Consider the following 104,414-nt stretch of genomic DNA (forward strand, 5'->3'; position numbering starts at 1 on the left):
GTCAGATCATCACTGTAGGGTCCAGGCTCCCCAGAGACGGGAGGCTGGACAGAGTTTCCGGGTTGTGGTCTGGCCTCTGCTTCTCAGGGAGCTCCCTTCTGGAGATGCCAGCGGGCAAGGTCATGAGTGACCACTGGGAAACAGGGCTCCCTGGTCGGGCATGTGGCAGGGCTGGGGTGGAGACCGGGGACCGCCTGTGTCTGTCTTTTGCATAACATTTTTTCCAGTCCAGGCTGGCTCCTCCTGGAACTCCTGCCGTCTCTCCCCTGTTGGAGCTTGTTTCCCTGTGGCTCTTGCCTTCCTCTGTTGTGTTTACCTTCAGTTCCCTGAGAAAAGTAAGCAGGAGAGACATTTGTGAGAACCCAGTGATAATTTGGCTACTTACAGAATGCTGGGTTGGAAATGATTCTCCTCCAGCATCTAGAAGGAATTGGTGCATTAGCCCTGGTTTCAGGGGTTGCCCTTCTGAATCCTGACTCTTTCTCCTGAATTCTGGCCCCTCTCTCTGGAAACTTGTTGACTCTTCCCTTCGTCCTCAGTGCTCTAAAGAAAGCATCAGGCTCTGTTTTCCTCCAAGCGCTGGGCCTTCTCTCAATCTGGCAGCTCCTGTCCTGCAATTCTGGGAGAGCGTCTGGAAGCTCAGTCCCACCTGGACTCCCCAGAGAAGACACTTGTAACACGCTGCCTGGAGGCTCCCATCTGGGTGCAGAGGAAAGGCTCTCTGCCCTGTCCAGGTAGAATTTCACAGCCCATTGACTCCTTGTTTTGTCCTCTGACTTTCTGGTGGGCTAAGTCAGTTTCCACTCACCTACCTGTTTTCTCAGCTCCCAAAACATTGTTGCTGTGGTCTCAGCCTCTGCCCTCCCCTTTCAGAGATTTATGTTGTTTTTTCTCCCAAAAGTCTCTTGACTGTAGCTTTACTGAAGGGCAGAATTAGATACAGATGTTCAATCTGCTATCTCAACCTGGAATTAAACTCTCTGCATTTTTATGTTCAGAGCGGCTTTATTTGTAATAGTTCCAACTGGAAACAACTCAAATGTCCTTCAGAATATGAATGGGGACCAGTCTGTGATCCACCCACGCAAGGGAATACTGCTCAACAACAAAAAAGAAGGAAATATCGAAACATGCAGCCACCTGGATGAACCTCGAAGTAATCGTGCTGAGAGAAAGAAGCCGACAGAAAAAGTGTATATACTGTGAGTCCACTGATATAAGACTCTAGAAAATGCAAGCTAACATATAGTGATAGAAAGTAGATCGGAGTTGCCCAGGGATTGGTCTATGAGGAGTGCTGCGGGGAGAGGATTTACAGGGGGTGCAAGGAACTTTCTGGAGTGACGGCTATGCTCATCATTTTGATTGTGGTGGTTTTTCAGGTGTATATATGTGTCAAAACGTGCCACATTGTACACTTTAAACAATATACTTTGTTGTATGTAAGTTATACCTCAATAAAGCTGTTTGAAGTAAAGCGCATGAAATATACTGTACAGTTTAAAGAACAATTCTGAAGCGAACACCTGTGTCACCACTTCTCAGCCGCAGTCCTCTTCCCACAGCCAGCTGGCACTCCTGTCTTCACTTTTGCAATAATCACGTCCTCATTTTTCTTTAGAGTGTTGCCCCCTAAAGAAGCTTCCCCAAACAAGAGTTTCCTTTGGCCTATTTTGGGACTTTATGTGAATGGAGTAATGCAGTATAGGTTAGTTGGTGTCTCTCTTCTTTCACTCACCATTATGAGATTTACGTGTGTTATTCAATACAGCTATACTTAATTAATTGTCACTCCTGTATGATCTTTCGATGTGTGACTATAGCACAGTTTATTTCTCTGTTCTACCGCTGATGGGCATTTACGTGGTTTCCGGTTTTTGCTCATGACAAAGAGTCAAACATTCTGCTATGAAAGTTCGTCTTGGAGCCTGTGCGCAGCATGCCTCTCTGCAGGGGACAGACACACACCTGGGAGTGACTGCTTGGGGCCAAGGGCATGTGCATGGTCAAGCTGAGCAGACTTTCTCCCAGCACGTGCGCCAAGTTGCGGCCGCAGCGGCAGTGCCCGAGGGCTCCTGAGACTTGGTGTCCCTTGCCGACTTGGTGTCCCTTGCCGACTTGGTGCTGTCAGAGTTGGGACTGGTAATTCTTGCCAATCTGGTGCATGTGTCATGGTGTTTTATTGTCGGCTTTCTGTCTTTCTTCCCCTCTGAAGAAGCAGAGGAATCCCAGGAATAGACCCACGTGGCAGGACGGCAGGAGAAGTTGTGGGAAGGTTCCAGGAAACGCGGGCGCTCCACTCCACCTGCCAATTCGCACCCAGGAGTTCCTGACCCTATCGACCCCGCACCCAACGAGGACCCCCAGTTGGGGCACAGTGGCAGTGGGGGGACCCCTTGGCAGTCTCCAGCATGCCAGCGAGTTCAAGAAGATGCTTCTACTGGGTGACAGCGAGGCCTTTTCCTCCGTATGCATATCAGTGGGAGGAGTTTCCTTGGAAAGCTACTTTTGCCCACTTCCGGAAGAAATGAACAAGCAAAGATACTGAGGTTCTCAAAGCCCAGAGAACTCCTGTTCTCATTGGTCTCAAAGACTCCCAGGAGGAAAACCTTTGGAAGTGTTAAGCCCACACCTCTGATGCTGTAAAAGTCGTGGTCCCTCAAGGTGAGGACACAGAAGAAACCACAGGCTGGCTTGGAGCAGTGGTAGGGTCCGGGCCACGCTCCCACCCACAGCTCACCCCCAAGGGCTGGGCCTCTGAGCAAGAAACCTCAGAGGAAGCTCCTGAGGTGGCTTTCCTGACAAGGACCAGCGAAACGGAAACAGACTGTTCTAAACCATCCACAGTAAGCCGTTTCCATCAAGCGGGCTGGAAGGAAGACAGCTTTACTTACTGTTCTATTCCCTTAAAAGAAAATCCTGTTTCACAATCATTGTCCTATAAAGATGTGATCAGAGTATGCAGCCAAAACGAAGGGAGAAAAAGATAATACAGTCAGCTGAAGTTGAAATTATAATGTATCAATAGTAGAATTTTGCTGGCTTTTGTTATTTTTGTGGTACTTGTCAACTTTTAAAAATTTGTAATTTGTTGGGGTTTCTTTTCTTTTCCTAAATAAATATACACTTTTGGAACTAAATTTGTATCTTTTTCTTAAAGAAGGACGCAGATTGATTAAACTTCAGAACCCACACAATGTGGACCTGCCCTCCGGTCAGTATACCTATTCAGATATTTAAATAAATTAAAGAAATTGATCTTGTGGGGACAATATCACATCATGGGTTATTTTCTGTGCACAAAGGTAATTTCTAAATGCTCAAAAAGGAAAAGAGAAAAATTAATCAATAAAATCATAGAACTTGAGGTTATTATACTCTAATAAGTTTTAAAAAATGTATAAATAACCGTATAAAACCAACTAGGCTATTATAGTAAAAGTCTAAGCAGTAGCCCTCTTTCCTCAATACATTCTTTCTCTCTCTAAAAAAAGTTTTTGGAGGAGAGAAAATGGAAAACTGGATTTTTTTTCTGTAATTGTCGCAATATCCTGGTTGCTAAGTTACAGAATAAGGGAAAGGAAACATATATTGCTATCAGGCCAAACGTTAGCAGTTATAAAGAAGCTTCAGGAACCCCTTCCGTATTACACACTCTCACCAATATGTCAAGGGCTTTAACAACATAAGAGAGATAAATGGGGCAGTGGCCTGCAAGCCCGACGGGAATGGGAAAGCCAAGAGGAATGCCCTGAGCCTTGAGGTTTGTCTGCTTCACACACCTCCAGGGCCGAGGCATGGGCGCCAACACTTGGGAGGCTTCTCAAGTCCCCACCAGTCATGGGATTCTAGGGCCATTTAAGCTGGAAACTGGGTGGCCTTGGGTTGCAAAGGCCCCGGTCACTGCATTCATCGCCAAATGACACAACCCTTCATTTTTTGTGATTAAAATTTTTGGACCCCACTTATCAAGTCGTGACCTTAGTTGTACTCCATTTGATGAAATAAAGCCAAGGTAGTAATCTAAAACTCCAAGTTCCTTCAATATTTCTATGCAAGGTAAACCCTTCAATAAATTATTTTGTTAATTTTCATTTAAAAGATAGCTCTGTCTTCTCCCCAGTTTTATCACAATATAAAATATCATGCAAACACTACATCTGGGTTTTTGCAAGGTTTGAGATGTATTTATTATTAATTTTTTACAAGAAACTTTATTGAATGTAACTTCCTAAACTCATGATAGTTATAGATCAGATATGTTATCACTTCTTACACTAAATATCTATGGTTACGTAAATGTAAACGCGTGAGTTGAACTAAATTGAGTTAAAATAATGCATTTTCTTAAATTAATTAATTAATTAATTAATTAATTTTTGGCTGCGTTGGGTCTTCGTTGCTGCACGTGGGCTTTTTCTAGTTGCGGCGAGCGGGGGCTACTCTTCGTTGCGGTGCGTGGGCTTCTCATTGCGGCAGCTTCTCTTGTTGCAGAGCAGGGGCTCTAGGTGTGCAGGCTCCAGTAGTTGTGGCACGTGGGCTCAGTAGTTGTGGTGCACAGGCTCAGTTGCTCCGTGACATGTGGGATCTTCCCGACCAGGGTTCGAACCTGTGTCCCCTGCATTGGCAGGCGGGTTCTTAACCACTGCACCACCAGGGAAGTCCCATAATTAATGTTTTTATTTTAAAAATTGATCCTTTTAAATTTCCAACAATAGCAGTAATTATGTAGCTCTACAAAGCTACTCCACTTTGTAAAGTGAGTAATTCTCATTCATCAACTGTGATTGTATTTTTCTTCTATCTCGACCCACTATAATTTCTAAGATTCCCTAATCCATTGACTTTGAGACCTTGGGTGAATAATAAATTGAGGTAATTAGCAAATAATCTTTACCTGGACAATCTCCAAAAGAATTAAAATTCATAGAGACAGAGAATACAGAAGTACATGATCACATTTTTTTGGCTGTGCGGGGTCTTAGCTGTGGCATGCGGGATCTTTGTTGCCGCGTGTGGGATCTTTTCTTTGAGCCATGTGGGATCTAGTTCCCTGATTAAGGATCGAACCTGGACCCCCTGAATTGGGAGTGTAGAGTCTTAACCACTGGACCACCAGGGAAGTCCCCAGAAGTACATGATCACTTTTTGCTGATACATTCTTGTCTGTGTATAAACAAAATTGCCCCTCATAACACTCAAATTCAGAAAATTACTGTAGCATAAACATTGTTTTGTGCTCTGCCTGGTGGTTTTAGTTGTATTTGAAAACTTAAAATCTTAACGCTTTAAATAACATTGCCACCTGAACATCTTTCACTGTCACTGTATGTAAGTGTAAATTTGCATAATACATGTAACGGTGTATTAAGTCAATAAATGTTTTAAAAACTTATGTATAATACAGTAGAGAGGCCTGGGCACTCAGAAGAAAAGGGGTCTTTAAGTAATCAATATCTTTTCAACACAGATAGTCTACCCAGAGGGCAGAGGTTTTTTTCTCACCCTAGTAGGAACTGACAGCTCAAAATTCCATTAACAGAGGTGCTTTCCTGCTGCCCCTTGGTATGGTTATTTCACAACTGAGGCCAATTGTAGGAAAATAAACAAGCAAACAAAACAAGTAGCAAAGGACCTTCCTTAATGGAGGAGCTAAAATTCTTACTGGTTATTGTGTTACTTTCTCCTGTGGGTTGTTATCAAATATTGTGACTCTTGTTACACTGTCAAGGCCACAGGCATTTCTGGTTCTAGGGAACCTCTGCTCTTATCAAGCAGTTGACAACTCTCCTCTCACAATGTTCTTTGGTACTGGTCTTCTCCAAGGTCAGTCCTCAAATTAATAACAATGCTGATGAGGGTCTCCTCCATGCCACCATCCTTGGTAGATGGCTGCCTAATAGCAGCAAGGTTTGCCCCTTTGTCTGGCTTGGGTGACCCACTGTACAGAGCATGTGAATAAAGCGGGGGGTCAGGAATAATGAGGCATGATCAGAATGCACCGTATGTATGTTCCCATTGCCGTTTTGTTAATTGTTTTGGATTTGTTTTTGTAGGTCTCTCTTCCCTCTTCTTTTGTTCTCTTGTCTTGTGATTTGATGACTATCTTTAGTGTTATGTTTGGATTCCTTTTTCTTTTTTGTGTGTATGTCTATTATAGATTTTTTTTTGCAGCTACTGTGAGGTTTGTGTATAGCACTCTCTATATATATGTGATTGTTTTAAGTTGCTGATCTCTTAATTTCAAATGCATTTTAAAAACCCTGTATTTGTACTCTCCTCCCCTCATGATGACTGTTTTTTTAAAAATTAATTAATTTATTTATTTATTTTTGGCTGCATTGGGTCTTTGTTCCTGCACACAGGCTTTCTCTAGTTGCCGTGAGCAGGGGCTACTCTTGGTTGTGGTGTGTGGGTTTCTCATTGCAGTGGCTTCTCTTGTTGCAGAGCATGGGCTCTAGGCACACAGGCTTCAGTAGCTGTGGCACATGGGCTCATTAGTTGTGGCTCATGGGCTCTAGAGCGCAGGCTCAGCAGTTGTGGCACACAGCCTTAGTTGCTCCGCGGCATGTGGGATCTTCCTGCACCAGGGCTCGAACCCGTGTCCCCTGCATTGGCAGGAGGATTCTTAACCACTGTGCCACCAAGGAAGTCCTCATGATGATTGTTTTTGATATCATATTGTACATCTAATTGTTTTGTGTATCCCTTAACTGCGTATTGTGGATACAGATCATTTTACTACTTTTGTCTTCTAACCTCCCAACTAGCTTTGTGTGTGGATGATTTCCTACCTTTACTGTATGTTTGGCTTTACCAGTGAGCTTTTCCATTTCATAATTTTCTTGTTTCTGGTTGTGGTCTTTTCTTTTTCACCTAGAGAAGTTCCTTTAACATCTGTCATAAAGCTGGTTTGGTGGTGCTGAATTCTTTTACCTTTTGCTTGTCTGTAAAGCTTTTGATTTCTCCATCAAATCTGAACAAGAGCCTGGCAGGGTAGAGTATTCTTGGTTGTAGGTTTTTCCCATTCTTCACTTTAACTATATCATTCCACTCCCTTCTGGCCTGCAGAGTTTCTGCTGAAAAATCAGCTGATAGCCTTTTGGGAGTTCCCTTGTATGTTATTTGTTTCTTTTCCCTTGCTGCTTTTTAAAAAAATATTTATTTATTTATTTATTTGGTTGAACCGGGTCTTGGTTGTGGCACGTGGGCTCCTTAGTTGCGGCACGTGGGCTCCTTAGTTGTGGCATGTGAACTCTTAGTTGCGGCATGCATGTGGGATCTAGTTCCCTGATCAGGGATCAAACTCAGGCCCCCTGCATTGGGAGCATGGAGTCTTAACCACTGCACCACCAGGGAAGTCCCTCCCTTGCTGCTTTTAATATTCTCTCTTTATCTTTAATTTTCATCATTTTGATTACAATGTGTCTTGGTGTGTTCCTTTTTGGGTTAATCCTGTATAGGACTCTCTGCACTTCCTGGACTTGGGTGACTACTTCCTTTCCCAGGTTAGGGAAGTTTTCAACTATAATCTCTTCAAATATTTTCTCAGGCCCTTTTCCTTTCTCTTCTTCTTCTGGGACCCCCATAATGTGAATATTAGTGTGCTTGATGTTCTTCCAGAGGTCTCTTAACCTGTCCTCATTTCTTTTCATTCTCTTTTCTGTTTGGCGGCAGTGATTTCCACTACATTACCTTAAATGTAAATGGACTAAATGCTCCAACCAAAACACATAGACTGGCTGAATGGATACAAAAACAGGACCCATATATATGCTGCCTACAAGAGACTCACTTCAAATCTAGAAACACATACAGACTGAAAGTGAGGGAATGGAAAAAGGTATTCTATGCAAATGGAAATCAAAAGAAAGCCAGAGTAGCAATACTTATATCAGACAAAATAGACTTTAAAATAAAGACGGTCACAAGAAACAAAGAAGGACACTACATAATGATTAAGGGATCAATCCAAGAAGAAGATATAACAACTGTAAATATATAAGTGCTGAACATAGGAGCACCTCAATATATAAGGCAAATGTTAACAGACATAAAAGGAGAAATCAACAGTAACACAATAATAGTGGGGGATTTTAACACCCCCACTTTCATCAATGGACAGATCATCCAGACAGAAAATCAATAAGGAAACACAGGCCTTTAATGACACATTAGATCAGGTGGACTTAATTGATATCTATAGGACATTCCATCTGAAAGCAGCAGAATACACATTCTTCTCAAGTGCACATGGAACGTTCTCCAGCATAGATCACACGCTGGGCCACAAAGCAAGCCTCGGTAAATTTAAGAAAACTGAAATCATATCGAGCATCTTTTCTGGCCGCAATGCTATGAAGCTAGAAATCAACTAAAAGAAAAAAACTGCAAAAAACACAAACACTTGGAGGCTAAATAATATGCTACTAAACAACCAATGGATCACTGAAGAAATCAAAGAGGAAATCAAAAAGTACCTAGAAACAAATGACAACAAAAACACGACAATCCAAAACCTATGGGACACAGCAAAAGCAGTTCTAAGAGGAGTTTATAGTGATACCAGTTTACCTCAGGAAACAAGAGAAGTCTCAAATAAACAACCTAACCTTATGTGTAAAGCACCTAGAGAAAGAAGAGCAAACAAAACCCAAAGTTAGTAGAAGGAAAGAAATCATACAGATCAGAGCAGAAAATAAATGAAGTAGAGACTAAAAACAACAATAGAAAAGATCAATAAAATTAAAAGCTGGTTATTCTACTCAATATTCTGTAACAACCTGTATGGGTAAAGAATCTGAACAAGAATTGATGTATGTATATGTATAACTGGATCACTTTGCTGTGTACCTGAAACTAACACAACATTGCAAATAAACTATACTCCAATAAAATTTTTTAAAAAACCTAAAAACTGGTTAAACAAACATGGTTACCAAAGGCGATAGCAAGGGGGGGGATAAATTAGGAGTTTGGGATTAACAGATACACACTACTTTATATAAAATAGATAAACAACAAGGTCCTACTCTACAGCCCAGGGAACTATATTCAATGACTTGTAATAACCAATAATGGAAAAGAATCTGAAAAAGAATATATATATATATATATATATATATATATATATATATATATATATAGCTGAATCACTTTGCTGTACACCTGAAGCTAACACAACGTTGTAAATTAACCATACTTCAACAAAAAAGGGTTAGTTTAGACTTCCCTGGTGGCACAGTGGTTAAGAATCTGCCTGCCAATGCAGGGGACATGGGTTCGATCCCTGGTCCAGGAAGATCCCACATGCCGCAGAGCAACTAAGCCTGTGTGCCACAACTACTGAGCCTGTGCTCTAGAGTCCACGAGCCACAACTACTGAAGCCCACGTGCCACAACTACTGAAGCCCGCACACCTAGAGCCCGTGCTCTGCAACAGGAGAAGCCACCGCAATGAGAAGCCCGCGCACCGCAATGAAGAGTAGCCCCTGCTCGCTGCACCTAGAGAAAGCCCGCGCGCAGCAACGAAGACCCAACAGAACCATAAATAAATAAATAAATAAATAAATTTATCTAAAAAAAGGTTTAATTTAAAAAAGAATGCGACATAGTTATTAAAAATCGCTCAATGGGATTATAAAAGCTACCCTGTACATTTATTTAGATGTTATTAATTTAAATATGTTTTGATAAAATGGAATAAAGTACTGATCCATGCTATATTTTGGATGAATCTCAAAAACACGATGCTCCATGAAAGAAGCCAAACACAAAAGGCTACATATTGCATGATTCCAGTTATATGAAATGTCCAGAACAGGCAAATCCATAGAGACGGAAAGCAGATTGGGGGGTTGCCAAGGGCTGGGGGGAGCAGGGAATGGCGAGTGACTGCTAACGGGCGCAGGGTTTCTGTTTGGGATGATGAAAGTGTTCTGGAATTAGACAGCAGTGATAGTTGTACAACATTGTGAAGGTACTAAATGCCACTGAATTGTACATTTTAAGATGGTTAATTTTATGTTATATGAATTTCACTTCAATAAAAACAGTTAAAATATGTTTTGGCAATTGTATAACTTCTTAGGATAAGTTTTTAAATGCTCCTATTTTTATGCAAGAGCTAACACAAGCCCTCTCAGCACAATGACTTTTATACCTACTGCAAGATCATATTCCAAGGTTTAAAATCCCCTTGTTTATTAATAGCTTTAGGGACACACAAAATGGACAGATTGTCAGGCCCAAGGTGGCTGGAAACACATGGCCCCGCAGGACAGTATCATGGTGGGCAGCCTGGCTACTGCATCCACACTAAGGCTTATCAAGTGGTGACAACACAGGCACCGATACTTGGGAGGGGGCAGTGCTGCTGTCACTTACCCACATGTTCCCCCATCAGAGACCTCAGTGCCAACTTTTAACAGCGTCTTCCTGTCTCCTGGGTTTTCTCTAAGATGTGGGGAGTGGCAGCACTTCTCACTGGATGGGCGGACTGTTTCCACAGATGGCCACTGCAGTGGCTCCCATTCTGCATGTCCTTCTGCAATATGCCTGGGCCACCCCTCCTCCCAACAAGAGGTGGAGTCTATGTCCCCTTCTCTTGACCAGGTCTGGCCCTGCAACTTGCTTTGACTAATCCACTGTGGCAGAAGTGACACTGGGTGACTTCCAGGCCTAAGCAGAAGAGGCTTTGCAGTTTCTGTACTTGTCCTCTTGGAATCCAGTCCCATGGAAAAAAAGTTTGGGCTGTTTTGCTTGAGAGGCCCTGCAGGGAGAAAGACCCTGGAGGATGAGATGCCATGTGGAAGAGAATAATAGAACCTAGCTAACAGCCAGCACCAACTGCCAGACACGGGACTGAGGCCATCTAGAATGTTCCGGCCTCCTCAGCTATGCGCCCAGTTGAATGAAGTCACAAGAGGGACCCCAAACAATACCATGTGGAGCAAAGGTCCCCCCCCCAGAGCTTAGCCAACACATCAACTCATAAGAAATAACAAATCACTGTGCTTTTAGGGTGGCTTGGTAAGCAGCACTAGATAGCAGATACACCTGAGATCCAGACCAAATCGTAGAGTGTATGTAAACTCCTGAGAACAGCCTGAATCTACCTGAAGAACCCACGTCAACCTGTAGAGGACGAAAGCTCAAGATTCCTAGGATCAACCCTGACCAGAAGTAGGTGACTTCCTGGAGTGGGCTGCTGGCCAAAGACCAGTGAGCAAGACGTAATTACCAGAAACGTTCAGGGAACAAGTGAAATTGATGAGGGAGAGCCAGCTATCATGATCTGTCCTGGCATTTTGGGGGCATTGTCCTTAGAGTCCCATTTTCTAATAGTCACACAATGAAACCTTTACTTCAGGGGCTTCCCTCGTGGCGCAGTGGTTAAGAATCTGCCTGTCAATACAGGGGACACGGGTTCAATCCCTGGTCCGGGAAGATCCCACATGCCACGGAGCAACTAAGCCCGTGCACCACAACTACTGAAGCCCACGTGCCACAACTACTGAAGCCTGTGCGCCTAGAGCCCGTGCTCCGCAACAAGAGAAGCCACTGCAATGAGAAGCCTGCGCACCACAACGAACAGTAGCCCACACTCGTCGCAACTAGAGAAAGCCCGCGCGCAGCAACAAAAGCCCAATGCAACCAAAAGTAAATAAATTAATTTAAAAAGAGAAACCTTTTCTTCTTGCTCTTTCTCTAGCTCTCCATTTAACAGGTTACACCTGTGCAGACTGTACTACACAGCCCACTGACACCAGGATCACGTTAGATTTTCCTGATGCCACCATGCAAATGGGAAGCGCTGCAATGCAGAAAATGCTCCAGAAAACCTGAAGACGATGAGTACAGAGTGAGATGCAGATCCACTGTATCACAAATGGATTCGAAAGCCCACAACTGTCTTTTGATAGAGGAATTTGGGTTGACAGTACATTAACCTTGACTTTTATTCATTCACATTTGTCTTAGCCTTCTGCCCCTGGACCACTCCCCCCCCAAAGTCATGTCCTTCTCACATGCAAAATACATTCATTCCATCCCAACAGCCCTCAAAGTCTTAAGCAGTCCCAGCATTGACTCAAAAGTCTAGAGTCCAAAGTCTCATCTAAATATCATCTAAATCAGATATGGGTCAGACTTGATGTCCAATCCATCCTGAAGCAAAGTCCTCTCCAGCTGTAAACCTGTAAATCAAACAAGTTCTGTGCTTCCAAAATACAACAGCAGGACAGGCAGAGGGTGAACGCTCCCATTTCAAAAGGGAGAAATCAGAAAGAAAGTCCCAAGCAAGTGCAAAACATCAAGCACAAAGGCTTGAGTATCAGCTTCTTTAACCCGATGCTCTGCCCACCAGACCCAGTGGAACAGGAGTCCTGCCTTCCAGACAACTGGGGCGTCCCTGTCCCCAGGGCTTTGCTGGGCGCAGCCCACGCAGCAGCTCTCACGGACTGGAGTTGGGCGCCCGCAGCCCTCCCGGGCTCCAGTCACATGCCCGTGGTTCGAGCAGTCTTGGGCTCCGGGGGCAGTGCCAGCCCCATGTCTCCACTGGGTGTTGCCCAAGCCGAGGCTCTCTGCCTGGGTCTCACGCCTGCAGCACCAGGTGCCCTCCATCCTTCAAAACCCAGGTGCAGGGAGCCACGCCCCCAGAGCTGTGAGAGGCGCTGTCCCACAGTTTTGGGTGGGGGTCTTCTGGCCTGATGAAACCCAGGCAATACCCCCCCTTTGAAAAAGAGGAGGCAGCGCCGATGATCTCTGAATAGCCTCCCTTCACTCCTTCCTGTCTCCGTTCGGTTCCAGTGGGCAGTTTTCCCGCTGAGGTGGCTGATCGCTAGTCTCCTCATCAAAGGCTCGCTCGGCCACACCCTTAGTGTTCTCTTCCGAACACGCTTGCTCATTTTTTGCAAGACGGACAGGCTGAGAATTTTCCAAAATTTTAAGTTCTGCTTCCCTTCTGATTAATCGTTCCATCTTTAAGTCATTTCTCCGTTCTTGAATTTTACTGTGAGCATTCAAGGGAAGCCAAGCCACAACTTCACCACTTTACTTGGGTATTTCCTCACCCAAATAGCCAATTTCACTGCTCACAGATTCTACCTTCTACAAAACACTAGAAGAACATGAACACAATTCAGACAAGTTCTTTGCCATTTTATAACAAAGATGGCCTTTCTTCCTCATTTCCACCCGCAACCTCGTCAGAATGGCCTTTACCGTCCACACTTCTGCCAACATTCCACTCACGACCACTTAGGCTTTCTCTGAGAAGGCTGAGGCTCTCCTCTTTACCTTCTGGTCCACATCAGACTCGCTTCTACACTCTTTCAGCCTCTACTCATGGCGGGGTTCCAAAGCTGCTTCCACATTTTTCCGTACTCGTTACAGCAGCACTCCCGCTATTTGGTACCAAGTTCCTGTCTTAGTCAGTTCGGGCCACTGTGACAAAATACCAGAGACTGGAGTAGCTTGTAAACCACAAATAGTGGTTTTGCGCAGCGCTGGGAGCTGGAAGTTGGAGATGAGAGCGTGAGCGTGGTCAGACGGGGCCCCTCTTCGGGGTCTCAGACTTCTCGTTGTATCCTCACATGGCAGAAGCGCAGGGAGTCTCTCTCAGGCCTCTTTTTAAAAAAATTTATTTATTAATTATTATTATTATTATTTTTTGGCTGTGTTGGGTCTTCGTTTCTGTGCGAGGGCTTTCTCTAGTTGCGGCGAGCAGGGGCCACTCTTCATCGCGGTGTGCGGGCCTCTCACTGTCGTGGCCTCTCTTGTTGCGGAGCACAGGCTCCAGATGCGCAGGCTCAGTAGTTGTGGCTCACGGGCCCAGTTGCTCCGCGGCATGTGGGATCTTCCCAGACCAGGGCCCGAACCCGTGTCCCCTGCACCGGCAGGCAGACCCTCAACCACTGCGCCACCAGGGAAGCCCTCTCAGGCCTCTTTTATGAGGGCACAACCTCATTCACAAGGGTTCTGCCCTTATGATTTTATCACTGTTCAGAGGCCTCACCTCCTAATACCAGCACATTGGCCATTTGGATTTCAATATATAAATTTGGGGAGGACACAAACATTCAGGTCATAGCAAGATCATAATACATTGATAAGTAACCTCAGGTGAAGTTTATAACAAGTCAACGGAGACCTTGGCCGAAGGCAGCTGGCTCATCCCTAAGCACTGTGCAGCCACACTAGGCTTCAGAGCAAAGCAGTCATTTGCATCGGTCCGTCCGCGTCGGGCTTGTGGGTAAATTGAATTTCTAATCACAACCTCACCAGAAATGTCACTTATAAAGGTAAAGCGCATCTTATCGGATTCAGACACCCAGCCTTAGAGAAGAAAGCACGAATCGACCTTGCAGAAAATGGCCTGGGGAGTCCCCTAACGACGTGGAAGTTCACAGCCTTACAGAGAAGCAAGCAGGTCACTCCCCTAGGGAAAGAGGGGCGTCCTGCAATTGGACCCGGTGGGGACGAGCCTCTGTCCTTGGCTCCCTGAATCAAGACAGTAAAAAAACCTTTCTAGAGCAATGGAAACAAAGCAGCATATCTCTCGTTGAACTGTGTATAAAAGGCAGGGCAGACAAAAGGAACACACACAGGAACAGATAATGTGAATACACACAATAAAAACACGGAGCCCTGAGCTACAGCAAATACTACTGTTAAAAAACGGATTCTCCCTAGGCTTCTGTTTGGAATTTCTTCCCTAACCATGGTGGACAATTAAAGGGAGTCATATTGTATATGCACATCTTGTTGATAATTTAATTGCATATATATTGGGTAAGTTTTTGTCTGATTTCCACTGTTCGTGATAGTGAAAATTAAAAAAAAATAATTAACTGGACCACAAACTGAATTAATGATCTTAATACAAGACTTTCCCGGTGGCACAGTGGTTATGAATCCGACTGCCAATGCAGGGCACACGGGTTCGAGCCCTGGTCCGGAAAGATCCCACATGCCGCGGAGCAACAGCCCTTGCGCCACAACTACTGAGCCTGCCTGCTGCAACTACTGAAGCCCGCGCGCCTAGAGCCGGTGCTCTGCAACAAGAGAAGCCACCGCAATGAAAAGCCCGTGCACCGCAACGTCGAGTAGCCCCCGCTCCCCACAACTAGAGAAGGCCCATGCGCAGTGATGAAGACCCAACGCAGCCAAAAAGAAAATTAAAAAAATTTTAAATGATCTTAATACAAAAATGACAATGAAGACAGTGCTAATGTACCAATGCCACTGAATTGTACACTTAGAAATGGTGACGATGGTTAATTTTGTTATGTGTGTTTTACCACAATTTAAAACCTAGTTTTTTAAAAAAGTATAATGAAGAGATTTCTGGGTTCAGGTAGGAGTAGGGAGCAGCAAAAAATCCGAACTCCCCCACTTCTAAAAGCACAGAAACATAAAAACGCATGAAACTCCCTCCACCCCCAATTCACGTGTTTCGGGGAACCAGAAAGCACAGACAACTGGCAACCAGAAGAATCTGTACGACCAGAAGCCACTAGGGTGTGGCGGGGCAGCAGGGCGGCAGGAAGGGTCCCAGGCGTCCCTAGGACGCACCGGCTGGGATCCAGCCCCTCGGGACACGGCCCACTGCCGCGCGGGGACAGCGGTGGGCAGATCTCAGGGGGCTCAGGACCGAGGCGGTGCGGGTGGAGGGATGGAGGAGGCTCAGAGAGCGGAAGCGGCCCCGGCGGCCGCGCGGCGAGGTCTAGCCGGGCGAGCGGCACGGCGGCGCCAGGAGAGGGCGCCCGAGAGCCGGCGCGCGGGCCCAGCGGGGGCCCTTCCCTCCCCGGCCCGCTCAGGGTCCCCGCGCCGAGAGCTGGCGGTTAGGAAAACCCGAGTCGTTTCACTCGCAGCGAAACATCTTGCGCGCCAGCATGGACTCAGAGGCTTGCACACACTCCACTGCTGTCAGAAATTCTGTTCGATGCTCAATGTGTCGCGAGTTCGGCCGGGGGCAGCCCCTCAAGCTGGCTCCCGTGTCCTCTCGCCGGTCCCCTCCGAGCGGAGCCTACCCCGGCTCAGCGCCCCATCGCCGCACGTGCTGCAGTGTGGGTCCCCCTCCCACGGGAGGTTCCTACAGACCACATGGCGCCTCAGGTGTGCAGGGGCGGCTCCCAGAAACCCCAGGCGCTTAAGAAGTGACTGGCCCTGGCCCAATGCAGCTTCAAGCTCAAAGCCAAATGCGTGGTTGGCCTGTTTGGAGTGGACACCAATACTTGCGAAGGGGCAACACCGCTGTCATCGACCCACACGTTCGCCTATCAGAGACTTCAGTGCCAACCGTATAACAACTTCTTCGTGTTTTTTTTAGTCGCAGGGACTGATGGGGTACACTGTCGCCAAAGGTGACTTTTGCCATTTTAATTTTGTCCTGCAGGAGCATACATTCACCATGGATGTGATGTCACTGACAGTGTCATGGGAAATATAAATATATTTTTAAATTGTATTTGCATCACACACTTAATCATTTCTAGATGTACAGTTCAGTAGTGTTACACTTTGTGCAGCCAGGCTCCAGAAAGTTTTCATCAGGCAAAACTGAAACTCGGTCTCCATGAAACAGTAACTCTACATCTCCCTTACCCCAGCCCCTGGGCCCTACCCCCCTACTTTCTGTGTCCTTTTGTAACTGGCTTTGGAGAATATCTCTCTTTGAAGGCTCTTTCTATTCCAAAATAGATAGTTTAATTACAGTGGAAATTCTGTACAGTTTAAGGCTTGGCTCTGAACTGGATTATAACTATGGATCAGATTGGAAATAAAACACATTTTTCCAAGTAAAAAGAAGAAAAATAAAATTTAAAACACAAGGAAGAAGAAACAAAGAAAGAAAAAGCAACAAAAGCCCAACAAGTTTTTCTAGAGTAAAATTTCATAATATTGTAAACGAACAAAACTGTGTTTCTTCTCAGTGGTGATCATATGGCAACCACAGCAAGCAGAATTGGGGGGCGGAGGCATGACAATTTTTAATCCATTCAAATTTCGGATATTTGCACCAAAAGTTTTAAGCTATCACTTGTTAATTCTGATGTTGGGGCAGGAATAAAGACTTCTGGGGATGAGCTGCAAAGGTGTGGGAATTGCTGATGAAGATGATACAAAAAAGTCATAGCCCCGCCGAAAATCATCTGAAGCCTTGTGGGGAGGAGAAACAGAACAGAGGCAGTCCTTGAGGGCAGCTTTGAAGCTAGGGCTTCAATGTCCTCATAGATACAGAGCCCTTCAGATTTTCTATTTCTTCTGGGCTCATTTGGTTACTTTGTGTTTCTCTAGGAGCTTGTCCATTTCATCCAAACTTTCACATTGATTTGAATCAAGTGATCAGCACGTCCCCTTTGGAATAACTTGGGTTGAGGTGCCGGCTCCTTCTCATTCCTCACATTGGACATTTATGCTTGGATTCCTGACACTCACACCTTCCCTCCACCAGCCACACCCCCATTGCCCTGACTTCTGGGCTGCAGACAACTCCATCCCTCTAGTTGCTCAGTTCCCAAGCTAGCCCCCAATCCACACCGTCGCCAGGCCTGGGGCCCCTCCCTGCTGGGAGCCTTTACGCTCTTTCACCTGGATGGATGCCCAGAGGGCCTGCCACCCGATACCGCCGCTTCCTCCGGGGCCCCCACCACTCTCAGAACAGCAACCGGAGGGACTTTGTTAGCATCTAAATCACAGCGTGCCACTTCTCACTCAGAATCATCAAATGCTCTCCATTTCATTCACAGTGAAAGGTAATGCTGAAAGCGGCCTCTGGGACACACAGTCTCTGGCCTCATCCCCTCTCCGACCTTCCCTTTCCTGGTCTCCACTGGCTCGCTCTGCTTCAGCTCCCCTGGTCTCCTTACTGTTCCTCTAACACGCCAGGCACGCTCCTGCCCCAGGGCCTTTGCAGTACTTTCTGGGCCCTCTCCTGGGATGCCCCCCTCAGTTCTCCGCATGGCTCCCTCCCTCCTTTGAGTCTTTGCTCACATGTCCCTTTCTCGGAGAGGCCCACCAGGCTGCCCTATGAAAATGGGCCTCCATTCCCTCCCCGACCTCCACAACCTGTTCTCTTTCTCCCATTCTCCATCCTACTTATCACAGCTTGTTTGTTATGTCTAGTGTTCGTGTTGTATTCTCCCCGCCCCCAACTAAAATGGCAGCTGCAAGAAGGCAGGGGTCTCCATCCGTTTGTTCACCTGGAGCCTAGAACACAGCCTGGCCACAATAGGTGCTGGCTGGGTCGCTGTGGAATGAATCGCTAGAACTTTTCAAGGATGACCTCATTCAAGCTTTACAGCAAGTAAATGTTATCCCCATCTTCCCGATGAGGACACACACCCCAGAGATGGTGGCTGACTTGCTCAAGGTCACAGAGGGTGGCAGGGGCAGCACTTCGGGAGGCCCGCAGCAGATGGACGGGGTGAAAGTGTGGGCCTGAGGTGAGTGTCTGCAGGCTAGGCTGAGGAGGACCTCTCGGCCAGTTTGGGGGATCAGCCACCTGGACAGGTGAGGAAAATCTGATGCTTGTCGGTTCTGAGGTGAGCAATCGGGGACTTGGTGGGACCACCACAGAAACGGGGAAACAGCCCGCCCCTTGTCTTTGGACTTCATATCTGTGGTGCCTGTTTACAGATCTCTGAGGAGCTTAAGCTGGGAGAACTTTTCCAACAGAAACCAAAAGGGAAATGGAGTCATATTTGACCACATAAAAATGAAAATTCAATGTATATAAATCTTTTCCAAACACCAAGTCAAAGGCAATGGATGATCCTTGAAAATACTGTGCTAAGTGAGATAAGCCAGACACAGAGGACGGATACTGTATGACTCCACTTGTATGAGCTGCTTAGAGTCGTCAGATTCCTAGAGACAGAAAGTAGGATGGGGGGCCACGGGCTGGGGGAGGGGTGGGGGGGCACGGGCTGGGGGAGGGGTTGGGAGGGCATGGGCTGGGGGAGGGGTGGGGGGGGCACGGGCTGGGGGAGGGGTGGGGGGGGCACGGGCTGGCGGAGGGGTAGGGAGGGCACGGGCTGGGGGAGGGGGAGGGGGGCTAGTGTCTAACGGGGACAGAGTTTCCGTTGGGGAAGATGAACAGTTCTAGAGATGGATGGTGGGGATGGCTGCACAGCAACCTGAATGTACTTAATGCCGCCCAACTGGGCGCTGAAAAATGGTTAACGTGGTAAACGATGTTATGTATATTTTGTCACATTAAAAAAAAAGGTCAAAGGCAAATGGCCAAAAGATTCCTTGCCCTGTAGCTGTAGCAGCCACCGGCTATTAAAGACAAAGCCCCTGGTCTACTGGCCAGAGCCAAGAGCTGAATCAAGGTGACAGTCAGCTCCCAGGGCTCCTAATCAGCACCCCCATGTCGAGTCACTTCGGAGTAGTTGGATTAGAGACAAGGCTGACATCTCATCTTCCAGTCTGGCCAGGGGGCCCCAGCTGGGGTGAGGGCGGGTGACCCAGGGCCGAGTGGAGGGCTTGGCCTTTGCCCAGGGGGCCGTTTCCTGAAGCACGCTAGCCTCCGGGCTTGGCCCGTTCTCCCTCCTCCCCCCTCCTATTTCTCCTCCCGCTCCTCACTCACATTTTGGCCCCACCCCCTTTTCTTCATCTCCCTCTCGAGAGCCCCTCCCTTTTTCTCCACGCTTTGCCAGAGTGCGGGACCCCGGTGAGCTTTCGCTGGGCCTCGCTCGGGAAGCACACGTGTGCGCCCAGGTGCCAGGGGACTTTCCAGGGCAGTAATCTGCTTTTGGCTAAAACTGGACTTGATCTTCTGTTAGCCCTAATCATCAATTAGCACCCCACTCTGCAGACGGCCCAGGGGAGGGTCCAGGACTCACTGCCATCGCCACCTCCTCCCACCTTTGCCCCGTCCCCTCGTTCCCCAGGGTCTTGGGGCAGCCCTGCCGCTGCGCTCAGTCATTGGTGCCATGCTGGACAGGGGCAGGCTGGGCAAGCGGTGGGCCAGCTCTGGCTGGAGGCTTCCCGAAGGGCTTCCAAAGGGCCCGCGGCAGCCCCGTGGGTGGGGGGGGGGAGGCAGGGGCAGGCAGGATGGGTCCTCTCCCTTTAGACAGAAGGTGAACCTGGCCTGAGAGGGAGGGGTCACCCCACCCAAGGCCACCTGGCCAGTCCATGGCAGTGCTGGGAAGAGGCAGGCCTGCAGCCAGTGCTCAGAAGGGACCAGGTTGAGAAGGTGATCTCAGAGGGGGGCCCACCTCCGGCTCTCACATTCTCAGATGCGCTGATTCTTTGACTCTGGTTGGGGGGGGGACAGGCAGAGTTCCCGGGGATCCAGGAAGAGGGAAAAGCATGGCCTTGGAAGTCAGAAGAACCTGGGGTTGAGTTCTAGGCATCTGACCTTGTGACATCAAGTGCCATCAAACATGCTATGTTCGCATTGTGAGCCCCTCAAAACCCCTTTCAGTTCTTTTGGTTACGTACCCAGAAGGAGAATTGCTGAATCACGTGGTAATTCTATTTTTCAATCTTTGGAATTGCCAAACTGTTTTCCACAGTGGCTGCACCATCACCATCTAATTTTAGAATAGTTTCATCACCACCAAAGGCATCCCCATCCCCGTTAGCAGTCACTCTCCATCACCCCCCCACCCCAGCCCCTGGCACCACCAATCTGCTTTCTGTTTCTATGGATTTATCTATTCTGGACATTTCATATAAACGGAATCATACAGTATGAGGTCTTTTGTGTCTGGCTCCTCGCACTTAGCATCACGTTTTCAAGATTCACTCATGTTGGAACATGTGTCAGAATTTCATTCCTTGTTATGGCTGAATAATATTCCATTGCATGGATAGACGACATTTTGTTTATCTATTCAGCTGTCGACTCACTTTTGGACTGTTTCTACCTTTTGACCTCTTGTGAATAATGCTGCTCTGAGCATTCCTATTCACCTTCTTGTGTGGAAACACGCAAGGCTGCAGAATTGGGCAATTAGCAGGTAAGCGGTACCAGCAGCCAGACTGCAGTGGGTCAAAAGGGACAGTGAAGGCAGCCTGCCTGGAACACTCCGTTGAGAGCTTTGCTTTTGAAGGCAAGTCTAGAGGGAGGCTGTAGTCACGGGCAGGCCAAGGAAAGGTTGTCAACTCAGGGGAGGGAGAGTTGAGGTGGGGTCTGAGGGCCTCTGGGCACCCTCAGCTGCTTCGGGAGGGCTGCTGGGAGAGCCTGGCCGAGCTCCCTGATGACGGAACGAGCTGCAGCTCACGGGGAGCAAGGTGGTGGGGTGAAGGGGAAGCAAGATGCATGGCGGAGTCTCTCCCACCCCCGGCCTGTCCACCCCTTCCCAGGGAAGGAGCCCCACTGGCACAACCTGGACGGTAGAAGGGAAGAGAGGAAACAGCAGCGAGGGCCCACGGCAGCCTCCACAGCCACCCTGGCTCTGAGTCTGGCTCCCAGCAAATCCCTCTGAGCCGCCCTCGTGGGCTCGCCTTAGGAGCCAGGAGGCCCAGGGGTGGGGAGGTAGGAGGTCTAAGTCCCAGGCCCAATTAAGAGATCAGATGGTGAAAGGTTTGGGAGCTTTTAAGGTGAGGAGGCCTGGGCTGATCCTGCAGGCTGGTATAAAGCACCGTGACCGCCGGGCAGCGCCAGGGCTGGCAGGCATTGGGGACAGGGCTTTCCAGAGCCATGGCCCAGCAGTGGGGCCCTCAAAGGTTTGCAGGTGGGCAGCCACAGACCAGCTTTGAGGACAGCACCCAGGGGAGCGTCTTCACCTACACCAACAGCAACTCCACCAGAGGTGAGCGAGTAGGTGCCAAGGCTGGGTCATGCTGGCTGGAACGGCCCTCCTGGGACACAGGCCAGAGTGGCCTTCTTTCTTAGCCTTTATGATAACATGAATGGGGGGGGGTCCTCTCTGAATATAAAAGGACACCGTAATATCGAATGTGCATTTTCAAACCACATGGGCTTCCCAGACCCTTTGAGAATTCCCGCCCCAGGAAAGTTCAGGAACTCTTCCCGTGTGGTCCCAGACTGCTAGTGAGCGCTTATTACACTCATCCCTGAGCTTCCAGGGAGGGAACTGGGCCTGACTCATCTTTGCATCTCCCAAAGCCAAATGGAGACCACCAGCAGGAGTGGGAGGCTGGGTTGGCCCGGAGGAGGGTGAGTGACTTCGAGAGCCTAAGGGTAGAAGAGACCGTGGTGGCCATCTTGTCCAAGTTCACGCCCAGAGCCCATGGCCTCTGGCGGTACATGCTAGGGAAGAGGCTAGCTCGGCTCCCGGGGCAGCTGTTCTGCTCCGAGCTGTCCCAGCAGAGAGGGCTTCGGCCCAAAAGAAAGCCAAAAACTCCATCGAGGCAGCCCGAGTTCTGCCCTGGGCATGCCAGCCCATCAGAGACCTGAGGAGTGTAATGACCCTCAGCCCCTGGCCCCCCTCCCCGGGTCCCTTCTTTAAACCAAAGACCTTCAGTTCCTTTAAGAATGTCTCACTTGCTGCAGTTTCCAGAAGCCACACCAGCTCCTTGACAGCCAGAGCAGGACCAGCAACAGGGTTCCCAAGCCGAATTGGTTGAGAACCGTGAAGTTCACCTTGACCTCCCTGTTTGCACCCCAGAACGTCCTCGATGTAGACACAACAATGCTCTCCCTGGAGGCCGCTGGGGCTTCATCGATGCACAAGATTCCTTATTGTAAAATTTTTTCAAAAGTTCAAGTGTCTACCAAAGTAAGGGGGAGAGTATAATGGCCCCCGGGTATCCATCACTTGTCTTATTTCATCTCTAACCCCTCCACTAACCACTCCTGCCGATTTCTGGAAGCAGATCCAAGACATCACATCATTTCCTCTGTAAATCTTCGGTAGGTACCTGTAAGAGGAAAGGACTCTTTAAAAACATAACCACAAGGTCATACTTTTAGAGGTTCCCCCTCAACCTCCTTGCAATTTATTTGTTGGAGAAAGCGAGTCTGTTGTCCCCAGACTCACCCACTTCAGACTTGGCTGACGGCTCCCCACACCCTTCTGCTGCGCCTGTTTCCGTCAACTAGCTGTCGAGCTGAAGGTCTGCCGGGCAGCCAGGCGGATGTGTCAGGTGTTTGGGCAAGCCCGCTCCATTAGGAGGGTGTCCCTTTTTCCACAGTGTTGGCAGCTGCTGACACTCAATGCCAGGACCCATTAAACTACTGGGGACTTCGAAATGGTGACACTGGGATTCTTCTGACCCTGTCTTCATTTATTAGCTTAACTACTTTGATAAAGAGAAACAGGCTCTCACGTGCTATCGGGTTCCCCAGGGACACGGTGTGCGTGGGAAAGGCAGAAGAGATGCTTGAGTCTCCTTCTATTTCGCCCAGTTCCAAATAGTGACTTGGTTCCCCAGTGGAGCCAGTTGGGTTTGACCTCTGCGTCTCCTTTCTCTCCCACTAAGAATCGTGTTCTTAAGGGCTGTGGGTAGAGTTGGAATTAGAATATCATTTCATTACTCATTTGCTTTATCTCAAACACACTCAAAATGGTCTCAGAATCATGATGCCAACACTCTCGCCAACAACATGATTACCCAAAGCTTAACCTTTGGACAGGTCTTTTCATCCTTTGGGAACGTGCCACTAGGCTCGAATAGGCAAACTAGCGTCTTTTTGAGTCCCTCCGAGTAGCCCCTCTCTATGTGACCATGCCACCGAGTGCATATGCGGTCAGGTCCATTTGTTTTATTTTTGATTTTTCAGGGATTGCTTTTTAAATTTTAATGTTGTTTTATAATTATGGAATAAAATATTTACAAGGCTCCAAATTAAAATCTAGAAAACAAGGTATACTGGAAGAAATCTTGCTTCCTGCCAGCCCCCGTACCCAATTCCCTCCCGCCCTGTATTTCTCAGGAGACCCTTACCTGGGAGTTGACTGTGCTACCCTTCTCATGCTCATTTCTTCACAAAATTAGACCTGAAACTTTCAGGAGAAGGGGGCAGGCCGGTGCGCCTGCTCTTGTTGTGCTGCCCGAGGCCCCCTCTTTTTGCTTCCCACGTTTGGAATGCTCCTGTCCCGTCCGTGCCACACACGGCCCTCGTCCCTGCCTGATTCAGACTCCATGGGTTGTCCAGGAAGGACGGTCGGGCTGCCTTGTTTTGAAACCGTCCCAGCCCCTCTCGCTTGCCTGCGAGCCAGAGCATTCCACACACCTCCTAGTTCCAGCTGCTTTTCTCACACTAACCCATTGGACTTTCTGGGTCAGATCTGCTGGCAATTTGGGGGGTTGCTGTTCTCGGGCCCATCAGCAACCCCAGGGCTTCCCCTCTGCTCCCTTTTGCACAGAAACTGGCACTACACAGGTGTTAAGTTGTCAGAGGCCTGTTCCTCGGGAACCTGTGGTATCTAGCGTGGCTGCAGATACTGTCGACAGGTTTCTGGGAGCTCCCTGTGGTAGGGGCGAATGAGGCCCAGGCGCAGAAGGGTTCAGGGGAGGGGAGGAAGCCAGCCAACCACACTCCAGGAGGCCGACCTGGCATATGGCGGGGCGCAGATCAGACGGGGGAGCGACACCCGGCAGCGATGATGAGGAGTTCCGCTTTGTTAAGTTCAAGGATGCCCGTGCAGGCATCTAGCAGGCCATGGCCTCGAGCTCGAGAGACAGAATGGAGGGAAGGTTGTCTGCAGATGGGCAAAGCTAGAGGGAAAGACCAGTCGCAAAGGTGAGTGCGGCGGGCGGAAGGCAGGGGGGCTGAGGGGAGATTCTCATGGGGTGGGGAGGGCGGCAGAGATGTAGCTGTCCAGGTGGTGGAGCTGCTGCACAGCTCCTCTCCTCACTCTGTGTCTCCTGCCTCCAGACCCCTTCGATGGCCCCAATTACCACATCGCTCCCCGATGGGTGTATCACCTCACCAGTGTCTGGATGGTCTTTGTGGTCATCGCCTCCATCTTCACGAATGGGCTCGTGCTGGCAGCCACCATGAAGTTCAAGAAGCTGCGCCACCCTCTGAACTGGATCCTGGTGAACTTGGCCATCGCTGACCTGGCGGAGACGATCATCGCCGGCACCATCAGCATTGTGAACCAGATGTACGGCTACTTTGTGCTGGGCCACCCCTTGTGCATCGTGGAGGGCTACACTGTCTCCTTGTGTGGTAAGCCAACCGGGGCCTGGGCACAGGCCTGGGCACAGCCTCCCGTGCGTAAAGGAAACACTCATGTGGCGAAATCCGCAGGTGTGCCTCTGGGGCGTGATTGAGGCACATCTCTGAACGGGGACAGACAGATCCACATAACCTCAGAACAGTGTGGGAGGGGAGGCCTCCGAGATATTGAAACTAGATCCTACCAGCCCCATTGCTAATATCTCCATGGGCTGTGACCCTGGTCACGTCAACTTGGGCCAGAAGCACCTGCGCTCCCGGCTCCGTGCTGTAAGGCCTCTAGGATGCTGCACACGGGGCCCGAGCCCTGAGGGGCTCCCATCCCAGATGGTGCGCACGTGGCATCATCAGTACTCTCAGAGGAGCGTGAGCTGGAGGCGGAGGCGATGAGGGAGCCGAATGCTGAGTCAGCGGGAAGGGGCACAGACGGCTGGGCTGGTTGGGTGGCCAGAGCACGGGTGAGCAGACAGCGGGAGGCGGTAGGCCCAGGACGGCACGCTGAGGAGTGGGGAGGAGGGGACCCCATGGGGAGACCGGGAGGAGGCTGGCTGACGGCGGGGAGGCTGAGTGAGGGAGCGAGGGCTGAGCCAGGTACAGCAGGGTGTGGGTCTGCACTGGGTGCCAGGCAAGGTCAGGGTAGCGGGGTTTCCTTGCCAAGGGCCCACGAAGAAGAGGCACCCAGGCAGGCCTGATAAGGCCAAGGACGCCTCAGAGGCCCTTGCACCACGTCCCCAGGACAGAACCAAGGGCTGTGGGGTTGCAGCTTGGCGTCCACCCGAGATGACAGGGAGCCCAAGGGCCACAGCACTCACCACGTGCAGCCTGTCTCCAGGCCCCCGGCCATCAAAGCAGCGAAGGCTTGCAGCTGCCTTCCCATTTTTCAAGTTTCCCAGGGCCACCTGGTCACAATGCCTGGGTCCTTAGCTCCCACATCTAACTTGGGTTTGTCTTGTTGCCGCCTGAAGTGATCTCCAATTCAGATTCTGAGGAGAGAATGACAGAAAGACACTAGGATTAGAGGGACATGGGAGCGGGGACCTGGTCAATGACTTGAATTACTAGTGGTGTCAGCTCCACCAAGTTACTTTACCAGGGAAGTTAGGCAGAGAAAGTCCATCCCAAGTTCAAACACTCCATGCACCTCGGTAGCTGGTGCCCGGCCCCCCTGGGTGGCTCCTCACTTACGTCTGTCTTGCCTTTGTAACTGCTCGAGGTCTGTTCTCGGGTCACCAGTTTTGGGGCCACAGACATCCTCAGCCCTCTGGGGAAGCCCGTGGACCCCTTCTTAGAAGAACGTTGGCAAACGTGCACAATGAGAGCCATAGGATTACAAAGGAAGCCAATGATACTGAAATATAGTTATCAAAGTATTAAACACTAATTAGCGACATAATCCCTCATCAAAAGTATTAGTATTAACAGTATTTTTAGAAGTATTCGTGACGCTATTCTTTATTAAGGTATCAAATAACTGTATCTGGCCAGACAGCCACTGAAATGTCAAAGTAGTAATGAATATAGTCATATTGGGAAATGTCTGCCATCCCTGTAAAGTGACCAAGTCACGGGCACTGCTAATGCTACCACACTCGTAATGGAAGTAAAGAAGGCCAAGTGTCCAGTAGAGCTTAGTGGAAACAAAGACATCATTTTCCCCACCCCAGTTGATGGAGCCCCGGATTCCATCCACGGACCGCTGCATGGTGGGTGGTGCTGAGAGGCCTGGGCTGAGGGGAGGCCTGCCCACCGGCAGGAGGGCACAGCTTACCGCACACGTCCTGTTTCCTTGCTCTGGGCTGGGAATGCAGCACCTCAGTGTGGCCTCAGGTGTGTACGTGGCCATCAGGAGTTGCACTGACAGCATCACAAGAAAGGCTGGTGGCCGAGTAAAAGAGAGATGGGAAGCGAGGTGGGCCATGAGGCCAAATCAGAGAAGGCAAGGGGAGGCGGGTGCAGGCCCAATGGGGAAGGAGCCGGGAAAGCAGGGGTTAGAGAAAGAAACTGACCAAGAGATCCGCTGCTCCCCGGACCGGAAAACACTTTTTGGAGAATTAGGTTTTGCAGGTAGGTGGGGGGTGTCCTCTTGATCTTGAAAAGTGTTGACTCAAAGCCCTCCTCTGTCTGCTCCTCCCCCTGCAGGGATCACCGGTCTCTGGTCCTTGGCCATCATTTCCTGGGAGAGGTGGATGGTGGTCTGCCAGCCCTTTGGCAACGTGAGATTTGATGCCAAGCTGGCCATCGCGGGCATTGCCTTCTCCTGGATCTGGGCTGCTGTGTGGACAGCTCCACCCATCTTTGGTTGGAGCAGGTAAGGATGCCAGGGTGCCAGGAAGGCGATTAGTTTAGAACAGAGCAGGGAGGGTCAAACTCGTGATTCCCTTTGTGACCTTGGGGCAAATCATTTCCTGTCCCTGGGCCTTTGTGGCTCCACGAGTAAAGTGAGGATGGCCCTGACTCTCCCTGAGACCCCTTGGAGCGTGCACTGTCTGTGAACGCGTGAATCTGCCTGGCTGCAACGTGGAAATGGGCCACGTGGTCTCCAAGCCTCTGGAAAGGTCTGTTTCTCCCAAACAGGGGCAGCTCATGAGAACACACAGAGAAACGCTGCCGGCTGAGGCCACAGGCACGTTTGGATTCCAGAGCCCCCTTGCCCACTCTGCCCCAGGCCTCTTTCTTGCACCTGCTGAGGGGCCCCCCTTTCCGAGGCTCCTTGGGTCGTAGGTACACCTGGGCTGTTGGTTACCAGTGTCCTTACCAGGCGGATCCTTTGGGGGAAGTCCCGAACTTCCAAGGAAACGGCTCAGGTGTTTGAGGGGGCTGGACGGGACAAGGCCGTTGCATTCGTATCTTCCACTGCAAGCTCGTGAACAAGTTCTTGTGGTGTCTGGAGAGGGTGTGGTCCTTGTTGGGGAAGCTTCCATCACTGTGGGAAACCAGGCTCTGTCTGTCCCCCTCCTCACGCTCCCAGGCCCACAATGGCTGCCATCGTTGAACGTGTGCTCGCTGAATCCTCAGGGGTTCACAGGTGTTAAGACGAGAGGGTGCCTCGCCTTCCCTTCGTATAAAGGGGGTGTGATCGGGGCTATGAAGATGTTGTGGAAGCAGACAGTGGTGACGGATGCACAACACTGTGAATGTAGCAAACCTCATAATTATGTCATGTGTATTTTACCTCAATAAAGAAAGACGGGAACGTGAGAGCAGAGACGGACAAGGATTTACTACAGTCCTTCTGAGGCGCTTCCTTTGGGGGCGATGAAAGTGTTCTGGAACCAGACAGAGGTGGCAGGGGCACAACAGTGTGAACGTACTAAATGCCTCCGAATTGTTCAAAAACGGTTAATTCATGTAATGTGAATTTCACCTCAATAAAAAAGCCCAACAACCTTACCCAAGTCAGTGGTGTGCTGGGGCGGGCGGGGGTCCGGGCCCCTGCCCACTTCGGGACGGGCTGCCGGCCCTTCTCCCCAGGTACTGGCCCCACGGCCTGGAGACCTCGTGTGGCCCGGACGTGTTCAGCGGCAGCTCGTACCCTGGGGTGCAGTCTTACACGATCGTGTAAGCAGGAGAATGAGATCGGGGTCCTGAACACCGTGCGTACGTTGTCCCTTTGTCAATCAGCTTACCTACAATCAGCTTGATCTGGAGGTGCCATCTGTCCCTGTGGGGCTCCTGCCTGGCACAGGGAATAAGAGGCCTCTGGGGTGGCACCTTTCCTCTACGAAGCTGCTTGTGCCCACAATCGGATCAGCACGTGCTTATGAGCTCTTTGTGGAGTGGAGGCCACGGGCTGGAGATAAGCTCCCCTCCCCTCGCTGCCTTCAGTGTGTGGCCTGCCCCCCTTCTCGCTCCCCTCACCATGTTGGCAGTCAGGGACCAGAAGCAACTTAGCCGACTCCCACAGGTATCCGCACACAGCTGGGCCCATCTGCTTCTCCCCACTACCCTCCCTGACTAGCTACCCAAGCAGCAGCAGCAGGGAATCCCCTGGGGTACGGAGTCCTGAGGGGTTCTCCCACTCACTGCCCCCGGGGCGACTCTCTGTCTCCCCCAGGTGGCGAAGCAGCAGAAAGAATCCGAGTCCACCCAGAAGGCGGAGAAGGAGGTGACCCGCATAGTGATGGTGATGATCTTCACGTACTGCCTCTGCTGGGGGCCCTACACATTCTTTGCATGCTTCGCCGCTGCCCACCCTGGCTACGCCTTCCACCCTCTGGTGGCCGCCCTGCCATCCTACTGCGCCAAAAGTGCCACTATCTACAACCCCATTATCTATGTCTTTATGAACCGGCAGGTAAGTCACGCAGTTGACAGAGCAAACTGGAAGTGGACCCTGGAAGAGCCCAGTGATGGCTCCCACCTGGAAGCGTGTCTGTGGGAAGGCTGACAATGACCTCCAGGACAATAATCAGGGAAGGCTCAGCACGCGACCCAGCCCCAGCCAGCCCTCCCTCTGGATCCCTTTATGATCTGGGCCTGAGGGTGGGCATTTCCCGCAGTGTACTGTGTGCTGCGTGCCCCTCCCCTCTGCTGGCCTTTGGGCGAGCCCGGAGCTCAGACAGCCTAGGATTGCCAGAACGTGTCTACATGTCCCCTAGGCATGCCCTTCTTGATTTCATAGACACAACTCTTCTCTTGAACTTAATCTTTCCATCTTCAAGCCCTAACAGTGACCAGGACACAAAGAGGCCCTTCTTGCCTGTGCTGATCTTTGGCTGTTGTGACTTTATGGGTTAGTTCAGGCAGGACATGCTGTGGTCTTGCCAGATGGCAGCCCACAAGTCCTAGGCCTCTTAGTAGGTTACAGGTGATTGAGGCTCATCATCTTCCAAGTGCAATTTGCCTTATTCGTCCTTGAATCCATCATGTCCACTTCACTAAGGTGCAGCTGTGATGTGACTTGATGATGACCAGCAAGGTCTGTGGGTCAGAAATACCACCCCCTCAGGGGCATCCCATCTCACCATGGTAACGTTTAAGTATCAAGTAGGACCGGCACCACAAAGGAGTGCCCTGGACTCCACTGTTGGCACCTCAACACCCAGAGCATAGCTCTACACCTGACCACTGTTTCCTGTCTCTCACGTGGGTCTCTTTTTAGGTCTGGCTTTTGGTTGTGGAATCCTAGGCCATCTTGCCAAATATTGTCTTTACTTGAGCCTTTCCATTCTCCCCTTCTGGAACTCCCCCTCCTCTACAGTTGTCTGCACTTCCAGACTCTCCAGACTTTCGAACTTTGCTTTCACCCTTTCCACACTGTTATCCCTTCCTGTTGCATTCAGAGAGAATTTTCTGGAATTGAGCTCCACAAAGACATGGAATTTTGCTCTTTTTGGTTTACTGCTGATGCCCCGAGGACACAGTCTAGTACAGAGTGGGCGCCCAGTATGTAGATTGTATCTCCTATCATCACTGAGTTAAGAACAATGCTTTGAGAATACAAAGCAGAGGCATTTGCTGTATATTTCCAGCCTCTTCTCGACTACGTCCAGCTACTCCAACATCAAAACACTTAAAAAAACCCAGAATTGCTGAAATCAATAACATAAGAAGGGCTTCCCTGGTGGCGCAGTGGTTGAGAATCTGCCTGCCAATGCAGGAGACACGGGTTCGAGCCCTGGTCTGGGAAGATCCCACATGCCGCGGAGCAACTGGGCCCGTGAGCCACAACTACTGAGCCTGCGCGTCTGGAGCCTGTGCTCCGCAACAAGAGAGGCCGCGACAGTGAGAGGCCCGCGCACCGCGATGAAGAGTGGCCCCCGCTCGCCGCAACTAGAGAAAGCCCTCGCACAGAAACGAAGAGCCAACACAGCCATAAATAAATAAATTAAAAAAAAAATAACATAAGAATTGGGCCGGACAGCAGAACTGACTCAGCCTCATCTGCCAGCTCTTCAGCCGAGTCAGTTCTGCTGTCCGGCCCAATGCTATTGATTTCAGCAATTATGGTTTTTTTAAGAGTTTTCATGTTGAAGTAGCTGGACGTAGTCGAGAAGAGGCCCAAAATATACAGCAAATGCCTCTGCTTTGTATTCTCAAAGCATTGTTCTTAACTCAGTGACGACAGGAGATACAATCTGAGAAGTGAGCACAGCCCGCATGCCTTTAGGGGTGGAGCAGTAAAGCACAGAGCCCTCCTGATGCCAGAAGACTCTCTTGGCTGAAGAGACGATCGTTCTGGTGGCAAGAAATCTGAGATCAAGGTGTGGGCAGTGTTGGTTGTTTCTGAGGGAGAGTCTGTTCCAGGCCCCTCTCCTAGGTCCTGACAGGTACCCGTAGCCTTTGGTGTTCCTTGGCTTGTAGATGAGTCTCCCCAATCTCTGCCTTTACCTTCCCTCTGTGTCTGATTCCAAATTCCCTTGTTTTCATGAGGACACCAGTCATTGGATTAGTGCCTACCCTACTCCAGCATGACCTCATGATAATATACATCTTAATCACATGTGCAGAGACTCTATTTCCAAATAAGGTCACAGTCACAGGCTCCAGGGGTCAGGACTTGAACATATCTCTGGGGGAACACAATTGGGCCCACAGTAGTCACTGTCAACTGCTAAATTAGATGACTTAGATAATCGAATACTCAGGAATAGACCATCCCCATGCGCAAGGAGTAACTGGAGGCTTCCTCCATTCTCCTGTAGACTGTGAATGTGTAAGCCATCCAGGTGGCACTGAATGAACGCTTTCCTCTGCTCAGTGACACTTTCTGTCCTGCCGGTTTCGAAGCTGCAGCTTTTTGGGAAGAAGGTGGAAGACAGCTCTGAGCTCTCCAGCGTTTGCAAAGCAGAAGCTTCATCTGTCTCTTCGGTCTCACCTGCCTGAGTCGTCTGTCTCCCACTGGACAACGTAACCGCCCCCACCCTCCGGGGCTTTGGCCACCCCGCCCCTGCCCCTTTTTTCCATCCCTGTGAAATAAATGTAGTTTCTCTCTGCCAAAAGCAACCGAGTCATAGAGGCTGCCACTGCAGTTTTGGGGCACCCGAGCCTCTGAGCGCTGGGTCACTGGGTCGTGAGAGAGCACGTGGGGGAGAGAGGGGCGCAGCACCGTACTTTGGAGCTGCTCATCTTTTCTAAGCCTCATGTCTACACACGGGGCAGAAGGATCGCAAGAAAGGCGAGCGCAAGGCGGGCGGGCGTCCACGTACCTCTCATTGGGCTGCTGGTGATGGAACAAGAAAGGGAGAGCCGAGAAGCAGCTGTCTGGAGAGGCGGGAGGAGCTAGCGAAGCCAGGCCCTTTAAGGCCCCTCTGGTAGAGGCTTGGAACCCCCGGAACACAGTCTCCATCTGGAGGGGACCCAGGCCTGCCAGTCTGCGGCGGGGATGGCATGCTGCTTCTGCCAGGCCAGGGCGTCCAGCCCGACGAGCAGGAACGCGGTGCCCGTGCGCAGGCGCTGGAGACCAGGACCAGGACCAGGAGGACGGTGGCCGGCTATGCACACTCTCTGTCGCCTCCAGTTGGGTCACCTGCTGCAGAGCCTCCAGCTTGGCTACACGGCTCTTGAACGTGTCCATAACCTCCTGCAGGAGGAAGAGAGTGACGCTGTCACCCCGATCCCCCGCCACCCGGGGGTACCGGAGCCTCAGTGCGCGAGTTCCCAGATCAGCTAAGGCGGAGCCGGAGCCGGGGGAAGGGCAGCATGAACGGGAACACGGGACGCTGTGGGGCACAGCTTGAGGATCTGCCTCTTCCCTCGGTTCAGGGGTGTCAGAGCGGATTCACTCATCTTCTGCTTCTCTCGTCCTCACGGCCTTCTCACTGGCCGCTTCTCACAAGGTCCCACTGTGAGGTTCTCACCCATATCTCCTCGGCTCTCTCGTAGGACAGATAGGCCATTCTCTCCTCGGTGCAGGCCAGATTCTGTTTGAGGTGGTAAATCTTGTCCAGGTGCCCCTGTAGGTGCTCATTCACCTGTCCTTCCAGCTGTACTTGTCTTGGGAGCAAAAGAGAAGGTAACACTACCTGAGCGCCCGGCCCCAAGCGCGTTCTGGGGCTGAGCGGTCCTCCCTCAGGACTAGACTTGGGTTCAGAATCCACCTTCCTCCTCCTCCTCCAGGGCTGCCTCAGAACACCCCAGGTGCACGTCAGCCACACACCCACACCGATATTCATGTATCTTTTATATATAGTCACTCTTTTGTAACGGCTTTACAAAAATAGCAATAAACTAGAAGTTGCACAAGTCAAGATCTAAACTGTCCGTGCGTGCTGTTAAATTCCATACATAGTCCCACACCAGTGTTTGGTATGCAGTAGTTCTTCCATAAAAGTCTGTTGATTACAGGGATGGAGCAGTCACAAAAGACCACATATCGTATGATTCCATTTATAAGAAATGTCCAGAATAGGCCAATCCATAAAGACAGAAATAAATCTGTGGTTGCTGGGGGCTGGACGGGGTAGGAGGTGGGGATTGACTGCTAGTGGGGATGGAATTTCTTTTGGAAGCGATGACAGTGTTCTGGACTGGGCCTGCTCTGTGAATATGCTAAAAACACTGAACTTTACACTTTAAATGGCTGAATTGTATGGGATGTGAACTGTAGCTCAATAAAGCTGTTTAAAACAAAAAGCAAAATTGGACTGTGGTAACGACTGCACAACTCAGTAAATTTACTAAAGATCATTGAAACAGTTCAAATGGTGCATTTTATGGCACGTAAATTATATCTCAGTAGACCTGTTAAAAAAACACAAATAAAACATCACTACCTGTTGTTATGGCCACATATGTAAGTAGTAAAAGTCTAAAAACATGCCTGGAAAAGCTAAGCGCCTAGTGAGGATAGCGAGGTGGGGAGAAAGGGGGAAGGGGAATGGGAGAGTTTCAAGCGAATCATCTTTTAAACTTTTATTTCTTAAAAAATTTTTTTGAAGCAAATAGATTAAGACTTGAGAAAGCTGGGGGCGGTCATATCACCTTCATCATGTTCTTCTCTGTTTTCCCTGGGTTTAGAATATTTCCAAACAGCAGCTTCTAGCTCTTTAGGGAAGAGCCGAGGAAGGCCTGACCCAAGCCAGGGGTGGTGAGGCTGGAGAACGGCTGGGGCCCGGGGCCCTGCGGAGAAGCACAGGCACCGACAGGGAATGGGAGGTGAGCGGGTCAACTAGGTCCTACTTCAGGGACTTGACTGGCACCACGTGGAGATGGCCCCCAGGCAGCTGAGAAGCTGAACACGCATTTGTTGAAGCCAATTAATCAAGAGCCAGTTCGTGATGGTATTGCAAGGACTGTTCCATTAGTCTCTGCCTTGTTCCCTGTTGAGAAGAGATTGGTCTGACAATGTGGCCAAGGCTACCACCCACAAAGAGGGTGAGATGGTGGGGTGTCCACCCCGAAAGCACATTCCCCATGGCTGTCCTTCCATTTACATGAAGGATGGAGCTGCAAGGACATTCAAGATACCAACCATGTCCAAGTGTATATTCATGAATATATTCTTCACAAGTATGAAGTCAACAAGTAGATTCTTCATTAATATATATTTATAAGAACATATGACTATACTCTTTTTTAAAATTTTATTATTTTTTAAAAATTTATTTATTATTTATTTGGCTGTGTTGGGGCTTAGTTGTGGCACGCAGGATCTTTGTTGCGGCACGCGGGCTTCTCTCTAGTTGTGGCGCGTGGACTCCAGGGCTCCAGAGCGTGTGGGCTCTGTAGTTTGCAGCACACAGGCTCTCTAGTTGAGGCGCGCGAGCTCAGTAGTTGCGGCCCACGGGCTTAGTTGCTACGCGGCATGTGGGATCTTAGTTCCCCGACCAGGGCTCAAACCCACGTCCCCTGCATTGAAAGGCAGATTCTCAACCACTGGACCACCAGGGAAGTCCCATGACTATACTCTTAAACACATTCTTAAAGGGATTCCTAAATAAGAAGTTGTTAATTTATAAGGCTATTCCCTCCATCTCCCCTTCTCTCCGGCGCCCAGCCTCCTTGCCCTCTGCAAGGCAGCAGCAGCGTCCTGGCTTGTGACACGGCTGACTCTCCTCTCTTGTCCCTCCCTTGGTCAAGGACTCCTCTCTGTCCATCTCCTACAGCCGTGGAGGCAAATGCACCACTGTAGAAAATGCTCTTACAAAGACAAAATCATGGTCAGTCAACCAAAATGCCCCCCAAATCTTCCAAAGCTGTTAAGGCCACCCTCTCCAATACAAATGGTCTCAAACATTATTGTTGTTGCAAAAGAGTGTATTCTTGTTCACATCTGAGGATGGGCTTTGACAAACTGAGCTAGAACCTAACAGCCTGAAACTTGGAGGAGAAGTCTGAGATGGAGAAACAGAGGTACGAGGGGTGAGGCAGCATGGGTCAGATGGGGTAACATGGCAGGGACAGAGCAGTTCCTCCTGAGTACATGTGCTATCACACGCATCCTTAGAAGATGGAACGGGCACGTGAAGACAGAGCAGAGGGAGAGGGGAAGATGCTGCCCTTGAAGACTGGAGTGACAAGGCCACAGGCTAAGGAAGCCAGCAGCCCCTAGAAGCTGGAAGAGGCCAGGAACAGATTGTCCCCTAGAGCTTCCACAGGGATACAGCCCTGCTGACACACTTTGCCCAAGGAAAACTGATTTCAGACTGCTGAACTCCAGAACCATGAGAGAATAAAGTTCTGTTGTTTACAGCCACTAAGTTTGGGATACCTTGTTAGGACAGCCAGACGAAATCCCTCCAGGGTGCTACTGGCATCTAGTGTGTAGAGACCAGGGACACTGCTAAATATCCTGCAATGCACAGGACTGCCTCCTACAGCAGAGAATCATCTGGTCAAAAATGTCAGTAGTGTTGAGGTTGAGAAAATCTGGGCTATGGTGACACAATCTGGAGTTTAGGGCCACCAAGTGATGCCTGAATTTAAGAGGCTAAAGTTTCAAAGACTGACCATACCAAGTGTTGGCAAGAGCGTGGAGCAACCAGAACTCTCACACACTCCTGGTGGGAACATAAACTGGTACAAACATGTTGGAAAACAGCTTCTTTAAAAGTTGACCAGGGCTTCCCTGGTGGCGCAGTAGATAAGAATCTGCCTGCCAATGCAGGGGACATGGGTTCGAGCCCTGGTCCGGGAAGATCCCACATGCCGAGGAGCAACTAAGCCCGTGCACTACAAGTACAGAGCCTGCACTCTAGAGCCCGCGAGCCACAACTACTGAGCCTGTATGCCGGAACTACTGAAGCCCGCGTGCCTAGAGCCTGTGCTCCGCAATAAGAGAAGCCACCACAGTGAGAAGCCCACGCACCGCAATGAAGAGTAGCCCCTGCTTGCCACAACTAGAGAAAGCCCACGTGCAGCAAATGAAGACCCAACACAGCCAAAAATAAATAAATAAAATTTAAAAAAAAAGTTGACCATACGTCTACCCTATTATCCAGCAATTCCACATATGAAAGCATATGTTCACAAAAAGATGTGTAGAACAATGTTCATAGCAGCTCTATTCATAACAGCCCCAACTGGCAGCAGATGAATGGGTAATGCACTGCATTCACACCACAGAGCACTGCTGAGCAAGAAGGAATGAATTGTTCCTGTGTGCAACGTGGATGAATCTCAAAATCATTACACTGGGTGAAAGAAGTAAGACACAAAGACCTATATAATATATGCTTCCATTTACATGAATTGTCCCAGTATAGCCAAATCCAGAGAAACTGAAAACAGATTGGTGGTTACCAGGGGCTGAGGGAAGGCGAATGGGGAGTGGCGGGGTCTCCTTCTAGAGTGATGAAAATGTTCTGGAACTAGATAGGGTGGTGGTTGCACAACACTGTGAATGCACTAAATGCCACTGTAGACTTTTAAATGAACAATTTTATGTTTTGTGAATTTTGTCTCAATTGAAAAATTAAAAAGTCCTCTTGAAAACAAACAGATATAACGTGTAAGAAGTGTCACAGAACTTTTCATTTTGAAACCTCAGCTTGTGACACACCAGAGGAGATGTGACAATTGCAGGGGCCTGGGTAGTGACCACACATTTGTGGACACTGGGTGACACTTCATTGAGCTGAAACTCTGTTTCCCTGTCTGTAAAGTGGGTGTTGAACGCTACAGGTGATCAATGCTACACGCTCCCTGTTGTCACTGTTACTACATTAAGTCTTCTTCAGCCCATTCTCCATTTCTCCTGGTAAATCTGAGTCGTACAGACCTGCTCTTTTGTTTCTAATGTATATTAATCAGGGTAGGCTAACTGCTGTAGCCAACGACCAGAAAATGTCTGTGGCTGAAGACGATGAAAGCTTATTTCACACTCCCACCACAGTCCAATGCTGCTGGTGGTGGTGATGTGTGAGGAGGGTGGTGGCTTAGAAGTGCACGCTTGCAGAATTCACGCAGAGTCTTGCAGGGAGGTAGGTCTCTCTGCTCCCGTGCACGGCTGGCAGCTGCTGATTTGCTACGGGTTAAGAACTTACTAGAGCACAACAGTCCCATTGGCCTGGGCAGTATAGAAACATATGAGAATATTCATGACAGCCATCGAGCTCTGGTCTTGCTTTATATAAGTCCGACCTTGGAAATCTTATTTGGACAAAGGGGCTTTTAGGAATCCCAAGATTTCCAATTTGGTTGTAGTGTCCTATGAAAATCACCTCCACAGACCCTGAAGAGATTGGAAAGGAAGGGCAGGGGCTGCAGAAAAAGCCACAAACGAGGAGGACTTTCACAGTGAATGGACTGCTCCAGCTCCCGAGGTTACTGCTCCTCAACCTGAGGCTGCAGACGGTGCTAAAGGTGCTCAGGCCTCTGCTGGAGTCAGGGCTGCAGCTCCCACTGCTCAGGCCTCTGAACGAATTCACATGTTGACCAGAGGGCAGACAGCAGAAGCAAGAACTACTACAATCCTGCAGCCTGTGGAACAAAAACCACATTCACAGAAAGGCAGACAAGATGAAAAGGCAGAAGGCTATGTACCAGATGAAGGAACAAGATAAAACCCCAGAAAAACAACTAAATGAAGTGGAGATAGGCAACCTTCCAGAAAAAGAATTCAGAATAATGATAGTGAAGATGATCCAGTACCTCGGAAAAAGAATGGAGGCAAAGATCGAGAAGACGCAAGAAATGCTTAACAAAGACCTAGAAGAATTAAAGAACAAACAAACAGAGATGAACGATACAATAACTGAAATGAAAAATACACTAGAAGGAATCAACAGCAGAATAACTGAGGCAGAAGAACGGATAAGTGACCTGGAAGACAGAATGGTGGTATTCACTGCTGCAGAACAGAATAAAGAAAAAAGAATGAAAAGAAATGAAGACAGCCTAAGAGACCTCTGGGACAACATTAAATGCAACAACATTCGCATCATAGGGTCCCAGAATGAGAAGAGAAAGGACCCGAGAAAATAGGTGAAGAGATTATAGTTGAAAACTTCCCTAACATGGGAAAGGAAATAGCCACCCAAGTCCAGGAAGTGCAGAGAGTCCCATGCAGGACAAACCCAAGGAGAAACACGCCGAGACACATAGTAATCAAATTGGCAAAAGTTACAAAGAAAAATTATTGAAAGCAGCAAGGGAAAAACGACAAATAACATACAAGGGAACTCCCATATGGTTAACAGCTGATTTCTCAGCAGAAACTCTACAAGCCAGAACGGAGTGGCATGACATATTTAAAGTGATGAAAGGGAAGAACCTACAACCAAGATTACTCTACCCGGCAAGGATCTCATTCAGATTCGAAGGAGAAATCAAAAGCTTTTCAGACAAGCAAAAGCTAAGAGAATTCAGCACAACCAAACCAGCTCTACAACGAATGCTAAAGGAACTTCTCTAAGTGGGAAACACAAGAGAAGAAAAGGACCTACAAAAACAAACCCAAAACAATTAAGAAAATGGGAATAGGAACATACATATCGATAATTACCTTAAACGTGAATGGATTAAGTGCTCCAACCAAAAGACACAGGCTCGCTGAATGGATACAAAAACAAGACCCATATATATGCTGTCCACGAGAGACCCACTTCAGACCTAGGGACACATACAGACTGAAAGTGAGGGGATGGAAAAAGATATTCCATGCAAATGGAAATCAAAAGAAAGATGGAGTAGCAATAGTGCGGGACTTTAATACCTCACTTACACCAATGGACAGATCATCTAAACAGAAAATTAATAAGGAAACACAAGCTTTAAATGACACAATAGAACAGATAGATTTAATTGATATTTATAGGACATTCCATCCAAAAACAGCAGATTACACTTTCTTCTCAAGTGCACACGGGACATTCTCCAGGATAGATCACAGCTTGGGTCACAAATCAAGCCTCAGTAAATTTAAGAAAATTGAAATCATATCAAGCATCTTTTCTGACCACAACACTATGAGATTAGAAATCAATTACAGGAGAAAAAATGTAAAAAACACAAACACATGGAGGCTAAACAATACATTACTAAATAACCAAGAGATCACTGAAGAAATCAAAGAGGAAATCAAAAGATACCTAGAGACAAATGACAATGAAAACACGACGATCCAAAACCTATGGGATGTGGCAAAAGCAGTTCTAAGAGGGAAGTTTATAGCTATACAAGCCTACCTCAAGAAACAAGAAAAATCTCAAAAAAACAACCAAACTTTACACCTAAAGCAAATAGAGAAAGAAGAACAAAAAACCCGCAACGTTAGCAGAAGGAAAGAAATCATAAAGATCAGAGCAGAAATAAATGAAATAGAAACAAAGAAAACAATAGCAAAGATCAATAAAAATAAAAGCTGGTTCTTTGAGAAGATAAACAAAATTGATAAACCATTAGCCAGACTCATCAAGAAAAAGAGGGAGAGGACTCAAATCAATAAAATTAGAAATGAAAAAGGAGAAGTTACAACAGACATCACAGAAATGCAAAGCATCCTAAGAGACTACTACAAGCAACTCTATGCCAATAAAATGGACAACCTGGAAGAAATGGACAAATTCTTAGAAAGGTATAACCTTCCAAGACTGAACCAGGAAGAAATAGAAAATATGAACACACCAATTACAAATAATGAAATTGAAACTGTGATTAAAAATCTTCCAACAAACAAAAGTCCAGGACCAGATGGCTTTATAGGTGAATTCTATCAAACATTTAGAGAAGAGCTAACACCCATCCTTCTCAAACTCTTCCAAAATATTGCAGAGGAAGGAACACTCCCAAACTCATTCTATGAGGCCACCATCACCCTGATACCAAAACCAGACAAAGATACTACAAAAAAAGAAAATTACAGACCAATATCACTCATGAATATAGATGCAAAAATTCTCAACAAAATACTAGCAAACAGAATCCAACAACATATTAAAAGCATCATACACCATGATAAAGTGGGATTTATCCCAGGGATGCAAGGATTCTTCAATATACGCAAATCAATCAATGTGGTACACCATGTTAACAAATTGAAGAAAAAAAACATATGACCATCTCAATAGAGGCAGGAAAAGCTTTTGACAAAATTCAACACCCATTTATGATAAAAAAATCTCCAGAAAGTGGGCATAGCGGGAACCTACCTCAACATAATAAAGACCATATACGACAAACCCACAGCAAACATCATTCTCAATGGAGAAAAACTGAAAGCATTTCCTCTAAGATCAGGAACAAGACAAGGAAGTCCACTCTCACCACTATTATTCAACATAGTTTTGGAAGTCCTAGCCATGGCAATCAGAGAAGAAAAAGAAATAAAAGGAGTCCAAATTGGAAAACAAGAAGTAAAACTGTCACTGTTTGCAGATGACATGATACTATACATAGAGAATCCTAAAGATGCCACCAGAAAACTACTAGAACTAATCAATGAATTTGGTAAAGTAGCAGGATACAAAATTAATGCACAGAAGTCTCTGGCATTCCTATACACTAATGATGAAAAATCTGAAAGAGAAATTAAAGAAACACTCCCATTTACCATTGCAACAAAAAGAATAAAATACCTAGGAATAAACCTACTTAGGGAGACAAAAGACCTGTATGCAGAAAAGTATAAGACACTGATGAAAGAAATTAAAGATGATACAAACAGATGGAGAGATATACCATGTTCCTGGAGTGGAAGAATCAATATTGTGAAAATGACTATACTACCCAAAGCAATCTACAGATTCAATGCAATCCCTATCAAATTACCAATGGCATTTTTTACAGAACTAGAAAAAAATCTTAAAATTTGTACGAAGACACAAAAGACCCCGAATAGCCAAAGCAGTCTTGAGGGAAAAAAATGGAGCTGGAGGTATCAGACTCCCTGACTTCAGACTATACTGCAAAGCTACAGTAATCAAGACAATATGGTACTGGCACAAAAACAGAAATATAGATCAATGGAACAGGATAGAAAGCCCAGAGCTAAACCCACGCACATATGGTCAACTAATCTATGACAAAGGAGGCAAGGATATACAATGGAGAAAAGACAGCCTCTTCAATAAGTGGTGCTGGTTAAACTGGACAGCTACATGTAAAAGAAAGAAATTAGAACACTCCCTAACACCATACACAAAAATAAACTCAAAATGGATTAAAAACCTAAAAGTAAGACCGGACACTATAAAACTCTTAGAGGAAAACATAGGAAGAACACACTTTGACATAAATCACAGCAAGATCTTTTTTGATCCACCTCCTAGAGTAATGGAAATAAAAACAAAAATAAACAAATGGGACCTAATGAAATTTAAAAGCATTTGCAAACAAAAGGAAACTACAAACAAGACAAAAAGACAACCCTCAGAATGGGAGAAAATATTTGCAAATGAATCAACGGACAAATGATTTATCTCCAAAATATATAAACAGCTCATGCAGCTCAATATTAAAAAACAAACAAACACCCCAATCCAAAAATGGGCAGAAGACCTAAATAGACATTTCTCCAAAGAAGATATACAGATTGCCAACAAACACTTGAAAGAATGCTCAACATCACTAATCATTAGAGAAATGCAAAACAAAACTGGAATGAGGTATCACCTCACACCAGTCAGAATGGCCATCATCAAAAAATCTACAAACAATAAATGCTGGAGAGGGTGTGGAGAAAAGGGAACCCTCTTGCACGGTTGGTAGGAATGTAAATTGATACAGCCACTATGGAGAACAGTATGGAGGTTCCTTAAAAAACTAAAACTAGAGCTACCACACAACCCAGCAATCCCACTACTGGGCATATACCCTGAAAAGACCATAATTCAAAAAGACACATGTACCCCAGTGTTCTTTGCAGCACTATTTACAATAGCCAGGACATGGAAAAAACCTAAGTGTCCATCGACAGACGAATGGATAAAGAAGATGTGGTACATATATACAATGGAATATTACTCAGCCATAAAACGAAACGAAATTGGGTCATTTGTAGGTCAAGGTGTGGACCCCGAGAGAGGACGGAGGGGAGCCCAATCCCCGGAACAAAGGGGGGGGCCCACAGAAATCTGGCCTGACCCAACTGTCAGCCCTGGAAACCCCGGCCAGGACCTGTCTCATTGACCCCTCCTCATTTCCAGATGGGTGGGCTCAGGGAGGCAGGAGCCTTGCTCTGGGGGTCTGGCCTCAGGCCCTGGCAAGGGTCAAGGAGAAGACTGGGGAGACCCCTCCTCACACAGAGTACTTGGTGCCCAGCCGGCCCTGCCCCTTTTGTCAGCCGTGCGTGTCCTGGAATAGGTGGGTACATTGACTGCCGCTCACTTCCTCTTCTGGTGTCTTATGGAGGTGAGGCCTTGGCTGAAGGAGATGGGTCACAGTCAGCAGAGGGAGCTGTCCCAGGCCCTGCAGGGTGTCAAGGCGGAGACTGAGCCGACCGCCCATCGTCCCAGCACAGATGGACCCCACGGAGTTTGGTTGTCCCTTGTGAGCCCTGTTAGCCCCTGGGCACCATGGCCAGATGTGGAGGTCCTCACTTCCTGCTTTTCAGTGCAGAGAATGTGTCTTGAGAATTTTGCCTCAGGACAGCAGACAGAGGGCCCAGGCCCTGCCAGGGGGAAGGGGAGGCCCTGCCCCGAGTGAGCAGAGAGGGGGCCACCCACGCCAGGACAGTGGGAACCTCACAGAGTACGGCCCAGTCCTCCTGCCAGCACCGAGGCCCAGGGCTGTGCCACAATCTTCACCCGAGGTGCGCCCTCCATTCCTCTTACAGGGGCTCCAGGAACCGGGAGGCGAAGGCCCAGGTCTGAGGCACGTGTCCTCAGGCCACAGAGCAGAGGAGGCCCAGGCAGCGCCAGGAGTCAAGGTGAGGCGCGTGCCCTGAGTGTGTACCCAGGGGCTCCCCGTCCCAGAGCAGAGGGGACCCCACAAGGCCCAAGTCACCGCATCTCCCCACACCCCTCTCAGCCCCGGTCGGTACCTGGGGCTGCGCTGGCTGCACCCTGAGGAGCCAGCTCGCTTCCTTCTTCAGGTTGGCAGGGGACAGGCCGCCCAGGAGGAGCGCCCCTGTGAGGCCCGAGGGCACCCCTCCAGGCGAGCCGTGTAAGTGGCCTTTGTCAGAGCTGCCCAGGGTGCGTTTCTCCGCCGAGGCTACTCACACCCCCTCTCTCCCCCAGGTCCGTGGTCCCCACCTGTCACCCCTGCCCAGACTCCTGTCGGCGGCCTGACCCCAGTCATCATGCCTCTGGTCGAGATGAGTGAGCTCCGCCAGCCTGAGGCAGGCCTTCAGGCCCCAGTGGAGACGCAATTGTTCGGGGCTGCGGGGGAGGGGGCCGCATCCCCTTCCTCCTCCTCCTCCTCCTCTTACCCTGTCCTGTTCCTGGTCACCCTGGAGGAGGTGGCTGATGCTGGGGGACCCAGTCCCTCCCAGAGCCCCTCCCCCACTGCCATGGCCACCCCTCCATGGAGCCAGTCTGAAGACAACGGCCTCAGCACCCAGGATGAGGAAGGGCCGAGCACCTGGCATGACCAGGAAGATGCCGAGTCCTTGCTCCAACATGCACTACATGAGGAGGTGGCTGACCTGGTGGCGTTCCTGCTCCTCAAGTATCGCACAAAGGAGACTACCACAAAGGCAGAAATGCTGACCATCCTCAATGATTACCAGGACCACTTCCTCGTGGTCTTCAGGCGAGCCTCCGAGCGCAAGAAGCTGGTCCTTGGCCTCGACGTGAAGGAAGTGGACCCCAGCAATCACTCCTATGTCCTCGTCCCCACCCTGGGCCTCACCTACGATGGGATGCTGAGTGACGGGCCGAGCATGCCCAAGCCCAGCCTCCTGGTGTTGCTCCTGGGCCTGATCCTCCTGGAGGACGACTTTATTGCCCCTGAGGAGGAGGTGTGGGGAGCACTTAGCAAGGTGGGTGTGTGTGCCGGGAGGGAGCACTGCATCTACGGGGAGCCCAGAGAGCTCCTCACCAAAGTGTGGGTGCAGGAGGGCTACCTGGAGTACCGGCAGGTGTCCCACTGTGACCCCGCCCGCTACGAGTTCCTGTGGGGTCCCCGGGCCCACGCGGAGACCAGCAAGTGGCAGGTCCTGGAGCATCTGCTCAGGGTCAATACCTCGGATCCCACGTCCTTCTCATCCCTGTCTGCAGAGGGTGTGAGCGATGAGGAAGAGGGGCCCTGAGCCAGAGCAGCAGCCAGGCTCCTTCCAGGCCCAAGTTCACTGGTAGGAAGTGAGGTTGGTCCTTCACTCTGAGTTTGAAGAGAGAGCGGTCGAGTTTCCAAGTAGTGAGGGCCCCTGCGAGTGGGGGGAACATGGTGTGTAGCATCTTTGGGTACCTGTTGTGTATGATGACATGGAATATCATCTGTTTTCTTTAGGAATTTTTCAAATGTTATTCGTTTTAATGGAAGACTAAACAAGCTTCAGTCTCTAACTTTGTGAATGACATTGATTAGAATGTGTTTATAATTACCCAGTTTAAGAACAAGAGTTTTGCTGTTTTGTAAAAGAGATTGGGAAATCTCCCATTTCATTTTGTGACCCTGAAGCAGATAACATGGAATCGGAATCAGAACTGCTCTGGAAATGTGAAAGTACTTAGCAGTAATATAGATGGGGGAAGAATTAGAAAAATAAAAGTAATCGTAGTGAGTTTTTGCTTCTTATCCTCCTTGTCTGTCATTCTGTAAAACTAAGCTATCTCTGTTTAGTTGGACTTGCACGGTGATTTACGAAAGTATGAAAAACTTGATTTGAGTAAGTAAGCCCCCTGCTCTCCGGCTTATTTATTCGGCAGACCTCCACGGAGCCTCTGCTCTCCGGAAGGGCCTGTGTTAGTAGTGGGAAGGCTAGGAAAAGCAGGACACACCCACACCTAGGGGGATGGTCTAGGAGCCGCAGTCACATGAGGAAGGTGGTGAGACGTCCCCCAAGTCCCACAGAACAAGTCAACATGGGACGAGGCGGTGGGGCTCCAGGAGCGAGCCCTGGAGTGTAAGTGCCCCGAGCCAGGGCAGTTTGGGCCTTTGGGAAGCGGGGCTTCCTTCTGTGGGAGGTGATGGTGATGAAGCTGGGTGGTGGCAGCAGCCAGACCTGCAGAGGGTGTGTCTTGGGTTTGGGGGGAAAGTCTGAAATGTGACATTGCTGTGAGGTGTCCTTCTGGATCACGGATAAACCCGAGAGAAATCTCATACTCGGGCAGGAAGGAAGGGGTCCTGGCTCTTGTCGCATTGCTGTTGACCATAGTGAAGAAGTAGGTGTTATATATGCAACATCTGGAGAAATGCGGTCACACTCCCTTGACGTGATGCCCAGAAGTCCGGGAAAGGCCCTCTTTTCCCTGTTCGGGGGGGAACCAGAACCCAAGGTGTTAATTAGCTTTAATCATTATCGTGACTGTAATTTGGCAATTGTAATCAAGGACTCGATGTCTGGTGGGGCTGAGATGAAGCAAAGGAATGGTTTGGATGGAAGAGCATCTGGGAGGGATGCAAAGCCTTGTTCCTTGATTCTATTTCCTGGAGCTTCGTGTTGTATCCCGCTGGGAACACTCCTCCGCACCCGAATTTAACACATCCTCTATTTGGGAAAATTTACTTAGTTTTCCTTATGAAACATCTTGTTTGGCTGATTAGCTTTTCCACATCCTATTGAGCTGCATATTCTCTGACATGACCGGGACAAGAAACCGCCCAACCAAAGGCCAGAGGAGAGAGGGGAAGGGTCTGTGATCCAAACAATATGAGAAATAAGTGCCAATCATCAACGTTCCCACAGACGCCAGGTCCTGTGAGCTGCTTTACGAAGCTCACACGCATCCCTGCAGCCCTACAAGACACGGCTCGTCACACCCACTCGCTTCACAGGTGAAGAACCTGAGGCCACGGGGCTTGGGAATCTTCCCAGGATCACGTGCTGCTAAGTGACGGGGTGGGGACCAGAGCCCTGGTCTGAATTCCTCTCGAGCCCACGCTGTGCCCACCCACCCCCGGCCCGTGGCCGACCTCCTGACTGGCGACTCATTGCTCTTCTCAGTGCTACACGGTGTCTTTCAGTTGACAAAAAGCAGGCCCAAGAAAGGAAGGTGCCAAGGAGAAGCAGAGGCAGTGTGGGGCTTGTCTGTGGTTTGCTGAGATCCGCCACTGCCAGGTGCCGGCATTTCTGTCCAGTGCCGCCACCTTCCCGCGTGACGGCGCCCCGTCCCTGTTCCTGCCCTGGGGCCCTCCTGCCCAACGGGAGCCCGGCCTGCTGAGCTGCTCATGGCTGAGCCACGGGGAGGGAGGGACTGAGACTGCCTGGGACTGACTGTAAGGCCCCAGTGCCTACCAGGATAAGACCCCTCCAGGAGCTCCTCAGATACTGGAGGGAAGTTAACGCTGGCAGACACCCCGAGACCCTGGCGGCAGCGAGGGAGGGGAGCGGCTGGAGGGCCTCTGGGCTGGGGGCATCAGGGACCGGAAGCCAAGGGCAGGGGCCGCAGGGCGAGGCTGGGAAAGGCAGGCCTTGGATGTCACCAGGGCTTGTGCCTGCCCAACTGAAGGGTCCCGAGACTCGGCTGACAAAGACCCCCACGGTGCCACACAAACCCACTGCCGGGGCCTGGCTGGCACCTGGGAGGGAGGGGGACCAGGAAGGAGGCAGCTCCTACGGGACCCAGGGGGCGAGGGAGGGCCCGAGGAGGGGGGCAGCAGGCAAGGCCACACAGGCAGGCCCGCCCAAGGAGGCCCCAGCCTTCGGGCCCCTTCTGAGGAGCCACCGACGGCCTCCACCGAAATTCGCAGCCTCCGAGGTCATGTCCCTACAGGAGGAACTGACCTCAGAGAATGCTTTGTAAACCACTTTAGAAGCACAAAGACCAGGGAGCAGGCCCGAATCTAGGCCTGGGAGCTCCATCCAGGATGCCAGTCCTTAGGCTGAAAGGCACCTCGGGAGGTCCTCTTCCACACCCTCTTAGCTCTCCCCTTTCAGAAATAGGGCAGTGGCGCTCACAGAGGGCAGATGACCCTGCTTAGTGGCAGAGCTGGGACAGGGACCTCGGATCCTCGCAGACGGGCCTTTCCAAGGTGCCACTCTGTCCCCTCCACAGTGACTATGAAGGACAAAGTCGCCCACAACGGCCAGAGAACGCGCATCACCAAACCCACCATCCTATCCTCCCACATGCGGTGAAGACGGACGACTCTCATTTGGGTTTCGGTGCGACTGACACCCAGACCCTCATCTATTTCCCAATGCACGTGGACGGGGGCTTCCTCCAGTCACGTCTAGGTCGGCAAGTAGGAAATTTCCTTGGGAGTGAGTTCGTGTCACTTAGGCCCGTTCAAAAGCGTCTAAGCTGAAAGCAAACAAAATCATTCTATGTATCCTCAAGGTAACAGCGGGACAGGGCCCTGGGGGTGGAGGTGGAGGGCGGGCAGGGGCGGGCGTGGGGAAGGAGAGCAGGGCTGGCCTGGGAGCGCACCAGTGAAATGCTCGCTTTCAATGGGACAGGCTACACGCTGAAGCCCCAAATCAAGTCCTTCAAAGGGCAAGTACCCACGGAGACCCAAGGTGGACGTGGGAGGCCACGATCGGGGGCAGCAGAAGCCAAAACCCCCTACTGCGGAAAGGAAACAGGGCTTTCGAGGCAGCCTCCAGGGAGGCTGAATCCGACGGTCTGGGAAGGCGATGGGAAAAGGACACACGCAGGTGTTCCAAAAGTGAGCACTCTTGGGCCATGAGAAGGGCTTCTACGGGAAGAAATGGACGCTGAAGACAATCCCTCTGTGATCCGCACAGGGATGAGGTCTGGGGCAGGCAGAGCTCAAAAGGAGGCTCAATGCCCAGGGCAGGGCTGTGTCTGAGGTGCTTGGGGAACACTCGAGTTGTATGTGAGGTCGCGCACAGCCCTACCCTGGGGACAGCTTGACCTGGGAGGCAGGAAATCAGGACTCTTTTTTGGGCCCATCTGAGCAGGACCGACCAGCTGGCAGGATCAGCTGCAAGTGACCAGAGCCGGAAGGGGGATGGGGGGGTGGGCACCGACTCAGGCTAGGCCAACCAGCCCACTAGGGACCCCATCTTCTGGGAGGGACAGTCGCCAGGGGCCCACGTGATCCCTGTGGTCTCAGTGGCAGCCAAGCTATGCTTCGCCAGGGCCTGGCCCTTGAGGAAATCGGAAGCCAGCATCAAGGGATGGGAGTGGGGACAGGATCACGTTTCTCAACCCATCCGGGGCCTGGCCCCTTGAAACAAGGTGCCTGGAGGCAGACGAGAGGCTTTCCCGGGAACTTGAACCATACTTTTCGAGACTTTTAGAAAAAAAGACAGACGCTGGGGACCCCCCCGTCCCCATCCCCTCCCCCACACTTGGCCAGGGCTCCCTCTCCAGACCGCCTTTGTGACATCACGTGACCAATAAAGAAGACTGCGACTTAAGTGGCTGGTTGCCCCACTACCGAGATTCTAGAACCTTGCGGACAGTATTTACTGGGCATCCCCGCTCTGGTCCAAGGCATTTCTGCCCTGAGAGTTCAGTGATACGGTCTCGGGTGGAGAATGCTCCCAATCTAGACTGGCTCCATGGCTAGTCAGAGTAGCGACGAGCTGTGTACAGCCACGCTGGGCCCATTGGCTGACGCAGAGCCAGCAACGTGGGTCCCCTCTCGTACGTCCCCGGATCCAAGTGTGGATTCAAGGGAGAGTTCGGAGAAGCAGGGTGACCAAGCCGAGAGCCCAGATCCTGGCTCCCAAGACAACCCGCCACCACAGGGCCCAAACAACGGTGTGGCCAACGAGAGTATTCTTGAGCTCTCCTTCCCAAGAAAGCTCTGGAGGATGGTGGAGGATCCCGCCTTCACCTCTGTGCGCTGGAATGACGAGGGAGACACGGTGATCATCGAGCAAGACCGCTTCCGGAGGGAGGTTCTTCGCCGCAGAGGCGCAGACAGAATTTTCAACACGGACGGCTTGAAGACTTTCATCCGCCAACTGAACCTGTACGAGTTCAGCAAAATACGCCTGACCAGCCGCCCTCCAGGGAAGAAGAGGCTGATGGTAAAGTAGAAAGCCCTTCCGTTGCCCATGTTCTCTTGTTATTCGAACACCTTCCGGGGAGGCCAGATGGGCCATGTGCTGAACGGGTTTCATTTCCGAGAATAACTTTCTTCACGTGAGAAGGTAGTTAAGGAAAGATGAGAAAGTAGAGCCCGTGGCATTCAGCCACAGCCCCTTAGAGAGAACCTGCAGGTGTGCCGACAGACCCTCTCGAGAGGCCACGAGATGTCAGGTAGCCACAGTAACTCCTCGACCGAGGCTCGCCTCGGGGAGCTCTAGGAAGCGCACACTCTAGGACGGAATAACCTGCCAGGAACTTAAAGAGACCTTTTCTCCATAGTCAGATAAGACCATTATGATGGACCGGGGTGGGGGTGGGGCGGCGTGGGGCGGGGGCGGGGAGGAATGGGTATTTTCTCCCAGAATGGCTAAAGTGATTCGTTTCATTTCAGATCTACCGCAACTCCAACTTTCAGAGAGACAAGCCTCTGCTCATCGAGAACATTGAGAGAAAAGGCAGCCCGGGAGCAACTGCTCAGCCCGGGACCAGCGCAACAGCCCCAAAGAGAAAGAGGCCAGTGGCTGCTACCAGAAGCTCCCCACGAATCCATTCCAACGACTCCACCACCCAGAAGAAAGCCCCAAGTGCTCAGGGGCCCAGCGGTACGCAGTCTTCGTTGTTCTCTAGCATGTGCCCTACGAGCGGTGGGGCGGGACGGGCCAGGGAAAACCCTCCCCCCAGTGAGCAGGGCGGCCCGAGTGGGGAGGGCACTCCCTGGAATGTCACTTCTGTGCCCCCGGCTACCGCCGGAAGGGACGGCGCCAGGGAGCTGCCCGCCAGCCCCACGGTTTACCCGGCTTATGACTCGGAGATGCCTGTGGACAATGGCCGTTCCTCCCTCCTGCCGGCGGCCCTTTTCGCCTTGTCCCCGAACGAGGTCCCTGAGGTGGACGAGGAGCAGGGGGGCTCCTCAGATTGCAGGTGTGCTCTCCGAGAACAGTTCAAGGACAACTGCGATCCCTGAGCTCGCAGGCCCCTGGGGACACACGAAAATCCCCATCTCATAACCAAGAATCTGTTTTTGTCTCTAATAAAGAAATACCAAAGTCCATGGGAGTAACTAAAGAATCGAACGAGAAGTGCGAGTCTTGTGTCCTTTCTAACTGTCCGTCCTATTCACACATCTCAGTGGACGGGCCCGACGAGGCTGGAAACCCACCCCCCGGCAGGCTTTGGTCCCTGCCGTCCCCTTTCATTTGAAGCAGCAGCATTTCCCACGCTCAGCCACGGACGTGACTAGGGAGCGCTGAGGCCGGCCCAGGACAGGCTGGCCCCTGGGCCTTGCCTGCTAGTCAGGAGGCAGCACAGCCTGGCTCCTGACCTCAGGGGTGTCACCTTCCATTAGTCATGCATCCTGAAGCAGAAGGGGCTTCCTCCTGGGTCCCCCTATGATGCCAGAAGTTTCTGACCCGCAGCTGAGCGTGTGTCCAGCCCACCATCCAGGGGCCTCCCAAAGAGGCCTGCCGGAAAGGAGGGCCACCCCACCCACCAAGGGAGGAGTGCACACTGCCGTCTGCCTCAGAAGAGACGGGCCGTTCCAGCTGACACCTGGGGGAAAGCCCAGCACCCTCAGAGGTAACAACCCCTAGAACGCTTGCTAACAAATGACCCCAAACCCCACAGAGAAGTAAGAGTTTTCCACAAAGTGAGCGCCAGCCCTTCTCACTTGGCCGTCAGAGCTGTGTCTAGGAGCCTGTCTTCGGCCGTGAAGTGGCCGGGCAGCACGTCTAACACACATGCTTCGTGAGCCAAGGGACACTTTACAACAGGGCCAGGGTCACCTGCAAGGACAGACCGCACCCTGTTTCTGGGCCTGCGGTCCCCTCCTGCGTGCACGAGGCCCGCCACCGGCCTTCCCCCATCCTTCGTTCCCCAGACGCGGTCCAAACATCTGGGAGTTCTGACCAGGACAAAGAGGGGAAAACGCTAACCGGTCCTCTCAAAACACATTTCTCTCAGCCACCCAGAATCAGTAGGGCCAAAACGAGTGGCACTGCCATCTTTTCCTAAAGGTCAAAGTCCTCGAGACTCTGTCGCTGAGCCCAGAGCGGCATCGCACGAGGAGAGTCCCAAGCCCTGTCCCTGCACCAGGTGGGCACGTCTGCTTCCGTGAACGGCACGGAGCGGGCAGCGCTCCCCAGGGCAGGGCCGATTCAGACCGAACCAGACGTGCACGTCCAGGGCGTGAAGGCGAGTGGACGGTGGCACGATGAGCTGCTCTCTCGGTCACCTTCCTCTCGAGAGCCCAGACTGGTCAGGTCTCCTGCCCAAAGGGGATCAGGAGCTCGGGGATGTCCACCTGGAAGACGTCCTTCCCGCCTCTCCTGGGGACAGGGAGGGACTGAGACTGCCTGGGACTGACTGTAAGGCCCCAGTGCCTACCAGGATAAGACCCCTCCAGGAGCTCCTCAGATACTGGAGGGAAGTTAACGCTGGCAGACACCCCGAGACCCTGGCGGCAGCGAGGGAGGGGAGCGGCTGGAGGGCCTCTGGGCTGGGGGCATCAGGGACCGGAAGCCAAGGGCAGGGGCCGCAGGGCGAGGCTGGGAAAGGCAGGCCTTGGATGTCACCAGGGCTTGTGCCTGCCCAACTGAAGGGTCCCGAGACTCGGCTGACAAAGACCCCCACGGTGCCACACAAACCCACTGCCGGGGCCTGGCTGGCACCTGGGAGGGAGGGGGACCAGGAAGGAGGCAGCTCCTACGGGACCCAGGGGGCGAGGGAGGGCCCGAGGAGGGGGGCAGCAGGCAAGGCCACACAGGCAGGCCCGCCCAAGGAGGCCCCAGCCTTCGGGCCCCTTCTGAGGAGCCACCGACGGCCTCCACCGAAATTCGCAGCCTCCGAGGTCATGTCCCTACAGGAGGAACTGACCTGAAAGAATGCTTTGTAAACCACTTTAGAAGCACAAAGACCAGGGAGCAGGCCCGAATCTAGGCCTGGGAGCTCCATCCAGGATGCCAGTCCTTAGGCTGAAAGGCACCTCGGGAGGTCCTCTTCCACACCCTCTTAGCTCTCCCCTTTCAGAAATAGGGCAGTGGCGCTCACAGAGGGCAGATGACCCTGCTTAGTGGCAGAGCTGGGACAGGGACCTCGGATCCTCGCAGACGGGCCTTTCCAAGGTGCCACTCTGTCCCCTCCACAGTGACTATGAAGGACAAAGTCGCCCACAACGGCCAGAGAACGCGCATCACCAAACCCACCATCCTATCCTCCCACATGCGGTGAAGACGGACGACTCTCAATCGGGTTTCGGTGCGTCTGACACCCAGACCCTCATCTATTTCCCAATGCACGTGGACGGGGGCTTCCTCCAGTCACGTCTAGGTCGGCAAGTAGGAAATTTCCTTGGGAGTGAGTCCGTGTCACTTAGGCCCGTTCAAAAGCGTCTAAGCTGAAAGCAAACAAAATCATTCTATGTATCCTCAAGGTAACAGCGGGACAGGGCCCCGGGAGTGGAGGTGGAGGGCGGGCAGGGGCGGGCGTGGGGAAGGAGAGCAGGGCTGGCCTGGGAGCGCACCAGTGAAATGCTCGCTTTCAATGGGACAGGCTACACGCTGAAGCCCCAAATCAAGTCCTTCAAAGGGCAAGTACCCACGGAGACCCAAGGTGGACGTGGGAGGCCATGATCGGGGGTAGCAGAAGCCAAACCCCCCCCACTGTGGAAAGGAAACAGGGCTTTCGAGGCAGCCTCCAGGGAGGCTGAATCCGACGGTCTGGGAAGGCGATGGGAAAAGGACACACGCAGGTGTTCCAAAAGTGAGCACTCTTGGGCCTCGAGAAGGGCTTCTACGGGAAGAAATGGACGCTGAAGACAATTCCTCTGTGATCTGCACATGGATGAGGTCTGGGGGCAGGCAGAGGAGAGAAAGGCTGCAGTTCCAGCACAGATGCTGGATGGGGGGCTGCCGCGCCATTGACTGTGGGGGGAGCACAGAGAACTGCACACCGTCCCCTCGGGGCTCCTCACCAGCCTCCAGACTTTGGCAACATGGTTTTTTTTTTTTTAATAAATTTATATATTTATTTATTTATTTTTGGCTGTGCTGGGTCTTCGCTTTTTACGTGCGAGGGCTTTCTCTAGTTGCGGCAAGCGGGGGCCACTCTTCATCGCGGTGCGCGGGCCTCCCACTATCGCGGCCCCTCTTGTTGTGGAGCACAGGCTCCAGACGCGCAGGCTCAGCAGTTGTGGCTCACGGGCCTAGCCGCTCCGCGGCATGTGGGATCCTCCCAGACCAGGGCTCGAACCCGTGTCCCCTGCACTGGCAGGCAGACTCTCAACCACTGCGCCACCAGGGAAGCCCGGCAACCTGTTTTAAGAAACGTTTAGTTTTAGCTGAAGAGGCCTGAGCAGTGGCAGGTGATTTAGGGAAACGCTTGCTTTGATGATTACATCATATTACCTGTTGGAGTTACGTGACTGTCACTTTTTCATCCTCATTCATAGTGAGTAATACATTTTACATGTCTGTGCAGTGTAGTGTGTGTCCTATATATATATATACATATATAACGTGTGTAGAATATATGTGCCTATATACACATGCATCGCCATACCACATGTATGTATAGGGAACAGGTCATGTATGTTCCAGTACCCAGACTGAGGTCATCCACAGGGCTCTGAAGGGCACAGACACTCACGCCCCGTGGGGATGCTGAGAGTCCTCCAGCCCCACGGTCCCCGTGCTTTGAATGCAGGCTTGCCGCCTGCCTGACAGCCAGTCTGCCCGGGGCAATGAGCCTGCAGGAGAAGGTGGGGCCACCACGCCGCTGGGAGAGAAGGGAGCAGAGTGGGCAGTGGAAGGAGAGAGCAGGGCCCGAGCCTGCGCAGAAGAGCCGCCTGCCGAGGGCCGTGCCTTGGACCCCCACGTCCAGGACCCTTCTCCATCCTCACACCCTCAGTCCTAGACCCTCACCCTCCTCCCTGGCCCTCGTGTCCATTTCACGAGAGATGGTGACCTGATGGGGCTGGCGAGGCCACGTGGGCAGAAGCCAGTGTCAGGCTCTCATGGGCACTAATGCCTGGCTTCCCTGTGTTTTCTCCATTATGTGGCCTGAGGCATCAGGTGGTAGGACCCCGTGGAGGACAGCTGAATCCCCCTTGACTGTTGGGGAGACAAGTCAGGCCAGTGCGGGGACGGGGCTTTGCACGTACACGAAGCTCAGCTTGAATAAGAGTCCTTCTAGTGATAAGCTGATCAAATCATGGAGACTCCCTATGCCTTGATTTCTCCATCTGTAAAATGGGCCTCATAATAGTACAAGGCAAAAGCATTGGTGTGGGTTTCCCCATGATGTGACCTGTTTGTAAAAAGCCTGGGCCAAATGAAGTGATTGGTGGATGTAGCTCTTGTTACTGAGTGTGTAAGAAAGATGCGTCCTCCCCCAAGTTGTGAAGATTCCAAACCAGTACATGTCTTCTGATCCCCGCATACGTGGATTAGTGCAGTTTTTCTTTTCTCGTGAAAATTTGTTATCAGAATGCTTGGATTCGCCTTACTCTTTTTCTCGCTTGTCCCTGTTCAAGGTGAGGCTATTGATTTGAGGTGTTGCTTCCATTTGAACACAGGTGTTTGCAGCTTTAACTCCCAAGTGCCTCTTTGGCCGCGTGCCATAAGTCCTGGGGCGTTGGTATGTGTTTTCTTCATTTCAAATTATTTTCTAATTTCCCTTGTGATGTCTTGTGTGTTCCCTGGGCTATTGTTACGGACTGAACTGCGTCCCCCCAAATTTTGCATGTTGAAGCCCTAACCCCTAGAACCTCACAATGTCACTGTGACGGGAGTTAGTGGTTCTTAGGTTGACATGAGGCCATTGGGATGAGGTCTAAAGCAAGATGGCTGGTGCCCTTGAGGGAAGAGCAGATCAGCACATACAAGGAGAGAAGGCAGGGCATGGGGGTGCGTGCACAGAGGAAGATGCCGAGTCCTTGCTCCAACATGCACTACATCAGGAGGTGGCTGACCTGGTGGCGTTCCTGCTCCTCAAGTATCGCACAAAGGAGACTACCACAAAGGCAGAAATGCTGACCATTCTCAATGATTACCAGGACCACTTCCCCGTGGTCTTCAGGCGAGCCTCCGAGTGCATGCAGCTGGTCCTTGGCCTCGACGTGAAGGAAGTGGACCCCAGCAATCACTCCTATGTCCTCGTCCCCACCCTGGGCCTCACCTACGATGGGATGCTGAGTGACGGGCCGAGCATGCCCAAGCCCAGCCTCCTGGTGTTGCTCCTGGGCCTGATCCTCCTGGAGGACGACTTTATTGCCCCTGAGGAGGAGGTGTGGGGAGCACTTAGCAAGGTGGGTGTGTGTGCCGGGAGGGAGCACTGCATCTACGGGGAGCCCAGAGAGCTCCTCACCAAAGTGTGGGTGCAGGAGGGCTACGTGGAGTACCGGCAGGTGCCCCACAGCGACCCCGCCCGCTACGAGTTCCTGTGGGGTCCCTGGGCCCACGCGGAGGCCAGCAAGTGGCAGGTCCTGGAGTATCTGCTCAGGGCCACTGGATGGGATCCCAGGTCCTTCCCATCCCTGTGTGCAGAGGCTGTGAGCGATGAGGAAGAGGGGGCCTGAGCCAGAGCAGCAGCCAGGCTCCTTCCAGGCCCACGTCCAGCAGCTTCTCCCGTGGGGCAGGAAGGGAGGCTGATCCTTCCCTCTGAGTTTGAAGAGGGAGCGGTCAGCCTTCTAAGCAGTGAGGGCCCGGGCAGTCGGGGGAACCCGGTGTGCAGCATCTTTGGGTTCCTGTTGTATATGATGACATGGAATTTCATCTCTGTTTTCTTTAGGAATTTTTCAAACATTGTTCCATTTAAAAGAAGGCTTAATAAGCTTCAGTATGTAAGTTTGTGTATGACATTAATCACCCATGTATTTGCTCTAATTCGGTTCAACGACAAGAGTTTTGCAATTGGGTAGAACAAATTGTAAGATTCCCATATTATTTTGTGATCCTGAACAAGATGACATGGCATTGGAATAGGAATTTACTTGGAAATGTGAAAGTAATTAGCAGTACAACTGAAGGCTTCCCCGTTGTTCCTCGGGACACCCCGTCATCAGCTCAGTGGCACGTGCCCTGCTGTGGGACTGTCCTGTCCCCGCCAGAGGGCAGGGCCAGGCCCCGGGCATGTGGGCCACAGGGGGAGGGGCTGCCCTGGGGGGAGCGGGCATTGCCGGCACCCATCTTCCTGGCGAGACGCCACACGAGGGGCCCTCAGAAAGGGAGACTGCGGGGGATGGAGGGCCGCCGGGTGGGGTGTGTGGGAGGCACGTTGTTGGGTACCTTGGGCGGGGGGTGGCGGGTTCCGTGGGCTCCGGTGGCTGTCAGAAGTTCCTCTCTGTGTTATCATGCCCTCTGTTCAATGGTTCCAGTCAATGTTTCTCTTAGTAAATTTCCCTGAATGTTTCAGCTGAGTCTGGCCTCTGCTGTGGGCAATGGAGGGAAAGGGCTGCTGGGGGTGAGGGCGGGGGTCGAGAGTCGCATTCCTGCTCAGCACCCACGGGACACCTCTCCAGTGAGAGGGTAGGGTAGGCACTATGCAGACCCAGACATGGTGAGGGTTTTTCTTCCATTTCATAGGTGAACTGTAAAGTTGTAGTGAAAACTGATAATTGCCTAAAAATGCAGTAGAGAAGTTAAAATGTAAATTAAAAAAATTATCTCAGCGGGAAGAAGGGAACATAGGAGCAAAAATAGATGGACACACAGTGCTATGGACTGAATATTTGTAAACCTCTCCCCCTCATTCACCTGTTAAATTCTAACTACCAAAGGGATGGGATTTGGAGGTGGGGCCCTGGGAAGTGATTAGCCCATGAGCGGGGAGCCCTCATGAATGAGATTATTGCCCTTATAAAAGAGACCCCAGACAGCTGCCTCATCCTGTTCTGCCATGTGAGAAGATGGCTAGTTGATACAACTAGACAAGAAATCAGTCCATATAAAGAAGAGCTTTATTACTAGCACTTTATTACTGAGTGGTACAAAGGAACGAAACTGGGTCATTTGTAGAGACGTGGATGGATCTACAGACTGTCATACAGAGTGAAGGAAGTCAGAAAGAGAGAAACAAATATCGTATATTAATGCACATATGTGGAACCTAGAATAATGGTACAGATGAACCGGTTTGCAGGGCAGAAATAGAGACACAGATGTAGAGCACAAACGTGTGGACACCAAGGTGGGAAAGTGGTGGGGGCGGGGGGGTGGTGCTGTGATGAACTGGGAGATTGGGATTGACATATGTACGCTAATATGTATAAAAGGGATAACTAATAAGAACCTTCTGTATAAAAAAATAAATAAAATAAATTTCAAAATTAAAAAAAAAGAAAAAGGAAAAACAATAGGTTTCTGACATTATCATTCACAGTACAAAACCACCTGTAAAGACAAACTGACGTATTTGCCACAATGGGCTCTCCGTCTCCAAGTTTGCTCCTCCAACTCGGCAGCCTTGCAGGGAGGCCTTCCTATTGGTGGAAGGCCAATGGGCGTGTCTTTTGCTTCCGGAGGCGCCAAGCCTTGGGACCTCAGGCCCTCAGTGCGCATGGCTACTGCTGCTTCGGTAGCAAAGCGCCTCCTCACGTGCTCTTCTGATCCAACCACCTTCTGTGTAAGGAGACGTCTAGAACGTTCTCCCTCATCTTCCTCGGGCTTCTGGGAGCACCCGGAAACCCACGTGGCGTTCGCACAGAGTGCCTGGGACAGTCGGCTGCACAGTTCCTGGCTGCACTGCTGAGACGAGCTCTTCAGCCCCTTCTGAGCGGGACTCCGGCGTCATCCACAGAGTCAGAGAAGGTCAGGAGACAGGCGGGGGCTTTGCCGGGGGCTGGACTCCGCAGGTACCGGGGGCGCTGGGAAGGAGTGGGGGTGGGGGGAGGGGTATGGGGTGCTCTATTGGGAGTGGGGGCGGGGCGGCGGAGGGCAGCGGGCTGAAGGGGGGGCTGAGGGAAGGGTCCCCCAGTGTGCGGATCCGAGGGGAGGACCGCTGGCTGCCGGGGTGGCTGGTGGGGGGCGTTCTGGAGTCGGGGTGCAGAGGGTGGGGCTAATGGCTAAGCTTGGGGGGTGTCCGGAGCGGAGGGCTTCCTGCTGGGCGGGTGGGGCCGGCTTTGGGGGCCAGAGGAGAGGACGACTGGCTGTGGGGGTGGGGAGGACAGGACGGGCGGGCCACTCCCCCTCCTCGGGCCGAGACACGAGGGGAGGGCTAACGGCTGCTGCGTGTGGCGGGAGGAAGGCGGAGCTACTCCTGGCGGAGGCGCGGGTCGATGGGGAGGACTCCCGGGCGCGGGTGCGGTAGGCGTTGGGGGAGCTCCCGCCGGGGCGTGGGGTGGGGTGGGGGGCAGGATGCTCGTGGCAGGAAGGGGGCTCCGGCTCCAGGGTGGGCGGGGGCAAGACGGGTGGGCTCTGCGTCTGGGGTGCGAGAGGCGAGAGCCCCTGGCACTGAGGGTGCTCGGGGGAGGACTCCCCGGTATAGGGAGGTGAGAGAGGCAGTCTGATCTGTACACATGGGGGGGCGCCCGGCTTCCAGGGCCCAGAGCGGAGCGCCACCAGCTAGTTGCTGGGGGAGGGTGTATGGGGGGATGTGGTCGGGGGGGGGGGGGAGCGTAGGGGCGGAGCTGCCTGGCCACGAGGGGCATAAGTGATGCTGAGAGGGGGAGGCGCTGGGGCTGCTGTGATCTGGTGGAGGCTGTTGGCCATGGCAGATGGATTTGTGGGGGTCCAGGGAGGGGCTCTGGCCCACTGCATGAGGCATCGAGAAGCTCCAGGTCGCACTGGAGGCCATAGGGCGCGATGAGCACTTGCAGTACTTCCTCACATTCTGGCCTCGTAGAGACTGGGGAGCGGGTATAAGGGGTGGTGTCTCAGGTGGGCGGAGGGAAGGATCCCAGGTCCTGCGTGGAATCAAGGTGAGGGCCCTGAGGGAGTACTGAAGGGAACCAGGGCCCCAGAACACAGTGGGCCCTGGATGGCGATGGCGGGGCATAACCCCATGCAGCAGTTTCTGACGTCCGGCTCTCAGAGCGACTGGGCACCTGCTATAAGGGGCGGCGCCTAAGGTGGGAAGAGGGGAGAATCCCAGGTCCTGCGTGGAGTCAAGGTGAGGCCCCTGAGGGAAGACTGAGGGGACCCTGGGCCCCAAACACAGGGGACCGCACAGATTCCCATCCCTGCAGTCGGCCCTGGGAGGCCCCGGGGCAGGATGAGCACACGCATTGTTTCTTCATTTCCCCATCAGGTCTGAGAGACCCTGGGGACTTGGTATAAAGGACGGGGCCTCAGATCGATAGAGGGGAGAGTCCAGGTGCTGCCAGAGTGAGGGCGAGGCCCCTGAGGGACAACTGAGGGGAGCCCACAGAAACCCATCCGTGTGGTCAGCCCTGGGCAACACCGGGGCGGGATGACCCCAGGCAGCATTTCCTGACATCCGGGTCCCAGAGAGAGTGGGGACTTGGGGTAAGAGGCAGGGCCTCAGGTGGGCAAAGGGGGGGATCCCAGGTCCTGCCGGGGGTCAAGGTGAGGACCCTGAGGGAGGACAGAGGGGACCCTGGACCCCAGAACAGAGGGGACCTCAGAGGAGCTCGCCCATGCTGTCAGCCCTGGGAGGTCCCTGGCAGGGCTGACGGGACGTTGCAGGCTCTCACCTCTGCCACGTGGTTGGGGATGGAGTCGTCTAGGGATGCGAGGACTTTGGTCTGAGGGGAAACATCAGTCAGCAGAGGGAGGAGTTCCAGGATCTGCCAGGTGTCAAGGTGTGGACCCCGAGAGAGGACGGAGGAGAGCCCAATCACCGGAACAAAGGGGGGCCCACAGAGTCCGGCCCACCCCTCCTACCAGCATCGAGGGGCCCAGAGCTGTGCCACAATCTACACCCGAGGTGCGCCCTCCATTCCTCTTACAGGGGCTCCAGGAACCGGGAGGCGAAGGCCCAGGTCTGAGGCACGTGTCCTCAGGCCACAGAGCAGAGGAGGCCCAGGCAGCGCCAGGAGTCAAGGTGAGTTGCGTGCCCTGAGTGTGTACTCAGGGGCTCCCCGTCCCAGAACAGAGGGGACCCCACAAGGCCCAAGTCACCGCACCTCCCCACACCCCTCTCAGCCCCGGTCGGTACCTGGGGCTGTGCTGGCTGCATCCTGAGGAGCCACCTCGCTTCCTTCTTCAGGTTGGCAGGGGACAGGCCACCCAGGAGGAGTGCCCCTGTGAGGCCCGAGGGCACCCCTCAAGGCGAGCCCTGTAAGTGGCCTTTGTCAGAGCTGCCCAGGGTGCGTTTCTCCGCCGAGGCCGCTCACACCCCCTCTCTCCCCCAGGTCCGTGGTCCGTATCTGTCACCCCTGCCCAGACTCCCGTTGGCGGCCCGACCCCAGTCATCAGGCCCCTGGTCGAGATGAGTGAGCTGCGCCAGCCTGAGGCAGACCTTCAGGACCCAGTCCAGGCCCAGGGCCCGGTGGAGGTGCAGCTGTGCGGGGCTGAGGGGGAGGAGGCCACATCCCCCTCGTCCTCCTCCTCCCCCGTCGCCCCCTCCTTCTCTGCCTATGCCGAGTCCTTGCCCCAGGAGGCACTTACTGTGCTGATGGCTGACCTGGTGGCGTTCCTGCTCCTCAAGTATCGCACCAAGGAGCCGATCTCCAAGGCGGAGATGCTGCATATGGTCCTCCGTGACCATCGGGACCACTTCCCCGTGGTCTTCAGCCAAGCTTGCGAGTGCATGCAGCTGGTGTTTGGCGTGGACGTGAAGGAGGTGGACCCCCGTGAGTGCACCTACGTCCTGGTCCCCACCCTGGGCCTCACCTGTGATGCAGTGCTGAGCGATGGGCAGAGCATGCCCAAGGCCGGCCTCCTGGTGATGCTCCTGTGCCTGATCACCCTGTACGGTGACCGCGCCCCTGAGGAGGAGGTCTGGGAAGCACTTAGCGTGATGGGGGTGTGTGCCGGGAGGGAGCATTGCATCTATGGGGAGCCCAGGGAGCTCCTCACCAAAGTGTGGGTCCAGGAGGGCTACGTGGAGTACCGGCAGGTGCCCCACAGCGACCCCGCCCGCTACGAGTTCCTGTGGGGTCCCCGGGCCTACGCGGAGACCAGCAAGTGTCAGGTCCTGGAGCATCTGCCCAGGGTCAATACCTTGGATCCCACGTCCTTCCCATCCCTGTGTGCAGAGGCTGTGAGCGATGTGGAAGAGGGGGCCTGAGCCAGAGCAGCAGCCAGGCTCCTTCCAGGCCCACGTCCAGCAGCTTCTCCCGTGGGGCAGGAAGGGAGGCTGATCCTTCACTCTGAGTTTGAAGAGGGAGCGGTCACCCTTCTAAGCAGTGAGGGCCCAGGCCAGTTGGGGAAACTCGGTGTGCAGCTCTTTGGGTTCCTGTTGTGTATGTTGACATGGAATTTCATCTCTGTTTTCTTTAGGAAATTTTCAAATATTGTTCCATTTAAAAGAAGGCTTAATAAGGTTCAGTGTCTAAGTTTGTGAATGACATTAACCACACATATATTTGTACTAATCCAGTTCAAGAACAAGAGTTTTGCTGTTCTGTAAGAGAGGTTGGGAAATATCCCAGTTCATTTTGTGACCGTGTACAAGATAACAGGGAATAGGAGTTAGAACTCTTTTGGAAATGTGGAAGTACTTAGCAGTAATATAGATGGGGGAAGAATTAGAAAAATAAAAGTAATTATAGTTCCAGTTCTTGCTTCTTCCCTGTCTTGTTTGTCATTCTATAAAACTAACTATCTCTGTTTAGTTGGATTTGCATGGGTATTTTAAGAAAGTAGGAGAAGATTAATCTGCGTCAATAAGCCCCCTGCCCACTGGCTTGTTTATTCCGCACACCTCCACGGAGCCTCTGCTCTCCGGAAGGGCCTGTGTTAGTAGCGGGAACGCTAGGAAAAGCAGGACACACCCACACCTAGGGGGATGGTCTAGGAGCCGCAGTCACATGAGGAAGGTGGTGAGACGTCCCCCAGGTCCCACAGAACAAGTCAACATGGGACGAGGCGGTGGGGCTCCAGGAGCGAGCCCTGGAGTGTAAGTGCCCCGAGCCAGGGCAGTTTGGGCCTTTGGGAAGCGGGGCTTCCTTCTGTGGGAGGTGATGGTGATGAAGCTGGGTGGTGGCAGCAGCCAGACCTGCAGGCGGTGTGTCTTGGGTTTGAGGGGAAAGTCTGAAATGCGACATGGCTGTGAGATGTCCTTTTGGATCAGGGATAAAGGCGAGAGGACTCCCGTCCTGGGGCAGGAAGGAAGGGGCGCCGGCTCTTGTCGCATTGCGGTGGCCACACTGAAGTGCAGGTGTTTTATCCCCACCATCTGCAAGGATTTCCAGAGAAATGAGGATCTTGTGCTTTGAAGTACTGCTCCGTATTCCCTGGGCTGGCCCTGCTCTCCCTGCCCTGGGAGAGCCAGTTACCAACTATATTGAAACGACTATTTTAGTCACCTGGAGTTTACTTTGGCCACCTGTGAGCAAGGTCTAGATTTCACTGGGATGAAACGGATGAAAATAGGTGGTTTGAACGAAGAGAGGCTGCCAAAGTGGAAAGGAGTCGCTGTGTGACTGGAATCCTGGGAGCTTTGCGTGAGCTGCGCCCAGCTGGGGAAAACACCACCCCTCCCTCCCCGCCGACAGACACACACACACATCCAAATTGAATAATGTATCCTCCAGGAGTAAAACACACAGAGCAGCAATTTTGGCTGGTTTTCTATTCCGTTTCCTATGGAGCTGCAAATTCTCTGAGATGTCATGAAAAGAAAAGAATTTCCAGAGGAGAGAGGGACAGAGTCTGGGATCAGAATAATACTAGAAATAAGTCCTAGCCACTAAAGAAGCAATGTCCGCCAGTGTCCCCGGGTTCAGGCAGGTTCAGAAATGTGGCGGCATCAGAGACCCACAGGTTCGGGCTGTGACCTGGCATCGAAAGGAAGGAGCAACTTCTGGGCCTAATGAGGTTGTGAGGTCACTGCAGTGGGAGGTGCAGACGGCGCCGGGGGCTAAAGAGGCAGCCCTCCCTGCTGAGCGCCGCAGAGCAACGTGAACATTACCTGTGATCCTGGATTTGAAGCACCTGCCGCATAGCAGGTGGGCACTTGGAAAAGGAGGAGAATTTCAAGGCCAATGTGACCTGCTCAGACACTCCTGCCGGAAAAGAAGGGGATTTTGTCATCACAAATGGTAAGCGCTGCTTCTGTTGAGCCTCTACTAGGCAGTGTGGACTTGGAGAGACGTCAGGTGCTCGTCCCCATCTTGTCTTCCTCTCCTCCCCGCACAAATGGGGACACAGCACTGCCAGTCCTCTTTCCTTAGGAGGGGTCATGTGATGACCTTTTGCCACTGAATTCTGAGCAGAAGCATTTTGTCACGGCCATCTGTGTAGAAGGCACAGCGGGGCCGGGGGTTAATCCTCAAGCCGTGACAACACAGACACAGACCACTGTGTTTCCTCTCCCAGGGTCTTCACTCCTGCACCTTTGACCCTTAGATGTGAGATGCCAGACTCTGTGCCTTTAAGGCCCTGGGCAGGGTTGGAGGTGTTCCAGAGAGAGGCTGCCCCACAGGGAGCCCGCGGAGGGAATTCCCCCAAGCCACCCGCACCCTTAGGTCCCTGAGCTGCACCCATCCGTCCCCGCGGGGCTGTGCTGAGTCTCTGTCAGGAGGGCAGCCGCCAGCTGCCGAACGGCCCTGTTGGGGTCGGGGGCGTCCTCGTGGGGCCCAGCCCCGAGTCCCCCTCGGGGGTGACCCTGCTGCCCACAGCGCCCACTCTCTCCGGAACCTGGCCTCGGTCTGCCCAGCCTGGCTTTTGCCCTGCCTGTCCCCCCACTCAGAGCCGCTTAGGCCCCGGTCCTGATGACCTCATGCATGTATGTTTATCTGAAAGTGCCAGAGAAGCATCCCCTCCCACCAATATCATGCTTCGGGTGGAGCTGGCAGGACGTGATGTAGCCACTCGGCGAGTGTCTTCGTGGTTGGTAAATGATAATCATGGCCGCGTGGATGTGGGGCGAATCTCTGTGCTTCCGAGTTATTTTGAAATCGTTCCCTACGTAATGCCCAAATGTTTGAGTACACTGATGGCCTTCTGAATGTGACCGTGAGGTTTTGGTTTTTGAGCCTGAGTGTGAGAGGCAGAGGGGCGTCTTGTGAGCCACGCGCAGAGCCGGCTAGGACTGTGGTGTCCCCGATCAGGGTGTCTGAGCAGAGGGGCAGGCTGTAGCAGATGGCAGGTGTGGTCCCCAGGACGCTCCCCCAGGCCCCAGCCACCCGCAGACCCGCATGAGGACTTGGAAAGGAGCCAGGCAGGAGAGGGCTTTGGGGTCCCGGTGATGCAGGCTGTGAAGAGGGTCAGCCGCCCCAGAGAGGGGGAAGGGGCAGCGCCCACCAGATCCCATGTGACCTGCCCTGGGCTGGCCGGGGGTGGCCGCTGGGAGCAGGCGCCTCTGCCGGTGAGCTGCAGCCCTGGACCCCAGCAGGAAATGGGTGCTCCAGGACCAGACCCCCGTGGGGCACTCCCGGGGGAAAGCAGGGATTCCTAGTGCCCGTTCGTGCAGTGAACTGACTGATGGGGGACAGTGCTAGCCCAGGCACGGCCGCGGCAGGCAGGGCAGCAGCGGCCGGGACACGCCAAGAGCACCCCAGGGACATTCCGGGAGGCACTTTTCAGGGGGGCAGCAGCACCCTCCCCAGTAGACTCTGGACGAGCACACACCACCCCGGCACCCAGCCAGTCCTGACCAGGGCGCGGCAGAGCACACGGGAGCTCCCTGCCCATCAGCGGGAAGGTCTGACGTCCTCTACGTGCCCTGAGCCTGCCCTGTGAGGGGCTTGTGTGAGTTGTCTCAGCCGTGGCCCTGTTTCCCGAGAAGCCCCCGTTCCCGGGCCCCAGCTAAAGTCTGCTCTGAGCTCCAGCCCCCTTGGCAAAGCGCTGACCTCCTGCCTGCCTCTCGCCTACCCTCCTCTGTGGCAAACATCGCCGGCTGCTGCTTGAGGGGCCTTCGTGAGCAAGTAAGGGGTCCCGGGCCTTTGCCTGTCCTTGGTCCCTGAGCTGGGGCTGGGCACAGGGACGGGGCTGGGCACAGGGATAGGGCTGGGATGGTGGCGGGATGCAGGGTGTGAAGCCAAGGGACATTCACAAGACAGCAGCAGGGTGCAAAGCCACGTGCGCTCAAGCATCCAGAAGGAGGTGCATCCACAGGGCCCTGAAGGGCACAGACACTCACGCCCGTGAGGACACTGTGAGAGTCCACCAGCCCGGCGGTCCCCGTGCTTTGAAGGCAGGCTTGCCGCCTGCCTGACAGCCAGTCTGCCGGGGGAAGTGAGCCTGCAGGAGAAGGTGGGGCCACCACGCCGCCGGGAGAGAAGGGAGCAGAGTGGGCAGTGGAAGGAGAGAGCAGGGCCCGAGCCTGCGCAGAAGAGCCGCCTTCAGAGGGCCGTGCCTCGGACCCCCACGTCCAGATGAAACCTTCTCCATCCTCACGCCCTCTGTGCTAGATCCCACCTCTCCTCCAGGGTCTCATCTTCATTTCAGGGGAGGCGGCGTCTTGACAGGGTTTAGGAGAGTCCCCGTGGGCAGGGTCCGGCGTCAGGCTCTCAGTGTCCTCATCTGTAGAATGGAGAGTGTAACAGTACAACTTCTGAGCCTTGATATGAGATTGTGTTTGGTTTCTGGAGCCGCCCAACAAGGTACCACAAATTGAAGCCGCCAGTGGGGTTGCGACTTCTCTCCCTTTTCTGAAGGCTCAAGTGAAAAACATCACGGTGCTGGCAGGGCCGTGCTTCCTCTGATGGCTCTGGAGGAGGGTTTTTCTTCTTTCTTCCATCTCGTGATGTCCCCAAGTGTTCCCTGGTTTGTGGCTGGATTACTCCAGTCTCTGCCTTCATTTTCACATGGCTGTCTCCCCTCTGGTCATGCCTACGGCCAATTTGCCCGCTTCTTTTAAGGATACTGGTCATATGGGATTAGGCCCAGTCTAATGACCTCATCTTTTTTTTTTTTTTAACATCTTTATTGGAGTATAATTGCTTTACAATGCTGTGTTAGTTTTTGCTGTATAACAAAGTGAATCAGTTACACATATACATATATCCCCATATCCCCTCCCTCTTGCGTCTCCCTCCCACCCCTCTAGGTGGTCACAAAGCACCGAGCTGATCTCCCTGTGCTATGCGGCTGCTTCCCACTAGCTATCTATTTTACATTTGGTAGTGTATATATGTCCATGCCACTCTCTCACTTCGTCCCAGGTTACACTTCCCTCTCCCTGTGTCCTCAAGTCCATTCTCTACGTCTGCATCTTTATTCCTGACCGGCCCCCTAGGTTCTTCAGAACCTTTTTTTTTTTTTTTTAGATTCCATATATATGTGTTAGCGTACGGTATTTGTTTTTTTCTTTCTGACTTACTTCACTCTGTATGACAGACTCTAGGTCCATCCACCTCACTACATATAACTCAATTTCGTTTCTTTTTATGGCTGAGTAATATTCCATCATATATATGTGCCACATCTTCTTTATCCATTCATCTGTCGATGGACACTTAGGTTGCTTCCATGTCCTGGCGATTGTAAATAGTGCTGCAATGAACATTGTGGTACGTGTCTCTTTCTGAATTATGGTTTTCTCAGGGTATATGCCCAGTAGTGGGATTGTTGTAATGACCTCATCTTAACTCGACTACATCTGCAAAGGCCCTATTTCCCAATAAGTTCCCCTCGCAGGTACTGGGGATGAGGGTTTCAGCATATCTTTTGGGGGGCATAATTTAACCCCTAACAAATATGCCACAAGGTGTCACCTGCATATGAAGTGCCTGACCCAGTGTAGGTGCTCAATGCCAAGGGGCTATTATTACTGCGTATCCAAGATCTACCTTTCCCCAGGCTGTAGCCCTGGCCCCCATCATGAAACGTGTACTCTTGGGACACGTCCCTGCGGGACACTCCAGGATGGAAGAAGTGCACCTCTGGAAGCAGACACTCCTTTTGCCCCTTATTGGAGGCGACCGTCAGGTGTGGGTGACGTCTTGCCTCAGGGTCATGGCAGCTAAGAGGCCCAAAGCACCCCCCCAACCCCGCTGACTTATCTGGAGGCATTTCCAGGATGCAGCGTCTTTAGCAGCAGCCTCTGTGTGGGCACACACCACGCAGTTCCCAAACCAATCTTACCCAGAGTGGGGAAGGTTAGACAGGAGCCCTGGCTTGAGGACTCTCAGTCAAGGTCCCGCTCCTCGAGAAGCCCCTGTGTTTCCCCACGCACACCTAATGGTTTGCTCTGAACTCCCGTTTCCTTGGCAACAAGCTGACTCTTGCCTGGGTCTTGACAGACCTCTTGAAGTAACACTGGCAGACAGCCTAAAGCCATTCTTGAGCAAGTACGGGGTTCCAGGTCTACACCTGGCCTCATTAGGGGGCTCCTGCCGTAGTCCAGGCAAACATCTATGAGGCTGGATCAAGGCAGTGACTGCGGGGCTTGAGGAGAAAGTGCATTCCAGATATGTTTATGCAGTGGAAGAGGCCGGGCTTGTGTATCATACGGGCTTGGAGGTTAAGGGAGAGGGAAAGCTGAATTTAGGAAGGTTTGTTTCACACTTACAGGCTCTGTGTGCTTGTGTTTGGTTTCCTTTCTATTTCCTTTTCTAACATACCCATCACCTTTTGTCCAAAGTTTCCTTTTGTCCTTTTTATTTTGAAAACGTCAATAGACTTTATTTATTTGACCTTTTCCTTTAAGATTTGAAAACATTTTGTGAAAATAGCAGAATTCTTACACGCCCCTCACCCGTTCCCTCTATTGCTATCATTTTACATTAATATGATGGACTTATTACAATTAATGAGCAGGTATTGATGCATTATTATCAACTAAAGCCCATACTTTACTCAGATTTCTGTAGTTTTTACCTAAATGTCCTTTTCCCACTCCAGGAATCCAGCCAGGAAACCACATGACATTTAGTTGTAATGTCTCCTTGGCCTCCTCTTAGCTTTAACAGTTTCTTTGTTTTTGATGATCTTGACAGTTTTGAGGAGCACTCGTTAGATATTTTGTACCACGTCCCTCAGCTGGGATTTGTCTGCTGTTTCACTCATGATTCGTCTGGGGTTATGGGTGTGGGGAGGAGGCTTACAGATGTACAATCCCATTCTCATCACACCATGCCAAGCGCGCACACACCATTAGCACCACTGAGCACTGATGACGTTCACCTTGAGCATCCGGCGGAGGTAGTGCTTGTCAGGTGTCTACCCTGTAAGGTGACTGTTTTGTGCCCCCTTTTCATACTGTCCTCTTTGGAAGAAAGTCACTGCGTGTGGTCCACACCTCAGGGGTGAGGAGTTGTGCTGCACTTTCTTCAAGTGCAAGTACCTGTATAAACTGGAAGTTTTCTCTATGGGAGGTGTGTCTATTCTTCCTTATTTACGTAATTAAGAAATCATTTATTTTTCTCAGTATGGACTCATGGTATTTGTATGACACTTTGGGGTAAAATCCAATACAACTTTATATATGTTTATTTTCAAATTGTTGTAGGATTGGCCCTCGGTGCTCTTCCTGTTAGCTCCCTTCGTACATACCTTTGTCATCCCCCTGGAAATATTGCTCTTTTTTTTTTTTTTTTTGAGCACTTTATTTTCACACACTACAAGATGCCCCAGGCTCATTTTGCATATTTCCTGTCCCAATTCTAGAATCATCAATTTCTCCATGGAGCCCTTGTTCCTTTTATGGTAAAATGCTATGAAAAAACTAGATCTGGGCACTACGTGTGCTCATTGCTACTGGGGTGTCATGGCTTCTAGGACCCCTTGGCTGACAGAGCAAAGAATTATATGTGTGCTTACTACTCTTTATTTATATATCTCTAAATATTTTATATGTAATCATCTGCATACATATTAAGCTAAACAAGAGTGCTTACTGATGTCTCCAACTCTGATCCACTATCACATAAATCATTATTGCCTCCTCTGCTTGCTTCTCTGCAAATTTCCACTCAATAGTGAAAAACCTTGAGATTGATAAATTGTGTGTTAGTGTCCCATTGTCTCTACTGAGCAGCCCCCAGGACCTGGTTATCTCTGGAGGAACTGCTAAAATTGAATTTATAGGCCTGCAAAGCAGCAGCTCCAGGACTCCCTGGGACCTCATCAACGTGGTGCCTACCTTCAAGGCTCTGGACTCTGAGAAGCCTGCCTGGTCTCTGTCTGTGAAGCTCTTGACAGGGCAACAGTGTCTGTTATTCAGGTGTCTGAACTGACAATCTAACCCTTCATGCCTGTTTGGGTTGAAGCCACCTGTAGCTAAGCTTGGGCTGCTCAATCTGTCCACAGGAAAGTATCTCTTTTCTCTTTACATTCTTTTTAAAATTATTCTTTTCCATTGTGGTTTATCACAGGATATTGAATATAGTTCCCTGTGCTATACAGTAGGACCTTGTTGTTTATCCATCCTATACATACTAGTTTGCATCTGCTAATCCCAAACTCCCAATCCTTCCCTCCCCCACCCCTCTCCCCCTTGGCAACCACAAGTCTGTTCTCTATGTCTGTGAGAGTCTCTCTCTGTTTCATAAAAGTTCATTTGTGTCACATTTTAGATTCCACATATAAGTGATATCCTATGGTATCTGTCTTTCTCCGTCTGACTTACTTCACTTAGTATGATAATCTCTAGGTCCATCCATGTTGCTGCAAATGGCATTATTTAATTCTTTTTTATGGCTAAGTAGTAGTCCATTGCATATATGTACCACATCTTCTTTATCTATTCACCTGTCGATGGACGTTTAGCTTGCTTCCATGTCTTGGCTATTGTGAATAGTGCTGCTATGAATATAGGGGTGCATGTATCTTTTGGAATTAGAGTTTTGTCCAGATATATGCCCAGGAGTGGGACTGCTGGTTCATATGGAAACTCTATGTTTAGTTTTTTGAGGAACCTCCATACTGTTTTCCATAGTGGCTGCACCAACTGACATTCCCACCTACAGTGTAGCAGGGTTCCCTTTCGCCACACCCTCTCCAGCCTTTGTTATTTGTAGACTTCTTAATGATGGCCATTCTGACCAGCGTGAGGTGGTACTTCATCGTAGTTTTAATTTGTATTTCTCTAAGAATTAGTGATGTTGAGCATCTTTTCATCTGCTTTTTGGCCATCTGTATGTCCAGGACAGGCTCCACGGTGATACTGTCCAGATAAGAGCCCCGAGCTCAGCGGGAGGAGAGAGCACACACACCAGTCCACCAGAACCAGAAGACTGGGGGCTCCCTTCTTTGCACTTTGGCGGCAGGTAGAGCAGGCCCCCTGAGACGGGCACACTGGGCGGTGCAGGAGAGGAGCGCCGTCACCCCGGGCGCTGACCTGCAGGTGCCGCCCGGCCCGGGCTGCTCGCGCTTACATCCCGAGGCCCGCTGGTGCACGCTCAGCCCCTTTCTAGGCTTCATTGACTGGGGCACGCCTTCACTTTTAAGGAGCAGGTTGCTCTCCTCTTGGTCGTGGACTTCCGTAGGCCTCCTGACCTGGGACCACAGGGAGATGCTCCTATTTAAAAACCACTTTCCCGTTCACCTCAGCCCGTGGGGAACTTGCTTCCATGTAACTCTACAGAGAAAGGGGAGATTGTGCGGACTGTAATATCAAGCTATCTGCTTTTCACAAAGGAACCTTTTGATTTACGAAGTCTAGGCTGCCTGGCGTCAGTAAGAGAGCAGCGGCGTACCTCACGCCAGCGCTGAGTCCCTCTAGACTTTGCACCGCATGTCTGCGCACTGGCGTTGGCTGAGCTCCCGCCCTCCTGGGCTGGGTAGAGGCAGCTGCCCAAGCTCCCGCAGGAGTAAAGGGGACGCGAGAAGGGGCTTCACAGGCTGACCTGTGACAGCCACATAGAGTCGCCGAACCACTCGTGCCCGGGCCACCAGAGGAGAGGCCAGGCTGGTCCCGAGCCCTGGGCTTGACTTCTGTTCCCAGGGCGTCCCAGGCGACAGTGTCTAGGACAGTGGAAAGGCTTCTCAACCGGAAAGGGTGGCTCAGAGAGAGAGAGGGCTGCGTCACAAGTGCTCCAGACTCTGTAAGGGTGACCCTGGAGGCCGAAACGGGCAGAGCCAGGTGAGTCTGGCGATCGATGGCGGACTCACTTGCCACCAGCTCTGCCCGAGGCTCCTTCAGCCCAGTGGTCAGCCCGGGGCTGCCCGTCCACCAGCCGCGGCCTCGTCGCCCTCGCTGCCGGCTGTCCCGATACCAGCCGCGGCAGGGCCCCGAGGGCTCAGCACCACGCGGGCACACACGTGACTGAGCCAGCTCGCACTGGTCAACGACGTACATTCTGGAAATGTGCTGGGTCCCAGCTTCGGGGGTGGGGGGCGGGCGTCCTGAGCCTGCGTCCCCACGAAGACAGTGAGCAGGGTCAGCGCCCAGTGATGTGTGCAGAGCACTGAAGGCCAGGGCGCGCCCCCAGCTCACAGCTGCTGCCTCCACGTGTGGGGGATGGGCTGGGGGACCTGGCCAGGCCTCTGTGGCTGTCACAGCGATAGGGCGACATCCCCTCCCAAACACTGCTAAGGAGGCGGCGGGAGCGGGAATTGCCTGGAGTTCCAGGGGTTAGGACTCGACGCGTTCACTGTGGTGGCCCGGGTTCAATCCCTGGTCGGGGAACTAAGATCCCCCAAGCCTTGTGGGGTGGCCAAAACACAAAAAAGGAAAAACAAGGAGGGTTGGGGGAGGAGGGGAAGTAGACCCAAGGTACCAGGAATGATCCAACCACCAGCAGCCAGAGGAGCCCCGGGTCTGCCCGGGTGAGGGGTGGTCCCATCTGCCGCTCCTGTCTGTCACAATCCAACAGCTAGTGGATGTCAGGGGGGTCTCTTGAGCAACCCAACAGCAGTGCCCCAAAATGAACGATGCAAAAATGGACAGAAGGGAAGGAAGAAACAGGTGTACAATAGAAGTGGGAGACTTCAGTTCCCCCTGTGATGGATTCAAATGGATCCCCTAGCTCCCACCCCAACCATTAAATCCACCTGTTGCAGTGCTAATCCCAAGGTGAATGTATTTGGAGATAGCACCCTTGCGGAAGTCAGTAAGGTTAAATGAGGTCATAAGGGTGGGACCCTAGTCCGACAAGAGTGGTGTCCTTTGGAAAATAAGAAGAGACAGGGAAGATCTCCCTCCCTCCCTCACCCTCTCTTCCTCCCTCCCACCCTCCCTCTCTCTCTCCATCCCTCCCTCCCCCTCTGCCCCCTCTCTCCCTCCCTCCCCCTCTCTCCCTCCCTCCCTCTCTCTCTCTCTCTCCCCCTACCTTCCTCCCCCTCTCTCTTTCCCTCCCTCGCCCCGCTCCCTTTCTCTCTCTCTCTCCCTTCCCTCTCTCCCTCCCTCCCCCCGTTCTCTCTTGCCCTCCTTCCCTCTCCCTTACTCTCCCTCTCTCTCTCTCCCTCACTCCCTACCGGTCTCTCTCTCCCTCTCCCCCCTTCTCTCTCTCTCCCCTATTCTCTCTCCCTCCCTCACCCCCCCTGTCTTGCTTTCACTCTCTCCCTCCCTCCCCCTATCTCTCTTCCTCCCTACCACCCCCATCTCTCTCCCTCCCTCCCTCCCTCTCCCTCTTGCTTTCTCTCTCTCCCTCCCTCCCTCCCTCTTCCCTCTCTCCCTCCCCCCCTCCTTCCTTCCCTCTCTCTCTCTCTCTCTCTTCCTCCCTCCCTTCCTCCCCCGACCTGTGCACAGAAGCAGCCAAGTGAGGGACCAAGAGAAAACCGGCTGTCTGCGAGCCAGGAGGAGAGGCCTTCCCTTACCTGAAACCCAACTTTCCAGCAAGTAGATGTTGGACTTCTGGCCACCAGGAGTGGGACCAGTACATTTCTGTAGTTTGAGCCACCCACTCTGTGGGACTTTGCTATGGCAGCTGTAAGCAGACTAACACAGCCTGCTTTCATTATGGGTACAACAACCAGCCAGCACCGCAGTAAGGGAATCACAGATTTGAACAGCCCTGTACAAAGACTAGATCTCATGACATGTGTAGACTATTAGCCCCAAGAGCAGAATACACACGTGCTCGTCAAGTGTACCTAGAACGTTCTCCAGGATAGTCCACACGTTAGGCGACAAAGCATCCCTCAGTAAACTTAAGGGGATACAAGCAAAAGGACTGAAATCATACAAAGTATGTTCTCTGGCCAAAATAGAGTGAAATTAGACATAATAACAGAAGGAAATGTGGGAAATCTGCAAATAGAGGGAAATTGAGCCATGCGTCCCCAAATAACAGCATTAGTCTGGGACGATGCCAAATGCAACAGCACAGGATGAGGGGCTGAAACAGCAGACACAGATTCTCACGGTGGTGGGGACCGGGAGGCCGAGAGGGAGGGTCCAGCAGGGGTGGCTTGTACTGCGGCTGGTCTCCTTGGTTGCAGGTGGCCGTGCTCTTACCGCCCCTCACATGGTCACCCTCTGTGCATGCACCCCCAGCCCCTGCCTTCGCTCCTTGCATGTGCTGATCTGCTCTTCCCTCAAGGGCACCAGCCATCTTGCTTTAGACCTCATCCCAATGGCCTCATGTCAACCTAAGAACCACTAACTCCCGTCACAGTGACATTGTGAGGTTCTAGGGGTTAGGGCTTCAACATGCAAATTTTGGGGGGACGCAGTTCAGTCCGTAACAATAGCCCAGGGAACACACAAGACATCACAAGGGAAATTAGAAAATACTTTGAAATGAAGAAAACACATACCAAAGCCCCCAGGACTTATGGCACGTGGTCAAAGAGGCACTTGGGACTTAAAGCTGCAAACACCTGTGTTCAAATGGAAGCAACACCTCAAATCAATAGCCTCACCTTGAACAGGGACAAGCGAGAAAAAGAGTAAGGCGAATCCAAGCATTCTGATAACAAACTTTCACGAGAAAAGAAAAACTGCACTAATCCACGTATGCGGGGATCAGAAGACATGTACTGGTTTGGAATCTTTACAACATGGGGGAGGGTGCATCTTTCTTACCCACTCAGTAACAAGAGCTACATCCACCGACCACTTCATTTGGCCCAGGCTTTTTACAAACAGGTCACATCATGGGGAAACCCACACCAATGCTTTTGACTTGTACTATTACGAGGCCCATTTTACAGATGGAGAAATCGAGGCATAGGGAGTCTCCATGATTTGATCAGCTTATAACTAGAAGGACTCTTACTCAAGCTGAGCTTCGTGTACATGCAAAGCCCCGTCCCACACTGGCCTGACTTGTCTCCCCAACAGTCAAGGGGGATTCAGCTGTCCTCCACAGGGTCCTACTACCTGATGCCTCAGGCCACATAATGGAGAAAACACAGGGAAGCCAGGCATTAGTGCCCATGAGAGCCTGACACTGGATTCCACCCACGTGCCCTCCCCAGCCCCATCAGGTCACCATCTCTCGTGAAATGGACACGAGGGCCAGGGAGGAGGGTGAGGGTCTAGGACTGAGGGCGTGAGGATGGAGAAGGGTCCTGGACGTGGGGGTCCGAGGCACGGCCCTCTGAAGGTGGCTCTTCTGCGCAGGCTCGGACCCTGCTCTCTCCTTCCACTGCCCACTCTGCTCCCTTCTCTCCCAGCGGCGTGGTGGCCCCACCTTCTCCTGCAGGCTCACTTCCCCAGGCAGACTGGCTGTCAGGCAGGTGGCAAGCCTGCATTCAAAGCACGGGGACCGTGGGGCTGGAGGACTCTCAGCATCACCATGGGGCATGAGTGTCTGTGCCCTTCAGGGCCCTGTGGATGACTTCAGTCTGGGTACTGGAACATACATGACCTGTTCCCTATACATACATGTGGTATGTCGATGCATGTGTATATAGGCACATATATTCTACACACGTTATATATATATATAGGACACACACTACACTGCACAGACATGTAAAATGTATTACTCACTCTGAATGAGGATGAAAAAGTGACAATCACGTAACTCCAACAGGTAATACGATCTAATCATCAAAGCAAGCGTTTCCCTAAATCACCTGCCACTGCTAAGGCCTCTTCAGCTAAAACTAAACGTTTCTTAAAGCAGGTTGCCAAAGTCTGGAGGCTGGTGAGGAGCCCCGAGGGGATGGTGTGCAGTTCTCTGTGCTCCCCCCGCGGTCATGGGCGCAGCAGCCCCCCATCCAGCATCTGTGCTGGGACTGCAGCCTTTCTCTCCTCTTCCTGCCCCCAGACCTCATCCCTGTGCGGATCACAGAGGGATTGTCTTCAGCGTCCATTTCTTCCCGTAGAAGCCCTTCTCGAGGCCCAAGAGTGCTCACTTTTGGAACACCTGCGTGTGTCCTTTTCCCATCGCCTTCCCAGACCGTCGGATTCAGCCTCCCTGGAGGCTGCCTCGAAAGCCCTGTTTCCTTTCCGCAGTGGGGGGGTTTGGCTTCTGCTGCCCCCGATCGTGGCCTCCCACGTCCACCTTGGGTCTCCGTGGGTACTTGCCCTTTGAAGGACTTGATTTGGGGCTTCAGCGTGTAGCCTGTCCCATTGAAAGCGAGCATTTCACTGGTGCGCTCCCAGGCCAGCCCTGCTCTCCTTCCCCACGCCCGCCCCTGCCCGCCCTCCACCTCCACTCCCGGGGCCCTGTCCCGCTGTTACCTTGAGGATACATAGAATGATTTTGTTTGCTTTCAGCTTAGACGCTTTTGAACGGGCCTAAGTGACACGGACTCACTCCCAAGGAAATTTCCTACTTGCCGACCTAGACGTGACCGGAGGAAGCCCCCGTCCACGTGCATTGGGAAATAGATGAGGGTCTGGGTGTCAGACGCACCGAAACCCGATTGAGAGTCGTCCGTCTTCACCGCATGTGGGAGGATAGGATGGTGGGTTTGGTGATGCGCGTTCTCTGGCCGTTGTGGGCGACTTTGTCCTTCATAGTCACTGTGGAGGGGACAGAGTGGCACCTTGGAAAGGCCCGTCTGCGAGGATCCGAGGTCCCTGTCCCAGCTCTGCCACTAAGCAGGGTCATCTGCCCTCTGTGAGCGCCACTGCCCTATTTCTGAAAGGGGAGAGCTAAGAGGGTGTGGAAGAGGACCTCCCGAGGTGCCTTTCAGCCTAAGGACTGGCATCCTGGATGGAGCTCCCAGGCCTAGATTCGGGCCTGCTCCCTGGTCTTTGTGCTTCTAAAGTGGTTTACAAAGCATTCTTTCAGGTCAGTTCCTCCTGTAGGGACATGACCTCGGAGGCTGCGAATTTCGGTGGAGGCCATCAGAAGGGGCCCGAAGGCTGGGGCCTCCTTGGGCGGGCCTGCCTGTGTGGCCTTGCCTGCTGCCCCCCTCCTCGGGCCCTCCCTCGCCCCCTGGGTCCCGTAGGAGCTGCCTCCTTCCTGGTCCCCCTCCCTCCCAGGTGCCAGCCAGGCCCCGGCAGTGGGTTTGTGTGGCACCGTGGGGGTCTTTGTCAGGCGGGTCTCGGGACCCTTCAGTTGGGCAGGCACAAGCCCTGGTGACGTCCAAGGCCTGCCTTTCCCAGCCTCGCCCTGCGGCCCCTGCCCTTGGCTTCCGCGCCCTGATGCCCCCAGCCCAGAGGCCCTCCAGCCGCTCCCCTCCCTCGCTGCCGCCAGGGTCTCGGGGTGTCTGCCAGCGTTAACTTCCCTCCAGTATCTGAGGAGCTCCTGGAGGGGCCTTATCCCAGTAGGCACTGGGGTCTTACAGTCAGTCCCAGGCAGTCTCAGTCCCTCCCTCCCCGTGGCTCAGCCATGAGCAGCTCAGCAGGCCGGGCTCCCGTTGGGCAGGAGGGCCCCAGGGCAGGAACAGGGACGGGGCGCCGTCACGCGGGAAGGTGGCGGCACTGGACAGAAATGCCGGCACCTGGCAGTGGCGGATCTCAGCAAACCACAGACAAGCCCCACACTGCCTCTGCTTCTCCTTGGCACCTTCCTTTCTTGGGCCTGCTTTTTGTCAACTGAAAGACACCGTGTAGCACTGAGAAGAGCAATGAGTCGCCAGTCAGAAGGTCGGCCACGGGCCGGGGGTGGGTGGGCACAGCGTGGGCTCGAGAGGAATTCAGACCAGGGCTCTGGTCCCCACCCCGTCACTTAGCAGCACGTGATCCTGGGAAGATTCCCAAGCCCCGTGGCCTCAGGTTCTTCACCTGTGAAGCGAGTGGGTGTGACGAGCCGTGTCTTATAGGGCTGCAGGGATGCGTGTGAGCTTCGTAAAGCAGCTCACAGGACCTGGCGTCTGTGGGAACGTTGATGATTGGCACTTATTTCTCATATTGTTTGGATCACAGACCCTTCCCCTCTCTCCTCTGGCCTTTGGTTGGGCGGTTTCTTGTCCCGGTCATGTCAGAGAATATGCAGCTCAATAGGATGTGGAAAAGCTAATCAGCCAAACAAGATGTTTCATAAGGAAAACTAAGTAAATTTTCCCAAATAGAGGATGTGTTAAATTCGGGTGCGGAGGAGTGTTCCCAGCGGGATACAACACGAAGCTCCAGAAAATAGAATCAAGGAACAAGGCTTTGCATCCCTCCCAGATGCTCTTCCATCCAAACCATTCCTTTGCTTCATTTCAGCCCCACCAGACATCGAGTCCTTGATTACAATTGCCAAATTACAGTCACGATAATGATTAAAGCTAATTAACACCTTGGGTTCTGGTTCCCCCCCCCGAACAGGGAAAAGAGGGCCTTTCCCGGACTTCTGGGCATCACGTCAAGGGAGTGTGACCGCATTTCTCCAGATGTTGCATATATAACACCTACTTCTTCACTATGGTCAACAGCAATGCGACAAGAGCCAGGACCCCTTCCTTCCTGCCCGAGTATGAGATTTCTCTCGGGTTTATCCGTGATCCAGAAGGACACCTCACAGCAATGTCGCATTTCAGACTTTCCCCCCAAACCCAAGACACACCCTCTGCAGGTCTGGCTGCTGCCACCACCCAGCTTCATCACCATCACCTCCCACAGAAGGAAGCCCCGCTTCCCAAAGGCCCAAACTGCCCTGGCTCGGGGCACTTACACTCCAGGGCTCGCTCCTGGAGCCCCACCGCCTCGTCCCATGTTGACTTGTTCTGTGGGACTTGGGGGACGTCTCACCACCTTCCTCATGTGACTGCGGCTCCTAGACCATCCCCCTAGGTGTGGGTGTGTCCTGCTTTTCCTAGCCTTCCCACTACTAACACAGGCCCTTCCGGAGAGCAGAGGCTCCGTGGAGGTCTGCCGAATAAATAAGCCGGAGAGCAGGGGGCTTACTTACTCAAATCAAGTTTTTCATACTTTCGTAAATCACCGTGCAAGTCCAACTAAACAGAGATAGCTTAGTTTTACAGAATGACAGACAAGGAGGATAAGAAGCAAAAACTCACTACGATTACTTTTATTTTTCTAATTCTTCCCCCATCTATATTACTGCTAAGTACTTTCACATTTCCAGAGCAGTTCTGATTCCGATTCCATGTTATCTGCTTCAGGGTCACAAAATGAAATGGGAGATTTCCCAATCTCTTTTACAAAACAGCAAAACTCTTGTTCTTAAACTGGGTAATTATAAACACATTCTAATCAATGTCATTCACAAAGTTAGACACTGAAGCTTGTTTAGTCTTCCATCAAAAGGAATAACATTTGAAAAATTCCTAAAGAAAACAGATGATATTCCATGTCATCATACACAACAGGAACCCAAAGATGCTACACACCATGTTCCCCCCACTCGCAGGGGCCCTCACTACTTGGAAACTCGACCGCTCTCTCTTCAAACTCAGAGTGAAGGACCAACCTCACTTCCTACCAGTGAACTTGGGCCTGGAAGGAGCCTGGCTGCTGCTCTGGCTCAGGCCCCCTCTTCCACATCACTCACACCCTCTGCAGACAGGGATGAGAAGGACGTGGGATCCAAGGTATTGACCCTGAGCAGATGCTCCAGGACCTGCCACTTGCTGGTCTCCGCGTGGGCCCGGGGACCCCACAGGAACTCGTAGCGGGCGGGGTCGCAGTGGGGCACCTGCCGGTACTCCACATAGCCCTCCTGCACCCACATTTTGGTGAGGAGCTCCCTGGGCTCCCCATAGATGCAGTGCTGCTTCCCTGCATACACCCCCATGATGCTCAGCAATTCCCAGACCTCCTCCTCAGGGGCGCGGTCACCGTACACGGTGATCAGGCACAGAATCAGCACCAGGAGGCCGGCCTTGGGCATGCTCTGCCCATCGCTCAGCACTGCATCACAGGTGAGGCCCAGGGTGGGGACCAGGACGTAGGTGCACTCGCGGGGGTCCACCTCCTTCACGTCCACGCCAAACACCAGCTGCATGCACTCGCAAGCTTGGCTGAAGACCACGGGGAAGTGGTCCCGATGGTCACGGAGGACCATATGCAGCATCTCCACCTTGGAGATCGGCTCCTTGGTGCGATACTTGAGGAGCAGGAACGCCACCAGGTCAGCCTTCAGCACAGTAAGTGCCTCCTGGGGCAAGGACTCGGCATAGGCGGAGAAGGAGGGGGCGACGGGGGAGGAGGAGGACGAGGGGGATGCGGCCTCCTCCCCCGCAGCCCCGAACAGCTGCGCCTCCACCGGGCCCTGGGCCTGGACTGGGTCCTGAAGGTCTGCCTCAGGCTGGCGCAGCTCACTCATCTCGACCAGGGGCCTGATGACTGGGGTCGGGGCGCCGACGGAAGTCTGGGCAGGGGTGACAGGTAGGGACCACGGACCTGGGGGAGAGACGGGGTGTGAGCGGCCTCGGCGGAGAAACACTCCCTGGGCAGCTCTGACAAAGGCCACTTACAGGGCTCGCCTGGAGGGGTGCCCTCGGGCCTCACAGGGGCGCTCCTCCTGGGCGGCCTGTCCCCTGCCAACCTGAAGAAGGAAGCGAGCTGGCTCCTCAGGGTGCAGCCAGCGCAGCCCCAGGTACCGACCGGGGCTGAGAGGGGTGTGGGGAGGTGCGGTGACTTGGGCCTTGTGGGGTCCCCTCTGTTCTGGGACGGGGAGCCCCTGGGTACACACTCAGGGCACGCAACTCACCTTGACTCCTGGCGCTGCCTGGGCCTCCTCTGCTCTGTGGCCTGAGGACACGTGCCTCAGACCTGGGCCTTCGCCTCCCGGTTCCTGGAGCCCCTGTAAGGAATGGAGAGCGCACCTCTTGTGTAGACTGTGGCACAGCTCTGGGGCCCTCGATGCTGGTAGGAGGGGTGGGCCAGACTCTGTGGGCCCCCCTTTGTTCCGGGGATTGGGCTCTCCTCCGTCCTCTCTCGGGGTCCACACCTTGACACCTGGCAGATCCTGGGACTCCTCCCTCTGCTGACCTGATGTTTCCCCTCTGACCAAGGTCCTCGCATCCCTAGACGACTCCATCCCCAACCACGTGGCAGAGGTGAGAGCCTGCAACGTCAAGTCAGCCCTGCCAGGGACCTCCCAGGGCTGACAGCATGGGCGAGCTCCTCTGAGGTCCCCTCTGTTCTGGGGTCCAGGGTCCCCTCTGTCCTCCCTCAGGGTCCTCACCTTGACCCCCGGCAGGACCTGGGATCCCCCCCTTTGCCCACCTGAGGCCCTGCCCCTTACCCCGAGTCCCCACTCTCTCTGGGACCCGGATGTCAGGAAATGCTGCCTGGGGTCATCCCGCCCCGGTGTTGCCCAGGGCTGACCACACGGATGGGTTTCTGTGGGCTCCCCTCAGTCGTCCCTCAGGGGCCTCGCCCTCACTCTGGCAGCACCTGGACTCTCCCCTCTATCGATCTGAGGCCCCGTCCTTTATACCAAGTCCCCAGGGTCTCTCAGACCTGATGGGGAAATGAAGAAACAATGCGTGTGCTCATCCTGCCCCGGGGCCTCCCAGGGCCGACTGCAGGGATGGGAATCTGTGCGGTCCCCTGTGTTTGGGGCCCAGGGTCCCCTCAGTCCTCCCTCAGGGGCCTCACCTTGACTCCCAGCTGGACCTGGGATTCTCCCCTCTGCGCACCTTAGGCGCCGCCCCTTATAGCAGGTGCCCAGTCGCTCTGAGAGCCGGACGTCAGAAACTGCTGCATGGGGTTATGCCCCGCCATCGCCATCCAGGGCCCACTCTGTTCTGGGGCCCTGGTTCCCTTCAGTACTCCCTCAGGGCCCTCACCTTGATTCCACGCAGGACCTGGGATTCTTCCCTCTGCGCACCTGAGACACCGCCCCTTATACCCGCTCCCCAGTCTCTCCGAGGCCAGGATGTGAGGAAGTACTGCAAGTGCTCATCGCGCCCTATGGCCTCCAGTGCGACCTGGAGCTTCTCGATGCCTCATGCAGTGGGCCAGAGCCCCTCCCTGGACCCCCCCAAATCCATCTGCCATAGCCAACAGCCTCCACCAGATCACAGCAGCCCCAGCGCCTGCCCCTCTCAGCATTACTTATGACCCTCGTGGCCAGGCAGCACCTCCCCGCCCCCCCCCGACCACATACCCCCATACACCCTCCGCCACCCACCAGCTGCTGGTGCTCCGCGCTGGGCCCTGCAAGCTGGGCGCCCCCCATGCTTAGAGATCAGACTGCCTCTCTCACCTCCCCACACCGGGGAGTCCTCCCCCGAGCACCCCCAGAGCCAGGGTCTTTCGCCTCTTGCACCCCAGACGCAGAGCCCACCCCTCTTGCCCCCGCCCACCCGGGAGCCGGAGCCCCCTTCCTGCCACGAGCATCCTGCCCCCCACCCCACCCCGCGCCCCGGCGGGAGCTCCCCCAACGCCTACCGCACCCGCGCCCGGGAGTCCTCCCCATCGACCCGCGCCTCCGCCAGGAGTAGCTCCGCCTTCCTCCCGCCACACGCAGCAGCCGTTAGCCCTCCCCTCGTGTCTCGGCCCGAGGAGGGGGAGTGGCCCGCCCGTCGCGTCCTCCCCACCCCCACAGCCAGTTGTCCTCTCCTCTGGCCCCCAAAGCCGGCCCCACCCGCCCAGCAGGAAGCCCTCCGCTCCGGCCCCCCCCGACTCTTAGCCATTAGCCCCACCCTCTGCACCCCGACTCCAGAACGCCCCCCACCAGCCACCCCGGCACCCAGCGGTCCTGCCCTCGGACCCGCACACTGGGGGACCCTTCCCTCAGCCCCCCTTCAGCCCGCTGCCCTCCGCCGCCCCTCCCCCACTCCCCATCGAGCAGCCCGTAGCCCTCCCCCCACCCCCACTCCTTCCCAGCACCCCCCGTACCTGCGGAGTCCAGCCCCCGGCAAAGCCCCCGCCTGTCTCCTGACCTTCTCTGACTCTGTGGATGACGCCGGAGTCCCGCTCAGAAGGGGCTGAAGAGCTCGTCTCAGCAGTGCAGCCAGAAACTGTGCAGCCGACTGTCCCAGGCACTCTGTGCGAACGCCACGTGGGTTTCCGGGTGCTCCCGGAAGCCCGAGGAAGATGAGGGAGAACATTCTAGACGTCTCCTTACACAGAAAGTGGTTGGATCAGAAGAGCACGTGAGGAGGCGCTTTGCTACCGAAGCAGCAGTAGCCATGCGCACTGAGGGCCTGAGGTCCCAAGGCTTGGCGCCTCCGGAAGCAAAAGACACGCCCATTGGCCTTCCACCAATAGGAAGGCCTCCCTGCAAGGCTGCCGAGTTGGAGGAGCAAACTTGGTGATGCTGAGCCGATGGGCGCACGTTGGTCAATCTGTCTTTACAGGTGGGTTTCTACTGTGATTGACAATGTCAGAAAACTATTTTTCCTTTTTCTTCTTTTTTTAATTTTTGAATTTTATTTTATTTTTTTATACAGCAGGTTTTTATTAGTTATCCATTTTATACGTATTAGTGTACATATGTCAATCCCAATCTCCCAATTCATCACAGCACCACCCCCCTGCACCCACCACTTTCCCACGTTGGTGTCCATACGTTTGTGCTCTACATCTGTCTCTCTACTTCTGCCCTGCAAACCGGTACATCTGTACCATTTTTCTAGGTTCCACATACATGCATTAATATACGATATTTGTTTCCCTCTTTCTGACTTCCTTTACTCTGTATGACAGTCTCTAGAACCATCCACGTCTCTACAAATGACCCAATTTCGTTCCTTTGTACCACTCAGTAATAAAGTGCTAGTAATAAAGCTCTTCTTTATATGGACTGATTTCTTGTCTAGTTGTATCAACTAGCCATCTTCTCACATGGCAGAAGAGGATGAGGCAGCTGTCTGGGGTCTCTTTTATAAGGGAGCTAGTCTCATTCATGAGGGCTCTCCGCTCATGGGGTATTCACTTCCCAGGGCCCCACCTCCAAATCCCATCCCTTTGGTAGTTAGAATTTAACAGGTGAATGAGGGGGAGAGGTTTACAAATATTCAGTCTATAGCACTGTCTGTCCAACTATTTTTGCTCCTATGTTCCCTTTCTCCTGTCTGAGATAATCAAGTTTTTCAGTTACATTTTAACTTCTCTACTGCCTTTTTAGGCAATTATCACTTTTCGCTAAAACTTTACAATTCACCTATGAAATGGAAGAAAAACCCTCACCATGTCTGGGTCTGCAAAGTGCCTACCCTACCCTCTCACTGGAGAGGTGTCCCATGGGTGCTGAGCAGGAATCCTACTCTGGACCCCCGCCCTCACCCGCAGCAGCCCTTTCCCTCCATTGCCCACAGCAGAGGCCAGACTCAGCTGAAACTTTCAGGGAAATTTATTAAACCAAAACATTGACTGAAACCATTGAACAGAGGGCATGATAACACACAGAGGAACTTCTAACAGCCACCAGACCCCACGGATCCCGCCCCCCCCCCCACGGTCCCCAACAAGGCGCCTCCGCTACACCGAACCCAGCGGCCCTCCATCCCCCCACAGTCTCCCTTCCTCAGGGCCCCGCAGGTGGCCTCTCGCCAGGAAGATGGTCGCCGGCAATGCCCGCTCCCCCCGGGGCAGCCCCTCCCCCTCTGGCCCACATGCCCGGGGCCTGGCCCTGCCCTATGGCGGGCACAGGATGGTCCCACAGCAGGGCACGCGCCACCGAGCTGAGGACGTGGAGTCCCGAGGAACAACGGGGTGGCCCAGCAGAGCACAGGCCCCGGGGTCCTCCCGCAGACCTCCTGCAGCCCCGGTCCAGGTCTTCCTTCCCAAGGTCCCAGGTGGGCTCCCAGGTCCTGGGGTGGGCGCTGGCTGTGACCTCGTCCATCCCGTCCTCCCCGCCGGCTCCTGGGACTGGGCTCGGGGTCTCCGCGCCGGGCCGGGGTGGGGGGAACTGCTCAGAGGAGAACGCACGCACATTTCCACAAGAACAAGCAGCACTGGGCCTGAATCTACGCCCAGAAAGCACACGTTGCGCTCACGACACTGGCCCACAGAGACCAGAGCCTTGGCTGGCACGTGGCGCACCACAGGGCTCCGCGGGGGGACGATGGCTAGGGTGTGTGTGTTGGGGGGGAGGGGAGCAGGGGCTGGGGGGGGGTTCCTTGACACCTGGGTCCCTCTGGGGCCTACAGGGACACATTTGGGCTTGCCAGGACAGGGAGCAGCCTGCCCCAGGGGATGATGAATAGGGGTCCCCTCTCAGGAGGGAGGCCCAGGCACCTTGAGTGGCCCTTAACATGGGGCCAGGAGGCTGCCTGGCCTGGCCTCCCCCTGCCTCCAAGCCTGGGGGCCCCGGGGCCTGCTGAGACTACTGGCCCGAGGAGGACCCCGGGGGGCTCATCTCTGCAGCCCCGTCCTCATTTCCCGGCACTTCCGGGATGGGCTTGAGCCCCTCCTCAGGGGGCTCCTCAGCCTCCTGGCCTCCTGCCTGGGCGAGGCCCTCTGGCTCCCAGCCCAGACCTCCTGGGGCCACCGGGGAAGCACTGCCCATCCGGCCAGGCATGGGGGCCCCGGGGGCATCTGAGGGTCCTGCCTGACCTAGGCCCGCAGGGGCGGGAGCACGTCCATCTTCCCGAGTGGCCACGGAGGCCTTGCTAGTCTCCCCAGGGCCAGGGGCTGCCCCGGCGGCACCATGATCTTCAGGGGCCGCCTCGCCAGCCTTGGCAGTGCCGGCAACTGCCTCACTGGCCTCTTCACGCGCTGGGTGGTCCTCGGCGCTACCTTCCTTGGAAAGGGCGGCCTGGGCAGCGGTATCTTCACCGGCCGGGGAGGCCTTGGTGCCATCTGCAGTGGTGCCCTCGCTGACGGCCTCATGGGCCGGGGCGGCCTGGGCGGCTGCTGCCAGGACTCCAACGTCCACACGGGCCTCTTCTTCCCCTGGGAACTGCTCACTGCTAGCCGGGTCGGCCTCCCAGGCCTCGGTCTTCTGGATGAGCCGCAGCATCCCCACGAAGCCGGGAGGCCTCCGCATCAGCCGCATCCTCCTCAGCTCCTTCTGGAGCGGGTCGTTCAGCCGGGCCCGCATCAGCACCTGCCGGGCGCGCACCTGGTCCGCCACGGCCGGGTGGATGGCCCCCTTCTCCAGGGCCGACTGCAGCAGGCCTTCCAGGCGCATCACGTACGCAAAGAGAGTCTCCTGGGGCCGCTGGGCACAGGTCACGAACTTCAGCCGAGCGCTCACCCGGGGGTCCCTGTTCCCAAACACCTGCACCAGCGCGGCCAGGCAGTCCTGGGCAGCCAGCTCGGGATCTTCCGCCAGGAGGCCGCACAGGAGGTCCAGCGCGGGGCCGCGCAAGCTCTCCACCAGCCTCCTCCTCCTCTCCCTCTCAGACACGTGGCGCCACAGGTGCAGCATGTCGTTGGCCTGCTCCAGCCAGCTCTCAAAGGACTCTTCCCTGTGGCCTGGCTCTTCCACCCCAGAGAAGGTTCCCAGCTCCTTGTAGCCCATGTTCTCTAGCACGGGCTGCAAGGCCTGCCTCCACTGCTGGGTCCAGGGCCCTGCCTCATCCATGGCGGCTGCCGCTTCCACAGCTGCTTTCTCAGCTGCAGTCATTGCCTCGCCCGTGGGTCCTGCCATACTCAGAAGGCCTGCCACGCCTGCAACATTTCTGTCACCTGCAACTCCCTCCTCATCTGACACTCGTGCTTCACCTTCAGCTCCTGCTTGACCCTCAGCTCCTTCCCCACCTGCAGCTCCTGCCTCACCTGAGGCTCCCTCCTCACCTGAATCTCCCTCCTCATCTGCACCTCCTGCCTCACCTGCAGCTCCCGCCTCACCTGCAGCTCCTGCCGCACTTCCAGCTCCTTCCCCACCTGCAGCGCCTGCCGCACCTGAGGCTCCCTCCTCACCTGAAACTCCCTCCTCACCTGCACCTCCTGCCTCACCTCCAGCTCCTGCCTCACCTGCACCTCCTGCCTCACCTGCAGCTCCTGCCTCACCTCCAGCTCCTGCCTCACCTGCAGCTCCTGCTTCACCTGCAGCTCCTGCCTCACCAGAGGCTCCCTCCTCACCTGCACCTCCTGCCTCACCTGCAGCTCCTGCCTCACCTGCAACTCCCTCCTCATCTGACACTCCTGCTTCACCTACAGCTCCTGCTTGACCCTCAGCTCCTTCCCCACCTGCAGCTCCTGCCTCAACTCCAGCTCCTTCCTCACCTCCAGCTGCCACCTCACCTAAGGCTTCCTCCTCACCTGCGTCTCCCTCCATAGCTGCGGCTCCCGCCTCCCCTGCGGCTTCCTCCTCACCTGCAGTTCCTGAGTGACCTGCAGTTCCTGCCTCACCTGCCCTGCCAACCACTGCTTGTCTCTGGGGCTGTGCAGGGAAATTGGGTCTATCCTGTGACTCAGCATCAGGGGCCTGGGGCAGGCAGACCACAGTCCAGGGCCCCCCCTTGCCTGGTATTTGGCGGGGGATCAAGCTTCGATTTAAATACTCAGCAAACTCGACCAGGGCAACCCTCGACCCCAGCTCCTTTCTGTAGACCTTGCCCAGCACTCGGTACCTGCCCAGGGAACACAGGGCAGCTTGCACAGCCTCCTGGAATTCCTGGTCTTCGCAGTCGTCTGGGATGCCCAGGATGAGCAGAGATCGCTGAGCATTCACACCCATCCACCTGCACCAGTCCCGCAGTATCGCCAGAGCCATCGCCATCTTCGAGGACCTGAGGGTGGGGGGAAGCGATCCAACAGGTGTGCACAGACTGTTGAAGTGTGGGAGTCGGCCTGTGGGTGCAAAGAGGAGAGAATCATGTTTGTGCCACACAGCCCACCCTACTGCCCCTCACAGCAGCAGCCTGGAGCACCTCCCTGCCCTGTTTTGTTTGTTTGACTTTAGGAAACTTCTTTTTGATAAGTTAGATTTATTTACAAGATAGAAGGCTAGGGACTTCCCTGGTGGCGCAGTGCTTAAGAATCCACCTGCCAGTGCAGGGGACACAGGTTCGATCCCTGGTCCGGGAAGATCCCACATGCCGCGGAGCAACTAACCCCACGTGCCGCAACCACTGACCCAGCGCTCTAGAGCCCACGAGCCACGACTACTGAGCCCACGTGACACAACCACTGAAGCCCACATGCCTGGAGCCCGTGCTCCGCAACAAGAGAAGCCACCGTAATGAGAGGCCCACGCACCGCAACGAAGAGTAGCCCCCGCTCGCCGCACCTACAGAAAGCCCGCGCGCAGCAACGAAGACCCAACGCGGCCAAAAGTAAAAATAAATTTTAAAAATAATAATAAAAGAGCACTTGTTGTATACGACTCAAGAAGCAATAATAAAATAAAATAAAATAATTTTTAAAAAAAGATAGAAGGCTCGTCACATTTTCTCCATTTCTGGCCTCAGTTTTAGGAAGCTGCCTTTCTCCCAAGGGATTTTTCAAGTCTTCCAATTTTTTAGCATAAACATTTCCATAATATCCCTATATTCTCTTTTGTAATGTACATCTGATCCGTAACGTTAGCGCTCTTTCATTCCTGATATTGGTGATTAGCGTTCTTTCTATTTTTCCTTGATTCATCACTCTAGGACTTTCTCAGTTTTCTTGCTCTTTTGAAAGAGCATGGCTTTGTTCGTCATTTCCATAATTTGCTTTCTATCACTGATTTCCTCTCTTAGCTCTCTTATTACTTCATTTTATGTTTCCTTTGCTCTTCTTCTTCTAGCATCTCTAAATGGACTGTTAGCTCACTGATTTTATGTCCTGACTCTTTTCTAACAGAAGCATTTAGAGGAATACAGTTTCCTCCTGTCGCTTTTTGCTGCCTCCCACTAATTTTGGTAAGTTGTGTTTTTTTAGTATTCACTTTGAAATATTTTCTAAAAGTCCCTCTGTGATTTTTTTCTTTGATCCATGGGTTTCCCAATATTTGAAGATATATTATCATTAGTACCATCAAATAAAATTCTCCCGTGATGAGAAAACTTATCATGTAAAATTGCACTACTGTTAAATTTATGGAGACTTTTTTACAACTCGGGTATGGCGTGTCCAGGTGAATGTGCAAAGCATCCTCGTAAAGAATCTGTGTACTCTGTGTGGAGGCTAGGGCCTCGCCCCGCCCACCCACCTCTGCAATTCCTGTGCCACCGGGACAGAGGCGACCTGGAGCTTCTCGATGCCTCATGCAGTGGGCCAGAGCCCCTCCCTGGACCCCCCCAAATCCATCTGCCATGGCCAACAGCCTCCACCAGATCACAGCAGCCCCAGCGCCTCCCCCTCTCAGCATCACTTATGCCCCTCGTGGCCAGGCAGCTCCGCCCCTACGCTCCCCCCCCCCGACCACATCCCCCCATACACCCTCCCCCACCCACCAGCTGCTGGCGCTCGGCTCTGGTACATGGAAGCCGGGCGCCCCCCATGTGTAGAGGTCAGACTGCCTCTCTCACCTCCCCACACCGGGGAGTCCTCCCCCGAGCACCCTCAGCGCCAGGGGCTCTCGCCTCTCGCACCCCAGACGCAGAGCCCACCCCTCTTGCCCCCGCCCACCCGGGAACCGGAGCCCCCTTCCTGCCACGAGCATCCTGCCCCCCACCCCACCCCGCGCCCCGGCGGGAGCTCCCCCAACGCCTACCGCACCCGCGCCCGGGAGTCCTCCCCATCGACCCGCGCCTCCGCCAGGAGTAGCTCCGCCTTCCTCCCGCCACACGCAGCAGCCGTTAGCCCTCCCCTCGTGTCTCGGCCCGAGGAGGGGGAGTGGCCCGCCCGTCGCGTCCTCCCCACCCCCACAGCCAGTCATCCTCTCCTCTGGCCTCCAAAGCCGGCCCCACCCGCCCAGCAGAAAGCCCTCCGCTCAGGGCCCCCCCACGCTTAGCCATTAGCCCCACCCTCTGCACCCCGACTCCAGAACGCCCCCCACCAGCCACCCCGGCAGCCAACGGTCCTCCCCTCGAACCCGCACACTGGGGGACCCTTCCCTCAGCCCCCCTTCAGCCCGCTGCCCTCCGCCGCCCCGCCCCCACTCCCAATCGAGCACCCCATACCCCTCCCCCCACCCCCACTCCTTCCCAGCGCCCCCGGTACCTGCGGAGTCCAGCCCCCGGCAAAGCCCCCGCCTGTCTCCTGACCTTCTCTGACTCTGTGGATGACTCCGTAGTCCCGCTCAGAAGGGGCTGAAGAGCTCGTCTCAGCAGTGCAGCCAGAAACTGTGCAGCCGACTGTCCCAGGCACTCTGTGCGAGCGCCACGTGGGTTTCCGGATGCTCCCGGAAGCCCCAGGAAGATGAGGGAGAACGTTCTAGACGTCTCCTTACACAGAAGGTGGTTGGATCAGAAGAGCACGTGAGGCGGCGCTTTGCTACCGAAGCAGCAGTAGCCATGCGCACTGAGGGCCTGAGGTCCCAAGGCTTGGCGCCTCCGGAAGCAAAAGACACGCCCATTGGCCTTCCACCAATAGGAAGGCCTCCCTGCAAGGCTGCCGAGTTGGAGGAGTAAACTTGGAGATGCAGAGCCCATGGTGGCATATTGGTCAATCTGTCTTTACAGGTGGGTTTCTACTGTGATTGACAATGTCAGAAAACTATTGTTTTTCCTTTTTCTTTTTTTTTTAATTTTGAAATTTATTTTATTTATTTTTTTATGCAGCAGGTTCTTATTAGTTATCCCTTTTATACATATTAGTGTACATATGTCAATCCCAATCTCCCAGTTCATCACACCACCACCACGGTCCCCCGCCCCCACCACTTTCCCACCTTGGTGTCCATACGTTTGTGCTCTACATCTGTGTCTCTATTTCTGCCCTGCAAACCGGTTCATCTGTACCATTATTCTAGGTTCCACATATGTGCATTAATATACGATATTTGTTTCTCTCTTTCTGACTTCCTTCACTCTGTATGACAGTCTGTAGATCCATCCACGTCTCTACAAATGACCCAATTTCGTTCCTTTGTACCACTCAGTAATAAAGTGCTAGTAATAAAGCTCTTCTTTATACGGACTGATTTCTTGTCTAGTTGTATCAACTAGCCATCTTCTCACATGGCAGAACAGGATGAGGCAGCTGTCTGGGGTCTCTTTTATAAGGGCAATAATCTAATTCATGAGGGCTCTCCGCTCATGGGCTAATCACTTCCCAGGGCCCCACCTCCAAATCCCATCCCTTTGGTAGTTAGAATTTAACAGGTGAATGAGGGGGAGAGGTTTACAAATATTCAGTCCATAGCACTGTGTGTCCATCTATTTTTGCTCCTATGTTCCCTTCTTCCCGCTGAGATAATTTTTTTAATTTACATTTTAACTTCTCTACTGCATTTTTAGGCAATTATCAGTTTTCACTACAACTTTACAGTTCACCTATGAAATGGAAGAAAAACCCTCACCATGTCTGGGTCTGCATAGTGCCTACCCTACCCTCTCACTGGAGAGGTGTCCCGTGGGTGCTGAGCAGGAATGCGACTCTCGACCCCCGCCCTCACCCCCAGCAGCCCTTTCCCTCCATTGCCCACAGCAGAGGCCAGACTCAGCTGAAACATTCAGGGAAATTTACTAAGAGAAACATTGACTGGAACCATTGAACAGAGGGCATGATAACAAAGAGAGGAACTTCTGACAGCCACCGGAGCCCACGGAACCCGCCACCCCCCGCCCAAGGTACCCAACAACGTGCCTCCCACACACCCCACCCGGCGGCCCTCCATCCCCCGCAGTGTCCCTTTCTGAGGGCCCCTCGTGTGGCGTCTCGCCAGGAAGATGGGTGCCGGCAATGCCCGCTCCCCCCAGGGCAGCCCCTCCCCCTGTGGCCCACATGCCCGGGGCCTGGCCCTGCCCTCTGGCGGGGACAGGACAGTCCCACAGCAGGGCACGTGCCACTGAGCTGATGACGGGGTGTCCCGAGGAACAACGGGGAAGCCTTCAGTTGTACTGCTAATTACTTTCACATTTCCAAATAAATTCCTATTCCAATGCCATGTCATCTTGTTCAGGATCACAAAATAATATGGGAATCTTAACAATTTGTTCTACCCAATTGCAAAACTCTTGTCGTTGAACCGAGTTAGAGCAAATACATGGGTGATTAATGTCATACACAAACTTACATACTGAAGCTTATTAAGCCTTCTTTTAAATGGAACAATATTTGAAAAATTCCTAAAGAAAACAGAGATGAAATTCCATGTCATCATACACAACAGGAACCCAAAGATGCTGCACACCGGGTTCCCCCGATTGGCGCGGGCCCCCACTGCTTAGAAGGCTGACCGCTCCCTCTTCAAACTCAGAGTGAAGGATCAGCCTCCCTTCCTGCCCCACGGGAGAAGCTGCTGGACATGGGCCTGGAAGGAGCCTGGCTGCTGCTCTGGCTCAGGCCCCCTCTTCCTCATCGCTCACAGCCTCTGCACACAGGGATGGGAAGGACCTGGGATCCCATCCAGTGGCCCTGAGCAGATACTCCAGGACCTGCCACTTGCTGGCCTCCGCGTGGGCCCAGGGACCCCACAGGAACTCGTAGCGGGCGGGGTCGCTGTGGGGCACCTGCCGGTACTCCACGTAGCCCTCCTGCACCCACACTTTGGTGAGGAGCTCTCTGGGCTCCCCGTAGATGCAGTGCTCCCTCCCGGCACACACACCCACCTTGCTAAGTGCTCCCCACACCTCCTCCTCAGGGGCAATAAAGTCGTCCTCCAGGAGGATCAGGCCCAGGAGCAACACCAGGAGGCCGGGCTTGGGCATGCTCGGCCCGTCACTCAGCATCCCATCGTAGGTGAGGCCCAGGGTGGGGACGAGGACATAGGAGTGATTGCTGGGGTCCACTTCCTTCACGTCGAGGCCAAGGACCAGCTGCATGCACTCGGAGGCTCGCCTGAAGACCACGGGGAAGTGGTCCTGGTAATCATTGAGGATGGTCAGCATTTCTGCCTTTGTGGTAGTCTCCTTTGTGCGATACTTGAGGAGCAGGAACGCCACCAGGTCAGCCACCTCCTGATGTAGTGCATGTTGGAGCAAGGACTCGGCATCTTCCTCTGTGCACGCACCCCCATGCCCTGCCTTCTCTCCTTGTATGTGCTGATCTGCTCTTCCCTCAAGGGCACCAGCCATCTTGCTTTAGACCTCATCCCAATGGCCTCATGTCAACCTAAGAACCACTAACTCCCGTCACAGTGACATTGTGAGGTTCTAGGGGTTAGGGCTTCAACATGCAAAATTTGGGGGGACGCAGTTCAGTCCGTAACAATAGCCCAGGGAACACACAAGACATCACAAGGGAAATTAGAAAATACTTTGAAATGAAGAAAACACATACCAACGCCCCCAGGACTTATGGCACGCGGCCAAAGAGGCACTTGGGAGTTAAAGCTGCAAACACCTGTGTTCAAATGGAAGCAACACCTCAAATCAATAGCCTCACCTTGAACAGGGACAAGCGAGAAAAAGAGTAAGGCGAATCCAAGCATTCTGATAACAAATTTTCACGAGAAAAGAAAAACTGCACTAATCCACGTATGCGGGGATCAGAAGACATGTACTGGTTTGGAATCTTCACAACATGGGGGAGGGTGCATCTTTCTTACACACTCAGTAACAAGAGCTACATCCACCGACCACTTCATTTGGCCCAGGCTTTTTACAAACAGGTCACATCATGGGGAAACCCACACCAATGCTTTTGCCTTGTACTATTACGAGGCCCATTTTACAGATGGAGAAATCGAGGCATAGGGAGTCTCCATGATTTGATCAGCTTATCACTAGAAGGACTCTTACTCAAGCTGAGCTTCGTGTACGTGCAAAGCCCCGTCCCCGCACTGGCCTGACTTGTCTCCCCAACAGTCAAGGGGGATTCAGCTGTCCTCCACGGGGTCCTACTACCTGATGCCTCAGGCCACATAATGGAGAAAACACAGGGAAGCCAGGCATTAGTGCCCATGAGAGCCTGACACTGGATTCTGCCCACGTGGCCTCCCCAGCCCCATCAGGTCACCATCTCTCGTGAAACGGACACGAGGGCCAGGGAGGAGGGTGAGGGTCTAGGACTGAGGGTGTGAGGATGGAGAAGGGTCCTGGACGTGGGGGTCCAAGGCACGGCCCTCTGAAGGCGGCTCTTCTGCGCAGGCTCGGGCCCTGCTCTCTCCTTCCACTGCCCACTCTGCTCCCTTCTCTCCCGGCGGCGTGGTGACCCCACGTTCTCCTGCAGGCTCACTGCCCCGGGCAGACTGGCTGTCAGGCAGGCGGCAAGCCTGCATTCAAAGCACGGGGACCGTGGGGCTGGAGGACTCTCAGCATCCCCACGGGGCGTGAGTGTCTGTGCCCTTCAGGGCCCTGTGGATGACCTCAGTCTGGGTACTGGAACATACATGACGCGTTCCCTATACATACATGTGGTATGGCGATGCATGTGTATATAGGCACATATATTCTACACACATGTTATATATATATATATAGGACACACACTACACTGCACAGACATGTAAAATGTATTACACACTATGAATGAGGATGAAAAAGTGACAATCACGTAACTCCAACAGGTAATATGATCTAATCATCAAAGCAAGCGTTTCCCTAAATCACCTGCCACTGCTCAGGCCTCTTCAGCTAAAACTAAACGTTTCTTAAAACAGGTTGCCAAAGTCTGGAGTCTGGTGAGGAGCCCCAAGGGGACGGTGTGCGGTTCTCTGTGCTCCCCCCACGGTCATGGGTGCGGCAGCCCCCCATCCAGCATCTGTGCTGGGACTGCAGCCTTTCTCTCAGGGGTTGAGGAGGACCCTCCTGAGTGAGGATGGAGGGGTCCAGCAGGCCCAGAACAGAGGGTCCCCCAGCATGCAACCCCACCCCTACTGGGACTCCTGGGGCACCCCGGGCCGGCCTGTCAGGCTGCCCATCCCACTCCGCTGCCCACCTCCTCAGGGATCTCGGGGGGTCAGAGGCTCGGTCTGAGGGGCGCAGTCTCAGGTGGGCAGAGGGAGGGGCCCAGGTGCTGCCTGGAGTCGAGGTGAGGACCAGAGGAGGACTGAGGGCTCCCAGGGGATGCATCTGCGGCCCTCCGACAGCCCTGGGAGCCCCCGGCATGCTGTCCGGATGGGACGTGCACTGATCCCCCTGGGAGGGGGAGGGGAGGGCCTGGGTCAGGGAGGCCGGGGCCAGGTCGGCAGAGGGAAGGAGCCCAGCCCCACCAGGAGCCAAGGTGCAACCGTGAGGGGGACTCGGAGGCCGCAAGGCATCCAGGTCGGCCCTGCTGTCAGCCCTGAGAGACCCCCGGCAGGGCTGTGGGAATAAGCGCCATCCCCGACCCCCGCTTCCCTCTCAGGGGTCCTGGCTAGGGAGGGCCTGGGTCTCAGGGGACCAAAGTCAGGTGGGCAGAGGCGGAGGGGCCCAGACCAGCTGGAAGGGAAGGTGAGGAGCCGAGGGAGGGCTGAGGGACCCCCGTGGGATCATCTCAGCCCTGGGAAGCCCTGGGCTTGGTGGCCTGATGTGCTGTCCATAGATTCCCCCCGGGGGTCTCAGGACAGTGAGGGCCTTGGTGTGAGGGTCCGGCCTCGGGTCAACACAGGGGGCGTCCCAGGACCTGCCAGAGCTCAAGCTGAGGACCCTGAGGAAGGACAGAGGGGACCCCACAGATCCCCGACCCTGCCGTCAGCCCTGGGAGGCCCCGGGGCAGGATGAGCACATGCATTGTTTCTTCATTTCCCCATCAGGTCTAAGAAACCCTGGGGACTTGGTATAAAGAACGGGGCCTCAGATCGATAGAGGGGAGAGTCCAGGTGCTGCCAGAGTGAGGGCGAGGCCCCTGAGGGACGACTGAGGGGTGCCCACAGAAACCCATCCGTGTTATCAGCCCTGGGCAACACCGGGGCGGGATGAACACAGGCAGCATTTCCTGACATCCGGGTCCCAGAGAGAGTGGGGACTTGGGGTAAGGGGCAGGGCCTCAGGTGGGCAAAGCGGGGTATCCTAAGTCCTGCCGGGGGTCAACGTGAGGCCCCTGAGGGAGGACAGAGGGGACCCTGGACCCCAGATCAGAGTCAGCCCTGGGAGGTCATAGGGCAGGAGGACGACTTGCAGTATTTCCTGACATCCGGGTCTCAGAGAGAGTGGGGACGTGGTATGAGGGGCGGGGCCTCAGGTGGGCAGAGGGGAGAATCCCAGGTCCTGCCGGAGATCAAGGTGAGGACCGTGAGGCAGGACTGAGGGGACCCTGGACCCCAGAACAGAGGGGACCTCAGAGAAGCTCGCCCATGCTGTCAGCCCTGGGAGGTCCCGGGCAGGGCTGACTTGACGTTGCAGGCTCTCACCTCTGCCACGTGGTTGGGGATGGAGGCGTCTTGGGATGCGAGGACCTTGGTCAGAGGGGAAACATCAGGTCAGCAGAGGGAGGAGTCCCAGGATCTGCCAGGTGTCAAGGTGTGGACCTCGAGAGAGGATTGCAGGGACCCAATCCCCGAAACAAAGGGGGGCCCACAGAAATCCGGCCTGACGCAACTGTCAGCCCTGGAAACCCTGGGCAGGACCTGTCTCACTGACCCCTCCTCATTTCCAGATGGGTGGGCTCAGGGAGGCAGGAGCCTTGCTCTGGGGGTCTGGCCTCAGGCCCTGGCAAGGGTCATGGAGAAGACTGGGGAGACCCCTCCTCACACAGAGTACTTGGTGCCCAGCCGGCCCTGCCCCTTTTGTCAGCCGTGGGTGCCCCAGAATAGGTGGGTACATTGACTGCCGCTCACTTCCTCTTCTGGTGTCTTATGGAGGTGAGGCCTTGGCTGAAGGAGATGGGTCACAGTCAGCAGAGGGAGCTGTCCCAGGCCCTGCAGGGTGTCAAGGCGGAGACTGAGCCGACCGCCCATCGTCCCAGCACGGATGGACCCCACGGAGTTTGGTTGTCCCTTGTGAGCCCTGTTAGCCCCTGGGGACCATGGCCAGATGTGGAGGTCCTCCCTTCCTTCTTTTCAGTGCAGGGAATGTGTCTTGAGAATTTTGCCTCAGGACAGCAGACAGAAGGCCCAGGCCCTGCCAGGGGGAAGGGGAGGCCCTGCCCTGAGTGAGCAGAGAGGGGGCCACCCACGCCAGGACAGTGGGAACCTCACAGAGTACGGCCCAATCCTCCTGCCAGCACCGAGGCCCAGGGCTGTGCCACAATCTTCACCCGAGGTGCGCCCTCCATTCCTCTTACAGGGGCTCCAGGAACCGGGAGGCGAAGGCCCAGGTCTGAGGCACGTGTCCTCAGGCCACAGAGCAGAGGAGGCCCAGGCAGCGCCAGGAGTCAAGGTGAGGCGCGTGCCCTGAGTGTGTACCCAGGGGCTCCCCGTCCCAGAACAGAGGGGACCCCACAAGGCCCAAGTCACCGCACCTCCCCACACCCCTCTCAGCCCCGGTCGGTACCTGGGGCTGCGCTGGCTGCACCCTGAGGAGCCAGCTCGCTTCCTTCTTCAGGTTGGCAGGGGACAGGCCGCCCAGGAGGAGCGCCCCTGTGAGGCCCGAGGGCACCCCTCCAGGCGAGCCGTGTAAGTGGCCTTTGTCAGAGCTGCCCAGGGTGCGTTTCTCCGCCGAGGCCGCTCACACCCCCTCTCTCCCCCAGGTCCGTGGTCCGTATCTGTCACCCCTGCCCAGACTTCCGTCGGCGCCCCGACCCCAGTCATCAGGCCCCTGGTCGAGATGAGTGAGCTGCGCCAGCCTGAGGCAGACCTTCAGGACCCAGTCCAGGCCCAGGGCCCGGTGGAGGCGCAGCTGTTCGGGGCTGCGGGGGAGGAGGCCGCATCCCCCTCGTCCTCCTCCTCTCCCGTCGCCCCCTCCTTCTCCGCCTATGCCGAGTCCTTGCTCCAACATGCACTACATCAGGAGGTGGCTGACCTGGTGGCGTTCCTGCTCCTCAAGTATCGCACAAAGGAGACCACCACAAAGGCAGAAATGCTGACCATCCTCAATGATTACCAGGACCACTTCCCCGTGGTCTTCAGGCGAGCCTCCGAGTGCATGCAGCTGGTCCTTGGCCTCGACGTGAAGGAAGTGGACCCCAGCAATCACTCCTATGTCCTCGTCCCCACCCTGGGCCTCACCTACGATGGGATGCTGAGTGACGGGCCGAGCATGCCCAAGCCCGGCCTCCTGGTGTTGCTCCTGGGCCTGATCCTCCTGGAGGACGACTTTATTGCCCCTGAGGAGGAGGTGTGGGGAGCACTTAGCAAGGTGGGTGTGTGTGCCGGGAGGGAGCACTGCATCTACGGGGAGCCCAGAGAGCTCCTCACCAAAGTGTGGGTGCAGGAGGGCTACATGGAGTACCGGCAGGTGCCCCACAGTGACCCCGCCCGCTACGAGTTCCTGTGGGGTCCCCGGGCCCATGCGGAGGCCAGCAAGTGGCAGGTCCTGGAGTATCTGCTCAGGGCCACTGGATGGGATCCCAGGTCCTTCCCATCCCTGTGTGCAGAGGCTGTGAGCGATGAGGAAGAGGGGGCCTGAGCCAGAGCAGCAGCCAGGCTCCTTCCAGGCCCACGTCCAGCAGCTTCTCCCGTGGGGCAGGAAGGGAGGCTGATCCTTCCCTCTGAGTTTGAAGAGGGAGCGGTCACCCTTCTAAGCAGTGAGGGCCCGGGCGAGTTGGGGGAACCCGCTGTGTAGCATCTTTGGGTTCCTGTTGTGTATGTTGACATGGAATTTCATCTCTGTTTTCTTTAGGAAATTTTCAAATATTGTTCCACTTAAAAGAAGGCTTAATAAGCTTCAGTATCTAAGTTTGTGAATGACATTAATTACACATGTATTTGCACTAATTCAGTTCAACGACAAGAGTTTTGCTATTGTGTAAAACAAATAGTAAGATTCCCATATTATTTTGTGATCCTGAACAAGATAACATAGCATTGGAATAGGAGTTTACTTGGAAATGTGAAAGTAATTAGCAGTACAACTGAAGGCCACCCCGTTGTTCCTCGGGACACCCCGTTGTCGGCTCAGTGGTGCATGCCCTGCTGTGGGACTGTCTTGTTCCCGCCATAGGGCAGGGCCAGGTCCCGGGCATGTGGGCCAGAGGGCAGTGGCTGCCCTGGGGGGAGTAGGCATTACCGGCACCCATCTTCCTGGCGAGAGGCCACCTGCGGGGCCCTGAGGAAGGGAGACTGTGGGGGGATGGAGGGCCGCCGGGTGGGGTGTAGCCGAGGCACCTTGTTGGGGACGCTAGGGGGGTGGGCGGGGACCTGTGGTCTCCGGTGGCTGTTCGAAGTTCCTCTCTGTGTTATCATGCCCTCTGTTCAATGGTTCCAGTCAATGTTTCTCTTAGTAAATTTCCCTGAAAGTTTCAGCTGAGTCTGGCCTCTGCTGTGGGCAATGGAGGGAAAGGGCTGCTGGGGGTGAGGGCGAGGGTCCAGAGTAGGATTCCTGCTCAGCACCCATGGGACACCTCTCCAGTGAGAGGGTAGGGTAGGCACTTTGCAGTCCCGGACGTGGTGAGGGTTTTTCTTCCATTTCACAGGTGAATTGTAAAGTTTTAGCGAAAAGTGATAATTGCCTAAAAAGGCAGTAGAGAAGTTAAAGTGTAACTGAAAAAGTTGATTATTTCAGACAGGAGAAAGGGAACATAGGAGCAAAAATATTTGGACAGACAGTGCTATAGACTGAATATTTGTAAACCTCTCCCCCTCATTCACCTGTTAAATTCTAACTACCAAAGGGATGGGATTTGGAGGTGGGGCCCTGGGAAGTGAATAGCCCATGAGGGGAGAGCCCTCATGAATGAGATTAGCTCCCTTATAAAAGAGACCTCAGACAGCTGCCTCATCCTGTTCTGCCATGTGAGAAGATGGCTAGTTGATACAACTAGACAAGAAATCAGTCCATATAAAGAAGAGCTTTATTACTAGCACTTTATTACTGAGCAGTACAAAGGAACGAAATTGGGTCATTTGTAGAGACGTGGATGGATCTAGAGACTGTCATACAGAGTAAAGGAAGTCAGAAAGAGAGAAACAAATATCGTACATTAATGCACATATGTGGAACCTAGAAAAATGGTACAGATGAACTGGTTTGCAGGACAGAAATAGAGACACAGATGTAGAGCACAAACGTATGGACACCAAGGTGGGAAAGTGGTGGGGGCGGGGGACCGTGGTGGTGGTGTGATGAACTGGGAGATTGGGATTGACATATGTACACTAATATGCATAAAATGGATAACTAATAACAACCTGCTGTATAAAAAAATAAAATAAAATTCAAAATTTCAGAAAGAAAATCACCTCCAAAAGAAACCTGAATTCTCACTGGCTTCCTTACTTGACCCTTCGTACTCCTTAACTGCTGTTGAGGGATTTGTCAAGTGGCGTCAATGTGGGTAGGATTTCTCTATGAAAACAAGACAATTGATTCCCATCACCACTTCCCCACAAACACACGGATGCTAAAGGGATTGCAGAGTTCTTTCGTGAAAGTGCTGGGAATCTGGGCTCATCTCAGTGAATCCCTCCCTGCCTGGCCAGGCTGCTGGAAGGATTAGTTAATGCAGAGGAGGGAGTATGGCACCTCTGAGGGCGGCTGGGACCCCAGGAAGGGTCCAAATAGAAATGGAGAGGGTCCTTTGAGAGACTGAGTTCACCTTTTTTTCTGTTGGTGGGCCCTAGTCTGACCTTAGATGAAAATAAAATCAACGCACCACACAGGGGCAGGGGGGCGGGGGGGAAGCATTCCCCACGAGGCAGTCATTTTCGGAACAAATAACCCACACAGGACCTTGTGCCCCAACTTAGCCATGAGCCCAGGTGAAGGGACTAGGGCTGGCGAGGCGATTCCAGTCGTGCATCACACACCACTCCAGCACATGGGGACCAGCAGACACCTGCCTGGCTGACGATAGGCATCTGCTGGCCCACCCGCCACCACAGGCTGGTGTGAGCCCAGTCAGAGCCCCATTGGCCAGGAGAGGGCCAGGCAGGCGTGCACGGTGGGCAGGGGACGAGCCCTCTCCGCTGCGGGGCTTGGTCGCTGAGAGGAACACAGACACCCCCCACCCGCCCCAGAGCTCAGGCGGCCAAGGGGTCCGCCTCACCTGCACTTCTCCTCCCAGAGGGACTCCAGCAATGCCTGCAGGTTGGTCACATACCTCTCCTTGAGGCTCTGATAGGACACCTGCAAGCTGAGGTGGAAGGTCTTGACTTTGATCAGCTCTTCCTTCACCTTCTGCCACAGCAGGGCTCGCGGCTGGACCCCATGCTTGGTCTCCGAGGACCTCCTCTGCCGCAAGGCTGGGGAGTGACTCTCCGGAGAGAAGTGTCTAATGACATCAAACAGGTCGGTGGACGGGCAGTGTTCCGCACCTGGCTTGGGGGGCTCTGAAAACAGAGCCTTCTCGCTGGGCTGCTCGCAGTTGTCCCCCAGGCTGCTTTCTGCCCTCAGCGCTAAGCCCTTGGGCCTGCAGCCCTCCTCCAGCTCCTGCAGCTGCCGGTGACACCGGTGGAGCCTTCGCTCAATCTGGGCAACGGTGGCAGAGGCATGCTGGTTCACCTTCTCGAAGGCCTGCCAGACGTGGGGGGCCTGGTGCCGGTCGGCTGTGGACACCAGCTTGAGGAAGCCCACAGTGTTCCTGGCCCGGCTGGCCTTCTCCACTCTCAGCTGCTCTGAGAGGTACAGGATGCGGTGCTTGACGCTGTCCTGTAAGTTCCGGGCCAGCTCCCCATCTGAGAGGCTGGAGGGGCCACTGGGGCCAGCCTCACTGGATGACAGGCATCTGCAGGAGGGAACATTGGAGGGGAAGGTTGCAGTTGGGCTTAGTGTATTCCACCTGCATTGGGAAACAAGAATCACAAAACAGGTACTTCTGTGAATGCAAATGGTTGGAGAATTAGACACGTATTGCTCCACTCTATAACAATACTTATGCATATGCGCAAGTACTTCATTTGCAAGATTTGTGCATCTGAGGTGGGCCCGACACAGACTGGACATTCTCCCCTCCTCTTCAGCACCTGGCTCCTTGCTCTATGGGTGTACCTCACTATGACCTCCAGGTGGCTAGCAACCCCCTCCACACCTGCCCTGTTCTTGGACTTCTCTTCCAAGAATTACCAACAGTGGGTCTCGTTTTATAGAGAACTGTTCTTGTAAAGCATGGAATAAACTCATTTCCATTAATCCATACAGCTTGCTGTATTGCTACTGCCAGGTGGATAGAAGAGATAGGCAGGGAGATTTGCATCCTATCAGGTTCATTCCTTCATCTAATCATTCATTCAACACATATTTCCTGAGTGCCTACTATGTGGTACAGAAGCCAGACATATTCCTTGGTCTCACAGAGCTGACAGCCTAGGGTGGACAGTTCTACTGTAACAAAAACAAATGAGTCTCTTGCATGGTGAAGGATAATAGTAAGAGCACTGCCTTGGAGACAGAGCCCAGTTCAAATCCTGACTCTACCACTGTTGGGACCTTGAGTAAATTAATAAACCGCTCAGAGGGTCGGTTTTCTCATCTCTAAAATAAAGATGGACATAGCAGCATAACTGGAACACAGGAGACCAGGGTAGAGTGGGCAGGGATGAGCTAGGAGAGGTAGCTGAGGTCAGGACAGGTGGAGCCTCTGTTCTGTTTCTACTTTTTAACTAAAAGCACCTTCATGACTGTTTTTTTTTTTATTTATTTATTTATTTATTTATTTATTTTTGGCTGCGTTGGGTCTTCGTTGCTGTGCACGGGCTTTCTCTAGTTGTGGTGAGTGGGAGCTACTCTTCGTTGCGGTGCGCGGGCTTCTCATTGTCATGGCTTCTTTTGTGGAGCATGGGCTCTAGGCGCACAGGCTTCAGTAGTCGTGGCACTCGGGCTCAGTAGTTGTGGCTCGTGGGCTCTAGAGTGCAGGCTCAGTAGTTGTGGTGCACGGGCTTAGTTGCTCTGCGGCACGTGGGATCTTCCCGGGCCAGGGCTCGAACCCGTGTCCCCTGCATTGGCAGGCGGATTCTTAACCACTGCACCACCAGGGAAGCCCTTCATGACTGTTTTCAATCTGAAAATGCTCTCCCAGTGGGAAGCAAGGAGTGATTATAGTGTAATAGATATTTTGGTTCTGTGTATTTTATTCTATGCAAATTATACCTTGATATTTAAAAAAACATGTGATACCACTATGCACCTAGCAGATTGGCAAAACTTAAACTATAATAAATCTCAGAAAGGATATGGAGCAACAGGAACCCTCAATCACTCCTGGCGGGAGAGTAATTGGTACAAATATTTTGGGAAAGCATTTGGTAATATCATAAAGTTGAAGACATCCATACTGAATGGTCCAGCAATTGCATTCCTAAATATATCCTTGAAAGGCAGGTACAATAATACTCCCAATAACCAACTGCTAGAAACAACCCACCTGGCCTATCATCATAGAATGTGTAAGTGAACTGTAATATATTCAACAGTTTACTGCTATACAACAATAAAAATAAACTACAGCCTTGAAAACATGAATGAACAAACATAATGTTGAACAAAAGAAGCCAAATACAGAAGAATCCATACTACATATGGTTCTACTCATATAAAGTTCAAAAGCAGACAAAATGAAATGATGTTGTTTAGGGATGCATACACAGGAAGTAAAGCTGTAAAGAAAAGCATGGGGACTTCCCTGGTGGCACAGTGGTTAAGAATCTGCCTGCCAATGCAGGGGACACGGGTTCGAGCCCTGGCCCGGGAAGATCCCACGTGCCACGGAGCAACTAAGCCCGTGCACCACAACTACTGAGACTGCACTCTAGAGCCCACAAGCCACAACTACTGAGCCTACGTGCCACAAGTACTGAAGCCTGCACGCCTAAAGCCCATGCTCTGCAACAGGAGAAGCCACCACAATGAAAAGCCTGTGCACTGCAACGAAGAGCAGCCCCCACTTGCCACAACTAGAGAAAGCCCACACGCAGCGATGAAGACCCAACGCAGCCAAAAATTAATTAATTAATTAATTTTAAAAAAAGAAAGAAAAGCATGGGCTTCAGTAGCATAAACGTCGATAGTGGTTCCCACTAGAGTGGGAGAAGGGGATGGTGATTGGGAGAGACATGAGGAGGCTAGTGTACTTGATCCGAATAGCAATTAAATGTGTGTTTACATTATCATTACTTCCTAAACTAAATGTTGATGTTTTCTGCACCTTTATATGCATATGCCAGATTTCACAATTTTTTTTAACATCTTTATTGGAGTATAATTGCTTTACAATGGTGTGTTAGTTTCTGCTTTATAACAAAGTGAATCAGTTATACATATACATATGTTCCCATATCTCTTCCCTCTTGCTTCTCCCTCCCTCCCACCCTCCCTATCCCACCCCTCTAGGTGGTCACAAAGCATCGAGCTGATCTCCCTGTGCTATGCGGCTGCTTCCCACTAGCTATCTATTTTACGTTTGGTAGTGTATATACGTCCATGCCACTCTCTCACTTTGTCACAGCTTACCCTTCCCCCTCCCCATATCCTCAAGTCCATTCTCTAGTAGGTCTGTGTCTTTATTCCCATCTTGCCCCTAGGTTCTTCATGACTTTTTTTTTCTTAGATTCCATATATATGTGTTAGCATACGGTATTTGTTTTTCTCTTTCTGACTTACTTCACTCTGTATGACAGTCTCTAGGTCCATCTACCTCACTACAAATAACTCAATTTCATTTCTTTTTATGGCTGAGTAATATTCCATTGTATATAC

General features: G+C 53.1%; 10 protein-coding genes across 10 annotated transcripts; 6 read left to right on the forward strand and 4 right to left on the reverse strand.

Annotated features, from left to right (window-relative positions):
* Positions 1 to 21,658: 21,658 nt before the first annotated feature.
* Positions 21,659 to 31,933, forward strand: LOC133081950 (long-wave-sensitive opsin 1-like). The gene is given in 6 exon segments (XM_061178256.1): positions 21,659 to 21,770; positions 24,803 to 25,099; positions 27,248 to 27,416; positions 28,580 to 28,775; positions 29,148 to 29,402; positions 31,838 to 31,933. Coding segments are annotated over 6 exon segments (1,125 nt in total).
* Positions 31,934 to 32,347: 414 nt separating this feature from the next.
* TEX28 (testis expressed 28) lies at positions 32,348 to 101,603 on the reverse strand. The gene is given in 5 exon segments (XM_061178258.1): positions 32,348 to 32,496; positions 32,499 to 32,528; positions 32,531 to 32,630; positions 32,908 to 33,043; positions 100,771 to 101,603. Coding segments are annotated over 5 exon segments (1,248 nt in total).
* Positions 43,743 to 44,678, forward strand: LOC133082649 (melanoma-associated antigen 10-like). Its single transcript, XM_061179315.1, has 2 exons — positions 43,743 to 43,871; positions 44,022 to 44,678. The coding sequence occupies exons 1-2, from the start codon at positions 43,743 to 43,745 to the stop codon at positions 44,676 to 44,678; spliced, it is 786 nt and encodes a 261-aa protein (XP_061035298.1).
* On the forward strand, positions 49,059 to 50,557 carry LOC133082652 (heat shock transcription factor, X-linked member 3-like). Its single transcript, XM_061179317.1, has 2 exons — positions 49,059 to 49,532; positions 49,985 to 50,557. The coding sequence occupies exons 1-2, from the start codon at positions 49,059 to 49,061 to the stop codon at positions 50,555 to 50,557; spliced, it is 1,047 nt and encodes a 348-aa protein (XP_061035300.1).
* On the forward strand, positions 55,430 to 56,164 carry LOC133082653 (melanoma-associated antigen 10-like). The gene has a single exon (XM_061179318.1). It carries the CDS (start codon positions 55,430 to 55,432, stop codon positions 56,162 to 56,164), a length of 735 nt encoding a protein of 244 aa, XP_061035301.1.
* On the forward strand, positions 60,976 to 61,776 carry LOC133082310 (melanoma-associated antigen 10-like). Its single transcript, XM_061178856.1, has one exon. It carries the CDS (start codon positions 60,976 to 60,978, stop codon positions 61,774 to 61,776), a length of 801 nt encoding a protein of 266 aa, XP_061034839.1.
* Positions 79,355 to 80,155, reverse strand: LOC133082438 (melanoma-associated antigen 10-like). Its single transcript, XM_061179033.1, has one exon. The coding sequence runs from the start codon at positions 80,153 to 80,155 to the stop codon at positions 79,355 to 79,357; it is 801 nt and encodes a 266-aa protein (XP_061035016.1).
* On the reverse strand, positions 85,112 to 87,454 carry LOC133082567 (paraneoplastic antigen Ma6F-like). The gene is made up of 2 exons (XM_061179197.1): positions 86,635 to 87,454; positions 85,112 to 86,580 (listed from the first exon to the last, which is right to left on the reverse strand). Exons 1-2 carry the CDS (start codon positions 87,452 to 87,454, stop codon positions 85,112 to 85,114), a joined length of 2,289 nt encoding a protein of 762 aa, XP_061035180.1.
* Positions 92,106 to 92,840, reverse strand: LOC133082654 (melanoma-associated antigen 10-like). The gene has a single exon (XM_061179321.1). The coding sequence runs from the start codon at positions 92,838 to 92,840 to the stop codon at positions 92,106 to 92,108; it is 735 nt and encodes a 244-aa protein (XP_061035304.1).
* LOC133082363 (melanoma-associated antigen 10-like) lies at positions 97,392 to 98,192 on the forward strand. The gene has a single exon (XM_061178920.1). The coding sequence runs from the start codon at positions 97,392 to 97,394 to the stop codon at positions 98,190 to 98,192; it is 801 nt and encodes a 266-aa protein (XP_061034903.1).
* Positions 101,604 to 104,414: the final 2,811 nt, after the last annotated feature.

This window comes from Eubalaena glacialis, chromosome X, assembly GCF_028564815.1.
Source record: "Eubalaena glacialis isolate mEubGla1 chromosome X, mEubGla1.1.hap2.+ XY, whole genome shotgun sequence".
Classification (NCBI taxonomy): domain Eukaryota; kingdom Metazoa; phylum Chordata; class Mammalia; order Artiodactyla; family Balaenidae; genus Eubalaena; species Eubalaena glacialis.

Excerpts from the sequence above, each read along its gene's own strand:
- LOC133082649 (XM_061179315.1), top strand. The coding sequence starts at position 43,743 with ATGAGTGAGCTCCGCCAGCCTGAGGCAGGCCTTCAGGCCCCAGTGGAG. Across the intron at positions 43,872-44,021 it reads CTTACCCTGTCCTGTTCCTG|GAAGATGCCGAGTCCTTGCT; the intron begins GTCACCCTGGAG and ends TGGCATGACCAG.
- LOC133082652 (XM_061179317.1), top strand. The coding sequence starts at position 49,059 with ATGGCTAGTCAGAGTAGCGACGAGCTGTGTACAGCCACGCTGGGCCCA. Across the intron at positions 49,533-49,984 it reads CAGGGAAGAAGAGGCTGATG|ATCTACCGCAACTCCAACTT; the intron begins GTAAAGTAGAAA and ends GTTTCATTTCAG.
- LOC133082653 (XM_061179318.1), top strand. The coding sequence starts at position 55,430 with ATGGCTGGTGCCCTTGAGGGAAGAGCAGATCAGCACATACAAGGAGAG.
- LOC133082310 (XM_061178856.1), top strand. The coding sequence starts at position 60,976 with ATGAGTGAGCTGCGCCAGCCTGAGGCAGACCTTCAGGACCCAGTCCAG.
- LOC133082438 (XM_061179033.1), bottom strand. The coding sequence starts at position 80,155 with ATGAGTGAGCTGCGCCAGCCTGAGGCAGACCTTCAGGACCCAGTCCAG.
- LOC133082567 (XM_061179197.1), bottom strand. The coding sequence starts at position 87,454 with ATGGCGATGGCTCTGGCGATACTGCGGGACTGGTGCAGGTGGATGGGT. Across the intron at positions 86,581-86,634 it reads AGGTGAGGAGGGAGCCTCAG|GTGAGGCGGGAGCTGCAGGT; the intron begins GTGCGGCAGGCG and ends CAGGAGCTGCAG.
- LOC133082654 (XM_061179321.1), bottom strand. The coding sequence starts at position 92,840 with ATGGCTGGTGCCCTTGAGGGAAGAGCAGATCAGCACATACAAGGAGAG.
- LOC133082363 (XM_061178920.1), top strand. The coding sequence starts at position 97,392 with ATGAGTGAGCTGCGCCAGCCTGAGGCAGACCTTCAGGACCCAGTCCAG.